The sequence below is a fragment of the Crotalus tigris genome, unplaced genomic scaffold (genome assembly GCF_016545835.1).
Source record: "Crotalus tigris isolate CLP2741 ecotype Arizona unplaced genomic scaffold, ASM1654583v1 scf7180000017937.1871474, whole genome shotgun sequence".
In the NCBI taxonomy this organism is placed as follows: domain Eukaryota; kingdom Metazoa; phylum Chordata; class Lepidosauria; order Squamata; family Viperidae; genus Crotalus; species Crotalus tigris.
In genome coordinates, this window is record NW_024096729.1 from 452526 (window position 1) to 585859 (window position 133334).

The following is a 133334-nucleotide window of genomic DNA, read 5'->3' on the forward strand; positions in this document are numbered from 1 at the left end:
TTACAATAGGGTGAGGAATGGGTACAGTAGCCCCTGTTATGTTACCGGCTATAGGGTTTCAATTTAGCCACCTCTTTACCTTGGGCTGTGGCGAGTAATAGCATAGGATCAAAACATGCACAGAGTGTTTCATCCCTTTCAAAATATGAACTGCAAGAAAAGGCTTTGAGTAAATGCTTCCATCTTAAGCTTATAGGAAGCTGCCTTATCTTTAAGGCAAAAGGCTTCTAAATTTGTTCTGTACAGATCATACTAACAGGCAGAGATGTTCCAAGATTAAGCCAGGAGTCTTTCTTAGGCCTTCTTGAAGAATCCAAAGCCTGAATTCAGGCATTCTACTCTGCCGTTGCTCAGTTACAGCCCAAGCATCTTTTAAAAAGAATTTTCAGTGAATGCTTGGCATCAAGAGGAGAAACTCACAGGCCATCTGTGGTCCCCAGAGCCATCTTTTTGCCTGTCACTGAAATCTGACATCAAGTTTATTTGCAATCAACATCAGATAGCCAAGTGGTTTTTAGGGATTTTTAAATATGCTTGGAAGAATTTCTGATTATTAAACTGAGGTTTTCATGTGCTCTGATCCCTTGTGGATATAATCTGAGCCCTCTTTTATAAGCTCATTTGACACACTGTACAGAGGGAGTGTGTATATAGCATCTTATGACTATAACTTTGTTGTTTGTATCTTATGATTTATGTTGACTGCTTTTATTAGTATCCTATTATGATTATGTTGATCGCCTTTATTTAGCACCCTATGACTGTCACTGTGTGTCGCATCTTATGACCTATGATGTTTGTATTTTATGATTATGATTATGTTTATCACTTGTTGCTTGCATGTACACTGAGAGCTTATGCACGGGAGACAAATTCCTTGTGCGTCCAATCACACTTGGACAATAAAGAATTCTGTTCAACAAAGAATTCTATTCTATAGTGCAACACCTGGTGTAAAAGGGTCAGTAAGCTCCACTGAGAAAGTAAGTGTTGGGTTGCTCCTTTCAACACTTAGGTTTTTATTTAGCATGATGGTTGCATGGCTCTCAAGGTTATTTGCAATCTATAGATGTACCTTTAAGTCTGATGATTCCCAAGTTAGACTGACCTCCTATTCTGATTGTATGCCCAAGAGCAATCAGCTGTCATTTCTGTGTATGCCAGCTCTGTTTCTTTTGGTCTTCCTGGATGTTCCCCCCCACCCAAAAATGAGTCAGCCTTAAATAGACAGGTTTACAATTCATGTCTAATGGCTTGTTCTGGCTGCTCTGAATTATTGGAATATGGTTGCTAACACCTAGAAGAGTAACTCCATGCTAACTGGTGGATATAGTTAGGGTTAGAGTCATGCCAGTTTCTTTTTCTCTTTGAGTCAAGCTTGGACTCTTCAAAAGATATTCTTCCTGTGTCTGTTAGTTTTTAGTTCATATTTTCAGGCTTTTGTCTATTTCTAGTTGGGGTTTTTTTTTTTTTGTGAATTCAGAGTTTTAAAGGACATGGAGATTCATGTTCTGTTATACTCCAGTTGCCAGAAAGATGCTGGGGGGAGCCTTAGAAATGGAGCATTATAGAAATGTTCTTATCTTGCATCTGGAAACATAGCCAGACTGTCTCTGTTTGTTCTTTGGGAGAATCAGGTGGTTGGGAGTCAAATTAATTTGGGAAAGAGGGCCATCAAGCCAACTACCTTCATCCATTCTGATCCCAAATAGGTTCATTTTCCTGATAGTACCAGAAAGGGATGGGCAAGATGATGGTTGCTACTATCAGGGTCTGTAGCAGACAATATGTGCCTCAAATACACAAGAATCAAGACATATTTGTCATTCTGCCAGCTCTCATGCATAGCTGCTGGGAGACCATGCAGTTGTTGGTTTAAAAAATCTATGTAAACATGCTGGAAAGTTATCACAAAATATTTGGCATAGCAAGCTGTAAAACTTCATTCCATTAAAAAAAAAAACCCTCTGCTTTTCTCCAGTGGCCTATCCAGTTAAGAGTTCATTTTCAAATGCAGGAGTACTAAAAACGAAATAAAATGTTCTTGTATATAAAACTCTCTTCCTTTTCTCAAGTCTGCTTTTCTACTCTAAAAGCACCAACATCTAAAATAATCCTCCTATGGAAGGTATTGATTGCTCTCATCTCTATTTTCCCCAATCAAAACAATATCCTTTTTTTCAGACAGACAGACCAAGTGTAAAATATAGGCTTTTCAGTGCTTCTGGTTAAGTTTTATTTTTGAACAACTCCTCCAGTTTCATGAGAAACTGGTTCTCTCCTAGCAGTTCTGAGGCGTCCTCAGCCTTTGAACAGTATAGATATGGAGAGGAGTAGCAGAAAGAGGCAGTATAAAATATTGATGGAGTCACAAAAAAAATGTAATTAAATTCATATTCTATATGTAAATAATGCATATTCATCAGATATTTAATAATTTACCCATCTGATATTAAAAATGACAACCCAAATTACAACTTTGAAAAATGATTTATAATTGAATGAAGCAAATTTTAACCATTGAATTTTGTTTCCAATCCGTTATTTTTAAAAATAATATACCGTAAATGCCGGCGTACAAGGCGACCCGGCGTATAAGACGACCCCCGTCTTTATAGCCGGGCCGCATTCCTAGAACGTCGTCTTATACCCCGGAAACTACCAGTATTTCCGGCATATAAGATGACTCGGCATATAAGATGACCCCCGTCTTTGGCGCCAATTTCAGCGCTCACGGAAGTCGTCTTATACGCCGGCATTTACGATATTGCTGAATGTTCACAAAGTAAGCTGAATTATCTTTGTACATGGTAACTGCAGGAGAGAGTATGCTTCCTGTTAGATGGTAGACAGTTTCTTCTGTAGAAGAATAGCTAATTAAGTGCTGAGAATGCATAACAATAACCAAAATTTCACATTTCAGCAATAAATGAGAATTTAATTCCATTCAGAAATTCGTTTTGGATTGTCACTCTGCGTATGACATTGAACATCTGAGTTTCTGTTAAGATAAAGTGTTCAATTGCTCAGCTAGAAATTACTGTGATTCTTAATCTCATGATATATACCGTGATTACTTTTACTTAGATTTTAATAATTTTTAGCATTTAAAATTATATACTATATTTTATTATTTAAAACTAATCAATCAAATACTGAAAAAAATATAACCTAATTCTATGGGTGGTCAATTTCGTGTTTATCCACTTTGAGATATATTTTTCCTTTTAGCCACTTTTCTTTGTATGCATGTTTGTATTTTTCTTGTTTTCAAATGTATCATCATCATCATCATCTTAAAATCCAATAACAACTTTGGGGAGGCACTGAAGCATCTTAGGTACTTAAAGGAGGATGTCTGTAGTTCTAGATTGACAATTTATCATCTTTTAGGTGAGGATGACAGATTTCTATTTGGAGCAATGATGGCGAAGTTTTTGGACTCAGCATGTCCACAATTTGGTAAATGTCTTACTTGAATCTTTTGGCATGTCTCACACCCATTCAGACACACACACACACACACACACACACACAAACAAACAAAAGAGAAACAATTCTCTATCTCTCCCCCATCTAACCCATCCTGAACAGGGGCATTCAGTGGCAGCACCAAGGCTGAGTTTGAGGAAGAGACCTGAGCCCTGATTTTAGCCCAGCCCCAATGCTGTCCCTCAAAAGGGCTGCCTCACACCATTTTGCAAGGCACGTGAGCCTTTTTTGTTGTTGTTGTTATTCTTCACTTTTTCTTGTACCATTTATATTTTTTTATATTTTTTCTATTTCTGTAATTTTTAAAATCTGCATAAAATTTTAACAATAATTATTTATATACAATATATCTATATACTACCACAAGTCTTGGGTCTGTATTGGAAGGTATAAGGACAACAATTATTGAACCAATAGGCTAACTTACAGAATAATGCCAGGACTCCTGTGGGAATGAAATTTGGGGAAGTTGTGGCCATTTCAATGCCATCATGCCTTCCAATCATGCTTCATAGAAACCTGTAGGCTGCATGGCACAAGGGAAGATGGGAAGAAGGGCTATATCCCCACCCTCTGTTCCCTGGATCCAATCAGCTGATGGCAAGGCCCAACAGGCAAGCAGTGATTGGCTCCTTTGGACAAGCCAAGTCAGTGGGGAAGCCAGCAAGAAATTGGAAGTCATTCCCACTGCTTTTTTGTCCCTGGTGCAGTCATTCCATTGTTCCCTTCCCCTCAACAAAATCTCTCACCAAAATTGGATGGGTGGACCAATTCCACTTGTCAGCCAAGGAGTCATTTCCAATGCTTCCTGCTGGCTACCCGCAAGCAGTCAGTGGGAAAGCCAGTAGGAAGTTGGGAATTGCTCCAACTCCCACTACTGTACCTAAATGATTGGCAGTAAGGCCCAATGGGTGAACAGTGATTGGCTGCTTTGGAACAGAGGCTGAAATATGAAATCTCTTAGTGGCAGTGAGCATGGATGGAAGAATAAGGGATCGACTGGGATGCCTGCTTGAGAGGTAGGGGCTGTTCTCTTTCTCCCTGGAGAGAAGCATCCTTTAGGGTCATGCTGGAATGGACAGATGGGATGCAGTTATCCTCAGGGTCCACAACTCCCTGTTTCCTCTTCTTTCAGTAAAGTGGCAAAAAGTTCCATGGGTCAGCCAAGGAGGAGGAGTGATTTATTACACTCCCTGCCAGCTTCCCACAAGTCAGTGGGGAAGCCAGCATGAAATTGGAAGTTGTTTACCCTCCCACTCTTTTTTCCTTGCCTGTGTTCATCCTGTTTCTCTGTTTAAATAAGGAAATATTTCCAAAAGGTTGCCATGTGTGTGTGTGTGTGTGTGTGTGTGTGTGTGTTCATTTCAATGAATTTTCACGTTACACAGAACAAATACTGTTTCTTTTTTCATCCTCAGAATCATTTGGGAAGAAAGAGAGCAAGAAATTTGAGGGTTTCTGTTGTGTCCTGAGCCTGCAAAAACAGGCTCAGGATGTAGCATTGGTCCCGGGCATTCCAAAAGCTGCCCGGGGACCAGACAGAGCAGTGCCAGCCTTGTGCGCATGCGCAAGGCGCGAAAACGCTCTGTTCCTATTGGTTGACATTGTCCGGGTTTCTAGCCATATAAAAAGGCCTGCTTGCCTTTTGCTTTTGCTTGGTTGTTGTAGAAGGTGAATAAAGTGTTGTTCAGCATCGCCATGTGTCTTCATCATTCGCATGCGAACGGAGTACAGAACAATTTCCAAGTTTATTATTATCCAAAGTTATCAAGCATGACTAAAGGATCATTAAAGGTTCCTGCCATCCTTCTGTTGTGGCTTTTAGATTAGTTTTGTGTGATCCAGCTATGATGGTTTGTTAAAAAAAAAAACCATTAACAAGTGTAAACCTAAGTCATTATATCCTATCATCAGTTCAGTCTAAATGCTTTGGGCTCCAGTTCTATCTCAAGCCAGTGCATCAATTGTCATTCAGGCTGGGAAAGACATAAGGGGTAGATAGTCTAAGGAATGTCTTCCTTTTTCCTTGTTTACAATTCCCATGATTGTTTTCAAATAAAACAAAAAGAACAATCAAGCTGATTAAATTTTCTGACACATACTCAGAATACAAGATTCTAGGCTGTTGCTTTCCTCAGGAGTGATTATTGTAATAGTTGATAGCTTTATTTGTAGACTATATTACAAGAATTGGTGCCTACCCTAGCTTACAATCTAAACTATAAAAATTATAATTAGTGGACTGAAATAATTAATGTGTGTGGAAAAATATTTAGACTTATTTTTTTTCTACAGGTGAGTGGAATGACCATTTTGGGGTTTATTTGAGGGCTGGTCAGTCCAAGCAGACATTTTTAAAAGGCCACAAAAAGCTGCAACTGGTAAAACGTAGCACATTCTACCAATAAGTATCCCAAAAAAACTTTGATGGCCATCACCAAATGGCTATACAATTTAGACTAGTAATAATACTGGCCAAAACAAAGGCCATGAAATGTTAGCTAAGCACTCAAGAAGCTGGTGTTGGTTGTCCTTAGACAATAAAGTGAAGGGTCAAAACATCTATCCTTCCTCTCCACTCCTGCCAAATATTCTGCATTTATGCGCTGGCAAGCAACTGCAATCTGGGTAGATGACCAGAAGACAAGACTTTTCAATGTGCAGGGAGACGACTCAAAAATGAATTTCGGGAGATTTCACGGTAAGCATTTCGCAGCAGCACATAAGGGAAGCAGGTCTCCAGCATATCAACAGTCAAGAAGGATGATTCTTCCACAAGCTGAAAGAGATATAAAATCAGAAGTAAAGCAGAGAAATAATTTACTGAGTTACCTAAAACTGCCACCTGATAAACAGGTCAGAATCAAGCATCCTGCCTAATAAAATATCCAGATTCTATTCTGGACTCTGGAAGGAGCCATGCTATCCCTTGTGTATATGGAGATTCTCAATCACCTAGGTCATAGTTGTCTCAAAGGTGCTTTTTCAAAGGGCAACTGGGCTGTTTTTCCTTGAGGAAGAAGATGTTTTGCTTCTCATCCAAAAAGCTTCGCAACTGAAGCTTCTTGGATGAGAAGCAAAACCTCTTTTCTTCCTCAAGGAAAAAAAAACAGTCCAGTTGCCTTTGAAAAAGCACCTTTGAGACATGCTATCTCTTGTAAACAAGAATATATATCACATTCACATTCAGAGTTTGTTTCCTGAAGAAGACAAATTCATTTACTTTATCAGAAGTGAAGGCGTGGCACTATTAAAATACTATTTCGGAACTGCAAAATCTGTTGGGGCCATAGACAGTAACATTAACAGAGTTGGAAGGGACCTTGGAGGTCATCTAGTCCAATAACCCACTCGCATAGGAGACCTGTACTATTTCTGACAAATGGCTGTCCAGTCCCTTCTGAAAAGCCTCCAGTAATGGGGCATCCATAACTTCCAAATACAATTTGTTCCACTGGTTGATTGTTCTCATTGTTAGGAATTTTCTTATTAGTTCTCTTCTTGATTAGTTTCCCTCCATTGTTTCTTGTCTTGCTTTCAGGTGCTTTGGTAAATAACTTGGCCCTTTCTTCTTTGTGGCAGCCCTTCAAGTATTGGAAGACTGCTATCATGTCACCCCTGCTCCTTCTTTTCACTAGACTAGGTATACCCAGTTCCTGCAACCATTCTTTGTATGTTATACCTTCTAGGCCCCTAATCATCTTTGTTACTCTTCTGTGAACATTTTCCAAAATCTCAACATCTTTTTCACATTGGGGTGACCAAAACTGGTTGCAGTATTCTAAGTGTGGGTACACTTAAGACCCCAAGCAGGACAAATGAAGTCCCATCTCAAACAATTGCCAACTCTTGTCAATCTACAGTCTGGTTGGATTATGAAATACATAATCCAACCAGAATTTCTATGACAATTCTACAGCTTTAAGGGCTGTTTCTGGTTTTTTTTTTTGTTTGTTTGTTTTGTTTTGTTTTTTTAATCTATTTGATCATTTTCTGAAAGTATCCAGGGAATGAAACTCCATTTCTTTGTCTGTTGATTTTTGGCTGTGTGTGATACAGTCTGCAGCATTCTTTCTCCACTATGGACACCTCAGAAATTAGAACAACTGCTGACCCTCCAGTACATCTTGATGATCAGCAGGAGTTACCGTAGCAATGGGGGCCCTGCCAAAGGTGATGCTGATGAAGCAGCTATACCTCTTCTCCAGTCGGGATAATGAGTGAATGCCAGGCTGGGCTAACTCATTCACACACTCGGGAGAGTAGTATTTGCATTTAAATTGCTTTGCTGCAAAAGCTATGTGGCCAGTGAAGAATATCAAATCCCACCCAGGAAGCCAGGCCCCACCCGGCAGAGCCGTCTTCTCCCATCAGCAAGAAAATCAATAACCATCTCCTGCTGCCAAGGGAGCTCCTAATGGAGATGCATCACCTGAGCTGCTACAAGGACTACTTTGTCCTCTTTTTCCAACCAGGGTAGTTCTTTTTATCAACCTAAGATGTCCAGCCCAGTAATAGTAAACACACACACACCCCGCCCACGAAGGAGTCATTCTTTCCTGCTGCCTATCCTGGAGGAGGAGGAGATGATAGTACAACCAAAAAAAAGAAAAAAAATGCATAATAAGTATTGACCAGTTCCCCTCTTTGTAAACGAAAAGATCTGACATCTAACAACTATTTCCTCCTATTGTAAGTCATGTCATGTAGCCTGGCTTATTTGCTGCAGACTCTATGCTACTTTATGACAATGAAAAATGTTTTTAAAAAATGGGGCGGCAGTTTCTGGTGCAACAGTTTTCATTACAGATAGTCCTTGACTTGCAACTGGTTGCTTAGCAATTGTTCAAAGTTATGACAGACACAACACACACACACACACACACACACACACACACACACACACACGCACCGGACCAAAAGGTTCTTATGACCAATTCTGAAGTTCCAACAAAAGGGGGAGGGTCGTCAGTCACATGACCACATTTTTGATGTCAATTAACACCAAACAAGCTCAAGTATCTTATTCATTATCTAAACTACTAGGAAAAAGGAATCAAAGAAAAGACTCTCTAAAATGCTTAAATTATTAAATAAACAAAATACTAACATCCAAACATACCAAATTACTGAAATGCCAAATGCTATATTAATACACTACTGAATTATTAAAATGTTTAAGGTATAACCAGATTTATCAGCCAGACAATCTGTCTCTTTATTACAGTTACCGGTCAATGTCAATTATTTAAATGTTCATGAAAACAATACAAAAAGCAATAATTCTTATCTGTCTTGATTTATGTTCCTCCTTATAGCAGCTGTACTTGGCACACTGCCAAACAAAATTAGGCTACTTCCCCTGCCATATTAAAATCTTTATCTGCAAGTAAATAATGTACATATAATATATTGAGTACAAATGGGATGTTTTATATTAGGAGGCTCTTATCTAGATTCAGTGAATATCTATAAAGGAGAGAGATTAGAGTACAGACTAGCTTTTCCAATATAACATTGCCACATGGACAGAGTCTTTCATTGATCAGGAAGTTCTTGTATCTTACCTCAGGGATTTCTAAAGGAAGAAAGTTGAAATGTTGTGACCTTAAATATCTGTTTACATATAGCCAATTACCCTATGTATATACAGACAAATCCTTACACAGAAATATGAAGGTACGTGATTCTCTGGATCTTGAATCTATCTGTGTGGTTGCTAGGACTTAAAAACAACTTGATGGCACAAAATAAATCCATTGGTTAATCAACGATCCTCTGGTCCTTTAATTTGGAGCATGTGTATTACCATGCCAGACTTCAATGTAGGTGCCACCACCAAGCTCCAACCAAAGGAAGGTGCTAGAAAGTAATCTGATCAGCACAGACATTTCTCAACAATATTTATCATGAATCTTTCCCTCTAAAGATTCACAGCTTTTCTAGAAAGATGACACATTCATGTGCAAGATGCAAAAAAAAAAAAGGACGGAGGGAAGAGGAAAAAAGAACAAATTATGGTGGGTTTGATAATATTCCTTAGAATAATTTTTGGATCAGATTTTACTCCTGGTACTCAGCAAACTTGTGCTTTTAGCACAGAAATAGGGACTGTCTGGCCTTTCAGCTAATACACTGCAAACAGCATCCTTCACCACTGTTTGTAGTAGTTTTAGTTGCCGGGAGATGGTTGAACATATTTTACAGGTCACAAGTTATTCACTTCTACCTTAGAGATTTTTTATTTCTGTCTCCAAATATTACCTTGAAAAACACAAAGCAATCTAATTTGATTTTCATTTATTTGAGCCACAGTATAAAAGAAACACCCGTCCAAATGCCTGACCTTTCAGACACTCACCAAGTACAGGAGCAATGAGATGGATTCCCAATTCTTGGCTTTCATCCGGTCAACTTCTTGCCCTCCCTGTGAGATGCTAGCAGAAGCCAGCTATGAACATAAAGGAAAAAAAAATAACAAACTTGAGCCAGTTTTTCTATGATAACAATAACTAGAACTATGAGGTTCTATCAGGGGTAGGCAACCTTGGCTCTTTTATGACTTGTGGACTTCAGCTCCCAGAATTCCTGCATGGCTGGCTCAGGAATTCTAGGAGTTGAAGTCCACGAGTCATAAAAGAGCCAAGGTTGCCTCCACGGTTCTAATTTAATCATTTCAATTAAAGTTTAAACTGCAGATCTAAATTCTTTTCTGAAAGAGACACTGGTCAAGTTGAGGAAATTATTAGACATCACAGAACAAGACACTGACATTATTTTGGTGAGCTATAAAATGCCCTCATGCTTAAACAAAAGATAACCCATCTTCCTGTTTTAAGGACCAAGCATAGCTACAAAGTTTGTCCCATTTATTTTCAGATGGAAACCACAATTAGAAGTGGACATTTTGTTTATTTGTAATTTAGATTTATAAGGCTGTCTAACTCAATGCTGACTCTGGGTGGTGTACAGATTAAAAATAATTACCTAAAACAAACAAAGAAATAACATAAAAAATAAATGTAGCAGAGGAACAGACATATAACCAAAGAGATACTGTACATCAGCTGGGCACACTCCAACCTATCCCAGAGCTTGAGGAAATATATAGGTTTTCAGAGATAATTTAAAAGCTTGTATGGGTTGGAAGAATTTAAATTTTTGAGCATTCCAAAGGGCAGGTATGTTTCCTACATCGCATCAGATCGGATTGCTTAATAGATGAGACACAATCTGTGCCTATTCTGTTGTATTTTATATGGTGGACAGAAACGATAGGACAAAGCTGGTCCCAGGAAGATAACCAGGTCATGAACAGTTTCATAAGTGATAACTAGCATCCTGAATTGCATTCAGCAGTTAACTGATAACTAATTCAGCTAAAGTAGTGAAAGTGTTACAGGGGCATACCAAAAGTCACCTCTAACTGCTCATGTTTCTATGGATCATCAGCAAACTGATGATGCCTGACCTCCTGTCAAGAAATGACCTCACCCAGCAATTTCATGTAAAGGTTGAATAGAGCCCCTAGACAAGCCACAAATCACAGGCTCAGGCTGGACCTCTCTCCATCCGTCAACACCAAATGAAAGCAGGACAATCACAGAACAACTATAACATCTTGTCCAGAAGAATGTCATGATTGATACATTGACTGAGAGTTCAAGAAGAACAAAGACAACTGTATCATTCCCATCCTAACTCCAACCAACAAGAGGATCATTAAAGGTGCTTTTTCAGGAGGCAACTGGACTTTCTTGTTTTTTCTTTGAAGACGTTTCACTTCTCATTCGAGAAGCTTCTTCAGCTCTGACTGGATGGTGGGGAATGGAAGGATTTCTATTCCTTGCAGACAGCTGGTCATTTGCATTCTTTTAGAGAGTTGTTGAGGTTTATCTGTGTCCTCAGGGTTACCTGAGTAGTGCAAATATGTGACCCCGAGGACATATATTCAGGCCATTTGGAGGTTTATCTGTGTCCTCGGGGTCACATATTTGCACTACTCAGGTAACCCTGAGGACACAGATAAACCTCAACAACTCTCTAAAAGAATGCAAATGACCAGCTGTCTGCAAGGAATAGAAATCCTTCCATTCCCCACCATCCAGTCAGAGCTGAAGAAGCTTCTCGAATGAGAAGCGAAACGTCTTCAAAGAAAAACAAGAAAGTCCAGTTGCCTCCTGAAAAAGCACCTTTGGGACAACCATGACCTGGAAGATTGAGAATCTCCAAAGACATCAAGGGGATTCAATGCCGGGTCTGTTCTGTGTCTTGGCCTGAAAACTGACTGAAAATGGTCCATTTTATCTGTCTCCTCAAGGGACCTCTGAAGCCATGGTCTGACCCTTTTTTAAAACTCTTCCCCAAAAAGGGAATGCTAAACTGGATGAAAATTATCCAGAACGGTTGGATCAAGTGATGGCTTCTTGAAGAGGAGGCATGCCACTGACTCCTTCAAAGCAGGAAAAACCACCCGTCTCTTTCAAGGATGAATTTACCATCACATGTAGATGGTCACTTGTCATCTCTTATGAAGCCTTAAACAACAAGAGACATGGCTCTAATAAACATGTGATTGGACTAACAGTCATGAAGATCATTTCCAATTTCTCAAGAATCACAGAATGAACAATTCTTAGTTAATAGGGCAAGGTTGTGTCTTGATCAGTTTGTCAGGACCAGCCCGGTTGGTATCTAACTCAGAGTGGAACTAAGTGACTTTATCCATCAAATACTATGACAGTCTTGAAGTACATATTCGGCAACTATTAGTAAAACATGAGGAGGAAAGCAGGAATGCATTTGAGAAAGAAGATTATCTGACCTTGGTGCTCTTTGATGTAAGATGGGAGGAAGAGGAAATGCTGTCAGACTTTTTGCTATTACACCTGTATTTATGAAGAATAAGTCTAATATTTCTGATGATGATATTTTCTAACTTCAGATCATGTCACAACTGCCCCAAGACAAAAACCACATCTAGTATGTGACCACCTGTGAGTAGTAAGTCCTCAGTTCCCTGGGTTGGGTCCCTGGGGCCAAGATCTCCAGGGCTGCATCAAATTCTGTCATGTGAAGACAAACAAAGTCTCCCAGAACTATCAATCTTGGATAGTTGCCTAGCTCAATGACAGAGTTAAACAAGCAAGGATATCACTGAGTAGAAGAAAAAAACATTACAGCAGCAACAAACTCAACTGTTCCCTTGGGCTCAACTTCAGCCCCAGGGTTTCACATCTATTATCTGCGGCTCAAAAACTCTGAAAGCCACTAGGGCTTCCTAGATGAGCTTTCTTTCTCCTCAGCGTTGCTCCTTCCAAACTGCTTTCCTTTCCCCTGTGGAAGAAGATAAGATCCGTTTCTCTTCTCCTCCTAGATAGGGAAAAGCACTATGGGAATGGGAGGGAGGTCTTCCTTAGTACTCCTGCCCTGGGCTCTGTGAAACATTTTCCCTCGGCCAATGCTAAACCTGCTGATATTTTATTTATTTATTTATTTTTATCCCACCTTTATTATTTTTACAAATAACTCAAGGTGGCAAACATATCCAACACACCTTCCTCCATCTCTTTCCCCCAAACAGCAACCCTGTGAGGTGACTTGGGGCTGAAAGAGAGTGACTGACCCAAAGTCACCCAGCTGGATGGCTTTCATGGTTTTACAGATAACTTTGAAAGCCAGAAGGAACTGCCCAGCAACATTCAAACAAGAGGCCAATTGCTTTCTCTCTGACATACTATTCCCTCCAAAGAGCTGTGTGTGTGTTTTGAAATCCAGGATCCCATTCAAGCAACTAAAATGTTTGTTAGACAGACTTCACTGATTGTACTAGAACTTCTCTGTCAGTAAAGGGTTGTCTTTCATTATTTCAAATTAATTCCCTTTAATATTTGAGAGAATTGACTATATTGAGAGAGTTCCTTTTGGGAGACCGGTAGCTTTATCAATTTAATACATACATAAATTGAAATGGGCATTTCCCATTAAAACCTTCCTCGCATGTAAGACTGCAAGATGTACTGCTAATTCTTGGCATTACAAGATTTAGTTAGGTTCCCGAATAACTGACTTTTTACTTTTTACTAGAGATGCTAGAGATTCAGCCTGGCTACTAGCAGCCTAATTTCATATTTTTTTTTTCTCTACTGAAAACATTCAGTCAAAGAGTCTACCAATGAGATAAAACCAATTCTTGCTCTGAGTCTTTCCCACCTGCCCCAGTCCTTAAGTGTAGTCTCCATCAACAAAATATTGCCTATCCCATCTATTCCCCCCCCCCATCCTTCAAATTGAGCTGAGTTCAGGCAAAATATGGAATACGATTGCTGATTCCTTCTTGGATGTTTTTCAACTTCTCAGTCTATTACACAGTATTAACCAAACCCAACATTGCTTAATCATCAAGCTCAGACAAGTCTAATGCTCTCCTGCTCTACCCATTAAGTAGACCTGACCAAGGAACCAATTCACTGGAAGGCTAGAATTATTTTGACTGATGTCGGCTATAAGGAGAGAAACTTGCAAGTCTGATCAGGTTGTACCCTGTTTCCTTTTTATAATCCAGAAAATCAAAAGATGTGCCTGCCTCAGCTATTTCCAAAAGCAATCTCATTTGCTTTGGACTTAAAAATGCCTCAGCCTCTTTTGCCTAGGCAACAGTTGCTGCATATATCTGACAAGGTCATCTGCTTTACTGCCTACTACACTTGAGATAGTGAACTAAACGGACTTTTACCACGTAGGCTGATGCAGAAACAAATCCTTTTTCTCCATTGCTATATTTCCAATCTGGTCCTTACGGAAGGCACTTATTAGCACTGAAACGGAGCTGATCCGTGAAGACGGAATGAACAGGTTGTTCCGCTTGCTTACAGTCTGGGTGGCTTATGACTACCAGGTAAGTTTCTAAAACAAGGCTGCATTTCCCAAACATATTCAGAAATCAGCAAGTGCCTCAGCTCAGGAAAATCAAGGCCTGTGTCTTTTTTCTTTTTCTTTTTAATTAACTTAAAAGGTTCAATGCATGCACATTTTTTTCACGGGTGTGATTAAAATAATGAAAATCACTTTTCTTTAAACAAAGAAAATTTTAAAAAACACGGTAAATTCTGCAGGAAAAAAACCCCATTCATCTTCTTTTCAGAACCCTGATAAAAACAGCTTTTCTGTTTGTGTGATATGTAAATTTAATCAGTTAAAAACTAATGCATTTCTACTGGATTGGAGCAACCTCTTTAGGGGTTCACCTTTTCTCACACCCTGAAACAATTACAAAAACATAATATCTCATGGGGGGGATATTTTAAAGGATTCAAAACAGAAACTCAACTGGTGAAGAATTTTTCTTTACTGTGCTCTCCCTGTTGAATTCCAGTCTCGTAGGGCCGGGGTCCCCAACTCCCAATCTGTGGACCAGTACTGGGATGCAGCATGCCAACAACTGGTCCGCACAAACAAGCAAAGCCCCATCCGCGGGATGCAGGCAGCTCACAAAACCACTCATCCTTCCGTCCACGGAGATACCTCTCTCCACAGAACCGGTCCCTGGTGCACAAAAGGTTGGGGACCTCTATCCTAGGGGGAAAATGGTAGCAACATTTACCTGCAAGGTGCCAGCTCAGGAACTGCGTAATAAAGCTTATTGCCCACAACTGCTTTCCTCATTTCCGTGATCCCCTTTCACCTGGCAGGATGGCAGAGTGAAAATCCAGCCTGGCATCTAATCAACAGATATACCGATTCCCAGAGGCCAGAAATATAGAAGCCATCATGCCGAGGGGCACCTCTATCCATCACTAATAGCCAGTGGGTTTACCTTTTTTTTAAAAAAAAAACATTTGTGTGGGATGATATAGTTGTGCAAAGTGTGAGCCACTTGAAATATTAGCATGGAGAAATGTCTTTGGTCAAGGAGAATCTGCAAGACCGTGGAACTGGTCCCTGAATAAGGGGGTAGTAGGCAGTCATGTCCAATTTGCGAATGTCTGTCCTCTGGCAACTGGAAAATAAACCTCAAGAAGATTGTTCGGTCAGACCTCTCCATTCTTTGTTTTCTTTTATCAAGTAGCAGCCCAAAATGTCTGGCCTGTGTAGGAGGCAGTGTTTCTGAGCATGGCCTGCCAGAATTTTTCCTTTCACAGATGGAAGGAAGCAGAAATTTAAAGCAGTTTCTTATCAGAAAGACATATGAGTTTAAGGAAGACCAAAAGGGAACGGCCAGCTGTTAACAGGCGATAAGAAGCATTTAGAAAAGCCCAAACTCCTCTTGAGGCAATATTTTTATGACAGCAACTGAAAATGTACAAACTAGTTGCACGTGTTCAAGTGTTCAAGAATTTTTTATCAGGCAAAATGATTCAAATAAGAAAAATGGACAGAGGGCAGAAGTCAAATTGGGCTTAATGTTCACGGTGTAGATCTGGCTTTCACTTATACCGCACTTCCTCTCCTCCTTTTGTCCTCTGGATTTTTAATCACCTTGATTAATGAAGAAAACATTGAAACTTGAAAGCCTGAACATACACAGCATTTGGTACTGTAGATCTTCAGGTGGAGAATAAAGATATGCCTTTTGGATTTTTGTTTTCCTCCTAGCTAGCCTGTCTATAGTACTATTGTTTTTCACATACAGTACCACTCCAAGCAATATTGAACAAGCCACAGTGACTTGGCATACAATTAAACAAAAGTCGTTCTAGACATATATACAATTTCAAATATTAGTTCCTTAAAAAAAATAATGAAATTGATTGACAATGTATTTTCCCCCTAACCATAAGAATCAGATGTATATATAACTTTTGTTGCAGTGAACATAGTTTATAAAATGGAATCATGATTATCAGCCTTAAATCTGACCAAATAGATTTGTCTCCATCTTTCTGCAGCAAATGAAAGAGAAATTACTTTCTCAGTAAACAAATTATTTTCACTAGCAGTAAAAATAGAAAGAAACAAACCACCAATTTTCCATAGAGTAAACCAAAAGTGGATGCAACAAAGGGAGCAATTCAGATATTGCCTTTTTATAAAAATGACACCGATAATGACCATTGTGTGCAAGAGAAGAGATTGGCCCTCAGTACAAATGCAGTATCTTTAATCATACATTATTGTACATTTGCTAGAACATTTCGATCTTCCTTTCCCAGAATGAAAAAAATCAGACAAACAGCATTCATGAAAATGAATTGCCATGCTCCGATTTTTCAGAAGATAATATGCAGGAGCGTGTTTTTAAAGATGAACAACATTGCAAGTATTTTATTATGCAACAGGTATGTTTTGATTTGATTTTTAAATCAAGCTCCAGCAAAAAAAAAAACCTAGCCCTTAGGTTATTTTTTTAAAAGAATAAACACAATACAAACTTTGACAGAAAAAAAATAAGTAAAGAAAAATAAGGAGGAAAAAATGCAAAGAAAGGAAAAGGAGAGGAGAGGTGAGCTGAGGGGAGGTGTTGAGGAGAGGAGAGGGGAGGGGGGAGAGGGAAGAGGGGCGAGCAGGCAGGGCAGTGCAGGAGAGGAGAGGAGAGGAGGCTCACAATCTAGCGACCTTTGTCCTCCACTAAGCTGTGGCCCTCCTAATGTTTACAAACATAGTACTGATCTAGAGAAATAAAGGAGAGTCAGAGAGTCCCGAAAACCCATGGAGGAAGAACACACACAAGAAAGATCAAGAGTTCCACTCACAACCAGAAATTCCTTGAGATGGCTCTCAATATTTTTGTTGTAGATGGTGAAGAGGGCAGCTGACACCTGGATGATAGCTTTGGCAAGGCAGTGGATATTGTTCCTATAACCTGCAGCAAAGAGATAGCAAGAGTTGAGTTCAAACAATATAGTAGACCACGGTACCCTTAGTAATGATGGACATCCTACAGCTATTTGGTTTTGCCCAAAATACTAAGTTGGGAGGGGGCAATATTTCAGGGCCTGAGGATAACACCAAACCTCCTAACAATCTAAAAGGCTGCAGGAGGTCATTTGATGATGATCTTCCCCTTGTATCAGTACAGATAGTCCTGGATTTACAACCACAATTGAGCCCAACATTTCTATTGTTAAGTGAGAAATTTGTTAAGTGAGTTTTGCCTCAGGTTACGACATTTCTTGCCACATTTGCTAAGTGAATCAGTGCAGCTGTTAAGTTAGTAACCCAGTTGTTAAGTGAATCTGGTTTCCCCCATTGACTTTGCTTGTCAGAAGGTCGCAAAATGTGATCACGTGATCCCCCTCGGGGACGCTGCAACCGTCATAAATATGAACCAGTTGTCAAGCATCCAAATGTAAATCACGTGACCCTGGGGATGCTGGAATGGTCATAAGGGTGAAAAATAGTCCTAAGTCACTTTTTTCAGTGCCGTTGTATCTTCGAATGGTCACTAAATGAATTGTTGTAAGTCGAGAACCATCTGTAAGGTTGTAAAAGTTCTTTGCATTTGTTTTGAGAGGGATCTTCCTGGACTGCAGAAAGAATTCTAGGTATTTTTGCAAAATTAAAACCATATTCTGCTCTGTCAAGTGGACTTTAAAATTTGAGGAAGCACCTGTACTGTAAGCTTACAACAGTAAGCTCCCAACAATGCAAGGATGTTTCCCAATTTACCTGTCTCCATAATGCAGTTATAATCCTGATCTTTGGCTGCTTTTGCTAAAGAAAGGGAGTGGCCAATGTCATCTGCTAAAAATTGTACTGTTGCTACCCTCAGGCAGCATTTCAGAACTTTAACAATTGCTCGGACCAATGTGACCTAATTCAAAGCTATCCAATGAACTTCCATGGTACAGCCAATGAGGGACAAGGAAGGAGGAGTAAACTTGGCCTCAAACTCAAAAGAAACTCAACTTTAGACATATAATTAGAAGTGTTCAAATCACCATCATAAATATTATATTATGGCAAGGGGACATCAAACGCTGGAAGTAGCCCAGAGCTATGTCTGACTATATGATTGCCTAACACTGATTCTTAGTGCAAGCCTTTTCAGCTGCAGCCAGCAATATTTTTCATGCTAAGCTTACTCCCTAACCCTGGTGATCCCAGATAAAAAGGCTGTACTTTGGGCTAAGATCTGCCTTGCTTAGCCTTTAACATATTGGAAAAGAGATGCTGAACTGCCCCAAGAACTGGTTCCATTCCCTCTCATACTACCAGGGAAGGAGAAGGGAAATCTCATTTCATCCACCATCTGGCCATCACTTTCTCCAAACAGAGGCCTGGTTCAACCAGAAGAGGAATTAGCACTTCAGGAATTCTCAGGTGGCAAGATCTACAAACATGATTTTTTGTTTTAGGTGGTCCCTATATGTGAATCAGATCCTGCTGGCATCTGTGACGGAGAAGGGAACAAAATATAGTGAGGAGAAATGTAGCTGCAGGAGCAGCTATATTTGCATTCTCAGAGCATAGACAAACATTAACTATTATGTAGACCTCAACCTAGATCCAGTCATCACATTGGACTGTGTTTTGAGTATTATATTAAGTATTCCCCAATTGCTTATATCATTAGATCTGGCAAGAGAGGCATGCTACAGGTCCTGTTTCTCAGAGAACTATGCTTGGCAGCTTGAGGAGGTGGGCCTTCTCTGCTGTGGTAGCCATCTTATGGAACATTCTGCCCTCTGAAGTGAGGACAGATCCATCCCTTCTTGTTTTCTGGACTTCAAAACCTGAGTTTGTCATCAGGCCTGGCAGTCTCAGGGGACTGGTGACATCTAGAGATGCTATGTTGCTAATTAAATCTCTATCTCTCTTTCTTTGTTCCTCTGTGTGTGTGTCTGTTCCTCTGTGTGTGTGTCTGTGTGTGTGTGTTTAATATGACTGTGTTTGACATGTTTATTGTTTTAATAGGGTTTTTTTGCTGTACAACAACACAAGTCACTTCTTGTGAGATGGGCAGCCATATAAATTTGATAATTAAATAAATATGCAGGCAAGCAAGCTTACGTCTTCCACAACTTGCTGCCATAATCCAGGCAACCAGTAGATAGCAACAAAAAGTCACTTCTGGATCCCTGGATTTTTGCATCTTAGATAGCGGTAGGGAAGCTGCCCCAAGTCAGGATACAGATTGTGTTTAAACTGCTACAACTTGAGTCAAAAGTTAACATGTCATATAAACCAGATAAGACAGCAAACAAATATTTTAGCAGACATTTGGAGACGTTGCTCCATGCTGGTATTATGTCTCTTACCATCTATCTCAGTGAGGTAAATAGAAGAAGGATCCGAGACCAGGAGTGGCAGAGACACAGCTATGAAGACTAGAAGCAAGCAGGCTATCTTGTAATCTTCCTCGGGGGATGAGCTTTCTATCAGGAAGACAAAAAGGATGGTGTACACCAAGAGATTTCAGAAATAAGTCTGATTTACATTGGCAGTTTTGTCTCCAGCTCAGCTGCTCAGAAGGCTTGCCCCCCAAGAAGGGGGGGGGGAAGCAAGGAGGGGAGAATTAAAAAAAATGTATGGTAGTTCTTTTTTTTTCTAATTGAAAATTTTTAAAGTTTTTACAAAAAAAAAAAAACCCTTCCCAACCCTCCCACTCCCTCCCTCAACCTTCCCAGAGCTGAATATAGGCTTAATTAAAATTTCTTAAAATCTTAAAAAAATATATATAAACCATGAGTAAGTCTAAATACATTACTTAAACAACTTATAAAGTAATTAATAATATATATGTAAAAAAGGGATAAATGTTAGAGAACAAAAAAAAAAGAAATGCTTAAAAAAATAATAATAAAGAAAGAGAAAGAAGAAAAGAAATATAAGAAAATGAAATAAAAATAAAAAATATAAAGAACGAGAAGAAAAATAAATAAATAAATAAAATAAGAAAATAATAAAAAATACAATCTATAAAATATTAAGATGTATATATAAGTTATTGAAAAACTAAATAATATTTTTATATCCAACTTGTATTGTATAAAATCTATCCATTTTTCCCATACCGCAAAGTTCTCTTGCAATTGATCCTTTAAAAAAGCCGAAATCTTTGCCATTTTCACCAAATAAGAAACTTTAAAAAACCACTCTTGCAAGGTAGGCAAAGATTCCTTCTTCCAATATTGCCCTACTAACAACCTTGCGGCTGTTATTAAATTTAACATCAATATAACCTCCTTAGTATCACAATCGGTAACAATACCTAACAAAAACAATTGTGGGGTAAATTTTACCCTCCTTCTAAAAATTCTTTGAATATTCCACCATATCTTAATCCAAAAGGCTTTTATATTTTTACACGACCACCAAATATGATAATAAGTAGCATCCAAACAACCACATCTCCAACATTTAGGCTGTAAGTCAGGATACATACGAGACATTTTTTGTGGATCAAGGTGCCATCTATAAAACATTTTATAAAAATTCTCCCTTAAGTTCTGGGCTTGTGTAAATTTAACATTCCTCACCCAGATGGTTTCCCAGGTATCTAGTAGAACTGGTTCACCAAAATTTTGTGCCCATTTAATCATACATTCTTTAATTAATTCTGGTTCTGAATCCAGTTCTACTAGCACCCCATAAATTGTCTTAATGTGAGTTTGTCTTTGATCTTTTACTTGTTTGAAAAAATTTTCATCTTCTCTCAGCAAACCCACATTACGAACTATCTTCCATCTATCCACTATTTGTCTGTACTGAAACCATGAATATATAATATTTTCTTGTGCTAAGTCTTCCAAAGATTTTAACTGCCAATTTTTACCATCCCATCTGAGTAATTGTGCGTAAGAAACGCTATCCATCTTGACTCCTCTCCTTATCCCCTCTATCGCATGCCAGGGTATAGCCCATAATGGTATTTTACAATCACTTCTGTAATATTTCCTTCAAACCCGAAGTAAACAAATCCTTATAATATGAGATTTAAAAACCCGGTCAACTTTTTTATTAAAAATTAAATAGGCATGCCATCCAAAAAGTAAATCCCAACCCTCCAAGAGGAGTATTTCTGCATTTGTTAAATTAACCCAATCACTAATTAATGTTAAAACCACAGCATCATAGTACAATTTCAAATTCGGTACCTTGAGTCCACCTCTCTCACGAATATCTTGTATAATTTTAAGCTTTACTCTTGGTTTTTTCCCTGCCAAAAAATGTATGGTAGTTCTGACAAGCCAATAAATTAACTGATGGAAGGAGCTGGCTAGCTGAACAGAACTGAGACTGCTCAGCTCTGCTTCAATCAACACGTGTGCATCATAAAGAAATAAATAAAAAGAAGACACTACTAGAATAATGGGTGGGGGATGGAGGATAGGAAAGGAGAGGAGAAAAAAAAAATCCCGTAAGTTCTACACATCTCATTATTGTTCCTTAAACTGAGAGGGAGACCAATGTGTCTCTCTGGTGCAGATTATATATATATATTTGTAAGCATGTATATGCAAGAAGAAAGAGAAAGCTGATTTGATTCAGTTCATAATACAGTATAAAATGAATATCAACATTGCCCTCTTCAGGCCTCATTAATCCTTAATAGGCCACCATATTATGCAGAGCAAAGCTGGGTTCACAGGCCCTGCCAAACTTTAATGTGGATTGTGCTTTTTGAGACAATGTGTAAACCCACTCATTTGAAAACCTCAGGTTTTTTTCTTATTGCCTGTTCAACAAACCATAGTTTACCCAAGCATGCCATTGCACTATATGTGTGTGTGGGGGGGGGAATTCTTGGGAATGTAATTATTGTGGCAGGAAGAGATGACTTCGACTGAATGGTGCCACATAACCATGGTTTCCTGAGCCAGCAGGAAGAGGAAGGAAGCAAGCTTGCTGGGAGTCACCCCAGGCAAAAGCGAGATGCATAACATACTACAACGAAGTCACATTCAGCTTGAAGCTAGCATGGCAGACACCAGGCAAATAATAACTTGCTTAGTTAATACAAATATTATACATCTCAGTAAAAAGGAAAATGTTCAAGACAATTCAGGTAGCAAGAAGATGGCAGTCCCAATCTACCAAATTCACAGTTTTGCAGGTCATTTTGAAACAGAGATGATCCTCCTATAATTCTTTACATCCTCATGCAGAGAAGACATGCATAAGCAACTGCAGCATCAGATATTGCCCTTAGTTAAACCCTTTTCAAGAACCATATTAAGCATTATCCTTACGCAAAATGCCTTTATTTTCTGAGAAAGGGTCACAAAATTGCATGCAAGCTTTCAAATTACTCTCCAGAAATTTTCACTGAGAAAAATGGCAAACAAAAGAAAGAGGGAAAGAGGGAAAGTGACGGATGCTTAAGCCATGGAGTCTGCATTTAATTAAGGTCTTCAGATGGACTGGAAAAAAGCCTGCAGACTTTCAAATTAGGTTCAGTCAGGTATTAAGGCAATTTGGGATTGCATTAGGGACCCTCCTAAAAGCTGGAGGGAAGTGAAGAAAACACAAACAGAAGCAGCAGAATGCAACCTCCGAGACCTGCAAGTGGACATCGCCCACTGTCCAGAGGCTATCATACAAGGACAAATCATGCACTACAAGAATCGTTTGGAAGTGGGAAAAACTTCAAACATAATTTACCAGATTCCCTGCATGGACAGCTCCTGCAGCTGTATGGGACAGAGGGGAAGGAAGCCAACCACCAGACTGTGAGAATAAGAGTGAGCTGTTAAAAGAGGAGACCCGAACTCATTGGTAGCCTCACACTGCAAGGAACAAGGACAGGCATTCAATTTTGCAGCTACTAGAAGATTGTTGCCCGAATAGGAACAAAAATAGCCAGGGAAATGACTGCGGGCTGGGAAACTGGTTCCCTGTCAGTCAACAGGAGTGCTGATTTACCACCAACTTACCAGGTACTTCGGAGCTGAGGGGGCATTGGCACAAGGAAGTAGCAATCGATGACTTAATAACCAGCCATCAACACCCTAATTAAGAACTAGAAGCTACATATAACCAAGCACCATATAAATACAACAGCCCAGTGCACATATTCTGGAGAGAGTTCTGATGATGGCCTCCAGCAGAAGCCCGACAGTTTAGGGATAGGCAACCTTGGCTCCTAGGAATTCTGGGAGTTGAAGTCCACGAGTCATAAAAGAGCCAAGATTGCCTACCCCTGGCTTAGAAGAATAAACCCAGGGCTTTTTTTCTCATAGAACGCCCAGAATGGAGTTCCGGCACTTTTTTTGGATGGAACCTTGTAGGGTAGGCAAAGCAGGTTGTATGACGTGTGTGAGTTTTGGCACCTTTTTTATTTATTTTTTTAGAAAAAAAGCACTGAATAAACCTATACCTCTGGTGACTGACTCAGACTGGATCCGGCATCATTATCCTGCGTCATGTACATTTACCTTCATTTGCAGAACACAAACTGTAGTAAATCTTCATTTTTTTAAAAAAAAAATCTAAACCAAGAAAGTTCTAGAAAAGGAATCAGGAAATTTTTTCCTCAGGGTATCAAAATGAAGGATAGAACAAGGCTGTTGCCAAAAGCTGGCTTAGATGCAGTAAAGAGGGGCACAGTCACTGTCTTTTTGTTGGCCACTGATTGAATGACAGGAGGACTGTAGTTTTGCTTAGATACTTTCATGATATGAAACCAGCAGTCTTTCTGTGAGAAAGCAGGATTTAGGGGCACATCAAGAAGCTGCTGGGTCTCTGCTCCTTTTTTCCTCGCCACCAGGTGAGCTGTTGCATTCACAAGATGGAATATGAAATGGAACATTTTTTTATTGGCCAAGTGTGATTGGACACACAAGGAACCTGTCTCTGGTGCATAAGCTCGCAGATCAAAGATGCTGCTGTTCATCTCTGACCTACGTTGCAGCAAAGGAGGATGAAAAATAGACCGCTGGTCATAGAATTAATCTGCTGATCAAAGAAAAGTATGCACTTCCATAGCAATTGAATTTACTTATTGTAGCAGTCTAGTGCCTTGAATTATTCAAGGCGTGCAAATGGCAACTCCACTCTGATCCCCTCTACCCAAATTATCTAGGTTTTGAAAATAGGAAAGAGAGAAGAAAATATTTTTTTTTAAAAAAATGTGCTCCTAATGTCTCTAATATCCGTTAAATATGTTAGTACCAGTGAAGGAGAATATTTGTAGCTCAGGGTTGAAATGAAGGGTCCTTGGTGCTCTCTGAGCTTGCTTGTTTACTTGCAAGAAAACAAGCAAGCTCAGAGAGCACCAAGAACCCCTCAAATATATTAGTTCCCCATTAGACATGAAGCCAGCCGATAACCTTAGGCCAGTAACTTTTTCTCAGACTTAGGAAGAAGGCCATGGAAAATCACAAGGGACTTCTCCAGGCAATCCCCACAAATCTAACATGATTGAACAGAAGAAGAAAAAAAATCTCTAAGTACGAGACTGCATACATCTCACCCACAGAGATGTTCAGAACCCATAAATACTGTTTATTACACATACTAGACTGCCCCTGCCAACTGAGAAAGGCACAGGAAAAAATGCTGGCTAGCTGCATTTTCTTTGCACAGATCCGGCAATGGGCCTTTTCAGTACAAACAAACCAGCAATGGCATCCAAGCAGTAACAGTTCCTGGAGACAAGAGATGAAATATTTTTGCCACGTTGATGCTCAGCTTGGAGAGATTCCCTAAAAGAGGATCTTTCCCAGCGCTAGATGATACAGGATCTTCCTGTATCATCTAGGCAAGTTTCCAGATAGGGGAATCTTTCCCAGTGCTGGGAAAGATGCCCTATCTAGAAACCTGCCTAGATGATACAGGACAGCATGCTGCAGCCCTAGACTTTTATCTTAATGGAGCAAGACAGACAAATGTTAGTAAGCTGTATCCTTACCTTTTTTCAGGTTGCAGAGTGCAGAGACCAGGGCTGGGTCAATGTCACAGGGGAGCCCTGCAGCTGTGGCCAGTTCAAAGATGCTCAAGGTCACCTAAAGAGAATGGCAGAACCAGGTCTTATGAGAGGGACAGAATTGCTGCTGGACTTTGTTCCCTTTTTTTCCCTCTTTCTTATAACATTCCCTGTCAACATGGTGGGCCTGGTCTACACCTCATTAAGCAAAGAACATGGTAGAATTCCAGTAACTGTATTACTTCTGACTGCAGGTGGGCCATATCATTCTCCTGTATTGCTAGAAAGAAAGTAACATAACTCTTCATAATTAAAACAAAAACAAAAAGATCAGGTATCTTCACCTCCCATTGGTAGTTTTTTGTTTGTTTGTTTGTTTTACAAAAAATGGATTCACACTTTTTATAAAATCAAAATAAGGTTTGTTTGGTTTTGGTGTAAGTTCAAACCAGAGTAAAATTGAATCTGGTTTACTTAAAGGAAATAAAAAAAATGAGACCCAGAAAAATGAGAACTTCTTATATTCCCTCAGAACTTTGCTATTTCATTTCCACTTCATGCTATTTAAATTTTTTAATTATAATAAATGTACACATGTGCAAAACTTATATTTGACACTCAGCGATTTCCTACACATTATAGCTCTGGCTGTAGGAAACAAAGAGACTCATGGTGTAATGACACTACATCACAAATGGAGATTTGATCGGCATCACTAGCTGGCTTTTTGTCACTGAGAAAACACTTCACCTCACACTAAGATGAAAAGGAAATATTAGATAATTCAACATTGCTTTGTCCACAGTTAATCTAAGACAGGACGCAAGACAGGTTGTCTCTATTGCTCCATCCTTATTAGTCTTTTGTCTCAGTAACGTTTGCAGATTCAGGAACAAAACCAATGAAGCAAAGCAGCAGGAAGCAAAACCAGAGATATTCATAGTAATTGTTAAGGTAGACGTACTATTTTTACTGTAAAACTATAATAACAGAGGCTTGCAAGTCTAAATGTACCCTCCCCACCCTCCCCTATCTTCCTGAGAACTATGGAGAATCTCATTTACTCAGGTTACATTCCTGCCCTGGACAAGTCCTCTTTTATCTAACCATTTTCTTACTCCTCCTGTCCTTCAAGGCCATTCTCCCTTCCCTCTACAGTAATCAAATATGTGTGCCTTTGTAATTTTATGGAGAAATGGCCCTCTAAGAAGAACCAAAGGCCAAGGGCCAAAAATTCAGACTTCCAGATCTATTGTGGAGTTGGGGCTGAGCAGAAAATCTTGCCAATTCACAGTTTGTCCACAATTCATGACCAACAATCCTGTTGCTCAATGAGGCACCAAATCAATCATTTGACTGGGTCTTTAAAATGCATAAAGCACTTCTGCCATAAACTATCCAAAGTGATCCACCCATTCGGCAATAAAATGCTAGCATAATATCCACAAAACTACTGTATGTTATACAGTGACTACTGTATGTTATACAGTGCTTTACAAGAAAATATTACCCAAAGAAAATAGAACGAAGGCAATCCATGACCCTGTCACCCCAGTTCAAAATCTAATAGATATTATTCAAACAACCAGGCTCGGGCAAAATAAAGCTGGGGCCAAATCTCTGATAAGCGACTCAGGAGTCTCTGTGCAACCAAGTGAGTTATAGAAGTAAAGAAGTTGCTTGTAGTGTGTTGACCTTTGCTTTGGAAAATATGTCAGTGCAGTGTTAGAAGAAAAGATGGCAGCTAAAAATCAAGCTATCAACATAAGTGCCATCACAAAGGGCAATAATTATAGCAAGAGGAGAAACAACATTGGAGAGAAGCCAAGTGTGATACTGATCTAGATAAGACCATAAACATAGAGGACCTTGAATCGAGGTTTGAAGAAAAATGCAATGGAAGCGGAAGTATCAACACTTTCTTCCATATTTATTTATTATTTATTTATTAATTAATAAAATTTATATGCTGCCCAATCCCTAGGGACTCAGGGCGGCATACAAAATTAAAACAATAAATATAACAATAAAAATGAGTGCATTCATACAACATGTCCCAATCGTGTCCCGCCCCCCCCCCCCGGGGACATCAACCCCAGGCCTGCCGGAACAGGAGAGTTTTAATGGCTTTCTTGAAGGCCGGCAAGGTGGGAGTAGTTCGAATCTCAGGGGGAAGTTGATTCCACGTCGGAGCCACCACAGAAAAGGCCCTTCCCCGAGGGCCCGCCAGCCGACATTGTCTGGCCGACGGGACCTGAAGGAGGCCCAATCTGTGGGACCTCACCGGTCTCTGGGAACTATGCGGCAGTATGCGGTCCTGTAAGTAACCTGGTCCTAAGCCATGAAGGGCTTTAAAGGTGATAACCAACACCTTGAATTGCGTCCAGAGACCCACAGGAAGCCAGTGCAGCTCGCAGAGGATAGGTGACACGTGGGTGTACCTTGGTGCACCCACAATCGCTCTCGCGGCTGCATTCTGAACCAACTGCAGCCTCCGAACGCTCTTCAAGGGTAGCTCCATGTAGAGCGCATTACAGTAATCCAGTCTTGAGGTGACAAGTAACCGTGAGTAGAGCCTCCCGGTCCAGATAAGGCCGCAACTGGTGCACTAGGCGAACCTGGGCAAAGGTCCCCCTGGCCACAGCCGATAGATGTTGTTCCAAATTTAGCTGTGAGTCCAGGAGGACACCCCAATTGCGTGCCTGCACTGAGGGAGGTAAGTTTACCCCCCCCCAGGACCAATGATGGACCATCAGGATGATCCTTGGGGGGCAAGACCCAGAGCCACTCGGTCTTGTCAGGGTTGAGTCTAAGCCTGTTCACCCCCATCCAGACCCTCACATCTTCCAGGCACCAGCACATCACGTCGACTGCTTCACTGAAAGGACATGGGGTGGAGATATACAATTGGGTATCATCCGCATACTGATGATACCTCACCCCGTGTCGCCGAATGATCTCACCCAGCGGTTTCATGTAGATGTTAAAAAGGAGGGGGGACAGGACCGAGCCATACATATACATGCTCCTGCCACACTGTCTTCCTCCGTTACACTTTCCTAGATTGAAGTCTTCATAAAACTTCTTGGCATTGTCATTTATTAAGGCAATTAATACAGTGGAAGGTTCTCAAATCAGAGGAGACACCCATGCATAAAAGACAGCTCAATGACGTTTCTTTTTATTACACCCTATGGAAGGCCCTTCATTTATTTAACCATCATATCTATGGAGCTTCTCAGTCATCCAGTTCATGGTGTCCCAAAGGTGCTTTTTCAAAAGGCAGCTGAACTTTGTTTTTCCTTGAAGATGTTTCTCTTCTCATTCAAGAAGCTTCTTCAGTTCTGGCTGAATGGTGGAAGATGCTAACAACCATATAGACTGCAAGGAATATAAGTCCTTCCATCCTCCACCATTCAATCAGAACTGAAGAGCTTCTTGGATGAGAGAAATGTCTTCAAGGAAAACAAAGTCCAGATGCCTTTTGAAAAAGCACCTTTGGGTTTAAACATCACAGCTGCTTTTTTCTTTCCTCACCTTCCAACCTACTTCTATTATAAATCCCCAGTGATCCTTGCTTTCAACCACTATACAATTTCTAAGTTCTTTGGCCACAAAGATCTAGAATACTGTGCTGTTCTACTTAATATGCTCTGTCTGGTTTATATTAAATGGTGAATATATTCATAGAGCAGAAGGAAGAGTGGCAACAATTTAAACGTTTGATTTAAATAAATTCAAGCAAATTCTCAACCTTGAGAGAAAGCAAAGATCGCATCCTATTGTACTTTTATTACCCTAAAATTCCTCCTTGCATGATATAATTGTCCTGTCCACACTTTGCATGTAACCATATGATGCCCATCACACACACACACACACACACACACACACACACACACACACACACACCCTCTCTAAATAGGGAGGACTTCAGAGTGACCCAGGATAGTATTTCTTCAGGATGAAGTCCTGAAGGTTTACAGCATCCAGGAAGAGATACAGTTTTTAGTTTGAATTTTAATGTAGAATCATTATATTAATTCTCCAAAATATATGACTTTGACTATCCAGTGCCTTGTGCTGAAGACGTCTTATAAAAGTAAGGCAAATAATGTGTTTGTACTTTCTTACTGCCCATGTTGCTTCCCTACTGCACAAATACAAGATCGAATGGGAACAGCAAGCAAAATAGATGTAGTTAATTCAGGATCAGTGAAAAAAAAAAAAACAATTTCCCCCATTAGATGTGCTCAGGCAAGATCTTGCCGCTCTAGGATGCTACTTCAATTCCCTGTATCTCGATCTTCCCTAGTCTCCACAACTACAGCCAAATGCAATTTCTTTTCTTTGAATAGGAAGAAACATGGTCCTTCGGGCACAAAGGCTGCCTGCCTGCTCACCTGCCTTGTGGCAAGGCCACTTTGCATTCCTGCTGCTCTGTCACTGAAATAGGGCCACTGATTCTCTCTAAACGTATGAACTGGATTTAAATTTTCAGTTACTTCCAAAAGCCAGAAGGGAGAAGAGAGGAGAAGAGGAATTAACTGGCTGTGAAAGTCTTCTGCTGGATTTCATGTAAAGCTGACAGACAAGGCAGCTGGGGGCTAAAGAAAGTATTAAAACATTTACGGTTGTTTAAAGCGGAACAGGTTGGCTCCTGCTACCTTATGCCCACTCTATCAAGCATCTCTATGATATACACAAGCTGATTTAAGTGAAGAGGCTTATGAATGACAGAGCATCCACACCCCCACCCATTTAAGCAGCTTGTACCAATTCAGCACTCTTGCAGTATTTCTACAGATACTTTTCCAATTCCTAATTCCTGGCTGTTGGTTATATTCTGTTTTCTACAGCTAATACAAGATTAGATAATTTTGTAGACTGGAGGGGTATCCTTGTGCCAAGAACCCAGAGCAAATTAAAATGAGATCCCCTTTCATATTCTTAAAAACAAATAAAAGAAAGACTATCTCACAGCTGCAAGGCTCAAAAATATATGGCCCACTGTGTGCTTCTCACCATTTTGTGTCCTGAAATAAATAAAAGCATTATGAAATCACGTGTCCTATTAAGCCATAATTTATTGATCAAATCAAAACCAATACAGAATTAATACAGATGAACAAAGTAATTTTCACCTGCTTGGACCATTTTTGGCTGTTTTCCTTACTCTTATTATGATGCAGTTCTGAGCTGTTAGAGGTCTGGATAGAAAACAAACCAGCTGAAAGCTGCAAACAGTGTGCTCGGCTTATATATCACACCAAGCTACAATTATAATTACATTCAACAAATCACAGTTGCAAATATTGCTTTTGTGCTCCAAATTTTAATCTTTTTTTTACTGATTCTGTTTGCATATTGTGTTAAGAGAAAAATAAGGAGGTCTACATTATGTGTAAATTGTAAGTATCTTCTCTTTGGAAATTTCAAACCAGAGCATTTTAAATGTTGGTTCCCCAAATGTTTGGTTTCCAACTATCCAGTATCACATAATAACATACCCACCAAATATATTAAAACATAATCAACCTAACAACTTACAGATAGTCCTTAACTTACAGCCACAATTGGAATCAGAAGTTTTATCACTAAGTGAGGTGGTCATTAAGGGAGTCGTGCCTGATTTTACTATTTTTTTTGTCACAGTTGTTAAGCAAATCAATCAATCAGAATAGAGCTGGAAGGGACCTTGAAGGTCTTCTAGTCCAATCTCCTGCTCGAGCAGGAGAACCTACACAATTTGAGAGAAATGGCTGTCCAGTCTCTTCTTAAAAGCCTCCAGTGATGAAGCACCCACAAGGTCTGAAAGCAAGTCGTTCCACTGGTTAATTGTCTTCTCTGTTAGGAAATTTCTCCTTAGTTCTAGGTTGCTTCTCCCCTTGATTAGTTCCATCTACTGTTTTCTGTCTTGCCTTCTGGTGCTTTGGAATCAGATCATGTGATTTAGAATTGAAAATCAGAAATCAAATCATGTGAATCAAATCACATGGTTGTTAAGGGAATTCAGCTTTCTCCATTGACTTTGCTTGTTGGAAACTGGCTAGGAAGGTCACAAGTGGTGAGCTAGGATGCTGCAACCATCATAAATGCATGTCAGATAAATGCATGATTTAAAGGGGATTCAGTCACGCTTGAAAGGCTGAAGCCTGAGGGCGGGCCAAAAGTTCCCCATCTATAACATAAAGGCTTCTTCCATCTGGCCCTTTTGAAAAAGGAAAGGACACTCCAAAACTATTTTTATGGCACTATGGAACTTTACCTGATTTTGTGTGTGTGTGTGTGTGTGTGTGTGTGTGTGTGTGTGTGTGTGTGTGTGTGATGGTGGTGGGGCTTGAAAGAGGCTTAGTGTTTTTCTTAGAAAGACAACCAGCCACTCATTCCCCCCACCGCCACCAAATAACTCCCAGAAAGAATCAGCACCATGCTGAGATCCTCATATACTACTTTCCAGTATTTTATTTATTTATATCCCGCCTTTGTTATTTTTATAAAATAATTCATAAATTCATAATTCATAAAGCCATAGTTTCAACTGGGAACATGTGACAATCCTAGACCAGGCCAAATCTAAAAAACGCCAGGGAATTTCTAGAAGTCTGACACTCTGACAAATCAGCCATCAATAGACACATTAACAACATCTATAGACTATGCCAGTGATAGTGAACTTTTTAGACCGAGTGCCCAAACTGCAATCCAAAACCCACTTATGTATCATCGGGTGCCGGTGGGCATGGCCCACTGGGTGGATGTGGCTGCGGTGGTAACGGCAGACTGGGTGGATGTGGCCCATAGGGTGAGTGTGGCCCATTGGGTGGGCGTGGCTGCGGTGATATCGGCAGACTGGGTGGGACTAAAAAGTTCAATCAATCAATTCCAACTTTGCAAGATTTTTTCCCCGCGAGAAGTTGAAATTGATTGATTGATTTAACTTTTTTTTTTTTTTTGCACATGGCGGTGGAGACCTAAAGTGAAAAGGTTTTATAAAACCAGCTGAAGGCCTAGGACTGGGTCGACGGTGTGCATGCCCACAGAGAGGGCTCTGTGTGCCACCTATGGCATGCCATAGGTTCGCCACCACGGGACTATGCAAAAGAGACAATCAACCAACCCCAAGAGAAAAAGACTCCAGCACTTCTTCACCAATAATCAGCACTCAAGATCAGCATAGAATAGATTAATTCTAAGGTCAACTTCAAACCAGCCATCAAGTAAGCAATACGCCAATCAAGAAACTGCCAAAGAGCCATTAGTAAATAGCCCAACCAAAGAATCCCTAAGACCGCCCCCACCCATACAGACAGGCAAGACACCAGAATATAAACTGACAGCAAACAGCACTCCTTACTACCACTAATGATGTTACCTAGTTAGGGTAATGAAATGTCTGCAAGTAAACAAGCAAGCCCAGAGAACACCAAGGAACCCTCAAAATAATTCAAGGTGGCAAACATATCCAACACACCTTCCTCCTCCTATTTTTCCCCACAACGACAACCCTGTAAGGTGAGTTGGGCTGAGAGAGAGCGAGTGGCCCAAAGTCACCCAAGTGGCATTCATGGCTGAGACGGCACTAGAACCCATGCCCTGGATTCTAGCCTGTTGCCTTAAACCACTAGACCAAACTGGCTCTCAGTATTAAAGTGTGGCTCCTGGTTATCGGTCCTGGCACAAGTAAAAATGGCGTGCTTCAATTCCTGCACATGCCTCCAGAGTGCACAATCTGCCTGGGATCTTGATTTTTCTCCACCTGTGCTTCCCTTGTTTCTGGGTGGCTTCCGATAGCCTGTGATTTGTTCTTTTATTTTTCATTCAGAAGAAATGTTCAACAGTTCGAATTTCTTTCTTCCTATATTCACACTTACCAGCTGGAAATGGGAAGTCAAGATTCCTTCTGTTTATTCATAGGAATCCCACTACTAGTAATGATTGCAATTAAGTCTAATACAGTGGAGGGAGGGGGGGAGGTAGGAAGCAGAGAACAGCACTAATTAGTTAAGCTATGAATTTAAATCAATTTCATCATTTACATTCTTTGTGTGCACTCTGCCCGCTGCTGCTGTCCTTATCAAGGCAATAGAGGGACAAGAACAGGGCTGTACTTTTTTTTTTTTTTTTTTTTTTTTATTGAAAGTTTTATAAATTTTACAAAAAAGGAAAAATAATACAAAACAAGAGGCAACATATACAGAAAAATAAAACTAAACAATACATATATTAAATAAAAAAAAAAAACCCCATCCCCCAGCCCTCCCCAAAAAAAAAAAAAAAACCCTCCCTTCCCCCCCCCCGAGCTTCCCGGAGCAGAATATAGGCTTAAAAAAAATAAAAATAAAAATTAAATTAAAAACTTTATATTTATATATATAAAAAAATTATCTATAATATATATGAAAATAAAACTTATGAAAAAACTATATAATATTTTTGTATACCCAATCTAAATTGTATAAATTTTATCCATTTATCCCAAACAGCAAAAAACTTCTCTTGCGTTTGTTGCTTTAAGAAAGCCGAAATCTTTGCCATTTCTGCCAGATAAGCTACTTTAAGAAACCATTCCTGCAATGTAGGCAAAGATTCCTTCTTCCAGTATTGTCCTACTAACAGCCTAGCGGCTGTGATCAAGTTTAACATCAATACAACCTCCTTTGTATCACAATCTGTAACAATACCTAACAAAAATAATTGCGGAGTAAATTTTACCCTCCTTCTAAAAATTCTCTGGATATTCCACCATATTTTAATCCAAAATGCTTTTATCTCTCTGCATGACCACCAAATATGATAATAAGAAGCCTCCTTATAACCACATCTCCAACATTTGGGTTGCACGTCAGGATACATATAAGACATTTTTTGTGGATCAAGGTGCCATCTATAAAACATTTTATAAAAATTCTCCCTTAAGTTCTGTGCTTGAGTAAATTTGACATTTCTCACCCAAATAGTTTCCCAGGTGTCCAATGAAACTGGCTCACCAAAATTCTGCGCCCATCTAATCATACAATCTTTAATTAGTTCCGTTTCTGAGTCCAATTCAACTAAAACCCCATAAATTCTCTTAATGTGGGTTTGTCTTTGATCCTTCAGTTGCTTAATAAGGTTTTCATCTTCTCTAAGAAAACCCACCTTACAATCCATCTTCCATCTATCTAATAATTGCCTATATTGGAACCAAGAATAAGTAAAATTTTCTTGTGCTAACTCTTCCCGTGATTTTAATTGCCAGTTTTGTCCATCCCATTTAAGTAACTGTCTATAAGACACCATATCCATTTTAACCCCTCTTTTTATTCCTTCTATCGCATGCCAAGGTATAGCCCATAATGGTACTTTAAAATCACTTTTATAATATTTTCTCCAAATCCTAAGTAAAGAAATTCTTAAAATATGAGATTTAAAAGCCCAATCTATTTTTTTATTAAATATTAAATAGGCATGCCACCCATAAAGTAAATCCCATCCCTCTAAGTAAAGTATCTCAGAATTTGTCAAATTTACCCAATCACTAATTAATGTTAAAACCACCGCATCATAATATAATTTCAAATTTGGTACCTTAAGTCCACCCCTCTCACGGAAGTCTTGCATAATTTTAAACTTAACCCTTGGTTTTTTCCCTGCCCAAATAAATTTGTTGAGACCCTTCTGCCACTCATTTAAATTAATCTCATTTTTCAAAATTGGTAACATTTGAAACAAAAAAAGAAACTTGGGTAGAATATTCATTTTTATCACTGCAATTCTTCCCATGAGGGATAATTGCAACTTTTCCCAATTCTTCAAGTCCTTCTGTACCCTGACCCACAACCTTTCATAATTATTTTTAAATAATTTTGCATTAGAAACAGACAGCATCACCCCCAAATATTTTACCTTATTAACAATCTCAAAACCCGTCAAGTTGACCAAAATCTGCTTCTCCTGACTCGACATATTTTTAGGTAAAATTTTAGTCTTATTTACGTTAATCTTAAAACCCGAGACCAAACCATAATGATGAATCAACTGTAATAAGTTTACTACAGAATAATCAGGTTGCGACAAAGTAACAACCAAGTCATCCGCAAAAGCTCTCAACTTATATTCTTTTTTATTAACATATATTCCTTTAATTTCCTGAGACTCTCGAATTTTGATCAATAATATTTCCAATGTTAAAACAAACAACAATGGCGATAAAGGACACCCCTGTCTAGTACCTTTCTCTATTGTAAAAACCTCCGACAAACCTCCATTAACAATAAGTTGTGCCGTTTGTTTTTGATATATTACCGTAAGGGCTTGTAATATCTTTTCACCAAAATTCATTTCTTCCATTACTCTTAACATAAAATGCCAATTCAATTGATCAAATGCTTTTTCAGCATCTAAAAATATGAGCCCTGCAGGAACTTGGTTGTTCTTGTCTAAATATTCTAGTAAATTAATAATTTGTCTGACATTATTTTTCATATACCTTCCTGTTATAAATCCTGATTGATCTTTATGCACAAGATGATGCACCACCCTCATAAGCCTATTTACCAAAATTTTTACAAATATCTTATAATCCACATTTAAAAGAGATATAGGCCTGTAATTTTTTGGTAGGGTAAGATCTTGATCCTCCTTTGGAATCAATGATATAAAAGCACTACGCCATGAAGGAGGAATCTCTAAACCCTGTAAAATACCATTAAAAAGATCATGTAATGGTTGGATCATCTCCTCTATTAGAACTTTGTAATAAACAGCTGTTAACCCATCCGTACCCGGTGCTTTCCCTAATTTCAATTGTTGAATTGCTGAGGTAATTTCCTCCTTAGTAATTAAACCATTAATTTCATATTTCTGATCCTCAGTCAGTTTAGGAAAACTTGCCTCAGCTAAATATTTATTTATATCTAGCATTTGTATATTAGTAGATTTATATAGGTTTTGATAATAATCCAAAAAAGATTTTTTAATCAATTCCTTCTGAGAAACTAATTTACCCTTATAGTTTATTTTCTCTATTATTCTTTGTCTCTGTTTCTTTCTTAATTGATAAGCCAACCATCTCCCAGGCTTATTGGCATTACAAAATGTATTTTGTTTCATAAATAATAAGTTGGTTGCAGCTTGATCTGCTATCAACATATTAAATTGTGACCTTAATAACTTTACAGATTCTTTAATACTCTCATCAGAAGGATTTAAAATCAAAGCCCTTTCTTTTAATTTAATTTCATCTTCAAGTTCTCTACGTTTCTGAATCTGATTTCGCTTATAAAAATTATTCATTTTTATCAAAACACCGCGCATAAATGCTTTACCTGCATCCCATACCATTGACCTGCATCCCATACCATTGACATTGAAGTCCCCTTATACATATTCAAAGCAAAATAGTCCTTTAAACACTCCTTTAGTTTTTGAACATTCTTTTCTTGTCTAAACAAATTTTCATTAACTCTCCAAGATCTTCTTTCCTCTTTCTCTTGAATCAGCTCCATCCAAACTGGACTATGATCCATCAGTGATCTAGAAAAAATCTTTACATTCTTTACTTTATTATACAAGTCCGTGGTAATCAAGAAAAAGTCAATTCTTGAAAAAGATTGGTGTCTATCAGAAAAAAAAGTAAAGTCTCTCTCCTCTTGATTACGTTCCCGCCAATAATCCCTTAATTCCCAGTCTTCTTTCATGTCAAAAAAGGCTTTAGGTAGCCTTGCTTGTTTAAGAAAAGGAGAGGAACCTTTCTTATCCCTTAGTGTATCTAAGACACCATTCCAATCACCCATTAATACCACTGATCTATAATCAAGCAAAGTTATTTTTTGATGTAACTGTTTATAAAATTGTTCCTGTTGTTGATTTGGAGCGTAAAGTCCAACTATAAGTACTTTCTTACCATATATACCAAGTTCAATCATCACATATCTCCCCTGGGGATCTGATTCTACCAGACAAGCTGGTAGGTTTTGTTTAACATATATAACAACTCCCCCTTTCTTCCCAGGAGCAGGAGATATAAAATGAGATCCCAAACGAGCATTAACTAAATATTTCTGGTCTTTAAGTAAAATATGAGTTTCCTGTAGACAAATAACATCATTGGTATGTTGCTTCAAATAATAAAAGATTTTTTTCCGTTTCTGAGGAGAATTCAATCCATTAACATTCCAGGTCAAAAACTTTGCCATCTCCCTTGGCACGCAGCCTGGAGAAGACACCATCAAAATCTGACAGAGCTGCGTGTGTTGCATAACTCTTGGGTCTTGCTCCTCCCACCGGCGGTGAAGCACTTCCAGGAGAACTCTCTTTGGGCTCTTTTTTACGTTGCTCCTTCTCTTTACGCTTATAGGCTGCACGAGTCATCCTCTGCTCTTTAGCCTCCGTCTGGCGTTGCTTTGCCACTTCTATCATCCCTGCGGAAACCAAATCTAATGCCTCAGATTGCTGCTCAGCTTCCTTACCACTCAAAGATTTCCGACCAGATGAAGTTGAGCCTGCACCCAGGACCGAAGTATAAAAATCTCTAGCTTTATCAACTGTGTTCAATCTGTAGCGTGTCCCAGCATGGCTCAAAACAATACCCATCGGAATTTCCCATCTAAATGGCATCGATCTAGCTTTAAGCTCATTGGTTAAAAAAGCAAAGTCTTTTCTACTTCTTAAAATTTTGGATGGGATTTCCTTTAGAATGATGACATCTTGGGCGGCAATCTGAAATCTTTTGTTGTAAAAGGCTTGTATAATCTCATTCCGCAGGGACTTCTTTGTAAAGTAAATCACCACATCTCTAGGCAAATTCTTCTGCTTAGCAATCCAGGAGTTGAGTCTATAAATTTTTTCCACTTCTCTCTGTAATTCTCCTTTATCCATATCCAAGGCCAGCGCCAGATCAGTAAGGACCACCTCCACCAAATCTTGATTGATATCTTCCTTGAGGCCTCTAATCCTCAGGGCATACTCCATCTGTCTATACTGAAACATCAAAATATCTTCTTGTGAGGAGTCCACCTTCCTTTCCACGTCTTGAATTTTGTCATCCAAAGAGTCAACTTTGTCTTCCACTTCCTCAAGCCTTGCGTCGAGCTTAACCACCACAGTAGCCAAACCTGAAACAGCTGCCAATATATCTTGTCGTAGTTCATTATTATTTTCTTGCAATTTAGACTTTATCCCCGTTATCTCTTCTTTGAGATCAGATTTAATTTCTGATTTAATCTGTGAAACAAATTGATTCATTTCCTCTCTCATTTGAACTACAATCTCTCCCATTATGCCTCTAACCTCTTGTACTGAAAGTCCAGGTAGAGGAGGGGAGGGTGGTGGCTGAGCCGGTGGTACATGTTTAGATTGTTGTTGTAGCTGTGCAGTGGAAGTTATAGGAGAAGAAATAACCTTAGGTGCTGAGGAAGGCTGCTGCCTCTTTGAAGCCATTTTAAAAAGCACAATTGTCACTTCCCTTTCCCCTCCAGCCAAAAAGGGAGGAGGAAAGAAAAAAAAAATTTTTTTTAAAAAGAGACAAACTATAGTCATTAAAAGTCCAGAGTAAATCCAAAGAATAAGTAGTAAAAGAGCAAACAGTTCAAAAGAAAAAATTCTAAACCAAAAGCAAAAGCAGAAGCAAAAAACAGTCCTTAGAAAGGGAAAGTAAAACAAAAGAGAAAGGAAAAAAAACTCCGACAGTTTCAAAACGCCATCTTAAATCCTTTCACTAGTATAACAAAAAAAAGGAGGAAAAATAGTAAAAATCAAAAGATAAAAAAATAAACACCTAAAATATAACAAAAAATCCTTTAAACTGCTCCGTCCGTTTAAAAATTACTCACCAAAATGCTGTAAACACGGAGATAGAAGCGGCGGTTTCTTTTGCTTCCTAGGAAGCAAAAACAGCTGGGAGGCGGAGATCAGCAAGAGCTCCGAGGGAACACTCCTTTCACCCCCTCTAGAAATAAATCCAGAGGGGGTTCAGGGGTTCTACCTCTACTCTTGCGTTCTCTGTCCCTTCCCTTTGCCCGGGAAGGGATTTCCGAGCCGCGGGCCAGCTGATGCGCGCTGCGCTCCGCGGCTCTGACACTTCCCCAGCTGGACGGCTAAAAGCTAGCCGCCATCGCCGTCGCCTCCCACCGGAAGCTCTAAGAACAGGGCTGTACTTAATACCATAGTGAATATCTGCCCCAGTTGGTAGGACTAGGCCCAGGACTAGGCCCAAACCAAGAATATGCATTCAATGGAGTGCACACGGAAAGAAATCCATGACATTCAGACAGTTCCTGAATTTCAGAATTCTTTCAATTTACAAAATGCAAGGTGGTGCCATTGTGAGCAATCTCCTAAAATGGGAGCCTCTATGCCAGAACACAAAGGTTTGTTTTCTAATTTGAGTTATCTCAAATGTGTCTTTTTTTTCTTCAAAAGGCAACTGCACTTTTTTTTCCTTGAGGAAGATCTTCCATTCCCTCTGCCCTCAGAACTGATGAAGCTTCTTGGATAAGAAGCGAAACATTTTCTTCTTCTTCCTCAAGGAAAAAACAGTCCAGTTGCCTATCAAAGAAAGAAAAAAAAGCACCTTGAGACAACTATGACCTGGATGACTGAAAATCTCCACAGACCCCTTGAGTTATTTATAAAAATAAAAAGGCGGGAGAAAAATAAAGAAAAGAACATGGACAAATGGTTCAAAAGAACAATTGTAGTTTTAAAATATATATTTCTGATTTTCCTTTTTTAATTTTAATTTTTATTCACTTATAAAATATGAAAATACAAACGCAAATAATAAGGAACAAAGGTAAGAGAAAGGGGAATAAAAAAGAAGCATGGAAAAGTGGGGGAAACAGAAAAAGAGGTATTGACTTCCGACTCCCTCTGTTGCAGTAAAATAAGGCATTAACATTGAACCTCAATTTTTTAAATTTCTATAGTAGTATAAATTAGCCATTTTTATATCAACAAATCAATCTAATCAGTAAAACCCAAAATCAAAGTATCATTTTTTCCACTTCAAGTACAAAGTCCAGAAGCAGTTTCCAAGTAGAAACAAAAATACTTACAGTATATTCTTTTCTTTTATCAAAACAGTCAATTTAGTCGTCTCTGCTAATTCCATCAACAACCACAATAGCATGGGATTTAACTGAAAACTACTTACTTTGTTCCATATTTTGTTCTTCTATGTGCAATATTTCCAATTATTGTGAACATTTATTGCACTCAGGGGAAAAATATTTTCCTATTTTGCAATATAGATTGTTCATAATTGTGGGTCTTTTATTGAGCTATTGATGCTGTTTTTTTCTACCTAGTTTTGAAGTGTCATACCAATAAGAACTGAAGCAACATCCTCATATTTCCATCAGCCCCTGTGTGGGCGTATGCTCCCAACACAATACGGAAAAAATATCTAAATATCCCCTGAAACTTTAGCAAAATAACAATTAGGTTGCTACCTATATCAAAGATTAATTCATGGAGATTTTACTTATTAAAATTTGAGAATCACCTAGAACAAAGGAAATAAAAATAAATAAGAATGATTATAAGTTGAGAGCTTTTGCTGATGATTTGGTTGTGACATTATCTCAACCGACAGATTCGGTTAGGGATCTGGTTGAAATTTTAACTCAGTATGGGAAGGTCTCTGGTTTTAAGGTAAATGATAATAAGACTAAAATATTATCGAAAAATATGTCTATGAAGGAAAAGGATATTTTGGCTTTGAAATAGTGAGGAAGGTTAAATATTTAGGAGTATATATTACAGCTTCTAATGTTAAATTGTATAAAAATAATTATGAGACATTATGGGTTAAAGTGCAAAAGGATTTAAATGATTGGAAAAAATTACAGTTATCTTTGTTGGGGAGAATCTCAGCAGTTAAAATGAATATTCTTCCAAAGTTTCTTTTCTTGTTTCAAATGATATATATTTTGAAAAAAGATGTTAATTTGGAGGAATGGCAGAAGGGGATTAATAAGTTTATTTGGGCAGGGAAAAAACCAAGAGTTAAGTTTAAGATTAAGTATTATGATGCGGTGGCTTTAATGCTGATTAGTGATTGGCTCAACTTAACAAATAAAAATATCCTTTCTCTTGAGGGATGGGATTTATTATATGGATGGCATGCATATTTAATTTATGACAAAAAAGTAGATCAGGTTTTTAAATCCCATATTCTGAGAAGTGCTTTGTTGCGTGTCTGGAAGAAGTATTATTATAGGTTAAATTATAAGATTCCAATTTTGGGGATTCCTGGACATGTGATAGAGGGAATATCTAGGGGTGTAAATTTGGATAGGATTTCTTATAAGGAATTAATTACCGTAGCTTGGTAGGGAAGGATTGGCAACTAAAATCTTTAACTGAGCTGAATCAAGAAAATATTGTACACTCTTGGTTTCGGTATAATCAATTGTTAGTTAGGTAGAGTTTAGATCAAATGGTTGGTATCACTTTAGAGGATGTGAATTTGGTAAAACAGATTAAAGATCAAAATCGAGCACATATAAAGAGAATTTATAATGTTTTAATAGAATTGGATTCTGAAATGGAGTTAGTTAAAGATTGTATGGTTAAATAGGCTCAAAATATTCAAGAGCCGATTTTATTGGATACATGGGAGACAATTTGGTTAGAAATGTAAAATTTACTCAAGCGCAAAATTTAAGAGAAAATTTTTACAAAATGTTTTATAGATGGCATTTGGATCCCCAAAAGTTGTCCCGCATGTATCCTAATTTACAGCCCAAATGTTGGAGATGTGGAAGTTTAGATACAACTTATTTTCATATTTGGTGGACTTGTAGAGATATAAAAGCTTTTTGGATTAAAATTTGGTGGAATATTCAAAAGATTTTTAAGAGAAAGATAAAATTTACTCCGCAATTATTTTTGTTGGGTATTATGGTTGATTTTGATGTTAAAGAAATTAATTTGATGCTGAATCTTATAACAGCTGCAAGATTATTGGTGGGGCAATATTGGAAGAAAAATTCTTTGCCTACTATGGAAGAATGGATACTTAAGGTGTCTAATTTAGCAGAAATGGCGAAAATCTCCGCCTATTTGAAGGACCATTCACAAGAAAAATATATTTCGGTTTGGAGAAGATGGATTGATTATATTCAAAAGAAATATGAGACTGAGAAGTATTATCTTACTTATGAGTAGATTTTAGATTATTATTAATAGTTTAATCTGGTTGAATTTATATTATTTTTTGTGTTATAGTTTAATTATATTATTATTATTGTTTTTAATTAGTTAATACTTTTTTGAAAAGGAGTTAAAATATGTTATAGATTGTTTGATAGTATAGTCGGGTAATGTTAGTTAGATTATGATTGTTTATTTGTTACCCTGTAATCAGCTCTGGGAAGTGGGGGAGGGGGGGAGGGGTGGGAGAGGTTTGGGTTATATTGTATTAAATTTGTAAAACTTTTAATAATAATAAAAAGATTAATTCATAAACTGAACAGCACTGGAAAAAATCTCCATTTGAGGATTATGGTGAGAATGAAAATCAAGCTGCAATGCTTAAAAATCACCATTAGTATCAGAGAGCTATACTGGGGCATGTATACATGTATCTCATATATAATATAGCTCATTTTTAAGTTATACAATGCTAATTCCATGTATCAAAATAAGGGGTGAGAATTTTTATTGCAAAGGGGTGAAGGTTTGGTAGAAGACACTTTTAGTGCTAAGAAGAACAACTGAAGTGAGCACCATGCTCCAAGGAAACACAAAAGCAAGTAAACAAAGGACAGGAGACATGGCTAGGTAATTTTTTTGATAACTTAGAGCACCCTCCCACTCCTCCATCCTTTTAAACCTTGTCCAGTAATCATGTGCTGGAGCCACACTATAAACACAGAAAGAATTGTGAATTTTATGAATTGTTTGCCTGTCATTTACATTATTTATTTGCTTAGTTTGCTTTTATACCAGAGCTCTGGTGGGGCAGTGGTTAGAATGCAGCATTGCAGGCTGACTCTGCCCACAGCCTGGAGTTCAAGCCGGTCAGGCTCAAGGTTGACTCAGCCTTCCATCCTTCCAAGATTGGTAAAAGGAGGACCAGATTGTTGGGGGGCAATAAGCTGACTCTGTAAACCGCTCAGAGAGGGCTGCATAAGCACTATGAAGCGGTATATAAGTGTAAGTGCTATTGCTATTTCAGGACTTATAGTGTAGCTTTTATTTACATTCCACTACTAAATAGCAGGAATCTATGCAATCCATATTCATCAGTCACAGTCAGTGAAGATTCTGGGGAATTATATAAGGGAGATTCCAAATTCCCCTATGGTCAAAATCCAACTTTTCAGGCATCAGATTTCTTTAACTATAAATATATTGCCTGTTGGGGGCCATAGATGCGAAGACTTTAGCAGAAGAACTCTGTAACTCTTTATGTTACATAGCTTCTATTGTGTAGAATGATATTTTCACGGTTTTCATCCCTTTTTTCTCTTTCTTAGTTTTCTCTCACCTCTGTACTTTTGGTCTTTTTCTGATCCACTCTTTCTACCTGCTGGAGGATAGCATACTAGAGCAGTGGTGGCGAACCTATGGCACGGTGCCAGAGGCGGCACTCAGAGCCCTCTCTGTGGGCACGCGCGCCGTCGCCCCAGTCCGAGGCCTTCAGCTGGGTTTTATAAAACCTTTTCTCTTTAGGCCTCCGTGGCAGTGTACAAAAAAAAAAAGGTTCAATCAGTCAGTCAATTTCAACTTCTTGTGGGGAAAAAAAAAGATCTTGCAAAGTTGGAATTGATTGATTGAACTTTTTAGTCCTACCCAGTCTGCTGTTACCACCGCAGTCACGTCCACCCAATGGGTCACGCCCACCCAGCACCCGACGATGCATAAGTGGGTTTTGGGTTGCAGTTTGGGCACTCGGTCTCTAAAAGGTTCACCATCGCTGTACTAGAGGCTCTTAGCTAGACACAGACTTAAGAAGCTGAGGCCTTCTATTATTTCCAAAATAAGACTTGTCTGTTATTGTTTCATGCAAGCACTAGCTTCCAGAATACTTTTTTTTTGCAGAAATTATATTCCTAACTTTAGCATTTCTCTTGTCATGTTTTCTTTTCAATGAGTAAAACTACCTGGTATTCCAAACATAGAGCCTTGAGGCTACAAACGGCCTACCACCTCAACTGCATCAGTTTCCATGATCTGATTCTGGCTGAATAGTGCGATTCAGGGAACACTGTTTGGGGAAGACTGACTAAGAACCCTGCCTCTTCCCAGGGAATTCTGAAAGTCCCAATTCATCTGAAAGCCTGATTCACTTACTGCTTTACAAGCTGCAAAAACTGATTGGATTTACAGAAAAAAAAGGAAGGAAATGGCAAGCCACATTAACAAGAAACCAAGGACACACACACACATGGGAAAGGCAAAATTAAGATCCAAATTGGCTTCCATGGCATCTCTAATTAAAACAGATCAAGCCGCGGGCTCTCCAGAGATACTGGAGAACTTCTGCCAAACTCTCCAAATAATGGGAAAGCACAATCAGTAGCACAGCAATTCATGCAGTCCATCTCAATCAGGAATGAGAATTAAGGGATTAACCAAAAGATATAATAATGCTTTGATGTAGCTCCTTCTACAGCAGTGGTTCTCAACCTGTGGGTCGGGACCCCGTTTGGGGTCGAACGACCATTTCACGGGGGTCGCCAAACAAGGCTGTCCGCCATTTTTTTCCCTCTTTTTTTTGGTCATGCCCCTGGTATCCGGTGATGTAAAAGTGGTTGGGGGTCACCACAACATGGGGAACTGTATTATGGGGTCGCAGCATTAGAAAGGTTGAGAACCACTGTTCTACAGCAAGAGTCTCCAACCTTGGCAACTTTAAGACTTGTGGACTACAACTCCCAGAATTCCTCAGCCAGCCAAGGTTGAAAGGCATAAATTTCAGATGGCTAATGCCTGAAGGCATTTTAATAAACTGGAATAATACAAGATATCGACTGGACTCAATTTGGAAAGCAGAGAACTTTGAAGTAAGAAATAGAGTAATTTTGGATGAAGGATTGCAGCAACAACAAGAGGATAAGCAGATGGGATTGGGTGAGGGTTGTTGTTTATTTGTAAAACTTTTAAAAAATTTTCAATTAAAAAAAAAAAAGAGACACACATAAAAAACAACATAAATTGTTGGAATACCCAAAAATGGGGAAGCTTTATTATACATCAGCACAACAAAAGAAACGAGGGATGGTGATATCGTTAAAGAGACAATAGATTCTAAATTAATATATTCAGATGAAGAAGGAAGAATTGTAATGGTTGAAATATATTTACATCAAAAACAAATACTGCTAGTGGCAATTTATGCCCCAAATGACAGTCAATAACAATTTTATCAAAGATTACACAGGAAATTAATAGAAATGGAATACCAAAATATTTGTTTAATAGAAGACTTTAATGCGATAGTAGATGGAACAATGGATTACAAAAGTAGCAAAACAGGAAAACCCATAAGAAGAAGACTACCCAAGACATTCTTTGATATGGCAGAAGAAATTGGAATTCAAGATGTCTGGAGAGAAATCAATCTTCAAAATTGACAATATACCTTTTACTCAAATACCATAAATCCTGGTCAAGAATTGACATGATTTGGATGACTTCTGAATTAAAGATGGATATACAGGAAATTGAGATAGAAATAGGCACATGGGCAGATCATAATCCTTTAAAAGCGACATGGAAAGGAACACAAAAAAAACCAAGATGGATTTTAAATCAGTCTATACTAAAAGATAAAGAATTCATAGACTTGGCGAAAAGAGAAATGGAATTCTTCTTTAAAGAAAATAAAGAAGAAGACACATCACTACAAAACGTATGGGATACAGCTAAAGCCTGTTTTAGATGTATAGCTATAACGTATATGGCAAAGAAAAATAAACAGAGAAGACAGCAATATTTATTATTAAAAGAAAAATTTAGAAACTCAGAGACAGAATTACAACAAAATCCACAGAAAAAGACTTTGAAAAGAGAAATGGAAATAATAAAACATAAGCTGAATTTGTTGGACTCAGAAAAATTGGCGGAACAAATAAAGAGTGCAAAACAATTTTTTTTCGAAAATGCCAACAAGCCAGGAAGATGGCTAGCTTATGAGCTCAAAAAACAGAAAGAGAAGAAAATAATACATAACTTAGTAGATGGGAAAGGTTGTTTACAATTTAAAAAGGAAGAAATAAAAAAGATAATTAAGAAATATTATAAGGAATTGTATGGCAAAGAGGAGGCTGTAAAAGAGAGAATTGCTCAATATTTAGAAGAAAGTAAATTGCCAAAAATTCCAGAGACATTTAAAACTATATTAGAAGAAAGAATAACAATGATGGAGATATTAGAGGCTATAAAACGACAAAAGAATGGGAAAACACCAGGCCCAGATGGGCTACCGGCGGAACTTTATAAAAATCTACAAGATACATTAAGCAAACCATTGAAAGCTGTTTGTAATGGATTATTGTTAGAGGCCAAACTTCCAAATACATGGATAGAAGCAAATATTACTTTGATACCAAAAGAAGATTCAGACTTGACGTATATTAAGAACTATAGACCGATTTCATTACTCAATGTCGATTACAAAATTTTTACTTCAATAATGGCAGAGAGACTGAAAAAATACTTGTTGTTGTTGTTAATTGCGAAGTCGTGTCCGACCCATCGCGACCCCATGGACAATGTTCCTCCAGGTCTTCCTGTCCTCTACCATCTTCTGGAGTCCATTTAAGTTCACACCTACTGCTTCAGTGACTCCATCCAGCCATCTCATTCTCTGTCGTCCCCTTCTTCTATTGCCCTCAATCTTTCCCAGCATTAGGCCCTTCTCCAGTGAGTCCTTCCTTCTCATTAGGTGGCCAAAATATTTGAGTTTCAACTTCAGGATCTGGCCTTCTAAAGAGCAGTCGGGGTTGATCTCTTCTAGGACTGACCGGTTTGAACGCCTTGCAGTCCAAGGGACTCGCAAGAGTCTTCTCCAGCACCATAGTTCAAAGGCCTCAATTCTTTGGCGCTCAGCCTTTCTTATGGTCCAACTTTCACAGCCATACATTGCAACTGGGAAAACCATGGCCTGGACTATACGCACTTTTGTTGGCAGGGTGATGTCTCTGCTTTTTAGTATGCTGTCTAGATTTGCCATAGCTTTCCTCCCCAGGAGCAAGCGTCTTTTAATTTCTTGGCTGCAGTCCCCATCTGAGGTGATCTTGGAGCCCAGAAAAATAAAATCTGTCACTACCTCCATTTCTTCCCCATCTATTTGCCAGGAATTGAGAGGGCCGGATGCCATGATTTTGGTTTTCTTAATGTTGAGTTTCAAGCCAACTTTTGCACTCTCCTTCTTCACCCGCATCAAGAGGCTCTTTAGTTCCTCTTCACTTTCTGCCATTAGCGTGGTATCATCTACATATCTTAGGTTGTTGATATTTCTCCCGGCAATCTTAATTCCAACTTTTGTTTCATCTAGCCCTGCCTTTCTCATGATGTGCTCTGCATATAAGTTAAATAGGCAGGGCGACAGTATACAGCCTTGCCGGACTCCTTTTCCAATTTTGAACCAATCAGTGGTTCCGTGTTCCAGTTCTCACTGTTGCTTCTTGACCCGCATATAGGTTTCTCAAGAGACAAATGAGATGGTCTGGTACTCCCATCTCTTTAAGAACTTGCCACAATTTGTTGTGATCCACACAATCAAAGGCTTTTGCATAGTCAATGAAGCAGAAGTAGATGTTTTTCTGGAACTCCCTAGCTTTCTCCATGATCCAGCGTATGTTGGCAATTTGATCTCTAGTTCCTCTGCCTCTTCGAAATCCTGCCTGTACTTCTGGTAGTTCTCGATCCACATACTGCTGGAGTCTAGCTTGTAGGATTTTAAGCATAACTTTACTAGCATGTGAAATGAGTGCAATGGTGCGATAGTTTGAACATTCTTTGGCATTGCCTTTCTTTGGAATTGGAATGTAAACTGACCTTTTCCAATCCTGTGGCCACTGTTGAGTTTTCCAAATTTGCTGGCAAATTGAGTGTAGCACTTTTACTGCATCGTCTTTTAAGATTTTGAATAGCTCAGCTGGAATACTGTCAGAAAAAATACTTAGCTGAGTTCATATATCCAGATCAAAAAGACTTTTTACCGAAGAGACAAATTAAAAACAATTTAAGGGTGATAATGGACGTATTAGAATATTATGAATTACATCCAGGGAAACAATTAGCATTAGTGGTTTTAGATGCCTAAAAAGTGTTTGATCATATTTCCTGGCAATTTATGGTTCAACAATGACAAATAATGGATTTTGGAAAGAATTTTACAAATATGATAAAAACAATATATAGCAACCAGACAGCAAAAGTGATTGTGAATGGAGATTATACTGAGAGCTTTGAGATAAGAAAAGGTACAAGACAAGGTTGTCCACTATCTCCATTATTATTTATCTTTACTTTGGAAGTACTAAATAGAAGGATAAGACAGGACACAGAAATTAAAGGATTGAAAATAAAAGATGAAACATATAAGTTACAAGCATTTGCTGATGATTTAGTGTTTATCTTGGAAGAACCTTTAGAGATGATCCCTAAACTATGGGGAAAGATAGAAGAATATGGAGAAATGGCAGGACTAAAAATAAGTAAAGAAAAAACCAAAGTAATAGTAAAGAACCTCACAGATAAACAAAAAAGGCAAATACTAGAGAAAACAGAGGTACAAATAGTGAAAAAAGTTAAATATTTAGGTATTCATCTTTCAGCTAAGTGTTCATCAATAAAAGAAGACAATTATACAAAATTATTGAAGCAAATAAAGCTAGACTTGGAAAGATGGAAAAATCTGCAGCTGTCAATATTAGGAAGAATTGCTACAGTAAAAATGAATGTGTTGCCGAAGATTTTATTTCTATTTCAAACGATTCCGATAAAACTTAAGAGAAAATTCTTTCAAGATTTAAATTCATTGGATTTGAACTTTATTTGGTAGGGGGGGAATGCTAGAATTAGGATGAAAACATTATAAGATGCTAAGGAAAATGGAGGTTTTGGGTTGCTGGAATGGACGTTGTATTACCAAGCATCTGTGTTAACATGGGTGAAAGAGTGGATAACACTTAGAAATAAAAGGTTATTGTATTTAGAGGGGCATGATTTACAATTGGGGTGGCATGCTTTCTTATGGTACGGGAAAAATAGAGTCCATAAGTATTTTCAAAATCATTTTATAAGAAATGCCTTGTCAACAGTATGGGAAAAAAATTAAAGCTAAAATATATTTAAAAATTCCAGGGTGATATAAATGGAGCCATTTATAAATCCGAACTTGATAGACTTTGAAAAAATATGGACATATAAAGATATTCTACATATTGATGGGAAATTAAAATCTAAACAAGAATTGGAAAATCAGGGAATTAACTTGTCCTGATGGGCACATTTACAGATACAAAGTAGATATGAAAAAGATGTAAAAATATATGGATTTTACAAGGATCAAACTGTGTTTGATAAGATTTTGTTAACCACAGATGAGAAATTAATCAAGAAAATGTATAACTTTTTGTTAATTTTAGATATGGAAAGTGAACAAAGAAACAATGACAAGATGGGCAAAAAATTTTGGCTATAATATAGAATTAGAAAAATGGCAAATGTTATGGGAGAGAAACTATAAATTAACAATGTCAACTTCATACAAAGAAAATCTGTATAAAATGTTTTATAGATGGCACCTACCGCCAGCAAGATTAGCAAAAATGTTTAAAAATATGTCAGATAGATGTTGGAAATGTAAACATAACATAGGCATTTATTATCACATTTTGTGGACATGTGGTAAGGCAAAGGCCTATTGGAGAAAGATACATATGTGGTTAGAAAAAATATTGGGTGAACAAGTGGATTTTAAAGCTGAACTTTTTTTACTAGGTATTATCCCTGAAAAGACTAATAAGCAAAAATTATATTTAATCTTACACATTACTACAGCAGCGAGAATAATTTTTGCACAATACTGGAAGAATGAAGGACTGCCATTAGAGGAAGAAATAATCAGGAAAATATTGGAATATGCAGAGATGGACAGATTAACTGTGAGGTTGAAAGATAAAGAAGATACAGACTATTATCAAATTTGGAACTTATTTTATTCTTGTCTAGAGGAAAGAATGAAGGATTAGGAATTGAACAAGTATTAGGACAGCAAACTCCAGACAACTTGTTGATTGTAAAAATTAACATATGTTGATGAAAAAAAAAAAAACAATAAAATCTTGCCAAGATTGGGGGTCTCTGTTCTACAGTACAGATATTGGGCTCAAACAGCACTGTCAGTAATGTATGAAGACAATGCGCATGACCGTTGCTCAACACGTGCATCTGCTCTGCATAGGGAATGTCCAAGACTCAACCCCTGGCACGTCCAGCTAAAACCAATCAGATCTATTTATGCATCTATTTATTAAAAAAATATATATGGCTGTCAAACTCACACATGGTGCCTCCAGGTGGCTTACAAATTAAAATTTCAGTGGAAGAACCCATAACACCTCCCCATCCCCCAACATTTAGCAAATATGGCTAAAGATCTTAGAGAGCTACTGTCAATCAGAATAAAATGCCATATTGAAAAAAGAGTCTCCTTATGTTCCACTCATAGCCTGCAACTGCCTAGAAAGACTCTCAAAGCAAAATCAGACGGAATAAATGAAGCTGGTGTAGTCGTGAAGATGCTGGCCTAGAAACCAGGAGACTGTGAGTTCTAGTCCCAGTTTAGGCATGAGCCAGCTGGGTGATTTGAGGCCAGTCACTCTCTCTCAGCCCAACCTCCCAGGTAGTCCTTGACTTATAACCACAACTGAGCCCAAAATTTATGTTGCTAAGTGAGACATTTGTTAAGTGAGTCTTGTCCCACTTTATGACCTTCCTTGCCAAAGTTATTAAGTGAATCACTGCAGTTGTTAAGTTAGTAATGCGGTTGTTAAGTGAATCTTATTCCCCCATTGACTTTGCTTGTCAGAAGGTCATAAAGGGGGGTCACGTGACCCCGGGATGCTGCAACCGTCATAAATATGAGTCAGTTGCCAAGCATCTGAATTTTGATCATGTGACCATGGGGATGCTACAATGGTTGTAAGTGAGGAAAAAAAAGTCAGAAATCACTTTTTTTCAGTGCCGTTGTAACTTTGAACTAAACGAACTGTTGTAAGTGGAGGACTACTTCTAGTTGTGGGGGAAAAAAGAGGAGGGGGAAAGAGTATTATGTATATTTGCTGCCTTAAGCTACTTATAAAGTAATAAAGGCAGGATAAAAATCTAATCAATATAATAACCTAATAGATAACAGAGACAATTTGCTCAATTGTGCCCCCTATGTGTATGTGTGTGAGATAGTATATGCCTTAGCACATCACCTGCCAAGACAGACTGATGCTCCAGAGATGCTAAAAATGCAACGACACAGCCATAACATCAACGGAGACTGAACTGAAGAAAGTCATAATGCATTTAAAAGATAGCAGACGGTATTCCTGAAAGAGATACCTCATTAACACAGCAGCACCGAGAGAGAAAAGGATAGAAACATAGAAAGGTAGACCTTAAAGGCCAATATAGGAATGTAAGCCAGTGTGCTACACTCTTCCATCTTTTCCACTCTTTGATACAATGATTGCAAATATGTAGAGAATATAGATGTGGGACCCTGAAATAATAAAAGTTCCTAAATTTGGCACTTTCAGAACTTTGCTGAAAAATGCCTTTCAAGGTGTTACAAAAGATGCCAGTGTCTTTAGCATTACTTCAAAATATATCTTACAAAAGAGCTGGTGAAACTTTTATTTTAGATTAAGTGTGGACAGCGTTTGAGGGCTTGGGAGCTGTAATTCAGGCTTTAAAACTCTCAGAAATACACAGGAAGTGATTTCAAGAAGTCACAGAAAGGGTAAGCTATCCTATTTTCTGTTCTTGTTTCATAGTCACTAGAGAAAAAAAAAATCACAGCCCATTTCAGGGTTTGGGGGACTTTAAAAATTGGAGTTTCCCAGATTGTTACCATGCTTAACCTTATTTATTTATTTATTTATTAAAATTTATAGACCGCCCCACTCCCGCAGGACTCTGCGCGGCTAACAATAAAAACACAATATAACTTAACAAGACAAACAATACAGTAACATTCATCCAGGGGTCAGATTTTATAAACCCCAGGCCTGCCGGAAAAGCCAGGTCTTAAGCAGCTTGCGGAAAACCAACAGGGTGGGAGCGGTCCTAATCTCCGGGGGGAGCTGGTTCCAAGACGTGGGCGCCATCACAGAGAAAGCCCTCCCCCGCGGCCCCGCCAAATGGCACTGCTTGGCCGACAGGACCTGAAGGAGGCCCAGCCTGTGGGATCTAACCGGACGAAGGGAACTATGAGGTAGTAGGTGGTCTCGCAAATAGCCTGGCCCTAAGACGCCCTAAGATGTATTTTAAAACATTGAAATCGGCTCCCAAAAGGCATTCTGACATGGGGAAGGAATCAAATTCTGACAGCAGGAACTTGAGGTTCTGGTTGGCTACCTGTGGGCCATTATCTTCACTGCTGTGCTGGCAATTTCAGCTCCCAACCCCTCAAATGCTGTCCATACCTAATCTATGCTAAGAGATTCACCAGCTCTTTTGTAAGGTATGTATTGAATTAATGCTAAAGATACTGGCATTCTTTGTACAGTAACATCTTTAAAGGCATTTTTAAAGATAAAATTAGCATTTAAACTTAATCGGCAGACACCATATGGACAGATTACTGTCTATCTGAGCATGATGTACACACATTCTAGGCAGCTGCAAAGTAAATTCTCTTCCATGCACCCACACCCACATTTTCTCTGCATACTGATTCAAGCAAGGACAATGGTGCTCATAGAGTCAGTATTGTTGTCGATACAACATTCAGAAAGTGCAGGGAATGGACCCACCCAGCTACATGCTTCATACAAGAAGAGAAAGAAAAGCATTGACAATTTTACCTTTATGTCCATCTCAGGGTTGACAAATTCTTTCAGATACTGAATGGGTCCCATCAGGAAAGGGCAATGATTGCTGAACACCTGTCCACGTTAGAATGCAAGAGGTGACGCAACAAATAAAATATAACCTTTTTTCTTATAAGCTCCTATTTAATTTCCTTCCCTCCACCAAAAAACAAAGCAAGGACTTCCCTCCACCAAAAAACAAAGCAAGGACTTCCCTCCACCAAAAAACAAAGCAAGGACTTGTGGACTTCAACTCCCAGAATTCCTGAGCCAGCTGCGCTGGCTCAGGAATTCTGGGAGTTGAAGTCCACAAATCATAAAAGAGCCAAGGTTGCCTACCCCTGGAGTAGACCGTTGTTTGAAGCTGTGTGTGCACAACTATCAAGGTTCTGCCACTTACCTCTTGAAGTCCCTCCTGTGCCATTGACCGGAACCACAGAATCTCCCCAATAATTGTCATCCTTTTTAGAACGTTATCTATGCCTGGACAGAATAGATTGTGATTATAGACACAATTTTCCAGGAGCCACAAGACCTTTAGCTTAGCTTATCCCAAGCTGGTAGCTGATCGTATTTGAAGTATAACATCCATAATCACTACCACCCAGCTTGAGAATGATGGTCATTCCATAAATACCTTTAGAAGGCATCCAAATGGGACAAACTATCCAAGATCAACAGAAGTTATTATTTCTGTGAAAACCAACCTAGTCTAAACAGTCTTAGAGTGAGAGCCCAATACAGTTGCAATATTTAGAACCAGTGTCTGGAACAGCAGAAACTTCTACAAGGCTGCATCTGCTGGCAAGTTTCTAATGATTTCAGATATATTTATAATCTAAAACCTCTTTTGTGGAAAACTCTGCACAGAAGTTTGGCAATATAATATTCTATTCCATTCCATTCCCTCTCCATCCCCTCACCCCACCCAAATCTATTGGCCAGTCTCAGGATATATCCAGGCAGCTCGCCCAAACTGTGGTAATGCATGACAAAACTATGCCATCATAATTTGCTCTGTCCCCACATTCAATTTCCAGTTTGCTTTACTAAAGAGTTCGGTAAATTGTGCTATAGGAGGAAAATCCAGGTTGAAGTTCACATTCAGCTACAGAAATTCCCTAGAAGACTTGAGGGTGGTCATAGTCTCTCAGCTCATATTATGCCACAGTGGTGGTGGAAATGTCATGCTCACTATCCTGAGCTCTTGGAGGAAAGGTGAGTTAAACCTAATGAATTTGTTATTTCTAAAATACGGGCTTATCAACGTAGTGAGAAATGAGACATAATATCATCCATTCTAAAATTAGGTCAGAAAACGGTGCATTTAAAAGTCAGTAATAAAGCCCAGGGTGAAAACAGATTTGACTTCTTTAGTTATGGTTTCTGTTTCCTTTTAAGAAACAAACAAAAAAATATCCTGAATTCACTACTAGTCTCATCTGATGACTGCTGAATACTTGAGGCAGAGAATAGAAAAACAAGCTTTACAGAACTATTACCTGATAGGCGGGGCATTAGCGTTGCCATCTGCTCTGGATGGCAGAAGTTGGATCTGATCTGAACCAAAATATCCATATTCTCAATCACAAGTTTCTGAAAAGAATGAAACTTGGTGATATTGTATGAAGACTCTGAAGATGGTACAAAAATGATCTTGACCAGCCTGCTTCTCAATTTGCTCTGAGAAACAGCCATATGCCAATCTTTGAATCTCACCCTAAGAATCTTAGCAGTATTTCTAGAACCAGACCTTCTGCTCAGCACCTATTCTTCTAATCCGAAAGGCAGGTTTCATGCACTGTGCTAAGCCACTGTTGACCAGATATCAGAGTCGCTCAATTAATAGACTAGACTAGACCGTGAAGAATGGCAGAGGACTCACAAAGAACTCTGCCCAAACCAAATAAATTATATTACGGCTTCATGAGTCCAGAATAAGTAAGAAAATAACTGATTCTAATCTGTTCTCCTCTCAACCGAGCTTTATACCTTTAGCTCCACCATCTGTGAGGTGACATGCCACATGAGGTTATCACTTAGGAACTTCATTCCATAAGGACCAAGGAGTTCAGCCAATGCTCTCATTTCTGCAAAGAAACCAAAAGGTATTCATCAGCATTTATTACAGTACAATAATGTAATATGCACACCTGAAGCAGCAACAGCAGGGACAATTTTTTGATTTCTTTCTCCCGTGGACATCTGGAAAAAGGAGACACCATATGCTGGTTTATCCTCTTCTAAGTATAGAAATTGCGATAGAGATCTCAGCCTCCTCATTTAACATATTGGTAGCCTTTTTAAAAAACAAAAAATAGCAATAGCCAAGACTACAGGGCACTAATGTCGAATACAACTCACTCAAGAGACACCAACCAGAATTTTCATCTGCTTGTCTGGGGTGAACAGAGTTAACCGAAATAGTTATGTTAAATCTAGTGGAGATTTGTCACACATTCATATTTACCCTTGTTATTGAGTATATTTTTCTTTTTTTTCAACATTTTGCTGCCAAAAATTAGCGGCATAGTCTTGGAAAGCTTCAGGGATATTCAGAAAAAGACCAGGAAGGATACGGAGAGCCCATGGGCTGACCTTTATCCATTTTGACTTTAGTAGGCAGAGTTTTATCTCGGTTTTGTATGATGTTCCAAATTCATTCCTGTCTTCTAACTGGTTGAGAAACAGCCAAGAGTCATTTCCCTGCTACTATCTGCCACTGCTGAGGCTAGAGAGAGACACAATTGCAAAACTTCCATTGTTCTAAGATCCAAACTCTATGACATAATGAACATTCTAACTAGGAACCTCATGCACAAAGCAAACTTCTTGTTTGAAGTTGCGTCTTTAAGATCTTACATTTAAGGCCAGGATTTTATTTTTAATCTTTATATATTGCTGTGAGAGTGTATGTTTGAAATGGATGGCTGAATGTTACGGTTCCCTTTGTTGATGCTGTCCTGGTTCTGAATACTTTGGTACTAAACTCAAGTTGAGCTCAATTCCTGATCCATGTATTTTGCCTATGAACAATATGGAAGTGGCTTGACATCACCTTCATTTGGAATGCTTTTTTTTTTTTATTGAAGATTTTTATAAATTTTTACAAAAAAAACAAAAGAATAACAATACAACAACAACATAGACAAGAAACAAAACAAAACAAAACAAAACAACCCTTCCCCTACCCCCCCCAAAACACCCACTCCCTCCCCCCCCCCCCGGAGCTTCCCAGAGCAGAATATAGGCTTAATTAAAAAAAATAGAAAAGTTATATGAAAAAAGAGAGTATAACTAAGATATATGTATGTATATAAAAATAAAAGTTATAAAAAAGCTAAATAATATTTTTATATCCAATTTAAATTGTATAAACTTTATCCATTTATCCCAAACAGCAAAAAATTTCTCTTGCGATTGTTCTTTTAAGAAAGCCGAAATCTTTGCCATTTCCGCCAAATAAGACACTTTAAGGAACCATTCCTGCAAAGTAGGCAAAGATTCCTTCTTCCAATATTGTCCTACTAACAGCCTTGCGGCTGTAATCAAGTTTAACATCAATATAACTTCCTTTGTGTCACAATCAGTAACTATACCTAACAAAAATAATTGTGGAGTAAATTTTACCCTCCTTCTAAAAATTCTCTGAATATTCCACCATATCTTAATCCAAAAGGCTTTTATATTTCTACACGACCACCAGATGTGATAGTAGGTGGCATCCAAACAACCACATCTCCAACATTTAGGCTGTAGGTCAGGGTACATAAAATACATTTTTTGTGGGTCAAGGTGCCATCTATAAAACATTTTGTAAAAATTCTCCCTTAAATTCTGTGCTTGTGTAAATTTAACATTTCTCACCCAAATGGTTTCCCAGGTATCCAGTAGGACTGGTTCACCAAAATTTTGCGCCCATCTAATCATACAATCTTTAATTAATTCTGTTTCTGAATCCAATTCCACTAGAACCCCATAAATTCGAATGCTTTTTTCAACTTCCCATTTCTTCTTCTTCTTCTTCTTCCTCTTCTTCTTCTTCTTCTTCTTCTTCTTCTTCTTCTTCTTCTTCTTCTTCTTCTTCTTCTTCTTCTTCTTCTTCTTCTTCTTCTTCTTCTTCTTCTTCTTCTCTCCTCCTCCTTCTCCTTCTTCTTCCCTCCTCCCCCCTCCTCCTCCTCCTGGATTACCGAAGATTACTTCGTTATTCTCTGCTTCATACAATTTACTACATCTTCAGATTTAAACCTCAGCTGCAATTCATATGCTCAAAATTTGCCTTAGCCAAGCTAGGCTTGGCAGGAATTCCACAGCTTTTAATTGGCAATACAATTCAAGTCTTTCCGCTCATCTACTAACACTTGGAATTAAATTCAAATAAGGTGACCCAATTATAACTCAATTCTGAATGGTTCAGTCTAGGCCAGGGGTGCCAAACTACTGGCCCACAGGCTAAATGCGTCATACCGAAACTGCACCCACCCCATTGCCAGCAGTGGGGAAAAAACTCACGATACATCACAACATATCACGTGACATTGTAAGTTTGACACCCCTAGTCTAGGCATTTTGACACCTACCTAGGACATCAGAAAATTCTTCAGCACTGAAGATCTGCTCCCCTTCTTTGGGAACACTGACAAAGGTTTGCATTAAAGGTGAAAGGACAATGGATCCCATGCTTGCCTGCCGCAGAAGTGACTCCAGATACCTGGGAAGAGATGCCAAGAAAATCTGTTCCACTTATGAACAACTAAGTATTACTTTCTTAAACTTGTGGCAGGGCAGCTATGTGAAAAGAGGGAATAACAGAAGCAGGAATTCTTACTAGTAAAAAAGTCTTTCTAAGAAGGCTTTGGCTCACAACCATGATATCCTTTCTCTCTCTTTCTAAAGGGATGTACTAATGGAACAGCTCACGCATACCTGAAAATAGGACAGTATTTTCAGCACTGACAACCCTCAACGTAGTCTCGAGTCTTTAGAGAAATTTTTAAATAAATATCTCAGATATTCCAGGGCTGACTCTTGGAATTTCAAGGAGATAGTAAGACTGATCTTAGTGACCTTGGGACAAATTTTACCCAGACTCTTACAGTTATACAGCAGTATTTTTTTTCCCTGCAAGTCATCATTATGCCCTGGCCACATACCAGTTGGTATAGACTGTGGTGATTGTCTGCTCCCCATTTGCATCCAGTGGCTGTGTGTGCTGCAGTAGCACTCCACGGAGGAGGCGCGAAATATCTACTCCTACACGATGCATCAAGGACACCAGGAAAGTAGCATAGGCCTGCACCCCTGCTAACACTTCTGTGGGACGCACTAACTCTGGAGAACTTGGGTTTGGTTTCACCAGTCGCACCAAAGACCTATGGGCAAGATTGGGAAAGTAAGCAACATCTGAAAACAAGGGCAAACAACAAAGAAACACACATACACACACCAACTTGCAACCCTCAAGTCACTATTCAGCAGTACAGCATTATGCTATATAGCTCACCACGCTTTAGCAAAGAGCAGAGAGAATGGGCAGGTAATATTCCTGTCCAAGGAACACAAGCCAGGCCTGACAGTACATTTGGAACTAGATTAGATAACTGCTTATGGAGAGAGGGATAGGGTAACAGCAAGTGTTAAATTTTAGCTACCAAAGAAGACTTAAATCATCTGGCTGAACAAAGCATACCTAGGAATAACAACAAGGTATGTATGCTGTGGCTTATGGGACACTGGTTCTTCTCCTTTGCATTACTGATTGCCCTGCACAAGTCAGTAGCTAAGCTCCTCTTCAAGATGGTCAGATATTTAGTGCATTTTCATGATCTTAAAAGCTCAGTTCTGGGACTGAAACCTTTGCAGGCCATTTTTATTAACTGGGTTCACGTAAGCTTCAAAGTAGCATTTTATTGTCTGTTATGCCTACAAACGCACTTTAATTCAAACTGAAGGGCTCCTCAAAGTGAGACAAAACAAAAGTATAAATATAATATACTGTTATTTGTAGTATCTAAACCAAAAACAATTCAGAACAATTATCTAAATAAAAAGCTTAGTGTCAAAACAAAACAATTGTTTCCCAATATATTTTTCTGGTTAAGAATAGAGTGATCTAACAGATGGTAAAGCAGATGCAGCTCTACTCTTTAAAGAGCTACAGAAGGAGGCAAAAGCCAGTCTGAAGTTCCAGGCAGAAACATCATCTGGATTAGACAGTATATAGCAAAGTGGGCTGGGCTCTGGGCTGATGGTCAAAACCAGCTGCCAGCCTCTGCTGGAAAAGAATTAAGGAATTTATCAGTGCAAGACCAAAAGAGAAAGGTCTAGCATTGTTCCACGAACTAAAATAAGCTTTGTTAAAGAGGTTTTAAAAAAAAAAGTTTTGCAAGTTTTGTATACAGTAATTAAAGAAGCACACAACATTCTAAGGCACTGATTTAACCATTAATTTAAACTGCAATTGACTGGGTTTGGGACCTTTTAGCAGGCAATGAGAACACCTGACCCATATACTGTATGGTGGGCTCCCTATCTAAACCATGGACAAGTATTTAAAAGATTACATGAACAGTATTTCACACCATACTCAAGGTATCATCTGAAGAATTCAGTACTGGGTCTCCCTACATGCACCCAATACACTTGACTGCTGACAAACAAAAGAAATACTGTAAAACATTTACCTCGATTTCATTGCTAATTTGCCCTAGGTTGCTCAAGAGTCTTTAAAAGGCTTGAGAAACAAACACACCAGATCGGGGCTTAACACAACATGCAAACCAATGTTGCATAGAAATTTTAATGCACTCATTTTGCACATGCCTGGATTTTTTGCAATCCATATCTGGGCATCCTAACAAATCCAGCCATTCAATTCATATGCATGCCGAGAATTAAATGCATGGGAGAGTTAATAAGGTTGAAGGGAGGCAGATCATGCCCAGTTTACTAAACGGGGAGAAATTCACGAATGGGACCCACGCTATCACCTACACACACAACACACACACACACAAACTTCTTTTCCATTCTTCAAAAACATTTGCAAAAGATATGCACATTGGTGGCTCACTTCTAGAACAACCACCCTGCCCATGTGGCAACAGTATCCCATTACTTCCTGTACCTGCTGAGTCGTATCTCCAGCTGGCTACTGAGATACTCCACGGGAGTTACTATATGCTCAAAGACAACAATGCTGTCTACTTGGTTTATACTCCAGCAAAGCTCAGACAGGATCAAATGCAATTTGTCTAGACTGGGAAAAGAAAAAAAGATACAGATCAGATCAGAGTTTTTATAACATCGAAGGCGTTTCCCAAAATATTCTTTGCAAGAAGCAGGGAGGGCAGAGAAAAGAGAGTGAAGATCTGGGACAAGCTTAGGTTAACCCAACTCTACAAGATGCCTCTTTATCCCTCTGAGTCCAATACACTTTGGGAGTATTAGTAAGGTATCTTCAGAAAGCTTATTTCTTCTTCCACTAAGCCCGCTCCTAGATACTTCCAGGAGATATTTTATGTATTTTTAATCATATGCTGTTAAATCTATTCTGAAGGTTCTGGGTAGCTGGCAGACATAAACAGAATAGCTGTGCATAGTTTCAGGTTCCAAAAAGGGGGGGGGAAGTGCTTCAGAACTCCTGCAGGCACACCTGTAGCACATCAGCAATTCATAAACTGTAAGATGTGTCTTCTGTTGGGGTTGTGCTACCTGCAGCTGCAAAGCACAGCTATGCAATCTGCAAAAAAGGTGCTGTTTTAAGGTCAAAAAGTGGCAAAACAAAGCAATTGTTCTATTATTTTTTCTCTGCTAATTTTGTTACTTTTATATTTTAAGAAGAAAAGTTTCCTTTCCCTTGTATTTATTGATTGGTTGGTTACATGCCACTGAGTCAGTGGTAACTCCTAGCAGCCACACAGATCTTATTTCTAGCCTAGTCCTTCAGGTCTTGCAACATACACCCATAGCCAATCCACTTTGCTGCTGGTCATCCTCTATCTTTCTTCCCTTCTACTTTTCCTAGCAATAGGCCCTTCTCCAAGAGTTAGGTCTTTCATAATGTATCTGAACTAGGATCATTCAAACACTGAGCTGATTTGTTCAATGATTCATTCTTTGGGTTTCTTGGCTGTCCATGCTGCTCTCAAGGAGTCTTCTCCAACACCAAAGTTCCAAAGTGCCTAGTATTCTTTCCATCCTGCTTCTTTAAAGTCTATAGGTTGTCACAGAAAGCTACATAGCTGCACTATTCTGATCTTTCTAGGTATGGACCTCTTGCATCTGAATATATTTTCTAAGATCTTCATGGCTCCTCTACCAAGTTCTAGTCTGTGAGGTATTTCTTGACTGCTTGTTCCCTTAGGATGGTTGATCCTAAAAGGCTGAAAGTATCTACCACTTCAATGTCTTCATTGTCAGTTCTATGGCTGGTATCCTATTGTTGTCATTACTTTGGTCTTCTTTATCTTTAATTTCTAGCCCATTTTTCCACTGTGCATCTCGATTTTTATTATTTTTCTATTATTTTTATTACTTGAACTTGCATTTCCTTTCTTATTTTCAGTGATCAGGGTAGTGCCATCAGCAAAGTGCAGGTTATTGATGTTCCTCCAATTTTAAAACACATTAATCTTTTTCCAATCCAGCTTCCTTTAATAAATATTCAGCATGTATTTAAGAGCATACAGCCTTGCCTCTCAGCTTTGCCAATGTAGAACCAATCTGTTTTGCCATGTTTTATCTGTATTATGACTTCCTGATCTTTACATAGGTTCAGGGCTTTTTTTCTCATAGAATGCCCAGAACAGAGTTCCGGCACCTTTTTTGGATGGAACCTTGTAGGATAGGCAAGGCGGGTTGTATGACATGTGTGAGTTCCGCACCTTTTTTTTTTTTTTTTAGAAAAAAAGCACTGCATAGGTTTCACATGAAAAGTGTGAGATTCCCATTGTTCTAAGTACATTGCACAGCTTGACACGATCAACACCATCAAAAGCTTTTGATAATCAACAAAACAGATGCTGATATTTTTAATATATATTCTTTGGCTTTCTCAATTATCCAGCATGTTTTGGCAATAATGTTCCTTGTTCCTCAGTCTTTTCTAAAGCCAGCTTGAACATCTGGCATGTAGAGCTGTAATCTGCTCAGGGAAGATCCTAAGCATTATTTTTGCTAGCGTGTGAAATTAAAAACAAGGTACGATAGTCTGCACACTCTGTAAAGTCTCTTTTTTCCTTTTTAGGGGAGTTGGGGGTGGGGATGGGGGTGGGGGTTGAATATAGATTGATCTCTTCCAATCTGATGGGCATTGCATCATTTTTTTAGATTTGCTGGCGTAACCTGGTTACAGCCTAGATTAACATTTCTTCTGTTGCCTGCCTTATTTCTTTAGATATTCCATTAACTCCTTTAGCCTTCTGGCTTGATAAAAAAAACTGGAATATTGATCTACCTTCATCTTACAGTATTAGAAGTCCTTGTAAATAGGAAATATCTTTTCATGTATTTTGAATATTGCTATCTCTACACTCCTTTCCATCTGTATTGCTTTTTGTATTCCTTGTGCTCTTTTGTGATCTAGGAAGCTGGAGTTCTCAGAGCTTGATTCCTGGTGGCGCAGTGGTTAGAATGCAGTACTAACTACTTCAGCTACTTTTGCTGACTCCCCGCTGCCAGCAGTTCGGCAATTCAAGTCTCACCGGCCCAAGGTTGACTCAACCTTCCATCTTTCCGAGGTTGCTAAAATAAGGTCTCAGATTGTTGGGGACAATCGGCTGACTTTGTGAACTGCTTAGAGAGGGCTGTAAAGCACTGTGAAGCGGTATATAAGTCTCATCGCTATAAGTGCTATTGCTATTGATTCAAGACTATTTGCAGCCCCCGATTTTAGTTTCATTCCATTAGGAAAGCCATATCCAACCTCTCCTATACATTATAAAATGTCTGCTATCCCACCCTTCAAGGCATAAAAATATACAGCTTCCTCCCTTCCCCTGAAGAAGTGTATCTCCTTCATCATACCTGTTCAGGTTCTGATCATATATAGTTACAAACAAAATATAGAACAAACTTAGTGCTGAATGTAATCTTGAAAACACTAGATCAGAGGCCCCAACCTTTTGGGCACCAGGGACCAGTTACACGAACAGAGGTTTTCCTGCAGACTGGAGAGGGCGTGGTTTTGTGTGCTGCCTGCATCCCGTGGATGGGGCTTTGCTTGTTTCTGTGGACCGGTTGCTGGCATGCCAGGCCTGGTACCAGTCCATGGACCGGGGGTTGGGGACCCCTGGACTATATCATCTTTCAAAATGCCATCATGATGAAAGATGTTTCAGGATATATTAGGATTATATTCAGGATTATATTAACTGTATTGTATTATTATGATAATATTAATTCAGAGTTATATATTAGGATATATTCAGGATTAAATTAACATCTCAAGATATGTAGCTATGTGCTCTCTTATAACAGAACCATCAGATTCAAAGTTATCTAAAAGGTAATCAGTTTAAGAAATATAAACAATTTAACTGTTATAATCTTACTTTGTGACCAGACTGCGGTCCTTCCGGATGCTCTCTGCTCCGGGTTTATCCCTTTCGGGCTCTCCCTTTTTGGAGATTTTTTTCTGAGCCCTCTTGGTTCGGGCCTTGCTGATGGTGGGTGCACAGTGCTTGGGTAAGAGCTGGGAGATAAATGTAAAAGGTTAAGGCATGGAATGATGGGCTGTGTCTGTGTCTGGGAAATCACCTTCAAGAAGCAGCTGTTCTCCCACCAGCATGGAAAACCAATTAATAAAATCAAGGCTACCGTGGCTATCAGTCAGTTTATATGAAGCTTCAGTAATCCCCTAAGTACTGATCATTTGCTTCATCCCATCAACCATCCCCCAAAAATGCTTTGGTGCAACCAGCAACATGGTGAAATGATCTTCAGGTAAATCCAGGCTGATGTCTAAGGCTTATAGTTGAGGCAACTGGAAAACCCAAGTGCTTTTGTCAGTCAAATGTGTGAGGGGGTCCTTGGTGTTCTCTAAGCTTGGATGTTTTCTTGCAGACATTTTATTACCCAAACTAGATAATATCACTAATGGTTACTAGTACTGATGATGTTACCTAGTTTGTCTGCAAGAAAACATGCAAGCTCAGAGAGCACCAAGGAGCCCACATTTCAATCCTGAGCTATAACTATTCTCCTTTATTGGAATCAGTGTATCCCCACCCATTCCCCAAGCTGCCTTTTTTAAATTTTATACCAAGAATCTAACCTCTGCCTATCATAGCCCCATTCATTTGCCTATCCAGCCCACCCGTAATTTCTACTCTCCAGTTCTACCAGAAAGTGACCCAGAAAAGTGCACATGGGCTCTAGTGTCTTACAAAAAAGATATGCTTTAATCTTACTTTCAATGGAGCAGAATTTATATAATCTATAGTATTATTCTAACATTCCGTCTATCTTCTTTCATCCTGCAGATTATTATGCCTTCTTGGATTCCTTGTACTTGGTTTAGCTCTGGTGTCTGGTCCTCAGTGTCCTATATGGAACTGGGTTACTCACTTGCTCACTCAGGTTACAGTGTTCAGCACAAGCATCAAGGATGCAGGTTGAAGTCTGCTTTGCAATCTCTTCCAGGAAGTTGTTGCATATGGCCAAGGCACAAGTACGCAAATGGGGATACTGAAATAGGAAGCAAAAATCACCCTAATTCACTACATGGCTTGTGTATTATGATTGTGATCAACTCCTTGGGCAAGTGAATATAGCATTTGTTCATGAAAAAAATTAATTTCATTATCCTCAATAGGGCTTGATACCTTGTGCATGTGATAAGGTTTGCATCTTAAATTATGTGCTCATTTCCAAAAGTTAAAAAATATGTATTTATCTAATCCTTCATATCTATTCATGAGAATGTAATGCTGACTGTCATAAAATATACGAATAATAACAATCAGTTAAAACCACAGTTAAAAGTCCCATCACAAGCCATCTTACTTCTACATATTAAAGACCCTTCAAAAGACCACCGTTTGCGTAGTTTCTTAAATCACATATGCAGTTAAGATAAAATATCTGGAATTTTCTAGTTTGTGTAATGTAAACAGGATCGAAAACTTTTTTTCTAATTATGGAATTTAAAATACAATGGTATAGCACATTATTTTTTAAAGCCGGATAGGCCTATAGAAATTATAGTAAAGGGCGGAAAAAGCAAGCTTATGTAGGCTGGTAAAAACCTCTCAAGCCAGCTTCTTTTTCTTCCTTTTTCCCATAAGTGTCAAAAATGTACTCACTTCCTCGGGGCACATTGGATGGATCATATTACTGAAATCAGCACACAGAAGTGGGAAGGCAATGATATAACGCAACATGGATGATTCCTCTAAGGTGGAGGCAAATAACTTCTCCAAATGGCGCACGTAGAAACTGTCAAAGAGATAGGAACTTAAGAAGCCCAAACAAGTGGAAGCAAACAACCTCAAGGCATGTTTCCTTTCCATTCATTCTTCTAACGAACAGTATGATGAATGCTGTGTACAATTTCTAAAAAGGATAATGCTCCCAATGATATCGCCTGCAGAAAGCACTTTCTTTATTTAACAGATTTTTTTGTTAAAAAAGAGTAATTTGAATAAAATGCCCATCAAGGCAATTAGCAACAGATGGTACTTTCCTGACTTTTTATTTAAGAAATCTTTATCCCCTTCCCTCCCACAAAGCATTCATGTAGTTTGGCATAAAAACAAAAATATATTAACAAGTTACAAATAGAACCCAAAACAATACATGCAACATTATCCCTAGCTACAGTAGTGGCCAAAATTGTGGAAAACGTTTGGGAAAAGTATACAGTAGAAATTCCACCTTTGGTTAAGTTTCCACCAATTTTTCTTCTAATGTCTTTATAACTGTATCTTTGTTCACTTAATAATACTATTTTACATTGCTTTCTGGGCAACCAGTCAACTCTTTGCACCATTACTTTAATTTTATTACATTTTACAAGCTCACTAAATGAAAGAACACAAAAAAACCCAACCAACTTGATAGCTATCACATAACACACTGACAAATGTCCTCCTCTCAGCTTCAATACATGACATCAATAACTGAATTCTACTGTGATCTGATTGGCTCATTGCCAAAACAAGATGACATCTGATTAGGTCTCTGAACACTCATGCTCATTGGCTACAATCAGATGAAGGAAAGCTACCTCATATCAACCTAAACAAGTTGTGCTTCCTCTTTTTGGTTATTTGGCTATAACTTTTCATAGAACACAGTACAGATAATTGAACAAACTTTGCTGCATTACATCCCCCCCCCCAAAAAAAAGGTGGTGTTATTAGCCATCAAACCTTTTCCCAAAAGGTTTCCACAGTTTTGGCCACTACTGTAACTGTTAAAAGAATTGAGGAATGTCAAAGGTTTAAAAATGAATCAGTTATGGAGATCACTCCTGGAGCTGTATAGATGGACTGCTGCTGCTAGAAACAAAGCCCTCTCATTAGTGGCTTTGCTGCTAATGATTCCTCTGATTACAAAGCTGAACCAAACTCAAGGGTTGTCCAGCAAGAGTATAAACCCTTCCCAAGTAATATTCTCCATACGATCAGTTTTAAGGACCTTTCCGTAAGAGAGCCAGTTTGATGCAGTGGTTTTAAAGCATCAGGCTAGAAACCAGGAGACTGTGAGTTCTAATTCCACCTCGGGCACAAAGCCAGCTGGATGACCTTGGGCCAGTTCCTCTCATTCAGTTCTAGGAAGGAGATAAGGACAAACCATTTCCAAACATTGCCAAGAAAACTACAAGGACCAGTCCAGGCAGTAGCCAAGAGTCAACGCTGACTCCAAGGTACACACACATACATATGCAATAAGATATGACCTGCTCATCACCTTGAATCAATGGGTGGGTGAGAATGCGCACTGCCATCAGAATGTTGCTGTGAATTGGCATCTCATTTCTATCACTTGCTTGTTAAAGATTCTGCCTCTGTGGAAATTCTGCCCTAGCCTTCCTTTTCAAAAACTGGAAGTTTTTAAGAAGAGATTGGACAACCATTTGTCTGAAATGATATAGCATTTCCTGCTCTGCCTATTCTATTCTATTCTATTCTCTATTCTATTCTATTCTATTCTATTCTATTCTATTCTCTATTCTATTCTATTCTATTCTATTCCAATATTCTTTTTTGTATTCTTTTCTATTCTATTTTCTATTCTATTTTCTGTTTTATTCTCTATATTATTTTCTATTCTATTCTATTCTGTTCTATTCTATTCTATTCTTTCTATTCTATTCTATTCTATTCTATTCTATTCTATTCTATTCCAATATTCTGTTCCAATATTCTATTCCATTCCAATATTCTATTCTATTTTCTATTTTATTCTCTATTCTATTTTCTCTATTCTATTCTATTCTATTCTATTCTATTCTATTCTATTCTATTCTATTCTATTCTATTCTATTCTATTCTATTCTATTTTCTATTCTATTCTATTTTCTATTTTATTCTCTATTTTATTCTCTATTCTATTCTATTCTATTTTCTATTCTATTTTATTTTCTATTTTCTATTCTATTCTATTCTATTCTATTTTCTATTCTGTTGTGCAGTCAGAACTGTCTCCTGCTATCCATACATACCCAAAGAAGGAGAGGTCAGATGTCTCCACTATGAGCTCTTCCACAGAGTCTAGCATTTTAGTATGAAAGACAATGAGGTTCATCACCTTGGCAAGATCATGATTCTCCCGCAGTTGCAATGGGGCCTTAGTGACACTGGTGTATGCCTGATGGAAGAAAGTACCCATTATTATGAACATATCAAATTGTCAGAATAGGGCATGACTGCTGTAAATTGTAGAATGGTAGGGGCAACTTACATGCATATGTCCATTATCTGATCGTATGATTATGTGATATAGCTTTGCAGGGCAATGTAATATTTTGAGAGAAAAACAGATGCTAGAAAAGCCCCATTTTGTTTATTATCTCAATATATATAGCTGCCCATCTCACAAATTATGAATCTGGGCAGCAAGCACAGGATTGAAAAATCAAAACAATTCTTGTCCTTAGGCTTGGTCAGGATCTTCCAATCTTTTCAGGTATCAGATAACCCATTTTTAAAATCTCTTTATGTATTACACTGATTTATATAGCCACCACTTTGCAAATTGTGAGTTTGGACGGCCAATATAGGAGTAAAAAAGAAAAAGAAAAAAAGACTTATGATGATGATAGTGATAAAACAACATATAGGTAATTGAGGGAAATTAGTCTAGAATAGCTCACTCATAGTCAACCAATGGAGAACAGGTTGATACCTTAAGCTAGGCCAGGGCTTCCAATCTTTTCAGGTTGCAGGCTACTCTCTCCCCATCTTTTAAAATGCCTAAAAAATTATGAGACTGCCAATTCTCGCTCTCGTCTAGAAGTCTCCCACAAGAACGCTGAAAACTTTCAGCATTTGGCATTCTTCCTTATTTTTTATTTCATTTAATTTGGAAGAATGCTATGGGGTGGCTTTAAGGCATAGCCAATGCCTCAGTGCCTAAGGCTACTCTTTGGCCAGTGTATTAAGCAAAGAAGTACAGGTAGTGTTCAAGTTACAATCACAATTGACTCCAAAATTTATGTTGCTAAATGAGACATTTGTTATGCGAGTTTGCCCCATTTTATGACTTTTCTTGCCACAGTTGCTAAGGGAACCGTCACATTTCTTCAGTTAGCAACACGGTTGTTAAGTGAATCTGAACTTTCCATTGATTTTGCTTGTCAGAAGGTCACAAAAGCTGATCGCATGACCCTGGGGACACTTTTTTCAGTGCCGTTGTTACTTTGAACAGTCACTAAATGAACCGTTGTAAGTCGAGGACCATCTGTATTTACCAATGGAAATGCTGGCAGTGCTAGCAAAAGACGTTTTCTCCACTGTGATATCTAAATTATCAGTAAACAACTGAAAACGATGCAACTAACTATTGCATCAATTTGTAACCTCCAGAAGCTGATAGGCCAGTAACTTTGTATTTCCTCCTCAAATGCTTTCTCAAGCCAGCATCAATATGAAGGACATGTTTTCAAAGCTCCTTTAGTGTAAACTGCAATTGAATGCTTGCAGTTTACCAGGTCAAAGTGTCCTGTATTCAAAGTTTTGTTAAGTCCCTCCTCTCTACCCGCCAGTGGATAGCAAGAGTTAAGGAGTTGAACAATGGGAAGGAGGAGATTCTTTTTCTTCTTGTCTATCATCTCCCTTTCCTTGGCAGCAACTTCTTTCCTGCTTCTCCCCTACTCAAATTCTAGGAAAAGTTACATTTTGTGGGAAAAGACAAATACAAGAGGGACTGACTACCCAGTTGGTTCTCCTTCTCTGCCTGCAGAATTCTCATTATGTGATGAGCACAATGTGCAACCCAGTTCTCTTTTACTCACTCCCAATGAACAGATGGAATTACAGGCAATACAAAATCCTAACAGGGCATAAAATATTCCAAACATTCCTAGGAGTCTTTACGGGAGGAAGGGGAAGAAAAGCCAACTGGAGAGTTTTTACCTGTAGTCTGAACCAATCTAATCGCAGTCCCTTGAATTCAAATTTCTCCTTGACATCAACTGCAAAACACAAGCATGAAAAAAGGCAACACTTACTGAAAGAGCCTCAGGGATTTTCTTTTTTTTGTTTAAGGATGAAAAAAAAAAACCCCAAGGTCAAATACAGTGAGGCTTTGCTGCTGAAAGAACTATTTGCTGTGCACAGCTCTCTCCACAACAGCTTACAGACTACATAAGGTAGTATATCTGGATACCAGCACCCAATCAGTCCCCCTTGAACACATGTAAGAAAGTATAATCGGATTAAAAAAAAACCTGCAGAAAATCTGAACAAAGTTTCTTTCAGTGTCTAAGGCAGAGATGAGGAACTATGGCAGCTTTATGACTTGTAGACTTTAACTCCCAGAATTCTTCCAGAATGCTGGCTCAAGAACTCTGGGAGTTGAAGTCCACAGGTCATAAAAGGGCCATAGTTCCCCACTCTGGTGAGGCAATGTGCAACACAAAGCAAACACACAGCTTCCATAGTATGTGCCTATTATAAAATCCCAAACCTTTTTCTGGCACCATATTTGAATTACTCTTATATAGGAAGGTTTATATAGACCTCTTGAAGTATGAACCTTCTGCATGAGGGCAGGGAAAAGAGACACAGAAATTTCTAGCTGACAGCATAATTACCCTGTTTGACAGTCAGGGATGTGAGTGTGTTGACAAAAGCTGACATAATCACAGATTCCTCTTCAGGGCACACAGTCAGGTCCTGCATGAGAGAAAAGGGCTTAGAGTGAAGACAACAATTTGTTATTCTGTGGTTTGTTTACACTGAACTTACCACATGCAATTATTTAAAGGAATTGTGCTGTCCGATTTAATGCTGTATCTCGCCTGAAGTGTCTTCAGAAAGAGAAGCAACCATCAATATAAGTAACAGATGCTTCAAGGCAAGGAAATCATTTTAAAGGGCTCTACTGACTCCCTTTTCTAATTTGTGACTTGTGAAGCAGCTTCCCTTCTATTGAAAAAAAATAAGACTAGCTTCATCTAATTCACCTACTCTGACAGCAGATAAAGATTTTTGCCAGCATCCAGATACTTTTTCTTTCCTCCGTTCAATCGTATTTGATTCTCGTAAACTGCCTGGACAAATCCCCACGGTTTTCTTGGCAAGGTTTCTCAGAAGTGATTTTCCATTGCCTCTTTCCTAGGTCTGAAAGAAAATGACTGGCCAAAAGTCACTCAATTGACTTTGTGTCCAAGATGAGCCATGATCTTCTGGTTTTCTAATCTCATGCCTTAGCTTTTGTTTATATACCACCGTTATTATTTGTATAAGCAACTTAAGGCAGCAAACATATCTGATACTCAGTCCCTCTCCTATTTTCCCCACAACAGCAATTTATGAGGTGGACTGGGCTGAAAGAGAATGACTGGCCCTAAGTCACTCAGCCAGTGGTTTTAATACTTAAAATTCTTTCACATTCTCACTTTTTTCACCCATTTTTTCTATCTTTTTAGGACGAAGGCTATTCAGTGGGTCCTATCCCCCATACACCATGCCACTGGCCTCATTTCCTGTGCTGTTTTCCATACCTGTATGACGTTACCAAGCACCTGGGCATCAAAGCGTGATAAATACTGTACATGGTACCGTTGGATGACATTTTGGTATTTTTTAAGCAGGTTGCGGAGTCTTTCCATCAGAAAGAGCAGCTCGGCCAAGCAGCTGTGAGGAAAATAAATGGGGTTTTGGAGGAAGCATATCAGTCTTGCCCAAGGTTTTTTTTGCTGCTAGAAAGTTGACTTTTGCCACTACAAGCTCCCCACACAAACACACATCAAAGAGAGATCTGCCAAAGAGAGATCTGCCAGACCCTTACTACAAAAATCCACCCTCTTGAAAGAACTAAAATACAATATTTGGTTCTCCTCACCCTTTCCATGCTTTGCCCAGATGTGAACAACTTAACAAACAGATGCACAAGCTGGGAGCCAAGGGATACACAAAGTGGGTAAGGGGGCAGCCCAATAACCTTCTCCATCCTATTCCCCAACAGCAAACATTCTCATGCAGGTGCTGCCTCCCTCTGCCTCATCTTGCCTTCTCTGTTTGCAGAGTTTGTGTATCTTTTCCACATGCAAAAGCTGGGTTTGTGTTTTGTTTGCATGCTTCTTAATTTACTTTAAATCTGGTAATTAGTTGTGATGTGATGGGAATAAAAATTGCATTACAATTCAACAGTTGAAAGATGAATATCAAGAGAATAAATCTTAAAATAATTCAGTTCAGTTCATCTCCTATCTACTTTTTGCAGTGATGTTTATGATATGGTATAAAAATTGCTACAGCCTCCAGTACGCAAATCTACCCTAAAGTGGAGCGTTTGCTTCCTAAGCTTAGCCAATAAACACTGAACAATTTAGCATGGACAGATACTACAGAACTATAAACGACCTCAGGAATACATGCGAGGGGAAATTGGTAAAGGTAGCCATGCATGCTCCTGAAAACAAGGCTGAGGATAAATGGATGTGAAGACAAACCCACTCCAACTCAAAACTCTCCTGTCACAGCTATGCTAACTAGTGGTTTGTTTCTATTTTAGAACTATTTTGTCCTAAGTCTTATTCTGTAGGACTCTTCAAGAGCTTTCATCTATTATAATGCCCTGCCAGAGGTAAATCGTTAATTCAGTCTGCAGTAAGATTACCCTGCAACCAAAAACTGCCAAAAAATTGTGGGGAGAGGAATCTTTTCATTTCCCCTCCACTTCAAGATGAAAGTACATCTGGTGGAGTTTAGATCAAAAGGTTGGTATTACTTTAGAGGATATGAATTTGGTAAAACAGATTAAAGATCAAAGTTGAGCTCATATAAAAAGAATTTATAATGCTTTAATAGAATTGGATTCTGAAACAGAATTAGTTAAAGACTGTATGATCAAATGGGCACAAAATATTCAAGAGCCGATTTTATTGGATACATGGGAGACAATTTGGGTTAGAAATGTAAAATTCACTCAAGCGCAAAATTTAAGAGAAAACTTTTATAAAATGTTCTATAGATGGCATTTGGATCCCCAAAAGTTGTCCCGCATATATCCGAATTTAGAGCCCAAATGTTGGCGATGTGGAAATTTAGATGCAACTTATTTTCATATTTGATGGACTTGTAGAGATATTAAAGCTTTTTGGATTAAGATTTGGTGGAATATTCAAAAGATTTTTAAGAGAAAGATATACTCCGCAATTATTTTTGTTGGGTATTATTGTAGATTTTGAAGTTAAAGAAACTAATTTGATGTTGAACCTTATAACAGCTGCAAGATTATTGGTGGGGCAATATTGGAAGAAAAACTTATTGCCTACTCTGGAAGAATGGATGCTTAAAGTGTCTAATTTAGGAGAAATGGTGAAAATCTCTGCCTATTTGAAGGATCATTCACAAGAAAAATATATTATGGTTTGGAGAAGATGGATTGATTACATTCAGAAGAAATATGAGATTGAAAAGTATTATCTTGCTTTTGAGTAGATTTTAGATAATTATTATTAGTTTTAATTATCTTATTATTTTTGACTTAATTTGTTAATATTTGTTTGGAGAAGGAGTTAAAGTGTGTTATGGTTTTGATTGATAGTATAGTTGGTTTATGTTAGTTAGATTATGTTTGTTTATTTTATTTTTTATCCTGTAATCAGCTCTGGCAAGTGGGGGAGGGGGGAAGAGGTGGGGGGGTTTATATTGTAATAAATTTATAAAATTTTAAATAAAAAAAAAGATGAAAGTACATCTGAACATGTCTCTCCTACCCTTTCTTTATAAATTGGAGAGATTAACTCTTCATCACTCTCTTTGCTTCCCACTTCCCAATTAGAAAAGTTGCAGCTGGTAAGAACAATGGTGAGAAAAAGCAGACTGAGTTTGCCACAGCTCTAGGAGTTTGGGTTGGAAATCCAATGGGCTGTAATATCAGGGCTCATAAGCACAAATTTACCCATCATGTTAACAGCTACATAGGCTCTTTGGCCAGTTGTTTAATGGGTAATTCTAACCCCTGCAACTTGTAGCACATGACTTAGTTTTTATGCGGAAGTCAGACCTTACAGGTAATTGGTCAAATCATAATCTAGCACAGCATGAGTACACTCCAATATGGAATGTGAACATTTATCCCCTGAAGAGAAGAAATGATGATTTCCAAGTGGTCTTTTCCATCCCTTGTGAAGATGTAAAGCTTGCATTCCTAACAGTGGTGTAGAAAAGGAAATTTTTGCAGCTATAGTGAACCACACGGATTGATTAACTTTGAAAGCTTTAGAGTTTACCTTAATTCTAAACTTCCTGTCCTTGGATGACACTTCCCCAACCTGATCAATACCTGTCAGTGAAGTCCTCTTGGTTCTTGCTTTTGTGCTCACTGTGTCTGCACAGCCAGGCAACTTCATCCCGGCAGAACGACAGAGCCATGAAGACATAAATAGCCTATTGATATTGAAAGAGAAGGAAATGTTTCAGACAAAAGAGAGTTGAGCATCTCACTCCAAGTAGAATTCCCAGTTTATGAAAATTAACATTCATTTTCTCCAAAGATTTCAGGGTAGACAGAGGAAGCATATCTGAATACTACAAATAGCTTCCCCAAATCTCTGTTCTATTGGTAGATGTCCTTGAATTCTGGGACAAAATAATGGAATGATTTAAATGTGAAAAAGAACATTTAAAGAGGTGATAAACCTCAAATCGGCAGACCAATTATTAAAATTGCTGGAATCAGTACAAAAAGCCACATTTAGTTCTGGTTCATGTTCTCAAAGATTTTTTTTTCATGACTAAAGTGGTGAAGGAAGGAGGGGGGAGGGAAGCAAGTAGGTGAGACAGAAGAGGAAATAAGTTTAAGGGAAAGAATGAAGAAATATTTGTAAGACAGAAATGGTAGACCAGGCCACAGATTCCAGCAATGCTCATTATTATAGTAAGGTTTCTTAAACTTCTTTCTCTCTCAGAATCTCTTCCCAATTTTAAAAATCAAGGAGGACCTCAAAAGAGTTTTTGTTTGTATGGTTTACATTTATCAATATTTATCATATTTGGACCTAAAATTTATGCATCTGCTGCTGCTAGTGCTTTACACGATGGCTTGATTGGACTTCTATGTTGTATGGTTTTTCAACATAAACTGGCAAATAATTTTGGTTCTGCGGACTCCTGAAGAGGGGGAGGGGGAGTCCTGGGACCATACTTGAAAGAAACATTGAGGTAGAATAACAGAATCTTGAAAGCTTATCAAAATTTGCCAATCTTATACTAAACAAAATCAACATGGCATTATTTTGAGTTTAGACTAAAAAAAAAAAATCAAGGCAGAGTTATTTTGAATTTCTCCAATTTCCTTCTATCCTATGTAGTTCTTCCTTTACATTCTCCCTTAATGACTCACTCCTTTCTTTCCTCTTTAATGGCTCTCTCATAGCTTCCCAAGATCAGCTCAACATTTCTTTACTGCAGAGGTCTTCAAACTTGGCCCTTTTATGACTTGTGGACTTCAATTCCCAGAATTCCTCAGCCAGCGTGCCTGGCTGAGGAATTCTGGGAGTTGAAGTCCACAAGTCATAAAAGGGCCAAGTTTGAAGAGCCTTGCTTTACCAGATAGGAATATATATGTTCCTATCTTCAGTACTACCCTTGTTACATGCATTCTAGAGCAGTTTTCCATCCAGGTGCCTTTCCAGGGTTCATACCAATTCCCATAATTCTTAGAACAGCTGTTTGCTAGGATGGTTACAGAAAGGGTTAACTGGAGAAAAGCAGCTAGGTAGGGCAATACAGAAAAAGACAAAAAGCAGACAGGAAAGGGTGGAAATCCACCCTCAGCTCTTCTCCACTCTTTAAATCACTTTGTTATTTTACGCAGGATTCCTACAGAATGAGTTTAGGAAAGCTTGCCACCAATAAGTATAATGTATCACACAAATAGGAAAAAAGCGCTTAAGGTGACCAAATGTTTCATCAAATTAATTCAGCCAAGAAACCGAGGTAAATATTATTTTTTGTTTCATTTGCTTCTTAACATTAAGGGCGTAAAAACTCAGGCACTGACAGCACAAAAGCCTTCTCTTTTTAAAACGTGTTTCCATTCCACTGAGGCCCTATTAACTGAGCATCAGTTACTGGCAAAACACAAGCCATTATTAGAGACAGAGACTGGATCCCATCAAATCGAGAACCATAAGTCAATGCAAACGTATGAATACAGATAGTCCTCAACTTACGACCACTACCACACCTGATTTTATGACCCTTTTTGCCACGATTAAGAGAACCACTGCAATTGCAAAGTGAATCATGTGGTCATTAAGCTTCCCCCATTGACTTTGTTTGTCAGAAACTGGCTGTGAAGGTTGCACATGGTGATCATTTGATCCCAGGATATTGTAACTGTTGTAAATACATGCTGATTGTGATGGACCCTTGATTTTCCTTTTACTGCTGTTGTAACTTTGAACACTCGCTGAGCAAATGGTTGTTAAGTTGAGGACTATTTGTACTTGCTTTGGATTCATCCTTCTCACATAGAGATGTGTGTGCATTTTATGTACACAAATCTCTCTTGCGCCCTGCATTGGCCCAACTCTAACTGCTCATGCACAGCATAAATTGTCAAGGATGAAACTTTGGCAGCTATGTGCTTCTGTGTTTTGTCTTGCCTTTAGATAAGGGGGGAGGATGTTACTTTTAAGTGGGTTAAGAGGTCCCCAATCTTTTGTGCACCAGGGACCGGTTCCATGGAGAAAGGTTTTTCCACAGACCAGAGGGTGCGTGGTTTTGTGTGCTGCCTGCATCTTGCGGATGGGGTTTTGTTTTTTTGTGTGAACTGATTATTGGCATGCCATAGCCTGGTACTGGTTCACAGACTGGGGGTTGGGGACCCCTGGGTTAAATGGAGAAACAAAACCTCTTCAATTCAGCTGGAGACTGTGAGAGCCTGAAACCTTGCCAAGGACACCATAACATGTGTGGATTTGAAGCAGACAGTTCCCATAACAAAGTGAACTTGTTGATATGTATTACATAAGATGTTGGGGCTTTAGCTAGAAGAATTATTGTTTAAGTCTGTGAATTGGTGTTGGAACTTCAGAATTAGTTTTTCTTTGACATAATCATGCTGTGTATTCAATGAACAATAAGCTTTTCGGAAACAAAATGAACCTGGAGTTTTATTTGGATTCTTGAGCTGGATGTTGACATAAATAAATCTGGTTACACCTTCACAGCTCTTAGTTCTGGCCCACCTCTATATCTCCTTGATCCACTTGCCTTGGGGCCCAGCAGTCCAGGTTCATTGGCCAGAATAGCCTCCATCTCCCGCACAGCAATCCTCAAGAAATAACGCCGGCCTCGATGTAATTGCCCACTGTCAAGAAACCAGCCAAAAAATTTAAATGAAAAGAATCCTACCGCTCCCAATGCCCTGTGTGCATGTCATCAACATCAGAAAAAAAATTGGCCAAATCAAGCAGCATAAAGAAAAGATTGTACTACAGGGTCAGTCAAAACAGGAATTTTCTCCTGTTCCTTTCTAGATCAAGGTAACTAAATGTGTATTAGTTACCTATTGCCCAGCTAGGTGGTAGCATCTGGCCAATACTGACTGATCTCATAAAACTAAGAAGGCTGAACCTGATTATTACTTGGATGGGAGCCCACCAGGAAATCCAAGGTAGCCTGGGAAGAAGACAATGGCCAAGCCCTTCTATGTTCTTGCCAAAAAAATTATATGGATCTGTCCCATAAAGACATCAGAAGCCAAGCTTGACTTGAAAGTTTAATCTTCTGCTGACATGTCTTGTACACACTGAAAATCTGCCCATTCGTTCAGAACTTGAGTCTTGAATCTTCCTACATAATAGAGCTGTTACTTTCCAAAGACTGCTGAGCTACAACTCTCAATACCTAACCATGATGATTAAAGGCCTGCAGATTTCTCTCTATTTGCAGTAAAATTATCTCAACACTCACCAACTACAATAAAAATGCCATTTCCCTTTATCTTTTGACAATCGGTACTTCTATAAAAAGTAATGCCAGGAGCATCTGCAGTTACAATGGAGAAAAAACTGCAGAACTGGGCAATACTGCAGAGCTAACAATTGGATAATGTCATTCAAATCTACAGTCAAAATGAGAGAAGTAGCAGCAGGGACTCTGTGGCAGTTCATTCCATCCTTGCCTTTTGGGTTGTTATGGTTCATTAGTACTCCACTGAATAAGACAAAAAAACCTATCTAGGCTGGAAAACTGTTCCTCTCAATGGTCCAAAGGATGCCCCAGGGTTCCAGACATGAAGACAACCATCTTTCCCCACAGTTATTCCATCACATCTGGCACACAGAGGCATGCTCCCCCTGAGCCTGACATTTTCCCCTTTCGTGATAGGATGAGATCTTGCTAGTTGTGATGCACAACAGATGGGGGTGGAAGAAGGAAGCAGAACAGGCTGCTACTTATCCACCATTCTCAGCATGTGAGGTTTCAAACATAATTCTAACCATGATCTTCAAAGTTCATTCTATTGGCTGGGATCATACAGCAAGCCAGGAATTAGCAACCTTTAAGGGTTTTGAATGTTTGAGCCAGAAAAACAATGAACTAAAACACTCGGTAATTAATAGAAAACCTGGAATGCAGCAAGATTTTGACCATGTGATTTTCTTTTCTTATTCATTTATTTAATTAATTGTAAAGGCAATGGAAACCCTCCTGCATGCCTGTGTGGCATCTTGTGCTAAGCAGTAGTGAGAATTGTTTGATTCTGGCTTAGTATGCTGGTGAACCCAGCCACTGTGACTTGTAGACTTTGATTTATGGCTCAAGCTAATTTACAAAGAAGGATCACCTCTTGTTCAACAAACCATGCTAAAGCAAAACACAACTTAGCAGGAACAATAAACCTCAAAGGGATTAGGAAGCTCATACCATGTCATAGATAGGGCTGCAACCACAGAAGGGAATGCCCAATGTACAAGATAAGAGGGCCAAAATATTTGCAGGGCAATATGAAGAAAAAAGTATTATCAAAACTCTGGTTAAATAGGTCTGGAAGGGAGGTGGCAGACAGAAGGGAAAATTGAAGACTGAAGAGAGTACTGTACTGAAGCAAACAAAGCAGAGCAATGGATATACAGGACACAGCAGAGAGTAACTCAGAGCCAGAGAGGGAAGGGACATTCCTACCTTTGTTGCAGAGCATGCTCTTTACAATCTTTAATATCAGTGATACGTTTCCCATAGCTGTAAAGAGAGAGAAAGCACAGCTGTCAGGCTCCAAGAACAGACAGAGTTTTCTTTATTGCTCTTTATCTATAGACAGAATCTTGCCAGACTAAAGCAACTATTTACATAACTACAGATATATTCTGGGAAACGCTAGGGTGAAGCTGTTTTAATCCTCTTCCTGCCAACCAAGCTTTCTAAGCTCCACTGCCTCTTTGCCCTCTGGAAAGCAGCTCCTGGAATCCAGACTACATTCCACCACAACTCCATTGCTTTGTTCTCCCAAAGCCAGAGTTTCTCAAAGAAGTATAATCCTTCATATTATACTTGAATTTGTATGTCCCCTTAAAAAAACTAATCATTTCATTGGGACTACAGTTGCTCAACTGTAGTCTCGATAATTATATCACTTACTTTTAAGGATTTAATTTTAATCCCTATATTACACAAAAGTATGATAGATATTGCAAGGTTAAAAAAAAAACCTTCGTTCCCAATAAAGAAACTAATTTAAAAGCATATTTTTCATGAGAAGGATAAGCTTGCTTAATTTTACATCATTTTTTAAATCTAGTGATTATTTTTTGGGGGGATTGCTGCTTGCATTATTCCTCCCACATTTATTTTGAACTGACGTATGGTTTTCATAGGAGCAAAATGGAAAAATTCTAATGCTCAAAAACAAGATGTTGCAAATTAAATCAGAATAATTATAGTTGGCTCAATTAATTCTTCGTATTCCTTTTACACACTGATTAGTAATTCAGGGAGAGAAATTGTTAGGAATTATTTTCAAATAAATATTCTGTATTAGTTGTAACATCCAGTTATAGTTCTATTTGTTGCACATGAGAATTTGTACTGAAAGTGCATTTCAAATAAAGATGAAATATAAAACACCTTTACTAATCTCTATGTTACGGCTTTCAATAGTTTCAAAGCAAGAAACATGTCTAAATTTGAGTCTTCAAGTTTTACTCTTCCCCAGTTTAACTTTCCCATTCATTATTTTTATTTGTCGCCAGGTTCAAGGAAATTGTCACCTTGCAATGAGGTCTTAAGAATCTTCAGCTTGTCAAAAGTATACTAAATAAACACTGAAATCACAGTTGATAAACATGTACATAACTATGTTTTTTCTCAGTTAAGAGTTCATTTCTCTGTTTGAAAATGTGTGTCAAAACATCTTGACTGACAGTGAAACAGTGAAAAAATGTATTTGTCAGCCATCTCTTCACACAATCTTGCAAATATCTATCTTTATAGGTCTAGTTTTTATTCAATTCACATAATAGTTTGTAAACTTCCTGAATGTTGGACTCAACTCTTCCAAAGCATGAGCTCGTCTACACCAAATCCAACTATGAGATTTTGCCGTATTAAAACTCAAAAGTGTTTATGCCATTGTGATATAGAACATACTCCATCAGTGCATATTACAATGCAATTTGTCCACTGTTTCTGAAACAAAATAAATTACTTGCATTGATACAGTTACCCAAATCTTCAAAAAGGCCCTCAGCTTTACTCATCTTTATCACTTCTTTACATGAAAGTAAATTTTCATTTATTTTGGTTTCAGAAACATTTTTAACATGCTGTTAACACAGCATCCTTTGCCCTATTTGTCACTTCATCGGTCTGATGAGCAAATGATCTACTTCTTAGTTTTTCATTTAGTTGATCATTTGTATCTTTCACCATCTCAGTAGTTTGATGCAAAATGGTGTCATTTAATGGAGAGAAAAGTCTTACTGTTTGACACTAGTTGCCCAATATACTGTAGCTGTAACCATATTGCCAGAATTGTCAACCATATTGATAACTGCCAAACAATTTTCTCCAGTTGTTTGGAGGTTGTTCCCCTGGCTGATTCTGTATACAATTTGATGAAAAGCAATTTTGCAGGGATGGTCATATATCTAATCAAAGTATTTTTTTTTCCTTCAGTTCATTTTCCTTTGCATGGAAAAATCTCACGTTTTGTTCACTAAGTCTGCTTGATTTGTTTCCAGATATTATTTTGGTTTTGCTTGGCTTTATACTCTCAAGTGACAGGGTTTTTTTCCCTGACAAACAATATAGTGATAACATTCTTCTCCAATAACAAAAACCCTTGTCAACCCCAAAGGTATACAACTTATCTCACACTTTTTTTGTCTAAGCTTATTTTTATCAGCACCGCTTCATCTTTTCTTTTGCCATGCCACAAAAGGCCTATCTCTTTTTAAAGGTCAGAAATCCAAACTAATGAACAGAAACACTGAAATCTGCTAATACAGAACTACAGAAATTGTCAACATGCTAGGTGCCACACCAGGAATCATCAGCCAGCAAGAAACCATATCTCAATCGCCATGCTGCTGTGACTGGTAGACAATTTGGACACACAGCTTAACCTATGGGATTGTCCCTCCCTCAAATCCAGCTGTAGGCTTTGCTGCTTGCTTGGCTTGGGCAACCCCCAAAAAACCCAGGAACAAATTCGGACCTTGTTCCTCCTTTGCGACTATAAGCTTTCGCATCAATGACTCCTTCAAATTTGCTCATGGACTTTGAAGGGGGATGATTCACAATTTAAGAATCCTTGCTCTACATAAAGCCACTGTTCCGTGAAGTAAAAATCTAGCAAGAAGAGTCTTACTTATAGAAGATGATTACTTTAGTTCCTGGAATCAGGATTTTGAAAAGAAGCCACAGGAAGCCACAAACTGAATCCTCGGGATAGGTATTAGTAATCATTTATTAATACTGGTCAAGTCAAAAAATTAGAAAGTTCAAAAATGAATGGGATCCTCGAGTACAATTCCCTGCTAGGAATCTAATTAACTCTGTTGATTGTTGAAAGAAACTTCCTAAGAATCTACTTCTCTGTAAGTGTATCTTAATTCTCCATGGCCTCTGCACTGCCTGGGCACATCTTCAAGTAGCTGAAAAGTGCAATCATAGATATCTACCCCAATGGGTTTTTTTTTTTTCCCTGAAGGATCTTCTCTCAACCTCTCCTTGGAAGAGCTCATTTCCAGTCACTTGAGCATCATCACTGCTTCTTAAATCCTTAAATCCTTCTTAAATTGTAGCACCTGGAACAGGGTACAGTATTTGAGATGGTAATCTGATCAATCAAGAATGGAGTGAAAAAGAAGTGCCGTGTATCAAGTGGGCCCTCTTATAGTACCTGTCAGGAGCTCCTTTAAGATACATGGAGGGTGTCCATAGCGGATCCAAAGCACCTTTATCCCCTTTGGATATGATTACTGCACATTTCTAGAATGGAATCACTACTTCCAGTAAGTTGGAGACTATATACTTTTTCATGCAATTTGTTAATAATTCTACAAGAGTTTGGAAAAAATTCAGAGAAGAACAACTAGGATGAGCAAAAGCCTGGAGGCTAAAACATACGAAACATGGCTGCAGGACTTGGGTTTGGCTAGTCTAAAGAAAAGAAGAAATAGGGGAGACATGATAGCAGTGTTTCAGTATCTGAGGGGCTGCCACAAGGCAGAAGGGGGTCAGGTTGTTCACCAGAGCACCAGAGCATCAGAGCACCAGAGGGAGGGACAAGAAACAATGGTTGGAAACTGATCAAGGAGAGAAGCAACCTGGATCTAAGGAGAAACTTCCTGACAGTGAGGACAATCAACCAGTAGAACAGCCTACCCCCAGAAATCGTGGGCGCCGCATCACTGGACATCTTTAAAAAGAGACAGGACAATCACCTGTCTGAGATGGTGTAGGTTCTCCTGCTTAAGGGGGGGGGCTGGACTAAAAGACATCCAAGGTCCCTTCCAGTTCTATTCTATTCTATTCTATTCTATTCTATTCTATTCTATTCTATTCTATTCTATTCCATTCCATTCCATTCTATTCTATATTTTATTCTATTCTATATTTTATTTTATTCTATATTCTATTCTATTCATTCTATATTTTATTCTATATTCTATTCTATTCTATTCTATTCTATTCCATTCCATTCCATTCCATTCTACAAGCAGCCTAATCCAGACAGAGCCAGGAAGGTAAGATCAGCCTACCCTATCTGGCAACCTTCACCTTGGGCTATGCTGATTTGAAATGCACTGATCTGCATTCCCAACAATTCTGGAACACACTAGATTAGAGCATGACTAGCCTAGGATGACCAATTACTACTTGGTATAAAAAAGTTGGAGAAGACTTTTAAAAAATAAATAAATCCTGAAATGACCAAATTCTCTGACATTCTTGGCATCTGCTTTCTCTTGCAGTGTCCCTTCCCCAGTGGATGAAGTGGATATTAGCCCAGTCCAGTGGTGGCGAACCTATGGCACTCAGAGCCCTCTCTGTGGGCATGCACACCGTCACCCTAGGCCTTCAGCTGGGTTTTATAAAACCTTTTCACTTTAGGCCTCCACGGCCGTGTGCAAAAAAAAAAAAAAGGTTCAATCAATCAATTTCAACTTCTCGCGGGAAAAAAAATCTTGCAAAGTTGGAATTGATTGATTGAACTTTTTAGTCCCACCCAGTCTGCCGTTACCACCGCAGCCATGCCCAGCCAATGGGCCATGCCCAGCCAATGGGCCATGCCCAGCCAATGGGCCACACCCACCCGGCACCCGACAATGCATAAGTGGGTTTTGGGTTGCAGTTTGGGCACTCGGTCTCGAAAAGGTTCGCCATCACTGACCTAGTCTAACTAGTGCACGATCATTAACACACAAGCTCTTACACAATTCAGAACACTACTTACCCTTTAATGCCACTGAAGACCTCTTCTGTCACCTTGTGAATAGAAAGCACTTCATCTCGTATCAAAGTGACATAGAGTGAGCCACGAAGAGCCATCCGCCAAAGTTCCAGGCAGTTCTGAGTAGAGCCCAGGCAACTGTGGCAGAGCAAGAACCCCACTGCGGAGGAGAAAACATTACTGAGGTAGAGTTAAAAAAAAAAAGAAAGAAATACAAACCTTTGGTGCTTTGAGGTATTGCCAGCGGGGGTCCAAAAATTGCTGGGAGCAGAATGAACAGGGCAAGTTAAGTCAAAGCATCACGAAGCGCAGCAAATTCTTACATCTTCTTTGAAATGAGGTAGAGGCAGGTGGAAATGCATGGAGCACAGTTTTGCCAACTGTGATGCTAGAGAAGGAAATCTACCCTAGCTAAGATAATGGAGGAGTATTTTCCTATTTTCTTAGGAAGTGAGGGAAGAGGGATCGTGAATGTAAAAAATTGGCTACAAAATGCAGAGATGATTCATGTCAGGAGCAAAAGTTTACCTCTTCCTAATAACGTTCAGAATGGAAGTGCTTTGTTCTTAAAAGTCTGTGATGAGGAATGGACTTTCTGAGCTGAGTTTGGGAAATAGAAGGACTTCCATCCCATTCCTTGTTTATAGAAACAGAAAAACAGGGAATAATAATAATAAAGTGTGTGGACAAAATAGGAATGTGACACTTTTTCGCTCATCCATTACAAAAAGCTGAAATACTTCGGACAGTGCATACAATACAAAGAAATCATTAAACATCTTAGTTCCTTGAGGACATTGCAATAATCAAAAGTACTAAAGCCAGTCAGAAATATTTTATAGATTATGTAAAAACGGTAATAAGAGCAACAACAATAATAATTTGTCCAACAAGTACAATAAGAAGGGAGGAGTTAGTCTTGACTCCTGCCTTGTAGGTGTTCTTTTGTCTGTAGCATCCTTTGTCTCCCCTTCCATCCCTTTTTCTCTGTCTATCACTTCTTTGTCTGTTACACCCTCTCTGTCCCTCTTGCTGTATCTCTGAGATTTTCACATGGGCTCGTTCCTCTATATTTCCGCATCCTGTTTGTTCTTGCCCAGCTACTACAATGGAAAGAAAAAGCCAGAGGAAAGTTGAGAGCTTGATGCTTGGCTCCCGAATGTTTCATTACCAAACTAGGTAATATCTTCAGTAGGGTTTGGAGTGAGGTGTCTTGTTTGTTTATGTAGATTCTGGGTGGCCTAAATAGGTGGTCCTGGGTGGTTCCTTTATATAGGTCCCCCCAGGACCTATATAAACAAAAAGACACCTCGCCCCAAACCCCATTGAATATGTTTGGTGACAAAACATCTGAGAGCCGAGCAGCAAGCTCGGAGGACAAAGCTCTGTCTAAATGATGAATGTGGCTAAAAGTTGCCTATCGCTCCTCTAGGCTTAGGATCCAGCCTGGAACTTAAAATTAAAATGAGGGTAACTTACTCACAATCCATCGCTCGAGAACCTCCCATGAAAGGTATTCACAGGCCATCTGGAGAAGAAAAGGGATGGACAAAGAAATAAGGCTTCTCTCCACAGCCACATACACAATGATTCGTACAAATCTATCTTGGAGGTGAGTGTCCTTTTGTGTACCCATGTGGTTTTCAGAATCATAATTTTGTTCTGTACAAGTGAGAATTGTTATTGGGACATCCATTATCATAGTCAGTCCTTTCTAGCTTCAAACAATTGGACTTTCAAAGAGAAGTTCTGGCTTGACCACTGTGAAAAATTTCTCCTTTTTATGTCTAGAAGTGCACATTTGTCTGGTTTTGCTCTCTCTCTCTCTCTCTCTCTCACTAACTTGCTTTAACTGAAACTTCTTCTCCTCTCTTTGGCTGCTGCCACAGACACTTTTCTCAGTGTTTGTCCTTTCCTTTTCCTCCACAGTCTGAATGAACTTCCGCTCCTCTCCAGTTACCCTAGTTTACTTATTTTTTCTTACAAAACTGGCTGGCAGGAAAACTCTGGTCTCTGGTGCTATCCTCTTTTCATTGCAGGCTTGCATGGGCTTGGCAATCATAATGCCAACTCCAGTTCAGCTAGTAAAATGATCCAGAAAATTAGAACCAGACTTTTTCGCCCTATTGAGTTAAAAGAAATACCATCCATTCTTGCATGAAATAATGCCGTCTTAAAACAGGCCATCTCCACCATCTATTCTAGTTCTGCGTGTACTTTGCTTGTTCTGAATCACGGCTGAATCACGTTGGCCTGGCCTCTGAATCTATGGTTCATTAGAGGCAAGGTTATTGGTTTTCTCCTCTGGATTTGCTATTGTCCCTTTTCAGTGTGTTCTCAGACAGTGATGAAAACATCCTCCAATCAGAGAACCGTCGTAGGAATAGGGCAGGACTGACTCTGTAAGAGCCTTTCTATTAACTTGTTTTCACACTGCATCGAAGCATCTCCCACATACAAAATAAAGGAAGACAATGGGAAAATGCCAGGGCGGAAACAGTCTCAAACTGAGGGATGCCATAATTGGGCATGATTGTCCTGTAGAATAAGATGACTGAACATCAATAGCTGCATTTATTTTTATTTCATAGGGAAGAGGTTATTAAAACTGACAAATACAAGGAGAACCATAAAATAAGCAATGAAGAGAAAACTGTCTGACGCTTCTTGTTTTTTAGATTCTGCAGTGCGGGATAGAAAGCTGCTACATCTATAGAGAAAGATCCCCAGTGATGCCACTTCAGAATGCTATTAACAAGGAAGAAGCTGGCTAGCACAAGACTCTGTTTTACAGCTGGGAAGCTGCAAATAGGTCCTCTCTTCTTCGCCAAACAAAATGGAGATTAGATCATTTCAGAAAAACACTGCTAAAAAGGAGTAGTGTAAAATTTTCTCCTCTTCCTTAAAAATAACATAATGAAGGTTTGTTTTCTTTTTCCATTGCTGGAAACCTAGACAGAGTTTGGTTGGAAAAAAATTTCTAGGGAAATGAGAAGTGATGAGTATGAGAGATAGAAAGTAAAGTGCTAATACAGGGGTCTTCAAACTTGGCCCTTTTATGACTTGTGGACTGCAACTCTCAGAATTCCTCAGCCAGCATGCCTGGCTGAGGAATTCTGGGAGTTGAAGTCCACAAGTCATAAAAGGGCCACGTTTGAAGACCCCTGTGCTAATAGATGCAGCACATACTGGGAGCAAACAATAGGCCATCTAGTCAGGTGAAAGGAGGAGAAAGCTCACACATCCCAATACAAGTATTCCTCAACTTACAATAGTTCATTTAGTGACCATTTTTCACACTTACAACTGTTGCAACATCCCCATGGTCACGTGATCAAAATTCAGATCTTGGCAACTGGTTCATATTTATGAAGTTGGGAGAATCATGTGATCTGCTTTTGCGACCTTCTGACAAGTAAAATCAATGGGGAATCCAGATTCACACGTAAGAACCGTGTTATTAACTAAACAAATGCAATGATTCATTTAACAACTCTGGCAAGAAAAGTCATAAAATGGGGCAAAACAAATGTTTTGCTGAGCAACATACATTTTGGGCTCAATTGTGGTCGTAACTTGAGAACTACCTGTAGTCCCAAAACCCACCCTTGGTCATGCCTGCAATATGTTAGCTGACCTCACCTACAGGTTAATGGGTATGAACCCATTACAGATTTTGGTTGAAGGCTGAAGCTGCGGAAGGATAGTATTGGTTTAAAAAGGGGGGAAGGGTTACTTTTATATCAGAGCACTTCATAGTAACTTAAGGCTATGTCCCATAGGGTATGGGCTGTGTATGAGATGAGGACAAGTTGTGCAACCGAGGGCAAGACAGGGTAGCTGGAGCTTAACAGTGCCATGAAAAACCACAAGTGGGAACAGAGCCTAAGATGGACATCCGGAGTAAATGTATCCTTTCTGCTCAGCCTCATAAATCAGGAAGAAACCTGAAATGGGTTGAACACGAGGCCTCCCAGCTATTGCAGACTTGTTACATTTACCAATAACTCTCTGTGCACGGGGGAACTTCCGGAAGAAAAAATGGCGGACTGAAGATGGCTCTTCAAAAAGAATATAATAAAGAAACATATAAAGACGCAATTCCCAACCCTCATGACAACAAGGATAAACAATTTTAATAATTTTACATGGGGCTGCCATGAAGAACAACACAAGGAAGCTTCGACTAGTCCAAAATGCAGCAGGGCACTGCCAGTTTGCTACAAGGTTGATTTAAGTTGCCAACTATGCCCTATAAAGCCCTACAAGGCACAGGGCCAATTACCTGAAGGCACTGATCTGCAATGTCTACCCAGGTGATCTAAGACAGTTAACAAAGCTAGCATGCTCCAGGTTTGATTAAGCAGTGCCATCTATTAGGACTTCAGAAGCATGCCTCTCCTGTTGTGGTACTCTGGCCTCTGGAATTGGCTTCCCCCAAGAGCTGAGTGGCTCCTACCCTGATGGGGTTCCAGATGCCTTAAAGACTTGGCTGTTTTGTCAGATCTTGAGCTAGTGTGGCTTGATCCACTTGCATAAGTCTCTGTATTCTTGACCATGTTCATCATTTTCTTATTTATTTACACTCTATGTTTATCCTGCTTTGTTACATTGTGAACTGTCCAGAATCTGAACGAATAAATGGTGTTTGTGTAATGTGTAATGACAGAGAATGGCTGTTTTATGTACATCGGGATACATTACTCTAATCAACAAGTATTTTATTTTGCAGACAATTTCAAAGCAGCACACCAGGAGAGCCATCTCTAAGGCATCTCTAGCACCAGCCATTCAAAGGGGTGACTGCTGAACATACAGTAATTTCCCACACTCATACTCACAGTATCCGAACTGGCTGGAGACAGCATGCTGGCAGGATTGCTGATCAGACTGAAGAGCTGGTCACTTCGCCACTGGTCAGCAGAATGGTTTCGACGGACAAACAGGAAGTGCAGTGAAAGAAGTGCATGGCTCACAGTCTGGGAAGAAAAAAATTGATTAGCAAGTTTAGGAAAGAATAGCATGCAGAGAGAGAGAGGGAGGGAGGGAGGGAGGGAGGGAGGGAGAGAGAGAGAGAGAGAGAGAGAGAGAGAGAGAGAGAGAGAGAGAGAGAGAGAGAGAGAGAGACAGCGACAGCAAAAGGGCAAGACTGCATGCCATCATGGCAAATTTGGGTTCCTAAAAGGCACACGCAGAGATAATGCACATGCACAAGGCACCTGACAGGGAGGTAAGCAGAAGAAAAGAGAAATGACCATTCACATCCTCATTTTTCTCAAACTCCACCACAAAGGGAAGTGAAGACAGGAGAGAACTAGCAAACGGGAAAAGAATTAGGGAGTTGCAATAATTCTGTAATTGCTGCAACTGACGTACAAAAATAGAGCCCCAATGTTTCTTTCCTGATAATAAGTTCTGCTCAGAAATAGCAAAACAAAATCCCAAAACATAAAGACTGGCTTTACAATTTAAACTTAACCATGGTTTGTTGAATAACTGCCTCAAAGAATTAGATTCATGCAACCAGATACCAACATACCCCATACCACATACCAACCTCACCTTGGTATGAGGTCCAAACTCCTCCACCAGCTTGCGCATGGGGTTCTCGTACTCAATGATCATCTGACCCAGTCGACGGAAGCTGGCATCACTGAAGTCAGACAAGCAATGCATTGTTTTACTATACCAAACATCAATGTAGCTCCAATTGCAGACTCTGGCTTGTCAATCTGTTAAAACTACCTGACAGATACAGACCAGGCACCACCTACTCACCTCAGACAGTGTCCACCTTGTTGCTAGATAATAGAGAATAACTTCTGTGGAAGCTGCCTGAATATTTCACACAACATCTGAGTCTGTACACTGTGCTAATGTATAGTTTGTTTAAATACTGAATAAAGTCAAATGAAGTGGGCTTCCCCAACATGCCAAGCCATAAACTGTGTTTCCTAAACCACAATACGTAAGTTCATAGAATGCACTAAGTCCAAGTGATATAGCAGTTAAGGCAGTGTTTCTCAATCAACTATAAGATGTGGGGACTTCAACTCCCAGAATTCCCTAGCCAGCAAAGCTGACTGAGGAATTCTAGGAGTTGAAGTCCACACACATCTTAAAATAGCCATGGCTGAGAAACACTGACTTAAGGTATTAGACTGAGTGGAGACCACGTTTTAAGTCCATCCCTGGGTATGGAAGCTTTGGATAACTTTGGACTATATAATCTCTCTCAGCCCAATTTACCTTGCCAGATTACTGTTATGTGGAAAACTTGAGGAGGAAATATTGTACATATCACCTTGAGCTGCCAGAAGAGAATGGGATATAGAGCTAACCATTAAAATCACACTATCCACATGTTAAAAGGTAAATGTAAAGGTTTCCCCTGTCCAGTCAGGTCCAATTCCAGGGGCTGGCCAGCATGACTATATGCCGAGGCGCACAGAACGATGTTACCTTTCCACAGAGTGGTACCTATTTATTTACTTGCATTTGCATGTTTTCAAACTGCTAGGTGGATGGGAGCTGGGGCAAATAATGAGAGCTCACCCCATTGCGCAGCACTTGGGTCCCAAACCCGGGCTGTCAGCTTTACAGCTGACGAGCTCAGTGTCTTTAACCACTGAGCCAGCACCCTCATCCACGTGTACTTTAGCACAACAGATGAACCCAGCCTATTATATTCCTCTTGACCAGGGGTAGGCAACCTTGGCTCTTTTATGATTCATGGACTTCAACTCTCAGAATTCCTGAGCCAGCATGGCTCAGCTTGGAAACCTCTCCCTTTCCCCTCAGCATGGCTGGCTCAGGAATTCTGGGAGTTGAAGTCCACGAGTCATAAAAGAGCCAAGGTTGCCTACCCCTGCTCTTGACATTGGTTTCTATATAACATTGCCTCCAAAGAATGAGAGAACAGCTTTGCAGATCAAGAGTCAGCCATACTGAATTGGCCATATCAAGCTTCATGCTGGAATTGTTTGGGGGGGATGGGGGGGGTTAGCAACAGCCAAAGAGCACTCTAATGCTGGAGAAATGGGGGTCACCTATAGCTTCTAAATAGCAGACGAATCAAAGAAAAGCACGGCTGGCAGCTGGGGGGGGAAGGAAGTAGTTCTCATTTTATTGATTTATCTATTGATTGATTTTATTCATTAGTGCTTGACTGTTGTTTATGTACCCCACAATAGGAAGCTAAATGAATGCTCCTGGCAGAATAAAGCAACATGGAAAGCAAACATTCTACCAAAATTGGCAAAAATACAATGAACTCGCTCCAGGTAACATCATTTTAGCCTGAGTAGACAGACTCCAACCAACCTGGTTCCATGGATCATTTCATGGGTACAGTGATGCAGACCAATCAGGACTTTACGATCCTCAATACGGGAAAGAAGTACAATGACAGAAACATAGGTGACAATCAGGTCCAGGTAGTTCTTGGTGAACTCGTAATTCACATTCTGCAGAAAAAAAGAATGCATATAACTGAATTGGAGGGAAGAGAAGGGGAAGACTGAACTAGCACTTCCTCACACTTTTCACAGTTTCTCTTTCCTGCCAGCAAAACAGGGACTCTGACTCCTCCTCCGATTCCAGCAGCATGTGCTTAGATCAGTGGTTCTCAACCTGTGGGTCGGGACCCCATTTGGGGTCGAATGACCATTTCACGGGGGTCGCCAAACCACGCTGTCCGCCATTTTTTCCCTTTTCCCTAGCTGTCCTACTCCCTCTTATTGGTGGCCACACCCACTTGGGGGTCACCACAACATGGGGAACTATATTATGGGGTCACGGCATTAGAAAGGTTGAGAACCACTGGCTTAGATAATCTGAATTCACATACTTTATTAAGCCATAATTCTTATTAGCCGTGATTTGCTGTACGAGCTACAGTAGTCTCTTTCACTTACAATATTAAGCTAGGAACCTGCATTTACAAGGACAATGGTTGGGTGCACATTTTGCACTAACTCAAAGCAAAACAAATCACATTAGGGCACAGGTCCCCAACCTTTTGGGCATCAGGGACCAGTTCCGTGGAGAGAGTTTTTTCCATGGACCAGAGGCTGTGTGGATTTGTGTGCTGCCTGCATCCCATGGATGGGGCTTTTCTTGTTTGTGCAGAACGGTTGCTGGTATGCCATAGCCCATTACTGGTCCACGGACTGGGAGTTGGGGACCCCTGTATTAGGGCACAATACAAGCATGTCAATCTTACTAGTTCCTCAGTTGAAGCACTCCTCCAAATCATCTGGAATGAATGAATGTTCTTTGCCAGATGAGCAAAAACTATACTTTGTCATCCTGTTTAAATGGGCAAACCTTCCATTGTGGTGCAGAGTAATAATATGTGTTATGTTGGTTAAGGTGTTAGACTTAAGGGAGACTCAGGTTTTAATCCACTGGATGACTCTGAGTTAGTTCTCTGCAGTCTAACCTATCTCACAGGATAGAGTGCTGTGGAGAAAACAGGACAGAACATCAGGCAAAATCATCTTGAGTTCCTGTACAAAATTTCCACTGATTTAATAATATCCATATAAATTTAACAAACAAATTAGTATTACTGGGAGGTCTTCGCATATAGCTCCAGTGATGGGAATGGTCAACAGTATAATAAGCCTTCTTAATCATGTACCCCAAAATAAGTATTCAGCTTGCCCCCATATCTGACTTCATTTAGACACCAATTGAAGCCATGCTTATTTCCCTGGGTATTTGTGTAATAATAACTACTGTACTGCCTATAAGATTGTCTGCCACTGATGGTTCTTTTTTGTACTTTCTTAATCATTTTTAAATTTTGTATTTTTAAAGCATTATTGCTTTACTGTAATGATTTTAATACTTTTTTTCTCCCTCGTGTCTTAATCTCCTTCAGTGGTCCACGGAAAGGAAGAGCAATATAGAAATAAAATATACATCCGTATATTTAAGCATCTTTCCCTTTTCTGTTTTCTTTTCTGACTATTCAGAGTTTGGGGCAGTAGCAGAACACCAATTTCACAGTTTCAGATACTCATCAAGTCCCCTCCTTGCTTCCCCAGTTTTTAAAGGCACTCTCCATTACTTTTCTAAGACCGGAAAGCAGAGTCTCCAAATGTCTATAACAGAGGTCTCCAACCTTTCCGGGCTCGAGGACCGGAGGGAAGGAAAGCAGCTTCAAAATTGGTTTGTGCTTGTGTGCACACCAGGCCACGCACACTGGCACAGCACTAGCAGCCCCGTTCATTTATGCAGCATGCACTTGCTAGCGGCCCGTTTGCGCATGTGCAAATGGGCTGCGGACACCCATCCCGCACTAGCATTCCCGTTTGTGCCTGTGTGCATGTGCAAACAGGGGCGCAGGTGCTAGCGCGAGTGGGGGGAAATGCACACCCATGCGTGCACGCACCGGCCAGTCGTTTCCGCAACCCGCTGGCCAAGAGCACACAGCCCGATCTCAAGCCACGGACCATAGGTTGGGGACCCCTGGTCTATACTATTCCCTTCTTTTCTGTTGAGCACAGCATGCTTCCCAGTAGAAAGACAGAAGTTGCCGAGTCCTTGAAAATGTTACAACCCCAATGTTGTTCCCAATCCTGTCCCAACCCTAATCCTGATCCCAACCCTACCCCGAACCTTAATCCCCATCCTGATCTTATCCCTTCCCCAACCCTATGAAACTCAATAAAAATCTTTTTTTAAAAAAAGTTGCTGAGTTCTTCTGAGGGAGACCGCCATGCTATTTAATATTGATTTTTTTTAATCCTCCCTTTATTATTATTTTTAAATAACTCCAGGTGGCCAACTTACATAATACTCTTTCCTCATTTTCCCCAAAACAACAACTTTGTGAGGTGGGTTGAGCTGAGAAAGAGAGTGACTGGCCCAAAGTTACCCAGCTGGCTTTCATGCCTACAGCGGAACTAGAAGTAGGTCAGCATTTTAACCATTATATCAAACCGTTTCTTTTTTTTCCTTTCTTAAGGAAAGCTGGGGAGAAGAGAAAAAAAAAGCTAGGGAGAGGGAGATTATGAAAAAAAGATAATATGTTGGGATAATTTGGGATGATGGAGAGGGGCAAAAGAGGAGTTTGTAAATATCTGTTTGGGAGGGGGACTGGTGTCTCAATGCATGCTTACTCTTGGAGGAATAGAGCTCCTTCTACTCCCTAATTAGGAAGCAAGAATATTTTTTAATCTCTATCTGTCTGTGAACACATGTACACAGGCAATCCTCAAATTAGTGACCAGTCAAATGGCACTAAAAAAATGATTGTTTCTCACAGTATGACTGATGGTCACGTGATCAAAATTCAGCCACTGATTCATATTTATGACAGTTGCCGTGTCCCGGGGTCATGTGATTAACTTTTTGACAAGTTTTGACAAGAAGCAAAGTCAATGGGGGAAACCAGATTCACTTAACAACTGTTTTACTAACTTAACTGCAGCGATCCACTTAACAACTGTGGCAAAAAAGGTCATAAAATAGGACAAAACTGTGCTAGTTTTCCTGTATTTGATGGTTCTTTGCTTGTGCTAATGGGGACAACTATCATAGGTGTTTACAACTTTAGCCTTCTCTGAAGATGATATAGGAACCTTTCATGAGGATGTTTTTTGTGATTTAACAGAACTTGCGAGCTGCCATTTTGCGATGATGCCCATGAACACTCTTCAGATTTCCAAATATGTTCCTTAGTCTTAAAAGCATTAGTGAGTTGACTAACAAGCCTGGCCAGATCAGTTAAGTTCTCAGTCAGTCAAATTTGTAGTTAAAGGCAAACAGAGAAACATGGAATTACAAGACCAATTCTGAACTTGGAATAAGATACTTCCCCCTCCCCTCCTGAACCTTAGTCACAGAGGCAACTCTAATAGGAATGTTAATGTAATGTAACACCCATCCGGGCTTAGATTCTACACATCTTACAAACACCTTAGGTCCAGTTTGATTAGTCAGAGAAAACCAATCATTTGATAAATTGTTTGTAACCCAGGGTCTTTGGTTCTTAGAAAAATGGAGTATTAAAATATATTAATCCCAATCCTAAGCCAATCAGAAGCTTGCAAGCCTAGAGCTGGGAAACTTGGGACTTAAGGGTTTACCTTTCAAGGGAAATAGTGTAATATTTATTTATTTATTTATTTATTTATTTATTTATCAAATTTAAATGCCATTCATCTCGCAGTTTGAGGCGACATGGTGATATGGCTATTACATCTTCCCAAACGTTTGGTGACCTGTGGGTCAGGTAGCCTGCTGCTATATTATGAAAGGAAAGCCTATGAAAATGTTTGGTTAGTTGAGTTTTTACCTGAGCACCTAAAATAGCCATCACCTTTTCCGCTACATCTTTCAGTCCAGGCCCAACAAACTCCAGCTTTCCAAACTATTGTTTTTTCACTCACACTGTGAAAAAACTATAACATAATGCTCATAGTTTAAAGCAAAGATTTAAAGCTGGAGAACTGCCAGTTCTTCAGGTCCTGGTGAGCATGCTATACTAGCCATGTAGCAATGTCAAAAGGGTTGCAAATTCTTCACCTCTAGTTTAGAACCTTAGAAAAAGTAGACACTCCATTGTTGATACTGTACTAAAATATGTCTTTTCCACTCTCATCTCAAAAGTAATGTCTGTACTATCTTAAAATGGCACTCACAATGTCCAAGTAGCACTGGCTTGCATCTATGGTATTCAGCAGTTCATAAACATGGTCCTACAAGGGGAAAATAAACATGAATGAGATAACTCAATGAATAAGTAATTTTATCACCTTATATTATTTAGCATTATCTCCATTATTTCATTACACAGTCAGCTCTGGACAGGATTCACATGAACTACATTATTATATTGCTGATCCAAAACCAGGCAAACCAGGAATATCAACTGAGAATAAAACAAGTTTCTTTCATAAGCTTTGTTGGGTCTATAGCTTGTGCCGGCTACTCATTCACAGAATGTGCATCTTCTTAGGATGATTGCATCTCCATCCATAAATAGAACATGCCTCTTGCTGATATCCGTAGGGTCAGACTTGTGAGACCTGCAAGTTCTTTTTTTTTTTAATAGAAAAGTTTTACAAAAAATTACAAAATATACCCCAAACCCACCCCCCTACCCCCCTACCCCCTCCCCCACTTCCCAGAGCTGAATACAGGGTAATAAATATAATAATCATAATCTAACTAACATTAACCAACTATATAAACAAATATAATGCATTTTAACTCTCTTTTAACACAAAGTAAACAATTTGAGAATAAACTTAATCATATAAACAAATTAAAATCCCAATTTATAAACAACACAATATCATAAAACTTCCACTATACTAAACTATTAATATTAATAATAATAACAATAATAATATTCTAAAATTTATTCATAAAATAAATGGAACTTTTTAGTTCCATATTTATTCTGAATATAATCTATCCATTTTCTGACCTGCAAGTTCTTTTACAATGAGGCAGAAGCTGTTGGACAGAGGTTGGAAAACAAATGGGGCGCTGTGTATCATCTCCCCTGGAAGTCTCCTGCTGAAATTTCCAGGAGAGTGAGAAGGAGACATGATAGATTGAAGCAAAGGGAAAAATCTGCTCAAAGAGCCTTCTACTTTTGCAGGAATAGATTAAAAAAAAAAGTTTAGTTAGAATTCTGCAATTCTAGATAATTGGTTTTTCTAAGTGGTACTAATTGTCTTTATTTCCTGAAAAATTACAGGATTGGATATTTACATCTCAACTTGCATCTCTTTCTCAGATTGTGTGCCTGAAGTTATAATATTTATATAGGGATTCCTTCTTAGGCTCTGTCTGGATGGATACAAGTTGTTTTATAATAGACCACTATGATCTCATAGTTTGCGTGGATTATTATTTTTTTTTACTTTGAGAATTCCCTTTTAAGTTGCTGCTCCTAATTGGAATAGCTCTGCTTATCTTTATCAACATTAAATATTGAAAATAAGAGTTTGAATTAAAAGAGAATTTTAGATTTTTATCACATATTTTTTTTAAAAAAATAAAGCTGATTTTATTTATCTCCCACCTCTAATCACGTACCTCAAAACTATACAGCTAAAAGATGGCACTATAGACATTATTTCGTTTTCTCTATTTTTATCTTTTAAATGTCAGAAAAGCGGTATGGGAGACTTATCTCTCTTACACATCCAAACCAGAGGGAGGACAGTAAAAGACACACCCTATGGGAGATATGCAGAGTAGTAACTACAAGCAGCTATGCCAAAACAGGATCAGAGTCAGGGTATATCCATTGTGCTTTTGAAAATGGAGATTTAAAACTTCCAAAACCTGAATGCTAGAGGCTCAGCCTTGCTACTATATTCTTCCTTATTTACCCGTAAAAGCTACATGAATCATCTCTAATTTTACTCAAGGCTGACAAATCTTTGCTTTCTGGCCTATAGACAGAAAGTCTATAGTTGTAAACATTACTACTTTTTCATTTCCCTTATCATTTTCTATGCTATGGGAATATTCAGGATTTTGGGGGGGAGGGAAGGAAATTCTGGGAAAGTTTTATCCCTGTTCATTTACAATTTTACATGCCAATTGTACAATTGTACTTATGCCTTGTAACAAACCAAATGAACATAATAATAAACTGGGCTACGAGCCCTAGTCACTCCTTAATCACGTGCAGCATTTTGTGCTAACAGTAAAGACAATGTCAGCCAGTTTGAGCATATTTTGGCCAGCATGCTGGAAGCACAGCTAAAGCCCAATTTTATCCCAAGTATATTCAGGCTGTTTTTGCAAGTTAGTTCTTTAACCTAGAAACCATTTTGCAAGCCAACAAACTAGGAGATACAAACAATATATTATCACTTACTCAGATACCAAAATATTTATTTGGTTTATTTTGACCCACAATAAGCACACTTTATGGGAAAACTGATAAAATATGACTTCATTCAAGGCTGGACACTGTTGCGTCCTTGGCGGGAAAACAGACACGAGAAGCAGCTGGAGTTCTCAGTTTCTTTTATTCAGCGTTCAGCTTACAGGAAGATGGCTTCAGCCTCGCCCAAACGCCTCGCAGCCTCTTATATAGGCAACTCCCGGGTAAATGGGTTACTTTTCCCGCGCCAGCACCCGCGCATGCGCACGGCGCTGGCGACAGCCTGTCTGGTCCCGGGCAGCTTTGCACCTGCCCGGGACTGCCTGCAAACGCCCGAGCCGTTTGCAAAGGCTCGGGACATAACACCCCTTTCCCCCGGGCTAAAACTACTACCAACATACAACATTTATTTTATATGACATTTTGCTCCCCAGTGCTCCCACTGTTTACTGGCCTTTGCCTTGCCAGCAATGTTATGTAGTCTTCTAGGTACTTGGGAGATTTCTTTGCTCTCTGTGACCTTCTTAGCTGTGGATTACTGGCATAAGTCCCCTGACTGGAGGGAGGCGTGAGCCTGTTCTCTCTATTGTGTCCTGGTGTCTTCCAAGGACTGTGCCCCGATGCCTGGCCTGCTTGCTTGCCCACCGGGCTCGTCAGGCCAGGGCTTCTGTTACTTTGTGACCTGGTTGACCTACCTAGCTGTAGACCCTCAGGCCCCTTGAAGTGATAGCCGCTGCTGGGCGTCTCTGTAGAACCTCCTAGGTCAGTCCAAGACCTGTCAGGAGGCTGTCCATTCCCTGAACCCCATTCTGTGTTCGGGCTCGTGTGGGTTTCTGTACTTTCCCAAAACTCAGGTGTTCCCTGATTTGTGCTAGGGTTGTTGTAGTCGGGACTTGGTTCCTCGACTAACTCTGTGTATGTTCGACCCCCTGTAGGATTTGGGGTAAGGTCAGGCCAACCTTGGGAATTGTGTGCCAGTTCTCTTGCGGGGAATGATTTGTTGGGATGCCCCCGGGTATCCTCCGTTGCTGGAGTGCTGTGTGATGTGTGTGGAAAGTGAGTATGCCCCCGGGGTGACTCCCTGGCTGGAGTAGGCGTGAGTGCCTGTTGTGTGGGTAAGCTCCATGACTTTCTTTTCGGAGCAATTGCAGAACTTTGGGACGAGCCGTTTGTGGCTCCCTCAGTGGAGGTGGGCAGTAGCTCTTGCCCTTCCCTTTGCTCCAAAGGGTCCCCCTCCCCCCCTGGAAAAGACCCAGGAGTCTCAGCAGAAAAGTCTCGCCTAGAGCGAAGTTGGTCGATGTGCCGACGCAGGACACGACCGTTGTCCAGGGCAACCTCGTAGGAGAGAGGACCTGTGATCCTGGACACAGAAGCGGGGACCCATGTATGACCAGGCCCGTAATTGCGAGCCCAAACCGGGGCACCCACAAGTAGTTGTCTAGGTGCCCTAGGATGTGAGGTAGATGAAGGCAGTCTGTCCGGATGCAACCGGTCAAGTCTAGTAGTAAGTTGGCGCCCCCAACGAAGTTCAGCTGGACTTCTCCCTGTAGAAGTGGACGGTGTGGTGCGATAAGAAAGGAGAAAGTCAGCCAACCTGTGATGCCAGTCCCCGTAGGTGAGTCTCTTCAAGGCGTCCTTTGCGATGCGCACCATGCGTTCAGCCATACCGTTGGTGGACGGGTGAAAAGGCGCAGACGTGGCATGACGAATCAGGTTTGCCTGTAAGAAAGCTTGGAATTCGGAGGAGGTGAATTGAGGGCCGTTGTCGGACACAATGACATCTGGCAGCCCGTGTGCAGCAAAAATCCCCCTCAGTACCTGAATAGTCTTTGCAGTGGTGGTGGATGAGACAGGCACAACCTCAAGCCATTTTGAATGGCTGTCAACAAGGACCAAGAAGAACTGGCCCTGAAAGGGCCCAGCGTAGTCAATGTGCACCCTAGACCATGGGGACTGTGTTTCCTCCCATCTATGCACAGGAGCTTGGGGCATCTCTGGGCGAGATCGTTGGCACAGGTGGCATGCGTGTACCTTAGCTTCAATATCTTTATCTAAACCAGGCCACCACAAGTGGCTTCGTGCAAGAGCCTTCATACGAACAATGCCAGGATGACCCTCGTGGAGGGATTCTAAGACCCTAGTCCTCATTGAGGTGGGAATGACAACTCTGTTTCCCCAAAGCAGACAACCCTGAGAAAGGGACAGCTCGTTCCTTTTGGACCAGAAACTCTGAAACTCAGGACTAGGGCAGTGCTCAGGCCACCCGGACAGGACCCAGGAGCGGACACGTGAAAGTGTGTGATCTGTACCTGTTTCAGCGGTAACATCCCTGGCACTAAGAGGGAGCTCGGGCAAGGCTTGGATTGATAGAATGTTGACAGCTGGCGCGGGGTCAGCTTCTACTACTGGCAGAGGCAATCTACTGAGGCCATCAGCATGGCCCATTTCTTTCCCAGGCTTGTGGAGTAATGAAAAATCATATGCAGACAGAAAAATAGACCACCTAAGCATTCTAGGGGAAATGATGTGGGGAGTCTGCTTACGTGTGGTAAACAGTCCCAGCAGAGGCTTATGGTCAGTGAAGACCGTGAAATGCCTGCCATATAGAAAATCGTGGAATTTTTTAATTCCAGCAACAACAGCCAGAGCCTCCCTGTCTATCTGAGCGTAGTTGCGCTCGGCAGAAGACAGTGTTCTGGAGTAGTATGCAATAGGAACCTGAGTTCCATCAGACCTGAGGTGACTCAGGACAGCTCCAACCCCGTAGGGGGACGCATCACAAGCGATGCACACAGGGAGAGACTCGTTGAAATGTGCAAGAACACTGTTAGAAGTGAGCAAGGCCTTGACTTCTTTAAAGCAAGCCTCATGCGCTTGTGACCACAGCCACACAGCTGTTTGTCTAGTAGCCTGTGAAGAGGCTCAGCTACACTAGCTTTATGTGGAAGAAAAGAATTGTAGAAATTCAGGAGGCCTAGAAAGGCCTGAAGTTCGGCCTTAGACTTTGGCCTGGGTGCTCTAAAATAGCAGTTAGTTTGGATTCAGCAGGATGAATCCCAGCAGCATCAATTTTGAATCCCAGAAATTCAGTAGAAGGCACCCCAATCTGCATTTGTCTTTTCTGAGCTTGAGGCCTGATTTCCTGAATCTTAACAGGACAGCCCTAAGCCTTTCAGCTAGAATGTGTGTGGAGTCTCCTGCAATCAAGACATCGTCAAAGTAGGGGCAGACCCCTGGTATACCTCGTAGTGTGTTTTCCATTACGCTTTGGAAAATCCCAGGAGCGACATTTACTCCAAACTGTAGCCTTTTTACTTTAAAGGCTCCCCTGTGGGTCACAATGGTCTGAGCTATGGCAGCATCATCATCAACAGGCAGCTGTTGATATGCTTGAGCTAGGTCAAGCTTTGCAAAAACACGCCCCCCCTTGAGAGAGGCCAGGATGTGACTGACCACAGGAACAGGATAGGCATGTTGCTGCAATGCCTTATTGAGTGTGCATTTGTAATCAGCACAAATGCGAATGTCCCCATTTGCCTTTAGAGGCGTGACAATGGGGGTCTCCCACGGGCTGGAATCAACAGGTTCTAGGATTCCCTGTTGGATTAGTTTGTCTAGTTCAGTGTCAATCTTACTTTTTAAAGCAAAAGGGACCCTTCTTGCTTTAATCCTAATGGGAGTGACAGTGGGGTCTAGCTTTAAGGACACAGGTGGTCCTTTGAATGTGCCCAGCTGGGGGCTGAAAACATCTGCAAATTCTTTGCAGACTTCCTGTAGGTCGAGTGTTTGTAAGCTGTTGAGTCCTGTGACGTGTATCCCAGGGCCTCAAACCAATCGAGTCCTATGAGACTCGTTCGTTCACCCCCTACTACTAATAAGTCTAGTGGACCTTCAAAGCTCTTGTATTGCACGTTAAGGGTGGCCTCCCCCTTAACACACACTCTTGAGTTCTGAAAATCTGTTAATACAATATCAGAAGGCCTTAACTTGGCCTTAGACCCACTACTGGAACAAATCTTCCTAAATGTATGCAATGAAATGATGGACAGGGCAGACCCTGTGTCTAGTTCCATAGATAATGGAACCCCTTGTAGCTTCACGTTGAGTGACAGCTTTTTCTTCATGGGCTTGTGTGTGCCTGTTCTACAGATGCTTCTTCGCGAAGCGCAAAACCCTACCCTATTCTGGCTGGGGAATCTGGTACCTTTCAGGCGTTCTTCTTGGGGTTGTGCCTTTCGTCGGCTCAGACACACAGCTGCAATATGCCCTTGTTTGCCGCATGCCCGGCAGGTAGCGGAGCGGAACTTGCAGTCGGTTCTCCTGTGGCGACCTCCACAGCCGATGCACTTGAGCAGAGCCGAAGAGCTTCCCTTCTGGTTCTCTTCCTTCGCGGGGTGTAGACGGTCGACTTCCTCGTCCGGATCCTCCTCGGAGTTTCGTCGGACGTCTTCCTGGTGCACGGACGCACCCTCTGCACTGTTTCTGATCGGCCGCATGTTTTTGATGGCGCCGCCTGCTGCTTCTTCTGCGGTGACTTCCCTTAAGGCGTCTTGGAAGGATAATTCTTCCTTGGCAAAAAGTCTCTGTTGTAGCTCTCGATGCCTTAGCCCGCACACGAATCGGTCCCTCAGTCGTTCCTCGAGGTCCTTGAACTCGCAGGGCTTGGCGGCCTTCCGTAGCGCGGCGATGTATTCCTTGGCTGTTTCACCGGACCGTTGATCCCTCTGCTCGAAGGTGTGGCGCCATGAGATAACGGACACCTTGGGGTGGAAGTGCTCTTTCAGCAGCTTCTTCAGGTCTGCGTAGCTTACAGACTCTACTGGAACAGGTGCTACAAGATTTTCTGCGATTTCGAAGGCGTCTTGGCCGCAAACGCAAAGCAGGGTGGCCGCCTTCAAGCTATCTTCCCTCACTTGATTTGCCTTGAAGTAGTTCTCCATTCTGGATACGTAGGACTCCCACCGCTCTGGATGTGAGACGTCGAATTCCGAAAGCCTTCCGATTTTCGCCATCTTCGGATCTTCAGGAGACGGGTCTATCAGCCAGCCTACCCCCGAATGCGCACCGGATTGGCGGGCAGCTGCCGAGTCGACGCCGTTCCTCTTCCGCCGCTCAGGACTCCTTGGGTAAGCTTACACTTTTTCCTTTCCAGGTAGTGCAAGGCATCCCACCTTCGTCGCCAGTGTTGCGTCCTTGGCGGGAAAACAGACACGAGAAGCAGCTGGAGTTCTCAGTTTCTTTTATTCAGCGTTCAGCTTACAGGAAGATGGCTTCAGCCTCGCCCAAACGCCTCGCAGCCTCTTATATAGGCAACTCCCGGGTAAATGGGTTACTTTTCCCGCGCCAGCACCCGCGCATGCGCACGGCGCTGGCGACAGCCTGTCTGGTCCCGGGCAGCTTTGCACCTGCCCGGGACTGCCTGCAAACGCCCGAGCCGTTGCAAAGGCTCGGGACATAACAGACACAGTGATAGCAAGAGGCCAAAAACTTGTGATTAACATTTTAACATTTTCCAACAAGTAAACAAGCTCTGCAGGTCACTGAGACTGATTTAGTTTGGACCATGCATATTAAGCCCAAGGCTATAGAATTCTGCCATCTCCAGAATGAAAGCAGAGAACTTGACTCTCTCTCCTTGCTTCCATAATTCATCTCTAGTGGGGTAACTTCAACTAACACGAATGGCAGTATTTCCACTACAATAAGAGCCGTGGTGGTACAGTGGTTAGAATGCAGTATTTCAGGCTAATTCTGCCAACTGCCAGCAGTTCAATCCTGACCAGCTTTCCATCTTTCCAAGATTGGTATGAGGACCCAAATTGTTAGGGGCAATATGCTGACTCTGTAAAACCACTTAGAGAGAGCTGTAAAGCATTATGAAGCACTATATAAGTCTAAGTGCTCATGCTCTTGTTATTTGCTACAACAGAATCCATGTCATATTATTTGAAGGCAATCCCCATAAACTCGAAAAATATTACCGATACAATCCAGGATAAATGTTGTGAGAAGTCAGTGCAATGGGTTCATTGGAGCTTATTTCCAAAGATAGTATTGCAGCATGGAACACATTAAAACAAAATAATGTCCACTCTTATGTTCCAAATACAATATACCTACTAATCGGGAAAATAGTTTCAGACTCATTAGGATTCCTAAATAGGATAGGCAGCATTAAGTACATGCAATTATCTCTTTAAGTGCCACCCAATAGTGAGAAAAAGTGCTTACTGTGTTTTCTGTATTTCTCCAGAATTTTGTTTACATAAAACAAAAATTCTCCCCCCGTTCAAACCGAGCAAATGCGAAAGGCTCAAGCTCACACATAGCATGTGTCAAACTCTGGCTTAACACTCACCCGGAATTCCATTACATCCACAAAGGTCTGATAATAGGCAGTGAGTGCCCGAAAAATATCTGCTTTCTCTTTGTTTACTGGACCCAAGTGTTGCTGTAAGGAGAGAGAGAAAAAAGCAGGTATAAGGTAGTGGGTAAGGTCTGTAGCAGCAGCCTTAATATAACCCCATTTTTTGCCGCTTAAGGGTAAAGAGAAGTAATAATGGACAGAGATCTCTGCTTGCTCTTCCTGAATCTTGATAACCCTATACCAGGGTATTTTGAAATTAATCTTTTTTAAAAATTACTTTTGAAATAATAATAATAAAAAAATTATTTGAAATTAAGTTTGCGCTTGATTGGAGCTAAACAATATGGGATTATTGAGTATGATTTAGAAATACATTTTCATATGTATTACAAGAAGACAGAACTATTGCTTTTCCCTTTTCCCTTCTGTAAGACCAACCTTGAGGGTAAAAACAGAGTCAGGAAGGTAGCAGTTTTCTGCCTGCAGAAATTGCTCTGGCTGAAACTAGAATAACAGTTCCTGGGAAGGCCCCAAAGTGCTTTTTCAGAGGCAACTGGATTTTGTTTTTTCCTTGAAGATGTTTCACTTCTCATCCAAGAAGCTTCTTCAGCTCCGATGCTTCTTGGATGAGAAGCAAAACATCTTCAAGGAAAAAACAAAGTCCAGTTGCCTCTTGAAAAAGCACTTTTGGGATAACCATCACCTGGATGACTGAGAATCTCCACAGACAGTTCCAGGGAAGTATCTTTCTTTTCCAAGAGGATAATTTGTCCACAACTTTCTACCCTGCTCTTAATTCAGGGACCCACCGTGCTGCTCCGTGTGTCCAAGTTGGGAAACTTTTTGTTGATATATTTGATAGAGGACTCCATTGTCTTCTCTGTGAGGAAAGGAAGCTTGGTCTGGGAATCCATGCATGTCTGCAAAGATAACAAAGCCCAGTCAAAATTCCATTTGTTTATGTGCATAATTATTAAGCTTTTCATAATCTCACACTCACTGCAACATGCAGCTAATCTCTTTCTTCTCTTAGAAATGAAAATGAGAAATAGCAGAACAAAAAAAAACCCACATGGGAATGAACAGTGTCATTTGCCAGGAGAAACAATAGATAAACAGATTTTCAGAGGACTGATCCATTTTTGCTGTCAGGACATCCTTCCTTCTCTCCAGCTTTGTTCATTTGAATGGTTCTTTATTCATTTTCAGTGGTTAATTGAGCAAGGTGGAGGGAACAAAAAAGAAGTTAGCTCTGTATCTTTTGTTCCCTTAGCTGCTACTTTGAAGTTTTGATGGTTTGATAGAAATGGAACAAGCTGCCTCAATGTCATTGGTCAATTATTACCAAGCACAGGCAAATGAATCCCTTTTTAAGGTATTAACTTAATAGAAGATCATGAATCAACCCATTAAAATGACATCCTCCAAAGTGGTACTCTAAATGCAGCTTTTCTCTAGCTGGGGCCCCTCTATTAAGATGTGTTGTTCAAACAAACAGTAAAAGCATATGTGTCACAGGGGACATTATTACGCACTCCTCAAAAGCATTAAAAATGTTTCAGAAATAGCACATTATTAGGCTTAACTTCCCTCCAGGCGAGGGATCAATGGAGATTTAAAATGTCTATTAGTTGTTTTATTTACAACCAGAACATCAATGGAGATCAGCAATAGGCATTTCTACAAACAAACGAAACTCCAGTTAGATCCTTACTGGATTCCTAGCATCCTAAAATTCTTTCTGTCTCTTCATCTCCACATGACAATATATTAAACCACAGCAGATGGAGAAGAGCTGTCAGAGCCGGGAGGAGTGGGGTTAAGTGAGTCATCAGCCTAGAGTCACTACGTTCCCACAAACAGTCCAGGTTCAACCCCTCTTGAATTCCGTTGACCCTTATCTGGCACCAATTTAGTACTGTATGTTAGTTGACTAGATTTTTGTGTAAGGCTTGAGCAATAAATCTTCTCAACAAGGACTTATGTGTGATCCTGATCCTTCTAACACAAAAGTGCATAATTTCTCGTTTCAAAGTCAGCACTAGATTTTGCATGGCCACAATTCAGTGGAATAGGGTAATGGAATAATTAAATGGAAAAAAAAGATGTCTTAAAGTGAGATTTGGTCCCTAAATCACAGAAAAACAAAAAAAGAGAATGAAAAGAAGCCCTCCCCACCTTGAAGGCTGCAAAAGGACACTAGTGAGATGATGCATCGGCCTTAAATTACACTTTGAGCAACACTCATCTACCATCATCAGATAGCAAACTCTCAACAGAAACAAGGACTAATAGCATATATAAATATAAAAAATTCTTAACTGTATTAATATATAGCCATTTATTACAATGGGAGATAATTGCTATACCACAAGGAAAGATTATGATGGCTATCAAAATATGGTCTGTAGCCAGCAGTGGGGGTGGGGAGGAATATAAATACTGGTGCACAATCTAATTTGCATAAGATGCCCCACCCTCCAACAGTTCCAAACAGGAAGAGGAAGCAGCTATTTCTGCTGGCTTCTTGTCTGTTGATCTGAATTACTCTAAAGCTGCTTTCTCCTTCCTTCCTCTCAAGCCTTCTTCAATCACTATTAGTTAAAGCAGCTAAGAATAAGGTATAGTACTTAGCAGTTCGAGCACTGGTGTTTCCAAAGGCATATTAGCTTAAATCCTCATTTGATCCAAATATCCATAGTCAAACTGCTTGATTTTAAAGATTTATCCTATCAGGTTTGGCAACCTATCCAAGGAGAAGGGTTGATATAGTCAATAATGGAAGTCAAAATGAGTTTTCCCTTTCTCAGGGAGCTTTCTACAGTCTTATCTCCACCAGATATGTGCAACTACAACTTCCAGAATCTGGATGATATCATATTGGAGAGGGAGGAGACTGCCCTAATTTAGCTCACAAAACATTTGTTAAGATAGAAAATCCCCTGTCAAGCTTTTAGGTTCTTTTGAAGAAATTTGGGACATGCATGAAACATTTGGAAGTCCTAGCATGCTATCCTCTGCTTTTAAATTTAAATAAAATGTCTTAATTCTGACACTGAGCACTGCATAAGCGAGAAACAGTCCCTGCCCAGATAGAGGAAACATTAGACCACAATAGAGTGTAGGCATTAAAGACAGCTCAGAAAAAGCAGCATTTTAAAACCACAAACTAGGTTCACACATTGCATTAAGCCATAATTTAACATAGCCATAAACTCATGTTAATTTAACACAGAAAGCCATAAATCCATGTTTTATGTTAAAGAAACATAAGCACTAACACTAAATCAGGGGTGGGGAACTATGGCTCTTTTATGACTTGTGGCTGTGAGCCATGCTGGCTCAGGAATTCTGGGAGTTGAAGTCCATAAGTTATAAAGGGGCCATAGTTCTTCACCTCTGCAAACCATTTTATCAATGTGATTTTGAACCAACATAGTCTGAGCAGAGATACTAAAAAGGGAGGAAGAAACTGTCTGCATAAGAACTATGTGCAACAGATTAACCAATGATTTATAGGATTAGGTTTGTGCTATACAAAACACAATGAACTATAAACATCATCAAGGTTGGATTCTCAATTTTCTTCTAAAGCATTACCTATGAATCGCTCAATTAAAAAAAAGTGCTCACAGGCCTTTATCCAGACTTCCATATAATTGCTATATAAGAACCATTCATTTCTTAATCTTTCTTTCAACTAGAGTTTCTGGGTGGTAGCTATAGGCTGCACTATTTTTTCTCTATCTACTCTAGCCCACCAGTTTCCTCAAACCAAGTTTAATAGGAGGTCTTCTCTACAGCTAATTGGGCCTCCCACCTTTGCTGTAAGCCAGAAGAACAAAATAGGAGAAAGCTCTAATCAGATACACATACCCACACCGTAGACACCTCCCCCAGACATTACTATATTCCTTCGTTAGGATCAGCTGGAAATCTCTTTGTCAGAAGAGCAGAACCACGTCTCCTGGGGCAACTCAGTACCTACCTTCTTGATGTTATATACACGGATGAGCACCCCTTTGCCCCTGTCATTGAGAATTGTCAGCTTCTCGGCAAATTTGTGCTCGTACACGGAAGACAGGGACATCTTCCCACAGAACTGGCAGCGCCCCGTGGGGCTTGCAGGCCCGATGAGGGGAGCAATTCAAAAGTGGTCACACCCAGCCCCAACTCCTGTGGCACAACTTGCTCTTTGGGCTTTCAGCTTATCGTGCAAACTTCACTGCAACGCTTCCTCTTATGTAGCTTCCCCTATGAGGCTGGGACTTCCTGTAACCAGGCGACTCAATGAGAAGAGCAGCTCTGAGGCAAAGCCACACTGCTACCCTTTCCTGCGGTTAAACATCTTTCACTTCTGCCCAGCTTGTTACTTATACTGTTCTGCTCCTATGATATGACATAATGAACCACAGTCTAGTCAGTTGCATTTTAGCCTTGTGAACCCATCCCCTGTACAGAGGATATCACGTGAACACCCATCCCCTATGCCCATGGGTGGAATGAATAAACACAGGTAGTCCTCGACTTACAACAGATCACTTTGTGACCATTCAAAGTTACAACAGCACTGAAAAAAGTGACTTAGGACCATTTTTTCACTCTTATGACCGTTGCAGCATCCCCACGGTTGCGTGATTTACATCTGGCTGCTTGGCAACTCGTTCATATTTATGACGATTGCAATGTCCCTTCTGCAACCTTCTGATAAGCAAAGTAAACGGGGCAAGCCAGATTCCACTTAACCACCTTGTTACTAATTTAACAACTGCAGTGATTCACTTAACAAATGTGGCAAGAAAAGTTGTAAAATGGGGCAAAGTTCGCTTAACCAATTTCTCACTTAGCAACCTAAATTCTGGGCTCAGTTGTGGTTGTGAGTCGAGGACTTCCTGTATTTAGGTAACCGGAATTATGGGAATACAATCACTTGGTGGTCCATATCTAGATGACTTTTTTGTGCCTTTAAGTTAAGATCGACAACTAGCAACTACCTGGTCTAGTCCTTGAAGCTTTCTTGGCAATATTTTTCAGAAGTGATTTGCCAATGCCTCCTTTCTAGAGCTGAGAATGAGTGGCTGGCCCAAGGTCACCCAGCTGGCTTTGTGCCTAAGGTGGGACAAGAAACCATGGCTCCTTGTTTTTAACCACTATATTATAGCAAATTGCTTCTCTAATAACTAAACACCTAATACTAAACTGTATAAGAGAGATAAGCTGACCAAGAAAACTGCAGGACTAGTCCAGGTAGCCAACAGTCGTCAACATTGTCTTGAAGTCATCAGGAGTCAAAAATTGACTCATAGGCACAACTAGCCAGAACCAAACCATCTGTATTAGCTACAACCTAAGGGTCACAAGAGAATGTACAAGCTTTCGAGTTCACTAGAACTCTTCCTCAGGTATAGAGTTACAAAAGAGAGATAATAGGGAAAAAGCAGAGAGTTTTCCCCCATTTCAAGCCCGAGGCTTTCTGTTCAAGGTAAGATGGAAACTGCAAACTAGGAACCCAAATTGCTATAATGGGTTTTTCTCCTAACCTGAATAAGAGTTGCCAAAAGGCTACTGGCCCTAAAAGGGTTTTTCAGGGGCCTTTTGATTACCACAAGAGGTTTCACATAGGAGCACAAAAGTCCTTATGTTATACCAGTTGTACTAATGAATAAACAGATGAATTCATGGCTCTGACATTACTCTAAACAGATGTACTCTCTTTACTATCTCTGCCCATTTTACCCAGAACCAGTAATCAGCAAAGAGTTGAGGTGGGATGTCTGCCAACCTTAGCTTGGAAGTTATCCTTGCTGTACACGTCAAACAAGGTATCCTGCCTTTCTTCAAACTGGGCTCCTTTTCCCAACTATGAGTCTCTTCCTGGTGCATTAAAAAAACCTTTGTTCCCTACAGCCAGCGTTTTGGATCTTTTAGCTTGACTACAGTACTAACTCTTGGCAAACCTTGAGTCAAAATGAAGATGAAATTTAGAGGGAAGAGCAAATCATGAAATAAGCTAGTGGTTGTGTTTGGAAAACAACCCAATCCACGGTTAGTTGATCATGGCTTACTTAAATTGCCTGGGTTTGCTCAACCCTGAACCATTAACTAGACCACTGAGCCACAAATTAGCCAGTCAACATTATTAGGTAGTTAGTATTTAGTGAGAAAGGAACTAATTAAGACCATTAACAAGTATGCTATCTAAATAGTTCTGTACTACCACTATTATTCTGTAGTTGAGAAACTTCTTTATATTAATATGATTTTTGAAATATCCATATTTTTTAAGGATATATATGAGGGTAAATGCAGTTTTAATCCCCCCAACCCTTTGTAATACAATGGTTTCCTTGGACACAATGATGTCAGAAAGTTCTTCAAGAAAGTTTCCTACCTTTGGTTCACTCTACATTTGAATTGCTAGGAGAAACCTGTGTTCATTTGAATTTAGCAATTGTTTAGGTGTTAACTCTTTGCCCTGCTAAACAGAAGCACTTTGAGCAAATGAGCAGAGAGAAAGGCAGGTGTTCCCATTAATGGCCAGCTATTTTATAAAATAGGGCTGTCCTTGAAGAGTATTCATAAGCTTCAGCTGGTGCAACATTGAGCCACGGAGGCTGGTTATTTGGTTATAGGTAAGGCTGCTGCTTTGTGGGGGGGGGGTGTATTTGGTTACACCTTTTTCCACTTGTTTTTACCTGTTCAGTCTGGTCTTGCAGGACAGGCATGCTGTGGGTTCTTGCCAGCCAAGGAAATTTGGCTGGTGGGGACCAGGTGATATGCCTTTTCTGCCATGTCTCTCTGAGATTAGCTTCATTGGCTTTTGGAAGACCTTGAAGATCTGATTATGTGCCCAGGTCTGGAGTGCAAGTGGGTGAAGGGTCCCATTTCCTGGCTATGTTGACACTAACAAATAGTAATATCTCTTGGTTGATATGTTAATTTAATTTATTTTTTGTTGTGTGTTTTGCCTTAATTGTTTTGATTGTCTGCTGGAGTGTTGCTGGTTTGAGATGGTTTGAGATGCAAATTGAATAAATAAGATGCAATATGAAATACCCTTTTTCACATGTGAAAACTTAGCTTTTTGTTTTTTTAATTCAGCCAACAGTCTGTTGAGGAATAAGCTGGAAAGTAAGAACGCAAGGTAAGTCTTTTGTTTTTTGTTACTGATTTAATTATACAGTAAATGTTTGTGACTGGAGTCATCTATCGTACTAAGCCAGTTTGTTGAATAAAACAAAATTGTGTTTCTACAACACAATAAAATAACACACCCCTACACATTATGGAATGGAAAAATAAGTACATCTAGTTTGAGTTGGATCTGTGAAGAAACCCAATGGCTGTGTTCGCACAACATAATAAAGAATTCAGACTGTAACCAATGTGTTTTGTAAGCCATGATGTGGCTTACCTTCTGCTAATATAAAATTTGTTTAACTCCATGTTTAGTTGAATTAAACATTGTTAAATTCATACTTCAAACTGAAGTATCGATTATGGTTTATAAATCACAATATATACTTCCCCAAAACACAGTAAACCAAACAATTATATTTGATTTATAGAATTCATGAAAAATATAGTTGGCTAGATATATATTGTAAACCCAGAGTAAGGGTTAATTAACCAAAAAGCTGCAGATTAGTCAATTTGTGCAAACATAGTCAAGAAAATTCATAGCTTCCCCCCCCCCCTAAAAAGTAGCTTAAGAAAATCGGAAATTCTAATTCACTCTGACTTATATAGGATTCAGGGAACAAACAAAACATCTGAGACTTAGAATACTGATTTGTATGCCATTTAAATTGATATCATACATGGTTTAGCTTGCTATGTGAGGAAAGCCACTATAAACCATATTTTGATTTCTGATTTAATGAACCAGAAATGAACCAACTGAACCAATCCCAATAGTTTTGACCACTAAACAGCCTAACATAATACATATAGTCGGATTAATATATGACCAAACAAATCACATGGTTTAGCATGATATATAAATCCAATCTATTATGGTTTATTCAACAAACTTATTTAAAATCCATGTCAGTGCAATTTGTAAACCATCCATTAATAGGCTTAGCTATCATTAGAGTCTAAACAATCCATGCCCTGTTGGGTCATCATAATTTCCTTAGCAGCTTCCTCAATGTCTTCAGCAATGACACATCATCTAATATATTGCCTTTACTAGAAAAGTTGAGATACAGAAATGCGTCTGTCTTGAAAATAGCCCAAGCTGAACACAGTCAAACATCAGCATAGGAAATGTTTTACGACATTTTGTATTATGTCATAAACTGTTTTATGGTCAGTTTTTTATCACAGAGTGTTTGATAAACTTTGCCAAATTTCAATCTTACGAGAGTCATAAGCCCCAGATTTTAAAAACATTATTGCCCTATGATGCACAGTTGAAGGTTGTGGGAACAAGAGTTTTAGCAGTATACTAGCCCATTGGATCGTTTCAGAGATATTTTCTTACTTAAACAGAGAAACCAGAAATGACCACAGGTGGGCAAAAAACCAATGGAAGTGGCTTCTGTCTTCCTGCCCATTGACCTTATGGGAAACTGGCAGGGAGCGTTGGAAATTCTTCCTTCCAGTTCCTCCCTCCCTTCCTTTTTCCCCTCTTTCCTGTTATTCAGCCACTGTCTTTTTTTCCTTCCTCTATCTTTCCCTCCATAGAATTCCAGTTGGCTTCCTAATTAACTTTGCTTGTGGGAAGCCTGTGGGGAGAAAGTCAGTGGGGAAGCTAGCAGTTAAGTTGCATGTCCAAGGCCAGCAGGCAGGTAAGTGGGTGCTGCCGGGTGGAAGAGAGCGAGGGGATGTCCAGGGTCAAAAATGGTATATGGGGGTGCATAAGAGGTACTGTTTGGATCAGGAAGGGTGCACAAGGTGCACAAGAGATGCTATGCAAGTGAGTGATGTGGGTCAGGAAGGGGGCACAGAGGTATGCAAGTGGTGCTGCCTAGGTTGGGTAGGGTATGGGAGCAGTGCCAGTCAAGGGTGTGTGGGGTCATGGAATGTGTGAGAGGTGCTTACAGGTCACAGAGGGTGCATAGGTCAAGGAAAGTTCATGGGGGTTAGATCTGGGAGGGCTCATAGGATATGCAAGAGGAGCTACAAGGGTCAGGGAAGCGGGTGGCATGGCCCAGGAAGGTTGCACAAGGCCTTTCCCTTCCCAGCAGGTAGCCAACTGGCTACTAATGGGTGGGGGGGAGAAAGTGAGGAATTGTGTGAACGCCTGAAAGTGTCACTGAATGCTCAAAATGAGGATCATGTGGCTGCAGCAACAACCTGGCATCACTGAAGCATCCAGAACTTTCCTAAATTTCATTCCCTCAGGAGTCGTATGCCTCTATGTTTATTCAGAAGTGATTCAAATTTCAGAAGAGCTTATAGCCTGCAGAACACTGAAAGCTTTCTAAATGCTGTTTACTAACTCTTTCAGCAAGCTAACGTATTAATCATACTCGGTGAATAAACCTCAAAGGGGTTGGTTTTTTGTGTAAGATATTTCAATTCTGAAGGCATAGTGTAGGTCTTTCATGACTTCAATTATTTAAAGCTTGTCATAGAACAGGAACCTCATTCAGAAAAATGGTCACCAGATGCCACTTTAGCAAACTCTTCCGTAACTTTCAACTTTTACCCAAGACATCTAACTTTAGCCTTCTACATGTATGTACAAACAGGTTTACAGATCATACTAAATTATGGTTTGTTTAATAATGGCCAGATGGAAAATGGAATGGTTGATATAACATGTAAACCAAAGCTAACAAAATCGCACTATGGTTCTGCTATTTACATTTCACTTTTTCCTCTTAGAAACTTAAGGCAATAACAGCATCTCTTATTGTTTTATTGTTCCAGCAGTCTTAAAGAAGCCCAAATGATATGGAACTGGATTCATATTCCATGATGTCATATTTTGATTGGTTTATGGCTTAACTTATTGTACACATCCAACCAATTGTGGTTTATTTAAAAACAAGAGTTAGGCAATCATGTATTGCAAAAGTTTAAAGCCAGCCATTGCATACAGAAAGTTAAACAATGGTCAGAATGTGCAAGAAGAGGAATATATATAGATTGTTCTGTATTAAGTAATATTCTCTCAACTGATCGGGAAATAGAATATTTAGATCAGAAATTGACACATTCTCTATAGGCGCAAACAGAAGTATACAATTATAAGCTGACATGGAATGGAGCATAAAATGAATATAAGCTGTGGAAATAAAAACAATGTATTAAATCCAAGAGTTCATCTCTGTATTTTTTTTTAATGGACAGCATAATACGGTAAGTTATAGGCTGCTGAACAACATGGTTTCATGGTTTCTAAAATTTCTAGAATCTAAGAAATAATATTCAGGGTTAGAATGGTTTTGGACATAATATTAGCATCAAAGGGGTCTCTTTTTTATCTGCTATGCTTTCTACTGAGTCTTAGCATATGCACCTGTGTATCTTGCTATTTAATAGTACCTTTCTAATTCTAGTACCTTTCTTATTTTTAAACATCTTTAGGAGCACAACGACGCAGCAGCCTTCCCACGTCTCTCATGGATCCAGAACGGCTGGTTCAGTGTCCCTATGACAAAAACCATCAGATCAGAGCCAGCCGTTTCCCTTATCACTTGGTGAAGTGCAAGGAGGTAAGGAGAAAATGAAACCGTAGCAGGCAAATGCATCTGACGTTTAAAGCCAAGCTAGACAAAACTGAAAAATAAAAGGGATTCAGAACATTTAATTACAGAAAGTTCCAACTCCGAAACCAGGTGCACTGTCCTCAATGTGAACTCTTCTCATGTTTCTTAAAGTAGTCAACGTGTCAAAGCAAAACTCATTCCAAATGAGTTCTTGGAATGAAAACACAAAGCAGACCTGAAATGAAAACACACAAAAAAAGACCTATTCTGTATCATTCCACTTCCTGAAAACTCAGGACTGCCTACAACAGAATGCTTTGCAGGTTCCAAAGCAGAATGTTATTCAGTAACTTGTGGATGAAAAAAATATATATGAACAAAACAGCAGAAAACTTAGACTGGTGTTGTTTTGTGATCTTGTCATAGTGATCCCATACAGTTTCCTTTGGGAACAGTCAATTGTGGGACTTGACTCAAACTCTTTTCTTAAACTATTGAGTTTTTTATCTTGAAATTTACTATTGCCAAGATCTATTATCTTGTTCCACATTCCATTGTTCCTTAGAAAATTGTGTTAAGTGTCAAAAGATTGCGAAGTCCCTTAATTTTCCATTCCTGAGGTATTAATGGCACTGTGAAGCTCTTCCAGGTTAAAAAAAATGGATTAACAATTCATTTTCTGCTACATCTTTTATATTTCAAATACATCTTTTCTGAAGTATCACTGATGACAGGATTCTTGAAACAGCCATAATTTTTACATTATAACAACTTCTTGGGTTTCTTTTTTGCCTAGAACAATGAGAAGATCGCTAAAAAACTAGCAACATGCCCCTATAATGCCCGCCATAGAATTCCCAAGGAGGAGCTCAACTCCCATCTTGAAAATTGTGAGAATAAAATTCCTCTGGATGTGTCCTGCGGTAAGAGTTTGATTCTTTTGTCTGCTTAAATGTTCGCTATGACTCTTGCATTGTGTAATAGATTATGCTGTTAACAAAATTTGTGAATTGAGGTTATGCTGTCTACAGAAATCAGCATCCCCAAATATTTCAGCCCCGGAAAATGTGCTGCCTAAAGCACATACTGAATATTCAAATGGTTGAAAAATAAGGTGCAAAGATAAGAAATGAATTTGTAGTGCGCAAGAAGGGTATAAAAAGGATTGTGAGCTAATTCTTTTTAAAAAATTAGATACTGTGTGCAAGGAGATCAAAGCGAAAAGCTATCATGACTGACATTCAGTGCAGTCAATAAGTGAAGGAAGATTACAATATCCACATATAAATCTTGGTGTTGTATGGGAATCTACCAGGAAACATGGGAGGTTCAATGAACTTTTAAAACTTAGAAACGTGACCACTATGTATATTTTCCTGGGCAAAGAATACAAAATACACTGTTAGGAAGTAGAGTAAGTACAGGAACCTTCTGGAAAAGGGTGTGATTCCCCTCTGTTCTTTGATTTTATGCAATGAAATTTAGGAACATTTTATGCTTTGTTTCTCCAAACAGAAGTAAAAAAAGACATGCAATTAACATACTTTCCCCCCTGCATTTAAACTTGGACATGAAGCAATAAAGCGGGCAGTACTGAACCTTTGATCCTGAAAGAAGATTTCATGGTCCAGCTCCCATATTGACTGCCTGATTTAGATCGTGTCTGAAATTGTCTGTTGCACAAAGTAGAAGCTGTTCTTCTGTTCCCCGTTCTTCTCTCAGCAAATAATCAAAAAATGTTTATGTATTTAAGAAGGGATCTCACCTGAAACAATGGAGAGCTTTCATTACTTTTCATATTTTATGCCATGGCAAGCTCTTTCTCACAAAATGACCCTTTTTTAAAAAAAAAAATTCATTCATTTAGCTTGATAGAGCAGCTACCAAAGTCTCCTGGCAGTTGAAAATGAAACATGCATTTAAAATTGACATTAAAAACATTTAATGACACTAAAAGCAAGCAAAGCAAATTTAAAATCATTAAAATTAACCACTGTAGTCTGCGGTTTAAAGCCTATGCAAAATTATGTATTTCAAGAGCTTGTTTAAAAGCTAATAAAGCTACTGGTTATCAGATCTGATGGGTTACCAGAGACAAGGCTCTTGCCCTTTGCTCTGCCTTGCAGCAAAGTTGCTTTGAATTTCAGTATCTCATTACGTGAATTCACAAACATGAGATCTAACGTCTTAAAGAGATACATCCAGCCCTGGAACTAAATATCACTGCATGTAACTGTTTATAGCTGTTAGATATCTGTATCATTGTTCATAACTCTTTCTGAACATTTTGCTTGCAGGGGCTACCAGTCTAAACATGGGAATCAAAGAGGTAACTGGCCGGCAAAGCCCACCTTCGCAGGAAGACTGGGAGGCTGGTGAGCTTTTATTTCCAGAATGCAGCACCATACACATATTTTCCAAATTGAAACATATTATAATTGAACTGAATGCAATTATCTTTTTTTACAGCAAAGCAGTAACTCCTTCCCTCTTAAAAATCCCCAGCTTATAAAAGATTAAGGAAGCAGATCTCTTTCTCAAAAAATGTTATGTGTTCCTGCCGATTTAGGCCAAAGAGGACTTTTACCACATTTGAATTGCAACCACTGAGAACAAATTGAGATTTAGAGTATATGAAGACTGAGGGCATCCTTTATTTGTTTGTCTGAGAAGCTCTATGAAGTTTAGTATTGTCCTTAACAGCCTTTGATGAGAAAAATTTTCAAAACGGTATGCTGCCCTAGATGATGATAAGAACAGCAAGTTCATTCATCGAAGATACAAGAACAATGGTTTAAGAAAGGGTTTAAGTAGATCTGAGACTTAGTGAAACTGATCAAATAACTCCACTGCCATCTTTCTCCTGACAGGAGCTTGATTCAGGCAGCGGTACTTGAATTGTATTATATTTTCTTTCTTTCCTTCTTTCCTTTTATTTTTGCTTAGGCTGTCCCCATTCTTAGATTCTGAACCAACGGAAAGGATTTGAATAATATTTTTGTATTTGCATCTAGAATGCTTTTGATGCTTTGGTAAAATAAGATAATTCTGTTTAACACTGTTATTAAGCACAACTATCCCACAAGAGTACATAGTTCACGTCTTATCTGCTTGAGCGCTTCTTACAAAAACCGAAAAACAGCTTCCCAGCTATGTAATGATGCAAACAGCCTCTAATACTTGTTTACTACTGTTCTTTTTTAAAGATGCTGATAAATCTCCTGCTCCTCTTTTTGTTTTTGGGAAGAGGTGAGTCAACGGAATAACTGCTTTGCCTGTATTTCACATGTTAATTCAGCATCAAAATGGTTTCACAGATGACATGAAGTCGATAGCATTTCTTAAATCTGGGACAATCACCTTTTTTATGTCAAAGGGGCCTCTGTTTTATGGTGTAGAAGAGCTTTGTAATAAAAAGCCATATTATGGGGGATGGAGGGAGAGTAAACATAGTACAGTACTACAATGGGTGAAAATTGCATACTAACAATGTTTTTGCTTAGACAACATACATGCAGTCTCCAAGTTGTCTACAAATGAAACTGCATATAGAATGCACTGTAATGGAAGCATGTTAATCAAGGCAAGAGTCAGTATTAGCAGACATCAGTCTCCTTTGGGTAGTTGTGGTTTTGAAGAATTTGTTTATAACAAAGTTATCAAATGCATCTAAACGTTACCAAACATATCTGTGGCATGTCAAATATACCTTCTGGCAATTTCTAGATAGTATTTTTTTTCTGTTGACTCTGGTAGGGAATTCTTCATAGAATAGTGTATCAATTGCACTAGACTCAATTCTATTTTGGAAGAAGGAATTACATATCCAATCTTCCCTACAAACTGAAGCATGGAAACCAGCACTGTAGCCTTCCAGCCCTTTTTGCATGAATGAAAGCTGCTCTGCTGTTAATTTGGAAAACTTTTTAAAGTCCATTTGATTTTTTTTTTAATATTAGAAAAAGAAAAATTCTTGGAATATTAGTAGAGGCTAATTTAAGACATGTATAATTACTGATGTTCATATTTTTCTTCCTGATAGCTATTCTGAACAGAAGAAGTAGAATCTACAACTACAAAGGTAATGCATTATAGAATTAAATAATCTATTATAGAATTTCTAATTTTTAGCTTGAGATGAACCAATCAATCCAGTGTGATTTATAAACCATGGTTTCCTTGAGATAGACTGAGGCGCAGATTGTTTAAGGCCTACATATCCACAGAAGCAAACAAGTTTCATTGCTAATGAGTAATTGTAAAAGCTATTTTTCTTGGGAGATGGCACTTTAAAAAATGTTTGGCCATTACAAAGGCCATCTAATTTAATTACAACAAAAGCAACAAAAAAAGCTCATTTTTTTTAGATAAAAAAAAGATTGGGAGCCAATAAGGTTGGTACCACAAGAAATTGACTCACAGAGTACGATGTGAATTGAGACCAGCCAAAAACTGCCCATACTAGAGGTTAAATGGGGTGAGAGGTTATAAAGTTTTCCTATTATATCTGAGCTGCTACACAGTTATGTTCATATCACCTTAGTGATAGCTCATTGAATAAGCTAGAACTGAATTAGTTAGCAAAGTCCTGAAGCTAGACATTTTTTCCTATTTGAAATGGTGCCAATGTAGTCAAAGTGAATAGCGAAAATGAGGGTAAGGAAACCTTTTTTTGTTTTTTGTTTTGTTTTTTTGCCTATAATACAGGAAAATGAACAGTAAATGGGATTAGAGGCCATGCTAGGAAAGGCTAGCTTAAGATTTCTTGTCCAGATAAACTAATATTAGTGTTGGGGGCAGGATTTTTTTCACATCTCAAAACCAATATGTGTTAAGCAATATAATTAGCAGTTTCTCCCCCTCCCCTCCCGTTTTTGGACCTTTATCAATGTTGACAGAGTGTAAGCAGTTTGGGGGGACTAGTATGAGCCATTCTGAGATTATTAAAAATTAACTGACTCCTAATGTTATTCCAGATTTTATCATGAAGATCCCATTGGAAGAAGAAATCAGGACAAATTATTTTAAACATTCAAGACAATCCTTTTAAATGTTTCAATTTTTTTAAAAATGTGTTTTATCAAAATGTTTTAATAAAGCTGAAAATAAAATATGGGCAAAAGTATCTCCATTTGTCTGCCATTTTTTTTAATTACACGTTCTCAGCTCTTTCCCAAAACATGAGGCTGCAGACACATGACTCTCTCCTTAAAACAAGAGAGCCTTAACTAAGGGGGAATGAGTGCTTCAAAGTCATCAGTGATCTTTATGATTAAGTGGAGAATTTGAATTTTGCTTGGTCCTAAGCACTCAAACCAGTTCACCACACTGGCACTCATATGCTGCTGCTGCTTAGCAGCCATTTTGGGGAGAAACCTCTAGGTTCTATCTCCCTATATTGGAATAGAAGTGAGCTGCTTTAATTTTGTAAGAAATTTAAGGATGGTATACTGATCAGAAGAACTACACCTCATGAGCATAAGATGCCTCTCAGCCACAGTCCCTTCCAAACTACCATACAGAGCAAATGAGCTACTATAGAATGCACATTTGCAAAGCTATCTTCAAAAGTATTTGATGCTAAATGACAACTCAAGAGTAAATCCCTTTGTAGAGCTCTTGCCAATCTTGGTTGTTTCTATTTGCATGAACTGTCACATCAGCCAACAGCCAAAACCTAAACAAAGCATTTTTAGGTTCACTTACAAGAGGGATCATATGCACCAGATGAACCAAGAGCTTAGCCAAACCTATCCCTTTTCTGCACCTAAGTGGTGGGGAGAGAGAAAGGATAAAAGTAAAAGATAAATGTCCCTTAGAAACTTGCTGTCTGGCAAAGTGTGACTTTTGCAAGGTTTTTTTAAGCTCTACTCTTTACAACAGCAAGGTATCTCTGCATATTTTTACCCATTTTTACTCTTCATTTCTTTAAGGATCATGAAACTGAATCAACAGGACAACTCTAGCATTTTCCCCTTGTCTCCTTTCTATGCTCCAGGAATTCTTTGTTGGCTGGCTTACCACACCTTCCTTTTCACTGGTCACTCACTATTTGCCACCAGTTAAATTTCACCTCTTCTTTTTAAAAAAAACAGTGGCTATCAAGCACGCTTAGTCTCCACTGGGCACTTCCATAATTCAAGGTCCCTCTTAAATTCTTGAAGGAAATTTATACCAGCTTTTTAATAGGCAGCAATACTGAACTAAAAGTAGAAATCAACTGAAAATATACTAGATGCACAGTATCCAGAGAAGACACTGTTTTGAACGTAACAGTTGTGTTTGTTCACTTGATGGACTATATTAACCTAATTTGTATAATACACTGAGACCTTAGCTATCCAACTGCAAGTTAACCATGGCTATGTTCACACAATGCATTTCATTGTAAAGTTCAGTGACAAAGCCCTTCATACTACTATCAGCTGCATGAAGCTCTTTACCTGACTTTTTGCAATGTATGGCACTACATGGATCAAAACCTTTTTGCCACCTTGTCTAGAAACACCAAGACATGCACAACAGGGAGCAATATGACAGTTTACACTAATTATCTGAAAGTTATAGCTTTGTATATTATGCAGATAGAGCCAATGCCTGTGTTCATATAATGTATTACAATATGCTATGGTTGCTATTATGCTGTGTAAACCTACTCAACTGTAAGACATTAAATCTACCCTAATTACAACCACCTGGGTAGCAGCTTCCAGGGACCATTAGCTGATCACAAGAAATTAAGTAAGATCAGGATATTACTAAGACACGTGACCATCAGGAAATCATATGGTTGTAAACTGGATTAAAAAATGAACACAAACCACAAAGCAAAAAATCCTGGAGAAAGCTAATGGCCAATCACTTCTATTCTTCTGGCCAGAAATCTATGTGGATATGACCATGAAATCACCAGGTCAAATTAAAGGAGATTTGCCTTAGTAGGATTATACAATTATGCTTCGGGAGTTGCATTAACACAACTAGTGGCTTCATACTTCATTAAATTACTCTTTCGTTAGTGCTGCTACATTAAGGAAATCACAGTTGGTTAGTTTCACACTAACCCATAGCATGCCTTTAACTTAATATAATATCTGAAGCCAATAATTACAGTTAGACACAGTTTAAAGCTAATGAAATGTAGGAAGCCAGCTAGTGGAAATTATGTCTGACTAGACCAACTGTGCAAGATCCGATATTATGGCCATTGTCCAAAGGTGATCTTATGGGGTGGAGGGAAATCCTTGTGAATGCTTTCCGTATTGAAGAGTCTATAGGAAGCCATACTTGATTGCAAAGCTCTACCTAATATTTCTGACAGTTCCTCTCATATCTTGACAGAAAAGATCTGCATATATCTACATTTCTGAATGGCACAATAGAATCCATTTTATTCAAAGTTTTTCTGGGTATGGGGCTCTTTTGGCTTAGCTTTATTCTTTATTCATATTTCTCATGCTATATAATACACTTAATCTTATTCTTGACAATACAGCACTTAGTTTTAAATCTGTGTAATGACAAAAACAGTCTAAGGGTAAAATAATCTCCCATTTACTTGGTAAATAGTAATTGGGCTTATCACAAAAATGTATTATAATGAAGGGAACATTCAAGATGTCCTCTCCTTCCTGATTTTTACTGACATTAGAACTATTGGCAAAGAAAATATGGCAGGAAATAAAATTTCAAGAATTAAATTATCCAATCAAGAACCATTTACAAAAATATGCAGAAATATGCTACCTGCCCAAAGGACTCATTAGAACTAATTATAGAATAAACACAGCAGCATAATTCATTATCTCAATATCAATTTAATAACAAAACTCAAAATATGACATATGAATGTCATCTGAACCTCTATCTGATAATGAAAAACAGTGTTTTTAACATAGAATGGCTTAGAATGAATGAATTTGGGTATTTTACAAAAAATAATAAAGGCTTAATCAAGAACAATTATTCCCAGACTTAGAAAAGTAAAATGGTAGACATTTTAAGATAGAGAAAATTGAAATTGTCCTGTCTGGAAAAATTGCAGCAGTAAAAATGAACATTTTACCAAGACTTAATTTTTGTTTCAAATTATTCCAGTAAGAATTGAAGACAAACAGTTGGGGAAAAAAATAAGCTAATTTTATATGGTCTAATAATAAAACATGTCAGGTAAGATTAAGTTTGTAAAAACTAAAAGATCAAGTTGGGCTGACAGGACCAAATTTTATTGTGCTTGTTGCTTAACTCTCAATTATAAATTCAAGTATAACATTTTCGGTCAGATTGTTTCTATGAACTTCCAGATAATCTGCACAAATATCTTGGGTATGATATAAATAGAAAAGCAGTTATATCTATAAAGGATATTCAATAATTAGTAGCTTTCCAAAATTATCTGATAAATATGGACTAGAAAAATAATAGTCCAGGTTTATCATCTCTTGTTTCAATGCTAAATATCTTTATGAACAATGTACCAAGAAAATGACCAGTGAAGATATAATACTTCATATAAAGATGTATATGATTTAATTAGTAATAAAGAAGAAATCCTCCTAGATTGCCTCATCAGCATGGCCAGAAACCCACCTCACTGGTTTTTGTAGTTACATCATGGGATGTGATTGTTTTATTTTTAACAGTTTTTAGAAAATAAATTGGGACAATGGGAATGCTACAACAGTCATAAGCCACAAAAACGGTCATAAGTCACTTTTTTCAGCATCGTTGTAACTTTGAACAATCACAAAACGAACTGTTGTAAGTCAAGGACCACCTGTACTGCTGGTTCCTATTTATGAACAGTTGCAGTGTCCCTGGGTCATGTGATCACCTTTTGCAACCTTCTGACAAGCAAAGTCAATGGGGAAGCCAGATTCACTTAACAACTGGGTTACCAACTTAACAACTGGAATGATTCACTTAACGACTGTGGCAAGGAAAGTCGTAAAATGGGGCAAAACTCACTTAACAAATGTCTCATTTCGCAACATAAATTTTGGGCTCAATTATGGTCATAAGTCAAGGACCATCTGTATACTGCAGTCCTAAAGAAATTACAGAAACAAAGTGGAACACTTAGAGATTTCACCAAATTTTAAAAAAAAACTTATTCATATAAAATTCAGATTATTACTGAAGCATGATTCAGAAATTTAACAAGTGAAGGATTTATAATCAACTGTATGCAAAATCTGACTAGAAAAATTGACATTCAATGAGGGGAAATATCAATATCAAGAAAAATATCAAATTTACAGTTAATATGACACTTAGCGAAAATTTTCTACTGATGGTATTGCTGCAGTAGGAATTGGCCAAAGAGACCATTTATTTTCTAAAAACTGCTAAAAATGAAATAACCCTGTCTCACTGGTGACAGTGTTGTGTGGTACAACAATTCTACAAAATAATTAATAATCAAATGAAAGATATTAAAGGTAGTATCGGTTCTTAGTTATTGTAGGTGATGGAATGACAGAATCTGGAGGCAGAGCGAAATGCGGGATCAGCCTAGAATCCCTATGTAGCCACAAGTGAATTAAGTCCAACACCCTTCAGTGCTATTGATCTTTATTTAACTCTAACTAGGTGCTGATGGTTAGTTAAGATTCCTGTGCACAGGCTTTTAGCAATAAATTAGCTTAACTGAACCTTCATATACGGATCTGGTCTTTTGCACCTAATAGTTAACTTTTTACTAAATATTACTAAACCTTATATTCCTACAAAATACAATACTGGTTTTGTAGATGGTTAACAGCTTGTACGTGAAAACATGAATATTTCCATCCATAGAAAAATAGCAAATTAAGTTATGGGAGTATGCACTGGTTATCAAAACAAACTTCATAGTTTAAAAACAGATCTAGTTAGAATTTAATTCAATGTGGAAACCATTTTTACATTATAATCTTGCAAACAGGTTCCTGCCATGTTCAAAAAATTGGGTTTCTCCTTTTTCTTTTTTCCTGATTTGCCAAATTTGCTAATTGTTTTCAGACCGGATCAAACTTACATTTTTAATGTATGTATATCAAACCTTGCTGATTGAAGCTGTTAATTATTGTACATTGTTCAGTTGTTTAATAGATTTTAACATTAGTTTCAACTGATGTAGAAAACAAAACCTCTGTAATTGCAGTTTTTTCTTTCTCTAATTATATGTGTAAATTTAACAAATAATTTTAAAAAAAGAAAAGGATCAGGGCTTTGGTCATGCAATTTTAGTTAGGATTTTGATTTTTTGACTTTCTTTTGTGGATGACCCCAATAAAACTTTCAATGGGTGTTTACTATTGTGGCAAAAATCAAACCACACAGACTGTTCTGCTCCTAAAAACCAAGGATCCATGTACTGACTGGCTCTGGGTGCAAGGGAGCACACATACAAAGAAATGTTATTCTCTTCTCTAGTTTTCATAAAATCCTTGAAAAGCAACATTTGGAACAGTCATACCAAAGGCAAAAAAAACCCTGTCCCATCCCAACCCACTTCACAGGGTTGTTGTGGGGAAAATAGGAGGAGGAAAGAGTATTAGGTAGATTTGCCATCTTAAGTTATTTAGAAGGTAATAAAGGCAGGATATAAAGAAATACATAAATAAGATACAAGGTTTGTGTGATCTTTTACCCTTATTACCATCCTGCCATCATGATGATTTCAAAAATCACCACTGCATTTTGAGAACAAAAAATCATAACTCTGTATCATGTTCTAAATTTCATGCAGCTGCCTTGACCTTCTGTCAGCCAAAAGGCAGAATACAAATATATTAAATATTTTATTGGAATCAGATGATGTATCATGAAATAATGAGCTAGTTCCTGAAATCACCATAAATGTTATCCAAATTTAATCTAAATAAGACTCTATTCTATCTGGCCTATGACATATTACCACATTGTAGCTTGGCTCACTATGCCATCCACCTTAACCCAAGCTGTATTTAGAGAACCATGAATACAATGTGTTACTATAGCTTTTTAAAAAAATTAATCTACTTTAGCTGCAGTCTGGCAAGTTCTCCACGCCTGAGTTCTTATCTCATACCTAGTTAACTAACCATTAGTCCTTCTGAAACATAAGTAGGCATAAATAACAATTCCTAGCTATGTGTGTATTACTTTCACTTCAAATGAAAAGAAAGGGTCTAAAGCAGGGGTGTCAAACTCACAACATCACCTGACGTGTCGTGATGTGTCATGACTTTTTTTCCATCTCCGGCAATGGGGTGGGCGCAGTTTCGGCATGACGCATCCGGCCCGTAGGCCGGCAGTTTGACACCCCTGGTCTAAAGAAAGATTAGCCTTCCTTTACCTGATACAGGGTGACTCTGATATTAGTTAGGCCAAAGTGACTGACAATGAGATTGCATATAAATAAATAACAGCTCAGAATACAACTAATTTAACTTAGATTGCAAATAACTAAATAAGTTAAAGCAACTGACTGCAGGTAGAACCATCACTAAGGGATTGAATTCTTTGCGAGGGGGAGGGAACAATTCAAAGAAAAAGTTACTAAGTTGGTTAGTGGAAAGGAAAACAAAGAAGTACAATGCAACTGGACTATCAGGATAAGGGCTTAAAACATTTTAATCGATGGTTATGTTTGCACAACACAATGGATTAAATATGATCAGTTAGTTTGTACAAACCTAAACAATATGGTTAAATTGTGGCACAAGCAGTTGTGCAAACTCATACAACTGATTTAATTAACTTAGTATAAGTTATTATCATTTATAACTTAGTATAAAATATATGAACACAGGGAAGGATTGTATTAAGGGAGATTCTTACTGTTTGGTTTCATTGACAGTTTTGTAGCTGGAATGCTAAAAAAAATTAATAAATGTAGTACACTACTTTGGGGGTGAACATGATCCTTCACTGTGAAACTAAAATAATAATTTTGTTCACCTGGTTGCTCCTTGAAGGCAAGTCTCTGAAGCACAGGACATTACTTCAGCTAGGCTTGCTTGTCAGGTTTTCCTACCACAACACCAATGTTCTATGTGCAGAAGGGAAGTGTGATATCCCAAACCTAAGGAACATAGAGCAAGGCTTTTTTTTACAACTAAAATGCAGCCTATCCTTGAAACGAGAAGTTGCGTGTTAGCTTCTGACCTGAAGATTATGATTTTAATTGACCTTGACAGTTTGGTTGCTATACGTAGTGGAAATATTTTGCTATTGTTCCTTCCATTAAGTTTGCCTTTTGACATCAAGTCTAGGTTCAGACCAGTCCCTTCAAAGATTCAAAACTGGTAAAGAAATCTATCACATTGCTCTTCTAGTGGATATTTGCCCATCCTTACAAATCCAGCACTACCTTAGTCCTGTTTTTACAGTCTTTACTTAGTGCAGTGGTTTAAACATGGAAAGAAATATTAATTTTGTCTAAACTCTAGACAACACTCCCACCATGTGGCCGGGGGACACTTCTTCCCCTATTGATTAAGCAAATATGAGTGGTCATATCTAATTCAAGTCAACTCTTTTTACCTTTAAGACTTTTATTTAAATGTGAGTATTCTTACATTCTGCTTTCACTCTCACGAGATATTTGCATTTTTGAATTGTGCTAGCAGCAGGCTCCCTGCAAGAGAGACAGAGCATTTTTAAAACCAGTGATGTGGAAAAGAAGAAAATTACTGAATGCAGACAGCAGTCCCCCTGTAATTTTATTTTGACACAAGGCTGTCAAGGTTTCTTTTCTCCTTCTTTAGGTTTTATTGAATTTCAGCACAAGTCTCAGGAAAAGTGCACCACAGCAAGAGAGCAATTCACTTTTCAAGCTCTTTAAAAAAAAAAAACCCTCTGCTGCAAGGATTTATCTCCTTTTCAAGGATGCTAACCTTGAGAAGGTCAAAACAAAAATGGCTCAGGAGCAGAATGAGTATTCTCACTTTGGTAAAGCTATTATTTGCAAAAGTACTTTCGTTTTTCAAATGAGCCAAGCAAAGTTGTATTTTCACTCCATTTTACATTCAAATGTTTTAGCATAAATTTCATCATTACTCACAGCACTTTAGGAAATTGGAGGCATCTCTCTAACAGGTATATACGATATATATTTTATGAGAAATCACAATGCTATGTTTTTTGAAAGATTATGTTCTCTATTCATTTCTAACTAATGAAGGATGGGATGGTAGATGGAGAATAATAGGTAAGCCTGGATCCAAACATTGGTAAAGCCACGGATGCATAGTTTGATTTTATCAACCATTCTTTTCAATAGAGTATTTAATAGATGGGCTCATAATAATGCTAAACCATAGTTAGCAAAAGCCAGAAAATGAAAAAATAGTGTCCTGCTTCGCATACAGCAATAGCGTTTAGAATGATATACTGCTTCACAGTGCTTTACAGCCCTCTCTAAGCAGATTAAAATGTCAGCCTATTGCCCCCCCAACAATCTGGGTCCTCATTTTACCTATCTCGGAAGGATGGACGGCTGAGTCAACCTTGAGCCAGTGAGAACTGAACTGCTGACAGCCATCAGTCAGCAGATACTGCACTCTAACCACTGCATCACCATGGCACAATAGCACAACACAATATTGGCTATTGTGAATTTTAAACCACAAACTATTAATTGTGGCTTAAAATTCACAATAGCCAATATTGTGTTTCGACAAATTGTTCTGCAACATGACAGAATGGAAACTTTGAAGTCACAGCTGGGGCAAAGCAGACAAATATAAGGGCCAACAAGCAAGTAGAAAGTAATAGCTGTAGATGACAACATCAGGAAACTTAAAAACAAGACTCAGCTAGACAATCCTATATATGGCTTCTGCAAGGACAAGATTATGCCTATTATACTCTAATTTATTCTGTAATAAAGATAAAAAAAAAACACATCCCTGATCTTTGCAGCAAACACTGGCCATATAAATAAGAGTCCTAAATGAATTAATACTTAACTTCAGTGAGAGTTACTTACATGCATGCTATTCATTTCATGCAAATGGCAAACAGCCAGCCTGCTCTTCATGATTTCAGCTAGTTTATTTTTAATATTCTTAAGACAGCTGTACTTATACTTTGTGCAAGAAGGAACAATACATTTGAAGGTGAAAAACCATCACCGGCTTCATTAGGCATGCATGATCTGTTAGGCATGATTTATTAGGCATAATTTTTGATGATTTATTTTCCAGGAAGAAAACAGGCTGGCTTAATCTAAAGTCTACAGAGCAGTTCTTTTCTGGAACAGAAATCCATTCAGAAGGCATACAATCTAAAAGACTACAGACCATTTACATGTAATTCTATGTCTAACATTATCCATAAGGAAAGCTCAGCCATGTACACAGTGCCTCAAATGACACATCAAACTGCTTCTGGTATGGTTAGCTGGTCATTCATCTCCCTGGCTGATACCCAGCCATTTTTGTGCTAGCTGGCTGGTTGACATATTTAATTTATATGCCATGTTTCTCACTGTCAAGGGACATCCTACATTCTCGTTTTTAAAAATATATATATTAAAAAAAAGCTGGCACATAGTTCTTAGAGTGGAGCGTAGCCAGGTTTTAGGGTTAGGGAAGGCTAACTCTTTCACCAATCGTTTTGATTTTTAAAATATTCCCACCCCACTCTGCAAATCCAAGCACACTTGCAAATACCAGCATTTGCTACTTTTTTTTTCATCCATCCTACCATAATCCAGAATACATATGGGATAAGATTCTCCATCTTAGCTCAACCTTAGCACAACTCCTGATCAAGAAATCTAATTACAGCATGCTTTCCACCTCCTCCATAATGTGAAACCTTGCCTGAATTGTTTAGAGAGCCTTTTCTAATCAAGTTGAAATGAGTTGCCCTTTAGTTCCCATGATATTCAGCCAGCATGGCCAACTCATTTAGAGAGTATCAGGTTATGGCAGGCTGCTATTTCCTCTGCGAATTAAGTTTATCTGCTCTCTATCTTCCCTTCCTTTCCCTAGCATCATTGCTATTTCTCAGGTCTGCCACCAAGTAGCCCATTGACCTCTGAAGGGACTGAAATACAGGTAGTCTTCAACCTACAATCACAAGTGAGCTCAAAATTTTTGTTGCTAAGCAAGACATTTGTTAAGTCAATTTTGCCCCATTTTATGACCTTTCTTGACACAGTTGTTAAGTGAGTCACTGCAATTGTTCAGATAGTAGCACAGCTTGTTAAGTGAATCTGGCTTCCCCATTGATTTTGCCTGTCCAAATTTCACAAAAGGCGATCACATGATCCTAGGACACTGCACCCATCATAAACACGAGAATTGCCAAGCCTCTGAATTTTGATCACGTGACCATGGGGATGCTGCAATGGTTGTAAGTGTGAAAAACAATCATGTCACTTTTTTCAGTGCCATTGTAACTTTGGTCACTAAACAAACTGTTGTAAGTCAAGGACCACATGTAGATATCCTGTCCTGTGAAAGGAAGTAGAATGAGAACTAGTTGGTTTTCATTTCTTTCTTCCAAATCAAATTCAAGGCTTCTGTAATTTCAGGCAGGTAATTATTCCTGGGACTTCCTATCCCAGGGGTGTCAAACTCACAACATTACATGACGTGTCGTGATGTATTGCGACTTTTTTCCATTGCCGGCAATGGGGTGGGCAATGGGTTTCAGCATGACGCATCCGGCCCGTGGGCCGGCAGTTTGACACCCCTGTCCTATCCTATACTGCAAATTGTATAACCTTGTTAATTTCAGATCTAGGGTTTTGAAACAACCCCTTCACTGAAGGCAGTTTAGCTGGACAATTTTCTAGTTTAAATATCTGCAATAAAAAATCTCCCTTTGGCACTTTATTGATATTGGTCTGTGTACTATAACAGATGAGGGCACGATGGCTCAGCGGTTAAAACACTGAGCTTGTCAGCTAAAAAGCTGACAGCCCAGATTCGAGACTCAAGCACCATGCAACAGGATGAGCTCCTGTTACTTGCTGCAGCTCCTGTCCACCTAGCAGTTCTAAAGATGCAAATACAAGTAGATTAATAGGTAACACTTCAGTGGGAAGGTAACAGCATTCCATGCACCTTTGGCATGCAGCCAAGCTGGCCACATGACCACAGAAAATGTCTTTGGACAAGGCTGGCTCTCTCAGCAAAGACAGGGAGATAAGCACCACACCCTTGACTGGATGGAGAAACCTTTACTTTTTTACTGTAGCAGATATCTATTCACTTTCAAATTATTTCACAGAGAAATTGCTTATTACCCCAAAGCAATTGTATCAATATGATTAACGTCTTGGCCAATCTCCTGTAATAAAAAAATAGATTATAATTGGTAGACATGCCAGGGAACAAAGATATACAACAATATACTTACATAATCATTTTCATCTTCTCTTTCAACAGAGAACTGCTACAGACATTTCTTCCATTATCCTGTTTAGGGAATAAATCTGCTAATATTTCAACCAACTTTTGCAACTTTCAGTACAGTAACACCTTGGTAAGAAAGCATTAATGTGCAATAATGTTTACGAAAAGTCTTAGCACAAGGGCTGTGCCCAAATATTGGAAGGCTGGACATCTGAAATCTTTCCTTCTCTCCCTGAAACCTTCTGGATTTTCCTGGTTTGGCCAGCTTCTTCCTTTGAGGTAATGTCTTAATAGTTCTCTCTTGTCCATTTGTCTCACCTGGTGTATGAGAAAAACCTGCATTGCCTTTCTGCAAATGAGAATATTAGGTGAAATACAGAAAGTCAGACAATGCAACAAGGAAAATAAATTGATAATTTGATACAAAATCCTGGCTAAACTCTTAATTATTTTTACAGAAAGCAGGGGGCTCTCTGATGTTTGCTTCCTGGAGTCACTTTTCAGAGATTGACTAGGGACATGTTAAACTGTGCACTTTTTGCCTTAATCAGCAACTAGTCTCTAAGCTTCTCTCTGAGTTCTCTCGCTTGTTTTTAATTATAGCAGAGTAATCTGACTTTGTGACCAAGAGCCAAGCTTTACTAGTGGAAAAGAATTGACTGTCCAGCTAGCTTTTAATGTCAGAATTACAGCCTGCACATTCACAATGCCTTGATTTCTGCCTAGAAACACACCTAGACAACTATGGCTAATACAGAAATCTAAGCAGGGACACATCTAATATTTGGATGAGAAATCACAATGAAAAAAGTACCGTACATTAGACTGAGGGGGAAAAATCCTGGAAGAAAGTAGTAGCAAACCATTTTGTGATCTATTTATTTAGATGTACAGGTATTATCATATTTATATTCTGCCACAAACCTAAAGGGCTTCATATTGTTATCACTAAATGAATGTATCCACCATCATTAGGAATTGGACTCAACATGAATAAGATTTTATTTATTTATTTGTGAGACTTATATACCGCTTTAAGTGCAAGCACTCTCTAAGCGGTGTACACCAGTAAGCAATGTATATATATATTTACATTGCCCCCAACAATCTGGGTCCTCATTTTACCTACCTCGGAAGGATGGAAGGCTGAGTCAACCTTGAGCCGGTGAGATTTGAACCGCTGACCTGCTGAACACAGTCAGCTAAAGTGGCCTGCAGTACTGCACTCTAACTGCTGCGCTACCTCGGCTCAATTGTTTTGTTACTGATTTCTACATTTTGTACTTCCCTTAAAAACACAATGATAAACAATTTGAGCTCCCCAGATATTCCACAACCAGGTTACTTTTGAATCTTTTCTCATGCATCTGTTTAACACGTTATAATCCTTTGGGAACAGCAGGCAGAATGCTAATCCAAACACAAATGTATTACTCTTTTAAAAGCTAATTTCAGTTGCAATAGAGGCTAGTCTGAAAATGAACAAGCAAAACTGATGTTTGAAAGTTTCACCTTGAACTGACATTTGTTGATGTTGAGAGTCTAGAAAGAGTGCAGAGAAGACCAACAAAGATGATTAGGGGACTAGAGACTAAACCATATAAAGAACAGTTGCTGGAATTGCATATGTCTAGTGTACTGAAAAGAACAAGTAGGAGTGACATGAAAGCAGTGTTCCAATATTTCAGGGATTGCCACAAAAAGGGAGTCAATCTATTCTCCAAAGCACCTGAAGGCAGGACAAGAAGCAATGGATGGAAACTAATCAAGGAGTGATCCAATCTAGAACTAAGGAGAAATTTCCTGACAGTTAGAACAATTAATCAGTGGAACAACTTACCTTCAGAAGTTGTGAATGCTCTAACACTAGAAGTTTTTAAGAATAGATTGGACAACCATTTGTCTGAAATGGTACAAGGTTTCCTGGTTGGTCTAGAAGATCTCCAAGGTCCCTTCCAACTTTGTCATTTTGTTATTCGGACAGTCTTTCAAAACGATGAAACAAAATAAATTGCACAGCAATAACTTTCTTCTTAAAATAAATGACGGTAAATGAACAAAGACTTGTCTTCAGGCTGATTTTTATTATTTTTTGGAAGGCTTCCTATTTTTGATTAAAAATTTTAGTTGGTTAAGTTCAGAAAAAAAATGACAGTTATGGATCATTGGGTATCAGTGAAAGCAAT

The 133334-nt window shown here is 39.1% G+C and overlaps 2 protein-coding genes across 7 annotated transcripts; one reads left to right on the forward strand and one right to left on the reverse strand.

Moving 5' to 3' along the window:
* Positions 1-5221: 5221 nt before the first annotated feature.
* Positions 5222-116440, reverse strand: NCKAP1L (NCK associated protein 1 like). 2 transcript variants are annotated; one of them, XM_039344737.1, is made up of 31 exons: positions 116411-116440; positions 104957-105067; positions 104139-104231; positions 95571-95627; positions 91240-91382; positions 89479-89569; positions 88758-88895; positions 85396-85444; positions 83920-84076; positions 79146-79202; positions 77229-77325; positions 74293-74396; positions 71504-71636; positions 70592-70673; positions 69912-69970; positions 68000-68145; positions 65637-65769; positions 64900-65019; positions 63885-64024; positions 60458-60589; positions 58485-58703; positions 57912-58042; positions 55324-55421; positions 54834-54927; positions 53732-53814; positions 53326-53406; positions 25286-25379; positions 19692-19808; positions 17184-17293; positions 9854-9943; positions 5222-6271 (listed from the first exon to the last, which is right to left on the reverse strand). In XM_039344737.1, exons 2-31 carry the CDS (start codon positions 105059-105061, stop codon positions 6146-6148), a joined length of 3279 nt encoding a protein of 1092 aa, XP_039200671.1. In that variant the 5' UTR covers positions 105062-105067; positions 116411-116440; the 3' UTR covers positions 5222-6145. The 2 variants fall into 2 exon arrangements, with proteins under 2 accessions (XP_039200671.1, XP_039200670.1); XM_039344736.1 differs by lacking the exon at positions 116411-116440 and adding an exon at positions 108136-108340.
* LOC120308544 (gametocyte-specific factor 1-like) lies at positions 93792-119921 on the forward strand. 5 transcript variants are annotated; one of them, XM_039344739.1, is made up of 9 exons: positions 93792-93836; positions 109888-109969; positions 111249-111291; positions 114690-114817; positions 115608-115734; positions 117109-117186; positions 118018-118060; positions 118854-118892; positions 119788-119921. In XM_039344739.1, exons 4-8 carry the CDS (start codon positions 114725-114727, stop codon positions 118873-118875), a joined length of 363 nt encoding a protein of 120 aa, XP_039200673.1. In that variant the 5' UTR covers positions 93792-93836; positions 109888-109969; positions 111249-111291; positions 114690-114724; the 3' UTR covers positions 118876-118892; positions 119788-119921. The 5 variants fall into 5 exon arrangements, with proteins under 5 accessions (XP_039200673.1, XP_039200674.1, XP_039200672.1 ...); XM_039344738.1 differs by lacking the exon at positions 93792-93836 and adding an exon at positions 106690-106768; XM_039344740.1 differs by lacking the exons at positions 93792-93836; positions 109888-109969 and adding an exon at positions 106657-106768.
* The last annotated feature ends 13413 nt before the right edge of the window (positions 119922-133334 follow it).

What these genes read in the sequence shown, in the direction of transcription:
- LOC120308544 (XM_039344739.1), top strand. Translation starts at nt 114,725, where the DNA reads ATGGATCCAGAACGGCTGGTTCAGTGTCCCTATGACAAAAACCATCAG. An exon ending in ACTTGGTGAAGTGCAAGGAG is followed by an intron (nt 114,818 to 115,607) that starts GTAAGGAGAAAA and finishes TTTTTTGCCTAG; the next exon opens with AACAATGAGAAGATCGCTAA. An exon ending in GCAGGAAGACTGGGAGGCTG is followed by an intron (nt 117,187 to 118,017) that starts GTGAGCTTTTAT and finishes TCTTTTTTAAAG; the next exon opens with ATGCTGATAAATCTCCTGCT.
- NCKAP1L (XM_039344736.1), bottom strand. Translation starts at nt 108,237, where the DNA reads ATGTCCCTGTCTTCCGTGTACGAGCACAAATTTGCCGAGAAGCTGACA. An exon ending in GTGTATATAACATCAAGAAG is followed by an intron (nt 105,068 to 108,135) that starts GTAGGTACTGAG and finishes TTATCTTTGCAG; the next exon opens with ACATGCATGGATTCCCAGAC. An exon ending in TGGATGTAATGGAATTCCGG is followed by an intron (nt 95,628 to 104,138) that starts GTGAGTGTTAAG and finishes TTCCCCTTGTAG; the next exon opens with GACCATGTTTATGAACTGCT.